A 129,321-nucleotide genomic window follows, 5' to 3' on the forward strand; every position below is an offset into this window, starting at 1 on the left:
AGGCCTAGTCCACTTTTTTTTTTTTTTTTTTTCCAGTGCTCACACTGGAAAGGATTCTCAAGGAGACAGATTTGGAAACAAAATGGAAATTGGACACTTTTTCTTTCTGAATGAATGAACACTCCCTTAACGAGGGGAATCACCGCTGATCCTGAACTTTGGTCCTCCTGGGTGACTTGACATACCTAGATCACAATGAAGAAGAACTCAGGAAAATGTAAAAATCAGGAGACTCCTTGAAAAAATGAAGCTCACCTGTCCATTCTGGCTGCTGCCCCGCCCCACTTTCCTCCTGTTAGGATCATTTGTGATTGCATCATCAGAATCCAGTTTCCACTCAGAATGCTCAAGTGAAGGAGGTTTCCTCAGTCCCTTACGTTATTATGTTACCACTAGGCAGCTTCTTGATCCACCATTTGGATCAAGCCCTACACCCTCTCTGGGCCTGGGAACATGTCACAGAGTAGCTTTGTAAACCCTGTGAAATTCTGTCAAAGACCTTTGATATTGTTATTTTAGGTTATTATTTTTATTTATTGTTACTCTGCCCCCGACCAGGAGAAACAGTTTCATCATTTTGTAATCCAATAGCATTTGTTGGGGCTGGGGTTGTGGCTCAGTGGAAGAGCGCTTGCCTAGCACATATGAGGCACTGGGTTCAATTCTCAGCACTGCATATAAACAAATAAATAAAGGTTCATCAACAACCAAAAAAATTTTTTTAATAGCATTTGCAAATGTTAGCCATGGGGTCTGTAATGTATTACGTATGTATAATTCACAGTAATCTACAGTTAAGACAGAAACTGCCTGGTGATGTGACAGATTCCCAACCTCGCCACCTTCTATTTCATGCTCTCTCCAACGGTGTGGAATAAATCATCTTTCTTTCAGAAATACCTGGCTTCTCTTTGATGTCCCCTACCTGAGGAATACCCCTGCCATCACTCAGTGTGACTCATAGAAGCAGATCAAGGGTCCCAAAGGCCAAAGAGCTGGGAAGGACAAGTTACCAAAGAAATAGGAACCTGGCTGCCTTTGTGAGTGGGCTGCCCTTTCTCAGGCAAAGAAGGTGGAATTTGTCAAGACTACCCCTCTGCTCCAGAAACTGTCCCCCAAACCCAAATACTGAGTGGCTCTGTCTTGCCCTCTGGTCACCTGAGTCTACCTTGGAATCCTCTCTCCACACCCATCTCCAGGAGTTAGCAAGCAAATGAGTTCAACATTTTCTGGTGAGGCAGACAAGCTGGTGGAAAGGCCCCAAGCTGTGATCACAGGGTGTAGAGTCCCCAGGGGTAGGGCCAGTCCAAAGAGCAACTCAACAGCATCTCAGTTATCCAGAATCTCCATGGAATTGATTTTTCTGAAAAGTATAACTTCAATTGCCAAGAAGTATTTTAGCCACTTTGAAGAGAAATCTTGCTAAGATTTGACCCACAGGTCTGTGACACTTTAAAAAAACAAAACTCTTTTCCCCACTGAACGGATTGATCTTCCTTTAAGCATTCCCTGTGAAACTGGACCGTCATGGAATTGTGCTTCTATTTTGTCATTTTCTATCCTTCCCTACAGCCTTCACTTTCCTCTTCTCTACAAGTCTGTTTCTAAGACCACCTGCTGCCTCTGCCACCCTACCCAGCTGTCTCCACACCCTACCCTGCAGAGATGTCAGAAGAGGTTGAGACCCTCAGAGTTATAAAGCACCTGGCTTGGATGCAGGAATTTTGCTTTAGCTATTTCTGAGGGTCCTGCTTTTGATAACTTCCAGTTCAGTGATAAGATCCAAAGGAAGATGGGGCACGAAGACTCATGTGCTCCTTAATTATATTTATGGTCTCTCCTCTGTCCGGTATGATAGCTCTTCCCCTCCTTCCCTGTCCCCTGCCCCTGCCGCTCCTCCTTCTTTTTAGATGGAGGTCGTACTATGTTGCCCAGGCTGGCCTTGAAATCCTGGGCTTAAGCAATCCCCCTGCCTCAGCCTCTGTTTCTCTTTGTCATTGGTGGTCCTGTTAGGTGAGCAGCGCTGCTGAACCCCACGAGGACTGGAAGGTCCCTCATCAGGGATGAGGTATGGTATGCAGCTTGTGACCCTGACCCTGAGCTGTCCCTTGAGTGTCCAGAATGCTTTATGGACTTCAGTCTCTTGAGAAGTATCTGTGACTCTGGCCATTTTATGGCATGACCAACCAAGGCCCTAAAAGAGACTTCCTGGAGAGCAGGCCCCACCAGGAGGCCTGCCAGCAGAGACTGGGCACTGGCTAGCTCTCTCTGCGAGGCACCTGGAGTGAGGAACCCGCGGTGCTGTGTCTGGACAATGCTGAGACAGGAAGACAAGCTGCTCAGCCCAGGGCTGGACCTGCCTGGAGTCTGGTCAGGGTTGGCCGTCAGGGCTGGAATCGATAGATGCAGCCACAATCGCGCACTGTGCTCTTCGCCCTATGGGTTGTGACTCATTAGTGCATTGTGAAATCCATTTCATAGGTCATGACATTTTTCTTTAAAAAATAAATATAGTAGAAAATATCCATGTGCCTCATCTTGATCTAAGCAAGGGTATTATTTTTACAAAACTTCTGTTTTTGTGCTGTATGTAGGAGCACGTGCTGTGGTTGGTATAAGAGGTGTATTTCTCACTGTGAGAAGTAGCTAGAGAAGCTGAAATACAGTGACCTGTATTTCGCAGTACCTCTGTCCTGAGCAGCCACATCTTCCTGAGACCTGTCACTGCCCCCTCACTCCCAACTAGGAAGCTGATAGAATCTGCTCAGGACCCTAAAACTGTCCTCAGCTCAAAGGGACAAAAGAGTCAGGGAAGGCTTCTTGGAGGAGATGGGGTTTGAGCCATGAGCAGGGGTGGGGAGGAGGCTAGCAGGGCAGAAGGCACAGGTGACCTTCCTGGAGTAGGAAGAGTGGGAAGGACAATGGCTGCGAGAGGCCATGGGGTATGGCTGCTAACACTCCCCTCTCAGTGCAGGCAAGACAAGGACAAAGGACAGAGGGGTAGCAGAAAAAAAGTCCATTTGATTTCAAAGATCCATATTCAATGTCACCCATGAGGGGCGCTTCATAGTGGGGCAATTGAGTGGAGTGTCAGGTCTAGTGTCCCTGTTTGTCATTGAATGCAACCTAATGGCATCTGCTTTTCTTTTGCCAATTTCAATTTTAATTAAAATTAAAAATCCAGAGCTGGGTGTGGTGGTGCGTGCCTATAATCCTTGTGACTCAGGAGGCTGAGGCAGGAGGATTGTAAATTCAAAACCAGTCTCAGCAACTTAGCGAGACTGTCTCTAAGTAAAATATAAAAAGGGCTGGGGATGTGGCTCAGTGGTTAAGAGCCCCTGGCTTCAATTCCTGGTACCAAAAACAAAACAAAACAAAACAAAAATCCAGTTCCACGGCCACATTTCAAACATTCAAAAGTCACATGTGGCTAATGGTTATCATACTGGACAGCACAAAATAACACTTCCATCATGATAAGAAATCCTACTGGATGGTGACGTTCTAGAATAAGCAAGTTAATAATTGACTCATTCCAGTATCACATTCTTTGAGGAATGCAACATCTTTCATTATTTCTATTACACCTGCAATCCTAAATGCAAATGCTTCTGAGAAAGGCACTGGAATGTCTTAAATTCTTGGTTTTTTTTTTTTTTTTTTTCTCTCTCACATCAGACAGGTAACACGCCAATGTGTCAATGTTGTAACAAGGTTCAGAGGAAGACACATCTCAGACAAAAGCACGAACGCCCAATCACCACGCTCATGAACAGAAAAGGATCATACCTTAAATTCTTACTAAAGAGAAATCCAGGGTCCAAGAAAACCATCCACCTGTGGCTGGCTGTGACAATACAGGGGATATCAGAGAATAACACTGTCCATAACTCAGTGTGCTGTCTGAGGATGCTGATGGATCAAGCAAGCTCCTCTGTTGAGGGATATGGAAAATTTGGTGAGCTGTGAGAAAAGGAAATGACCTAAAGTCATTATTTATCTCTAGGTGACAAAACTGAGTTTATTTTCCAGTCTTCTATAACAGCAGGGGCTTATTAGATGAGAAAAGAATCTTTTCTACCTCTAGGGAGGGCAGATTAGGTGGACACAGACCTTTGCAGAGGTGGATGCTTGTGAACTTGGCCCTCCTCTGCCCTCTACATTCACTCTAGGATATGCCCATGGCCCTATCCGTCTTCTCCGCACCTGAGCCTCCCAGAACTGCTCCACCCGCCCAGGCCTAAGGAACTCCAAGGAAATTACCACAATCTCTGCCCCACCCCCACCACTCCCCTTCCTGTAGTCCCAACCCTGGCTCATCCTCCACCTGCTCAGCCCTCACCCTGATCAGCACACTGTGAGTCACCCCTTCCTACATCCCCCGCCATGATCACCTTGGGCACCTTTCCACTCTGCCTAAGTCTGCCCAGCTGGGCTTCCTCTCTGGCCCTGCCCAGAGTGGGCCTTACCCTGATGCAGCTGCACCCTGGCAGGGGCCACCTGTTGGCCTCCCTGCCTCCAGTCATAGCCGCCTCCAGCCTGGTGGTTCTTAGCCATGGATGAGCAACAGAATGACCTGGGAAGACGTGCAAAATCTACATCCTGACTCAGTAGACCTGCACATGTGTTTTGCAAAAGAGCCTCAGGTGACTCTGATGCACACTGTTAGTTCAGAACATGGCCTCCTCCTCCTCATCCCTATGAATAACAACAAAAACAGCAATTAACATTTTTTTGTGCACTTACATGCAATGCCTCATGTCATCTTCATGACAACCCTATGAAACAGGTTATTGAAACTAAGGGAAAATTTTCCATGGCTAGTTAGGGGGATGACCAGAATATGACCCTCCACTCCTAACCACTCCATTCTCCATACCCACTTATAAAGCCAAACTTGACATGTAGCTCCCCATATAACACCCTTCAGGACAGTTCTAGGAGGAAAAAACCAGAATGGGAGCACATTCGTGCTTCCCCCTCCACTCAACCGCCCCTCAGTAACTTCTTAACTCTAAAAGAAATATCTTGGGCTGGGGAGATAGCTCAGTCGGTAGACTGCTTGCTTGCCTTGCAAGCACAAGGCCCTGGGTTTGATCCCCACCACCGCAAAAAAAAAAAAAAAAAAAAAGAAATATCTTGCTGGACAGGGTGGCACGTGCCTGTAATCCCGGTGGCTCAGGAGGTTGAGGCAGGAGGATCGTGAGATCAAAACCAGTCTCAGCAATTTACTGAGGCACTTAGCAACTCAGCAAAACCCTGTCTTAAATAAAACATAAAAGAAAAAAAAAGAGGGGGCTAGGGATGTGGCTCCATGGTTAATTAAGCACCCCTGGGTTCAAATTCCAGAACCACCCCCCCAAAAAAGAAAAAGAAATATCTCAAGTGGTTACACAGTGAATACCTACATAAAAGTTTGCTGAAATGTATGTTTAGGATTTGTGACTTTATGTTCATTATTTCCCATAAAACAGATCTTGAAAAAAAGTCAATTAAAAAAAGAAAAAGGGCTGGGTATATAGCTCAGTTGGTAGAGTGCTTGCCTCATAAGCACAAGGCCCTGGGCACTGCAAAAAAAAAAAAAAAAAAAAAAAGGCTAACAAATGTGAAATAGGTAAAACATGTGTCTACTAAATAAACCAGTAGAAAGCCAGCTGGCAAAAATACAAATGATAACAGATTTAAAGATGTCCAAAGTGCCTCACAAAAACTCCTCAGGGAGTTTGGGCGTGGACAGAGCACTGACTGGAGGCTGGGTTCCATGCACAACTGTCGGCAAAACCCCACCACAGGACGGCTTGGCGACGGCGGAGAGCCAGGGCAGGGGCAGCAGCAGCAGCATCAACACAAGGGCTCTGAGAACCCACAGACCGTCTTTGGGCCAGAGGCCAGGGGCAGCCCCATGGAGAGATCAATGGCAATAAAAGGCTTCTGCCTAAACAATCAGGTGATTTCTGTACTGGGAACAAGGTTCAACTCTGCAAAATCTAGCTCCTGCTGCTTTTGGTGCTGCGGGACTCAAAGGTTCCAACTGGGGACACCTAAGTTCCCAGCTCCACTGAGCAGAGCAGAGACAGTCGTTGCAAAGTGATTTTGAAGTCCATCCTCAAAGAGCAAAAACGATTCTGAGAAAAAAGCGTTGTGAAGCCTGCCTCACCCTAGCACCTGTTAAGTCACACTTAAGAAAATGTCTCCACACCAAGGATGCTGCTGCAGGAGCAGCCGACTCCATGGAACCCACTGGAAGGTCCCGGAGCTAACCTAGGGAGATGTGGAGATATAAAATACAGAATATTGCCAATCAGAAGGATGAGGAGGGACACGTTCATCACTGGAGGCTTCAGGAAAAAGAAGTCAGCTCCTTAATTCTCACAATTCACCAAAACGCCACATATTCCATCTGGATTAAGCTTTAAATGAAAACAAAAATCCACTAATATTAGGACACAGTTTATGTGAATACATAATTCTGGAGCAGAAAAAGCCTGAGTCTAACACAAAGCCAGAAATCGGTCCAGTCCTAGAGATCCAACTGTCAGTGAATTATCCCACAAGGAGCCTCCTCTTAACAAGCCCAAAGCAAACTCTCCCAGTCTCTGCCTCTACTGCTCCTCTTCCTGTAGTTCTAATCCTGGCTCATCCTCCACCTGCTCAGCCCTCACCCAGATCAGCATCCTGTGAGTCATCCCAGGCTCCTCCCCTTTCCCCCGCTTCCCACCCATGATCACCACCTGGGCCACCTCTCCATTCTGCCTGAGTCTGCCCAGCTGGGCTTCCTCTGTAGCCTGGCTCATGGGCCTGATCCTGATGCAGCTGCAACCTGGCAGGGGCCACCTGTTAGCCTCCCTGCTTCCAGGAAAAACCACCTCCAGCTCAGTGATTTGGAAGGCTACCTAAATTACATGGATATTTTAGATTTATAAATGCTCTATAAATGGACAAAACTCAATGACAAATGATAATCTAGGATAAGATATTTATAAAATATGAAAAACAATGAGTTAATAATCTGAAAACATACTAAGTACTCTTATAAATAAATAAGGCAAAGGGAATATACTCCATGAAATAATAAAAAATAAATGAGTCAGGCGCTGTTGTACATGCCTGTATTCCTAGCAGCTCAAGAGACAGGCAGGAGGATCGCAAGTTCAAAGCCAGCCTCAACAACTTAGCAATGTCCTAAGAAACTTAATGAGACCCTGTCTCAAAATAAAAACTCCAAAGGGTTGGTGATGTAGCTCAGGGTTGAGTGTCCCTGGGTTCAATCCCTGGTGTAAACAAATAAACCAACAAAACCTCCACAAATGAAAAGGAAAAAAGAAAAGAAAGAATATACCTATAGAAAATAGAAGCCTAGAGCAAGCACATAATTCAACCAAAAAGAATCACCAGTGACTAATTGGCCTGTAAAACAGACCAAGTAATAAAGTGACAAAAAGAAAGAGAAATGCAAACTAAAGTTAAAATGAAATTCCTTTTTTTCTTATCAAATTTATAAATTTTTTAAATTGTTAATACCTAGTGTTGGAAAAGCTATAGTGAAAGAGATACTGTCACAGGACCAGTGGTGAGATCCTCAGCCGACAGGCCCTTTTTGGAAGGCAATTTAGCAATAAGAATCAAAATCTTGAAAGTGTGCATGCATGTTCTTTGATCTAGCTATTCTCCTTACAGACCATATCCAATGGATAAAAATAAAGGTGGGCCAAGAGTCAGTATTATATATAATGGGTGCCATTATTAATAACCTTAAGTGACAAAGATAAGGGATTAGCTAAATCATGATCAATACACAGTGAAATATGAGAGACTCATAAGAAGTTTATTTATGGACAAGAAAGAATGTTCACAACTTAATGATAAGTATGAAAAACAAATCACAGAGCAATATGTACAATCTGAATCCATTCATGTAAAAAATGTGTGTGTGTATACACACAATACATATCTCTGATAAGTGCTCTTAGTATGATTTTAAATTTTCCTTCCTACTTCTTTAGAAGCAGTGTGTCCTGGCAGAAATCTCACAGGGAATGCAGACCTCACCACAAGCCCACCTTACCCCTCACCTGGCAGGGCCTGTAAGTCTTACTTGGTCCTGAGCACTCACACTCCATATGTGACATGTACAATATTTCTTGTGCTGCTGTTTTAACTTTTCAAGCTTCATCTTGTCTCCTCAATTCACTAGAGTATTGGTAAATCTCACATTTCTTTTTGCTTTTCTCAGTGCTTGGGTACAGAGCAAGTCAGCAGCAAATAGCCCAAGAAAGAACGTATCACTTCCGTGCCCAGGCTCCTGTAGGCTGGCCAGACATGCTGGTTGGTCCCTAGGTATGGCACCAAGCCCAGTTCGGCCAGGTTGGGGCTGTGTGTTGTCGGCCACCTGTCAATCTAGTCCTATGAAGATGCTTATTGTTGTTGCTAATTATTGTTGAGTGACAGGGCTGTTTGTTTAAAGCATTAGGTTACTGCCCCACACCCAGAGGCAAAGCCAATCCTACCGCATCCTATAATTAATGAGCTGAAAAGTGTTTCTTCCTTATTTCCAATGCAAGTTGGCCTTACACCGACAGACCACGCCCACACCTTCTGCAACCCTCTCCCATCTACAACGCAAGTCTCAGCTGTTGGAGACCTCATTTGAGAAGCACCCTCTTCACTCAAACTGTGGACAAGGTAAGCATAAATCCCTGTGTCCCCAGCCAGACTCACCAGCTCCCTCTGGTCCTCCTAAGTGATATGTTTGATCACAAGTCTAAGTCAATCTATTACCCAAGCAGCTCACCATGCAATCAGTGCTCACTTGTTATGCCTTTTGTAGAAAAAATGTAAAAGCCATCAGAAAAGGAGTAAGATTCAGAATCAGGGAGAGACGATCTAGCAACTGCTTCTTTTCCCCCTTCTACAGATATGAACACATCCTGGTGCCCACAAGGTCCAAAAAGGGGCCTAGAGGTATGTCTTTGAGCATTTGCCATAAATGCATGTAAGCAGCTTTATGAAGGTCAAGTATGACCTACCCGCACTGGGACCTTGGGCAAGGTACCTATCCCTGGATTCAGTTTTCTGAACTGTAAAATGGGACCACAGCAGTGGGACATGTCACACAGAGTTGTCAGGACTGAATAAGTGAATGGATTTGGTCAAGCACTTGGAACATGCCAAGCATGAGGTGAGCAGGACAAACATTAGTGTTTGCCATTGTTGATGAAAACAGGTAAGCTGTGGAAAATGTCTTCCGGTGAGTCCCCTGAGCGCTCTCCTGCTCCTTTCTGAGAAGACAGACCCCCCACAGCCAGACACAAGGGCAAGCTGCTCTCCCTGGTGCTTTGAAACTGGCCACAGAACATTTCTGCAGAAATTCTGCTCTGAGCAGACCACCAAGGGTGTTGAGCGGGCCTAGCCAGTCATGGCAGCTGCCACAGGCCTTGGAAGACCATCCCACTACCACAAAGACAGTCTTCTAAGGGTTGGGAATGGCAATGGCTCCCATTTCTGTAGCAAAGATTTCTTTCCTTGTTACCTGGGGGGTCTGGGATGGGGAGCAGAAGGGGAGGAGAGGAGGGGCCCACTCCAAAGTAAGTCCTTAGTTTTAAGAGGTTGGGTAATTGGGTGCTGGTCAGTCAGTCTCATGGCCCTTCAGACACATTTGTGAGTAGATAGGTTCCCTGGGTCATTAAGAAATACTAATTTTCTGTTAAGTATCTTAGCCCATTTATTGATTGGTTCATTTGGGGGTTTTTTTGTTTTTGTTTGTTTTTGTCTTGGGTGTTAAGTTTTTTGAGTTCTTTATATATCCTGGAAATTAGTGCTCTGAGGTGTGTGTGGCAAAGATTTTCTCCCATTTTGTAGGCTCTCTCTTTACATTATTGTTTCCTTTGGTGAGAATAAGCTTTTTGGTTTGAATCCATCCTATTTATTGATTCTTAATTTTACTTCTTGCACTTTAGGAGTCTAGTTAAGGAAGTCAGGTCCTAAGCCGACATGATAAAGATTTGGGCCTACTTTTTTTAAAAAATATTTTTTTAGTTGACAATGGACCTTTATTTTATTTATATGCGGTGCTGAGAATCAAACCCAGTGCCTCACACATGCTAGGCAAGCGCTCCACCACTGAGCCCTCTACCACTGAGCTACAATCCCATCCCTGGGCCTACTTTTTCTTCTATTAGGTGCAGGGTCTCTGTTCTAGTGCCTAAGTCTTTGATCCACTTTGAGTTGATTTTTGTGCAGGGTGAGAGATAGGGGTCTAATTTCATTTTGTTACATATCAATTTCCAGTTTTCTCAGCACCATTTGTCGAATAGGCTATCTTTTCTCCAATGTATGTTTTTGGTGCCTTTGTCTAGTATGAGATAACCACATTTATGTGGGTTTGTCTCTTTGTCCTCTATTTTGTAGCACTGGTCTACATGTCTATTTTGGTGCCAGTACCATGCTGTTTTTGTTACTATTGCCTGGCCAGGTGTGGTGGTACATTCCTGGAGTCCCAGCACTCGGGAGGCAGGAGGATCACTTACGAATTCAAGATCAGCCTTGGCAACACAGCATGAACTCATCTCAAAAAATAAAACTAAAAAAAAATAAACATTAATTTTCGTATGTAGTAGGTTCCTTTTCCCCCCTCTGGATCTAGGCTTTCTGAAAAGAAGTTTAAATTCCTCTCATCTCCTGCTTTACCATCTCACCCGAGTCTCAACATTTTCTTGTTGGTTCAACAAACATTTTGGGATCCAGGCACTTGGGCCAGCCTTGGGACTTAGCTGAATTGATGTCACTGGATCCCACCTGACACTTTCTCATGGCTCGCTAGTGCTCAGAATGGCACCGAGGGCATTGACCTTCATCCGTTTTGCTTAGTGTTATACCCCCAGTGCTTAGAAAAGCGCCTTGTAGAGCTTCAGGGACCAGGACAGGGCAGCCAGGGACTTCCCCAAGCAGCCCGGCTCCCTCCAGCAGGAGGCACCTTCCAAGGCTAGCTCCTCAGAGCAGACCGCCCAGTGAGAGCCTTTCTACACAGAGCCAGCCGCAAGTCCCAGAGCCAGCAAAGAGTTCTGACCCACAGGCAAACTCTGGGACCAGGGCAGGGCAGCCAGAGATTTCTCCAGGCGGCCCTGCCCCCTCCGGCCGCAGGCTCTTTCCACAGGGCGATCCAAGATGGCGGACTACAGGGTGACTACATCTCCAGTCACTCCAGAACCCAGGATTCAACAAGGGGAGGCATTGAGAGACTCGGACTAAAATAGAGCCACGGGGTGAGTCTCCCCCACCGGGTGAAGCTCAGCCTGGGTGGCAGGCACGGATAGAGGTGGCTTATCAGAGCAGGGCAGGGCAGCTACAGTCTTCGCCAGGTAGCCCTGCTCACTCCGCGGTGGGCTCCTCCCACACGGCCAGCTTCTCGAAGCAGGCCACCCAGTGAGAGCCTTTCTGCACAGAACCAGCTCCAAGTCCTGGAACCAGTAGCGGGCTAGGGGCAGCTTTCTTCGGAAGCACTGCATTATCAAGTTCCTCCAAGACTTCAGACTACTGAAGGATGGGAGGTGATATACTGGAAATCTACAGGGACACTATAAGCCAATAGAGGAAATCTGCAATATCTCAGAGTCCCACTGACATCTGACCAATATGAGAAAACAAAGGAAGAAAATGTCCCAAACAAACCTAGATACTATATCAATAAAACCCAATGACAGCACAGCAGAAGAAATGTCAGAAAGGGAGTTCAGAATGTACCTAATTAAAACAATCAGGGAAGCAAACGAGGAGATGAAAGAGCAAATGCAGGCAGTGAAGGAGGAGATGAAAGAGCAAATTAATGCAGGCATTAAATGATCGCACCAATCAACAGTTAAAAGAGCAAATATGGGAAGCAAGAGATCATTTCAATAAAGAGTTAGAGATACTGAAAAAAACAAACAAACAGAAATCCTTGAAATGAAGGAAACAATAAACCAACTTAAAAACTCCATAGAAAGCATAACCAATAGGGTAGAACACCTGGAAGACAGAACCTCAGACATTGAAGACAAAGTATTTAATCTTGAAACAAAGTTGACCAAACAGAGAAGATGGTAAGAAATCATGAACAGGATATCATGAAAAGGCCAAATTTAAGAATTATTGGGATTGAGGAAGGCACATAGAAACAAACCAAAGGAATGAACAATCTATTCAATGAAATAATATCAGAAAATTTCCCAAATCTGAAGAATGAAATGGAAAACCAAGTACAAGAGGCTTACAGGACTCCAAATATACAAAATTACAACAGACCCACACCAAGGCACATTATTATGAAAATACCTAACATACAAAATAAAGACAGAATTTTAAAGGCTGCAAGAGAAAAGAATCAAATTACATTCAGGGGGAAACCAATAAGAATATCAGCAGATTTTTCAACCCAGACCCTAAAAGCTAGAAGGGCCTGGAACAACATTTACCAAGCCCTGAAAGAAAACGGATGCCAACCAAGAATCTTATACCCAGCAAAACTTACTTTCAGATTTGACGACGAAATAAGATCCTTCCATGATAAACAAAAGTTAAAGGAATTTACAAAAAGAAAGTTGGCATTACAGAACATTCTCAGCAAAATATTCCATGACGAAAAGATGAAAAACAACGATGCAAATCAGCAATGGGAGGAACTAACCTAAAGGAATAGCCAAATAAAGGAGAAACCAAATCATGTCAAAAAACAAAAATGAGTCAAATGACTGGGAATACAAATCATATCACAATAATAACCCTGAATGTTAATGGCCTGAACTCATCAATCAAAAGACATAGACTGGCAGATTGGATTAAAAAGAAAAATCCAACAATATGCTGCTTGCAAGAGACTCATCTCATAGAAAGAGATACCCATAGACTAAAGGTGAAAGGATGGGAAAAAACATACCAAGCACACGAACATAGCAAAAAAGTTGGAGTATCCATCCTCATTTCAGATAATGTGGACTTCAAGGCAAAACTAGTCAGAAGGGATAAAGAAGGACATTACATGCTGCTTAAGGGAAGCATAAATCAGCAAGACATAACAATCATAAATATCTATGCCCTGAACATTGGCTCATCCATGTACGTCAAACAAATTCTTCTCAATTCCAGAAATCAAGTAGACCACAACACAATAATACTAGGCAATTTTAACACACCTCTCTCACCACTGGACAGATCTTCCAAACAAAAATTGAATAAAGAAACCATAGATCTCAATAACACAATCAACAATTTAGACTTAACAGACATTTATAGAATATACCATCCAACCAAGAGCGAATACACTTTCTTCTCAGCAGCACATGGATCCTTCTCTAAAATAGACCATATTTTATGCCACAAAGGTACTGTTAGCAAATACAAGAAGATAGAGATACTACCTTGTACTCTATCAGATCATAATGAATTGAAATTAGAAATAAATGACAGAATAAAAAACAGAAACTTCTCCAATACCTGGAGATTAAATACTACACTATTATATGATGAATGGACAACAGAAGACATCAGGAGGGAAATAAAAAAAATTCTTAGAAGTAAACGAGAACAAAGACACATTATATCAAAATCTCTGGGACACTATGAAAGCAGTACTTAGAGGAAGATATATTTCATGGGGCGCATTCAACAAAAGAAGTAGAAATCAACAAATAAACGACTTAACACTACAGCTCAAAGCCCTAGAAAAAGAAGAGCAGACCAACACCAAAAGTAGTAGAAGACAGGAAATAGTTAAAATCAGAGCTGAAATCAACGAAATTGAAACAAAAGAAACAATAGGAAAAATGAACAAAATAAATAGTTGGTCCTTTGAAAAAATAAACAAAATTGATAAACCCTTAGCCACACTAACAAAGAGAAAGAGGGAGAAAACTCAAATTACTAAGATTCGGAATGAACAAGGAAATATCACAACAGACACGAGTGAAATACAAAACATAATTAGAAACTATTTTGAAAATCTATACTCCAACAAAACAGAAAACCTCGAAGACATCAACAAGTTTCTAGAGACATATGAATTACCTAAACTGAACGAGGAGGACACACACAACTTAAATAAATCAATTTCAAACAATGAAATAGAAGAGGTCATCAAAAGCCTACCAACAAAGAAAAGTCCGGGACCAAAGAGTTCTCAGCTGAGTTCTACAAAACCTTTAAAGAAGAGCTCATTCCAATACTCCTCAAAGTATTCCATGAAATAGAAGAGGAGGGAACCCTCCCAAACTCATTCTATGAAGCCAAAATCACCCTGATTCCTAAACCAGACAGAGCACATCGAGGAAAGAAAATTTCAGACCAATATCCCTAATGAACATCGACACTAAAATTCTCAACAAAATTTTAGCAAATCACATACACAAATATATTAAAAAAGATAGTGCACCACAATCAAGTGGGTTTTATCCCAGGGATGCAAGGTTGGTTCAACATCCAGAAATCAATAAATGTCATTCAGCATATCAACAGACTTAAAGTTAAGAATCACATGATTATTTCGATAGATGCAGAAAAAGCATTTGATAAAATACAGCATCCCTTCATGCTCAAAACACTAGAAAAAATTGGGGTAGTGGGAACATTCCTTAACATTGTAAAGGCCATCTACACTAGCCCATGGCTAATATCATTCTAAATGGTGAAAAACTGAAAGCATTCCCCCTTAAAACTGGAACAAGGCAGGGATGCCCTCTTTCACCACTTCTATTCAACATCGTCCTTGAAACTCTAGCCAGAGCAATTAGACAAACCAAAGAAATTAAAGGGATACGAATAGGAAAAGAAGAACTCAAACTATCCCTGTTCGCTGATGACATGATTATATATTTAGAGGAACCTGGAAATTCCACCAGGAAACTTTTAGAACTCATAAGTGAATTCAGTAAAGTAGCAGGTTACAAGATCAATGCTCATAAATTCAATGCATTTTTATACATAAGTGATGAATCTTCAGAAAGAGAAATTAGGAAAACTACCCCATTCACAATAGCATCGAAAAAAATAAAATACTTGGGAATCAATCTCACAAAAGAGGTGAAAGACTTCTACAATGAGAACAGAACACTAAAGAAATAAATTAAAGAAAACCTTAGAAGATGGAAAGATCTCCCATGTTCTTGGATAGGAAGAATTAATATTGTCAAAATGGCCATACTACCTAAAGTGCTATATAGATTCAATGCAATTCCAATTAAAATCCCAATGATGCACCTTACAGAAATAGAGCAAGCAATTATGAAATTCATCTGGAAGAATAAAAAACCCAGAATAGCTAAAGCAATCCTCAGTAGAAAGAGCAAAGCAGGGGGTATCGCAATACCAGATCTTCAACTCTATTACAAAGCAATAGTAACAAAAACGGCATGGAATTGGTACCAAAATAGACAGGTAGATCAATGGTACAGAATAGAGGACATGGACAAAAACGCAAATAAATACAATTTTCTCATACTAGACAAAGGGGCCAAAAATAGGCAATGGACAAAAGATAGCCTCTTCAACAAATGGTGCTGGGAAAACTGGAAAACCATATGCAACAGAATGAAATTAAACCCCTATCTCTCACCATGCACAAAACTCAACTCAAAATGGATCAAGGACCTCGGAATCAGACCAGAGACCCTGCATCTTATAGAAGAAAAAGTAGGTCCAATCAGACTTCCTTAACAGGACTCCCATAGCACAAGAAATAAAAGCAAGAATCAATAACTGGGATAGATTCAAACTAAAAAGCTTTCTCTCAGCAAAGGAAACTATCAGTAACGTGAAGAGAGAGCCTACAGAGTGGGAGAATATCTTTACCACTCATACTTCAGATAGAGCGCTAATTTCCAGAATCGATAAAGAACTCAAAAAACTCTACACCAAGAATGCAAATAATCCATTTGACAAATGGGCTAAGGAAATGAATAGACACTTCACAGAAGAAGATATACAAGCAATCAACAAACATATGGAAAAATGTTCAACATCTCTAGTAATAAGAGAAATGCAAATCAAAACCACCCTAAGATTCCATCTCACCCCAATTAGAATGGCGATTATCAAGAATACAAGCAACAACAGGTGTTGGCGAGGATGTGGGGAGAAAGGTACACTCATACATTGCTGGTGGGGCTGCAAATTAGTGCAGCCACTCTGGAAAGCAGTGTGGAGACTCCTTAGAAAACTCGGAATGGAAGCACCATTTGACCCAGCTATCCCACTCCTTGGCCTATACCCAAAGGACTTAAAATCAGCATACTACAGAGATACAGCCACATCAATGTTCATTGCTGCTCAATTCACCATAGCCAGATTGTGGAACCAACCTAGATGCCCTTCAGTTGATGAATAGATAAAGAAACTGTGGTATATATATATACCATGGACTATTACTCCACCATGAAGAATGATAAAATTATGGCATTTGCAGGCAAATGGATGAAATTGGAGAATATCATGCTAAGTGAGATAAGCCAATCTCAAAAAACTAAAGGACGAATGATCTCGCTGATAAGCGGATGAGGACATATAATGGGGGCTGGGAGGGGTTAGCGTTAGGTTTAGGGTTAGGGATAAGGAGGGTGGTAAGAATGGAGGAAGGAAGGACTGTATAGAGGGAAAAGAGGGGTGGGAGGTGTGGGGGGGAAGGGAAAAAAATAACAGAATGAATCAAACAACATCACCCTATGTAAACTTATGATTACACAAATGGTATGCCTTGACTCCATGTACAGAGAAATAACATGTATCTCATTTGTTTACAATAAAAAAAAAGAAAAGAAAAGCGCCTTGTACACAGCATGTGATCAGTAAACCGGTGTTCAATAAATGCACGAGGATGCTGTAGAGCCTGCCACCCTCCTCGTGCCATGTCGCCCCCCACACGTGGAGCTTCCACTGTGGCTTCATGTGTCGATGTTGTGTTCCATTTCTAGGTCCATTTGTATCTAATTTTATTTGTTTTCTTCTTGAGAAGTTTGCCAAAGTGTCTATCTTATTGTCTTTAATGTATTTATTAAAGATTTCCTATTTTCTAATTCAAGTTCTGCTTTATCTTGATTAATTCATTCTATCTTGTTTTCATCAGTTTGATTTCTTATGTTTTGTCTTGATTCTTGAGTTTCCAGCTTGCTGAGTTAAATTTCCTTCATTCTGGTTTAATGCTAAAACATTTAATCCCAGGCATTGTGCTTTGAGAAGAGCTGAGCCACATCAAGTAAATTTTGGAGTGTTTTCCACATCCTTAATTTCTCAATAGTCTGTGATTACAGGTAAGGAATGCCTATCTATCCCATTACCCAACCTCAAACTTCACCAGCCATTTTCCTGTTGAGAGGGAAAATAGGGTCTATTCATTGTTTATTTAAAAAAAAAAACACACACACACAACTTTTTGTAAATACATCTTTTAGCCACTGCCCTTCACACCAGATAGCCACCCACCCCTCAGCTTCACTTAAATTGATTCCAAAGTCACAGGGGGCAGCCACATGCTGGGTACTGCCTGACTTCCTATAGCCCAGGGTTTATTTTGGGCTGTACTGTTCCTTGTTGAGGGTGCTGTCCTGTATGTTGTCGGATGTTTAGCAGCATTCCTGGTCTCTCTCTATCCATGAGATGCCAGTAATGTGTGTGTGCATGCCTGGGCATGTGCTCACACACACACACACACACACACACACAAAGTGCGTGCTACTACTACCAAGTACGACAACCAAAAATAACTCCAAACATTGCCAAATGTTCCCTGCTAGGAGTGTTCTTGTCGGAGAACCACTGATACTGTCTATAAAAGTCAGAGGTCAAGAAGAAGCCAGGCCACACACCGTGACCACCTACGTGTGTGCAGGTCTGGTATGATCAAGGCCTGGAGGGCCTGCAGAGAGGCCCCTTGTGGCTAGACGTTGGAGCTGCAGGTGGGGAGGTGCACCTGTTTCTCTAGGTTGATGCCTTTTTCTCCTCTTACAAAAGGAATAGGAAAATGGGCTTAGGGGGCTTACAGTGGGGAGGCATCCTCATCCTTGGGAGACCAAGAGGGTGCAGAGGAAAGAGAAGACCAGGGGAAGACTCCTCCAGCAATCTGTGGTCTTGGCCTTAAAGGGCATGAGAGGGGTTACCAAAACTCCTGGGAGCCCAGTTCAGCCAGAAGGGGAGAAGGTCAGAAAAAACTCAGAGCTGAAGCCCTGACCACAGCAAGAGAAGGTGCTCTTATTTAGTGGGGCCTCTGGGCACAGGAGCAGCAGCAACCCCTCTGTTCTCAGGAAACAAGTGGGCTCCACCACTGGTTATGAAAGAAGCACATTGCTCTCTTCATAAAACCATGTCCTCGCCCTTTAACACTATTGAAGTGTAAAATGCACATATCTTGACCTATTTTATGGACATATCAGCAGGGTCTAGGGAGAAGCTGTGTGTTGTGATCTAGAATACAGGCTTGGGATCTGATTTCCTCGGTGCGAGTCCCAGAGCATTCACCTACCAGACATGTGACCTTAGGGAAATTATTGATCTTTTTGTGATTTAGTTCCCTCATTTGCATAGTAGGGGCAATAAAAGGACCTATCTCATTGGGACATTTCAAGGGTTATATGACTTACCACATGACTACAACAATATCTGTTGTCAACAATTGCTAGCTATTCTGTTCATTGTGCCCTTAATTGGTAATAGACAAAAATCTGGAAACTTAAATGCCAATCAATTGATTAAATACATGTGGCACATCCAATCTATGGGAATACTGGGCAGTCATTAAAAGAAATAAAGTAGAACTATATCTACTTAGATTAATAGAAGCTATTGAATGAGAAGTAATAAATTATCTCTTATTTACAATAAAGATATTATATAGAATAGAAAATATATGCACAAAAATACACAGAGTTAGAGCTTACTGGTATATAAAAAAGCTATATAAATAAATAGATATGTGACTCGATCAGCATAGAAAATTTCTAAGGTTTTAACAATAGCTATGTCTGGGGAAAGGGAATGAAGGACTCAAGAACTTCTGCTTTCTCCTTTGGTATTGTTTGAATTTCTTACCATGAACATGTACTTTTCCACTGGTGTGAAAATTTTTTAAGATATATTGTTAATTTTTAAGTGGCAGAATATGAGTAGTACATGCCATCCGAATCTCAATTTACAAATTTAGGCATGCAAGAAATCACATTTTCGTTCCTGTAACTCAATTCATTGCTTACAGGAAGCTTCTATCTTGATAATAGAAGACTTGATTTCAGATGCCTGAATTCTCCTGAACACTGGAATAGCCAGGCCCAGGCTAGAAAAGGTGTAGGTGAGGTTGGCTGAGGCCAAGTATGGCCGTCTCTGCTGCTCTGTGCCTCTTGTGAGCCAAGTTGCCAGTGACCTTGTGACCTGCCTCCACCATGTGGTCACCTCTCTTCAGGATTTTACTTCACTCTACAGGCCACAAACATTTCTCCCCTTGTGTCTTCTGTCCCCAGCCAGACTAGAGAAGAAAGGGCTGATAAGGATTGAAGGTCTTTCCACTCCAGAGCAAATTCTTCTTCCATCTTGTTTCTAGTCAAGGCATTCAAAGGCTGCAAGAGCACCCTGGTTCCTCGATGAGCTGTTAGAAAATCTTGAGGTTGCCCTAAATGCTTAAGCTTTCAGCACACAAAAGCCAGAGATATTTGAAAGCTGATTTGGGTTTCTAACCTAGGGAGCCACTCAGGAGGTGATGAGTTCCATGAAAGTGAGGACAGGAAAGGGGAAGATTTGGGGGTGAAATAAGATCAATTCTGCAAATATTATCTCAGATGCACATATGTGTAAGTGCAAAGCAAAAAGTCTGAACATTTCCACCACATAATTAACAGTGCCTACCTGGAGGATAGGCTTTTGGATGTGGGGAGGGAAGGAAAAGGTGCATTGACTTCTTATTCTATATATGTCTAAACTGTTTAGGTTTTTCAATAATGGAACTATATTCAGCATTGCTTATATAATTTATTACTGTATTTGTTTTTGGTTTTTGGTACCGGGAATTGAACCCAGGGGTGCTCTACCACGGAGCTACATTCCCAGTCCTGTTTGCTTTTTAGTTTGAGACAGGGTCTCACTAAGGTGCTGAGGCTCTTCTGGAACTTGTGATCCTCCAGCTGAAGCCTCCCAAGTCATTGGGATTACTGGTGCACATTACCACACTCAGCTAACTTATGTTTTAAATAAATAAATATTCTTGCATCTTTTGCCACCAGGCTGGTGATGGATGGGGCACAGGCCCTCCCTGTCCGGAACCTTGGTGGGCAACCCTTGGAACCTCTTTGTATGAGGAGTTGAGAGACCTGAGAAAGAAGAGGGAAACTGGCACAAGGAGGTGACACTGACAAAAACCTTTACTTGGTGGAAAGGAGCTGATCTGAGCTAGACTGGTATTTGTGAATTAGATATATGTGTGGGGCCAAGTTCATGACTTTACAAGGCAACTGAGGACCAGCAGCCCCCAACACTGCTTCTTCAGTGAGGCCAGTAGGCATGCTGGTGACTCCCTACAGGTGTAAGGTGCATGACGGGTGTGGCAATGTCCAGCAGACCTGATAGCTCCATGGGGTGTGGGGGGGGCACAGGGAGGTTGCAGAGGCGGAGGAAGGAAAAAGATCGGGGGAGGGGTGGTAGTTTTCTAGACCTGTCCACTAGGAACAGGAGACACACACCCTGGGGACACCCAAAATGCTCTTGGGGTAAGAGCGTGAGAACTAACCAGGAACTGGGATCCTGAAATTGCAGTCAGAAGAAAGAGAGACACGTGGATGAGCCCTAACAACGTGATAGGTGCATACGAGTCCAGGTGTGTGTACAGGCAGGGAGCACAAGAGAGGGAGCCACGAAGTCTACAGGGGAGGGATCAGAGAAGGTCTCCTGAGACAGCTGACATCGGTGACTCAGAGCTTGATAGATAGGATATGGGACACTGGGTGGGAAGGGTGGAGGAAACCAAATACACAAAGGCCTGGAGCTGAGTGTGGGGTTTGGGGGAACTGAAAGCGGCATAGGTCGATTACAGTAAATGTAAGGGAGTGGTAGAAGACGAGGCCACAAAGGTTGTGCTCCATGGTAAAGAATCTGGACTTTATCCTGCAGGCAGTGGTGAAGCTCAAAAAAGGGTTGTTTATTAGGGAAATGAGATGATCAAGTTTATCAGAAAGCATTTCACCACCACACACCCGCCTCTCTTAACTCCCACCCAGTGAGCAGTCTGAGAGTGAGATTCTCTTCCTTCAGGAAGTGTTCCCTGACCATCCCTGGGACTCACCCAGCTCTCAGCTAACAGTTCTAGAAGTTCCCAAGCACCTCTGCCATCTCTCCCCATCGCAATGCATCTTAATGATTGTACCCTGTACTCTTCCCTCCTCCTCCATATGCTGCATACTGTAGTGAAGAACAATGTCTGCTGTATTCCACGTTGCATCCCCACACCCTGCACAGTGCCTGCCATGGTAAGTACTCGGCATTTATTTATTTAATAAAACAGGAAAGTGTGAGACACTCTTACTGTTTCCAACCCTTGGAGTCTAGGTTGGAAATGGGGGGCAGGGGGACCAAGAAGCAGCTCTTGCAATAGTTTAGGTGAGAAGCGATGAAGGCCTTACCTAAAGGAGTAGTGATGGGGATGAAGAGCAGGGAGACAGTGGGAAAAATATTTGGGAGGCAGAATTAATAGACATGGGTGATTAGACCAGGGTGCCAGATAAGGGGAGGAGGGGCTTCTAGCTTCAGTAGTTGAGTGGATGAGGAGTAAACCAAAAACTGGCTATTCTGTAAGAGGAGACAATGTGGGGAGAGGGGAGAAGATTCTGGAATCAGTTTAGACATGCTGAGTTTGATATGCTTTTAGTACATTCAAGTGGAGAGGTCCCAGCAGGAAGATTTCAGAGTCATCAGCCTGCAGGTGATGGTTAAAACCAGAGAGGAGAAGATTGCCCAGGGAGAGGAGGAGGTGGCAAAACAATGGAGATGTCAACTGTAACAGGTGAGCTGAGGAGGAATCAGAGAGGAAAGCAGGAATGAGATGGAAGAAGAAAAGCAGCCAAGGGTGGTTTCACAATTTTTAAGAGAGAAGTGGTTTCAAGGACTAGAAAATAGAGTCCAACAGGGTGGAGAAACAGAGTTCACTCAGGTCTCACTTGCAGTAGAAAAAACTGAGGCCCAGGGAGGTTGATTAAAGTGGTAGAGGTCAAATGCTACCAGGCCCATAGTCATAGAGACTAGTGGCTCTCAATCTGTGACCCCTTGGCATCTAGAGCACCCAAGACCCTTCCAGGGAAGTCTATGAGGTCAGGAGTATTTTCATAATAATTAAAGTTTTGTGCAGTTATTCACTTATTTGCATTGATGTTGTAAAAGCAACAGTGGGTGAAACTTATGAGGCCTTAACCTAAATCAACGAACTGGCACAAAACATCTCCAGGAGTCATAATCTTCACCCCCACATACTTGCCATTTAAAAGTTCAGTTTCATGTAAGAATGTTCATGACAGCCAGGTATAGTGGTACACACCTGTGATCTCAGCAACTCGAGAGGCTGAGGCAGGAAGATTGGTAGTTCAGGTCAGCCTCAGCAACTTAGTAAGGCTCTAAGCACCTTTGTGAGACCCCGTCTCAAAATAAAAAATAAAAAGGACTGGGGTTGTGGCTTAGTGGGTAAGTACCTCTGGATTCAATCCCCAACACTAAAATAAGTAAGTAAATAAATAAATAAAGTCTGTGATAAGGGTAATAACCATTAATTTTATTAAAACTGGAACTTAATTGCATGTCTTGCTAACAGTCTTCTCATAAAACACTTTTGAATACAGAAGTCCTGGAAGAACTCGTACAATTGTTTTTGCAAGCTGAACTATCTGCTTTTTTGTGGAACATCATTTTCATATAAAGGACTGACAGACTATGCTTCTTCATACTTGGATATCTGTGGATGTTTGCCAGGAAAATGACTGAAGTGAGCGTGTCACCTCAAGGAAAACAACTATGTATTGCCAGGTACAGCAGTACACACCTTTAATCCCAGAGATTCTGGAGGCTGAGGCAGGAGGATCACAAATTTGAGGCCAGCTAAGGCAATTTGGAATAACCCTGTCTCCAAATAAACAGAGGCTGGGAATTCAGTGCAGTGGTACTGGTAGAACATGTCCAGGTTCAATTCCCAGTACCAAAAAGAAATACAATAGAGAAAAGACAATTTCATCAATAAATGGCACTGGAAAACTGAATATACATAAGCAAAGAATGAAATTAGACCTTCACCTCATACCAAAAGTGAACTCAAAATGGTTTAAGACAAATGTAAGACCTGAAACTGCAAAACAACTACAAGTAAACAAAAAGGAAAAAGCCGAGCTGGGGAGACAGCTCAGTTGGTAGAGTGCTTGCCTTGCATGCACAAGGCCCTGGGTTCAATCCCCAGCACTGCAAAAAAAAACGACCAAAAAAAAAAAAAAAGGAAAAAGCTCTATGACACTGGTGTGGGCAAAGATTTTCTGGATATGACTCCAAAAGCATCAGCAACAAACACAAACACTGACGCATGGAGGTCTATCAAACTAAAAGGCTTTTATAAAGAAGAATGAAATTATGTCACTGGCAGGAAACTATGTTAACCAAAATATGCCCCACTCAAAATTCAAGGGTGGTATGTTTTCTGTCATTTGTGGAAGTTAGAAAGGAAAAAGGGAAAGATAGGCTCTCATGAAGATCATAAGGAGATCAGTGGATTAGAGGAAAAGGACCAGGGGATGGAAGAGGTAGGGAAAGGGAAAAGACTGGGGAGTGATATTGACCAAATTATGTTATTATATTGTGTGCATATACAAATATGTAACAAAAAAATCCCACCATTATGTACAACTATAATGCACCAATAAAAATTGTGGGGAAAAAACCTAAAAGACACAGCAAATGAAACAATAAACAGAAGGAAGAGACAATCTACAGAATGGGAGAATATTTTTGCAAATTATTCATTGAGAAGTGGTTACTATTCAAAATATATAAGAAACTCAACAGGCATGATGGCACACGACTGTAGTCTCTGTAACTTGGGAGGCTAAGGTAAGAAGGTAGCAAGTTCAAGTCCAGCCTAGGAAACTTTGAGAGACCCTGTCTCAAAATAAACACCAAAAAAGGCTGAGGATATTTGTGTACTCATGCTTTCAGCCACATTATCACAATAGCAAGCAAGGTACACGAGTCCTGGAAGAATGAATAGATGGGCAAAATATAGAGTATACATGCAATGGAATGTTGTTCCATCACAGAAAGGAAGACATCCTGAAACATGCCACATGAAGCCTGAAAACACTACCCGGTGACGTAAGCTGCTCACGGGGAGAGATGTACTATATGGCTCCACACACTTGGGGTGTCTATAATTAAAGATTCATGGAGACAGACTGTATGGGAGGTGGCTAGGAGAAGAGTGGGGAGGGGGATTTGTCACTTGATGAGTATAGTTTCAGTTGAGATGAAAAGAGTTGTGAAGATGGGTGATGGTGGTGGTTGCAGAATGAACTAAATGTACTTAATTCCACTGAACCGTAGGATGAATGGTAAAGTAGGGGGCTGTGGTTGTAGCTCAGTGGTAGAGCACTTGCCTTGCAAATGTGAGGCACTGGGGCTCAATCCTCAGCACCACATAAAAATAAATTTAAAAATAAAGGTATTGTGTCCATCTACAACTAAAAAAAATTTTGAAAATAGTGAAGATGGTAAATTTTATATTATAACCTATTTACCACAATTAAAAATTTTAAATGTTGGAAATTTGATGCCCATTGAAAAATGATTTCCCATTTCCCCTCCCCCTCCCCTCTGGTAGCCACCACTCCGTCTCATCCATGTGACATATGCCTCATAAGGGTGGAATCATGCGGTGCTTTCCTTTCTGTGTCTAACTTGTTGCCCTTGGCATAGTGCCCTCTAGGTTTGCCCATGTTGCTGTAGCTGGCTGGATTATTGTTAGAAGCTGTATTTTAACAATATGTCATTTGGGTATGTATATTCCATTGTATGTATACACCACATTTTCTTCATTCCTTCTTCTATATGCACAGTGAATAAGTTCTAGAGACTTATCATACAACAACCATACATCATCAATATAGTCCAGAATACGGTTTTGTGCACTTTAAAATATGTTTAGAGGATACACATCATCTTAGGTTTTTCACCCCTCCCACTAAAAAGTCATATACAAACAAAAGAACACAAGAAAAGCTTTGGAACTAACAAATACCTTTAGTATTTTAGTACCTTGTTGGGACAGAATTGCAGGAGTATGCACATGTTCAAATTTGAAATGTACACATTAAATGTGTGCTATTTTTTGTATATCAATTACACCTCAATAAAGCTAAAAGGAAGGAGTAAAAAGTTTCTAAGACCGAAACATCTGAGAACCCCTGATGCAGACCATCTGTTCCTATCTTCTAGTTCTTGTACCCTGTTTTCAACACACCTACCACTCCCATTTACTTCACTGATTGCAGAATTATAAAATCACAAAAATAAACTTAAGAGGTAAAACAGCAGGCACAGCAAGCTAGAGAATAAGACCCTCAAAATCATTTAGCTCTGCCAGGCTAGGCTGGGTTAATCACAACCCCTCCCTGCAGCCACTAGTGGGAGAATAATAATGCCACGGCCTAAATAGGAGTTCAGGTTTCACATTCCATGTCTGATATGATACAACAATGAGGTAAAGGCAGGTGGGTCCATTTTTTTTTTATCAGTCACAATTTACAGGGGAGGAAACACCAGTAAATAAATAAGAGAGGGCTGTAGTGAGTATCTTCTGTCTGCAGTCCAGGGGTCCCTCCACTGGGCATTGGCACCAAGATGCCTAAATTGCAAAGCACAGTGGCACATGCTTATAATCCCAGCAACTTGGGAGGCTGAGGCAGGAGAACCACAAGTTCAAAGCCAGCCTCAGCAATTTAGCAAGGCACGAGACCCTGCCTCAAAATAAGTACTGGGTTCAATCCCCAGCACCGCCAAAATAAATAAATAAATAAATAAATAGTACTGGGAATATAGCTCTGTGGTTAAGTGCCCTTGGGTTCAATCCCTGATACCAAACGAACAAAACGCTTAAACTACCTCTTGCCACTCAAGCCTAGAGGTCTACCATTAAAACATGCATTTTTTACTTAAATTGTTTTCATTATGTTTATAAGCCATGTAGATTTTTTTTAACCTTTTTCCATTCTTTTGGGTTGTCATTTTATATTTTGTAAGAGAAAGTGACCCTCTGTATCACTTTTCAATTAAAAAATAAATGTTTTAAATGATTAAAAAATAAAAGTTGTGGCACATGCCTGTAATTCCAGAGACTTAGGAGGCTGAGGTAGGAGGATCACAAATTCAAAGTCAAACTCAGCAACTTAGTGAAGCCCTGAGCAACTTAGTGAGATCCTTTCTCAAAATAAAAAATAAAAAAAGGCTGGGATGTTGCTCAGTGGTTAAGCACTCCTGGGTTCAATACCCAATACCAAAAACAAACAAAAAAAAAGTTAATGAAACAGAAGACAAAAGAGATAATAAAACAAAAGCTGATTCTTAGGAGACAGACAACAAAAAAATATTATGGAAAACGGCCAAAGCATCAAATAAGTGACACTAGGAATGAAAAAGGTAAGATAAAATACAGTAGATATTTAACTATGAAAAATTGTACATTAATAGCTTCGAGACATTTTTGAGAATTAAAGTTATCAAAATCGATGTGAGAATAAATAATCGTTTTAGTAATAAAGTCATAGTAGAGGTATTCTGGAGTCTCCTCTTAAAACTCACACTTGTCAAGATAAGCCAGTCTCAAAAAACCAAAGGACAAATGATCTCGCTGATAAGCGGATGATGACACATAATGGGGAGTGGGAGGGGGGCAAGAATGGAGGAAGGAGGGACTGTATAGAGGGAAAAGAGGGGTGGGGGGGAGGAAAAAATAACAGAATGAATCAAACATCATTACCCTGTGTAAATGTATGATTACACAAATGGTATGCCTTTACTTCATATACAAACAGAAACAACATGTATCCCATTTGTTTACAATAAAAATAAATTAAAAACAACAACAACAACAAAAAAAACCTCACACTTATCAAGGCAGCTAAACTCTAGTGAGTCGTTCCTCAGCAGGTCTTCTGTGACAAGAGATGGGACTTTGGACCCTGGACTTGTCAGTCTGGTTTGGAAGGAAGAATGGATGTTGAGAATACAGCAGAGGGACTGGTCTGTCCCCTGCAGTCAGGTTACTCCAAGGCTGAACCAGGCTGCCAAAACATTGCCTCCTCAAGAGCAGCACACACACCCCTACCCTGCTTAGCCCTGTCCACAATTCCCTCCTTACTCACTGCTTTCTTTGTTCCCTACTCTCCTCTTCTCCCTGTGCCTCCCCTTCTTTTCCCCATCTTCTGTTGAAAGTCAAAGAATAGCTCCTGGGGCCATGCTACCTTGCCCCACATCCTGCCCTTTCCTGGCTCCTGGCACTTCTAGCCTGAGTTGTTGCAGCAGAGAGATAAAGTCCTGAGGCCCGTCTTGGCCCATTCCCCAAACTCATTTCTCAGTATGTTCTTAGGGACAGAGAAGGGACCCGTGGGGGTAAGGAATGGGCAGTAAAAGGTGACAGTTGTCTAGCTCTGAACCCTGGTACTGGAGTTAACCCAAAAGATCCATCATTTTGTATCTTGCAGTTTGTAATCCAATTAAATGTCTCATATATAAACACTACTGTGTCTCAAGTTTGTCAGTATAGTTGGATGAGTAAAAGTTAAATGTAGTTAAATTTGCTATTCATTCTATTCCATCTGTAAACAACTTATCTGTAGCAATAGACATTATGATTATCACACACATTATATGTGTGTGCATGCTGGGGGGTAGAAAACTATTAAATATTTTAAAGACAGAAGAGCCTTTTCTTTCAGGAAAAGAAGGGGATGACCAGTGTAGCTCACATTACTGTGGTGATGTTTGATGTCTCTTTATGGTCCAACCATGAGGTGGGTGTGAAGGGGTCAACACAAGTTGAATTCAGGTAGGAAGACTTCCTTTGTGGATCTTGCCAATGATTTAGTCTCGGATTGACCCCTGCCCTTAGCAGGTACTTCCATGAACTCCTTACCTTGCTCAAAGACTGGAAGGTAAGATGGGAAATGGAAGGCAGATATTCTCTGAGACCTCCAACTTCTGCTGATATGAATGGTCTAGAATGACCAGCCTGTCCAGATACAGAAAATTGATGCTACAATGACATCAACCACACTCAAGTTCAGTACATGAATGAACACAGTTAGAAGGATGAAAATCTGAATTGTAGTAGGTATTTGGCGGTTCTTACCAAAGTCAGTCTTTGGTGAACGTGAATAGGAATCCAGCACCAGCACAAGGGTAAGAAAAGGGTGCCACATCATGGACATTAGCCAATTCAGGGAACTGTGACTGAAGGTCCCTAAGGTAGGTCCCCTGATATTCCCACCTATCTCATGTAATGCCTAAAATCCAGAATTAGAGCTATCTACCTTTCAGCAGGTTGCGGGGGGCTGGGTGAGGCTGGTTAAGGTTAGCTGGAGCTGGGACCAGTACTACTCTGAGCTTTTGGCACTTTGCTACTCCAGTACAGATGAGGGCTCTGAATGGAATATGATGGGGTACAGGAGGACTGTATAGAAGTAATGATGAATAGTGAGAAAACAACTTTCTAGTGGATCTACTCACCATCTGGACTTTCAGATCCCCCTCTAACACTACAAAACTTATTTGGGTTCAGTTTTTGGAAATTAGTGAGCTGCCTTCTTCAAACTATCCACCACTCCCTGAGATCGGAGACCTAGGAAGTAGGATGGATGCTTTCTGCTTGGGCTTTATACAGGCTCAAGTGCTGTTAACAAGTGACTACTCAAAACCTCCCTCTATGAGCACCTCTGGAGGTAACATCGTAGAAGGCCTGCATGTGTTTTGATGTGATCTGTTAGGCCCTTAGAAGTCATCTTTTCAAAAATATCCTCCCTGCTTTAGATCTACCTGGTACCTAAAATTTTATCATTAGTGTCCTTAGAGTCGCTCTAGGTCTCTAGGAAAATATAAATAATTCTTAACTCCAGGTAGGAATAGGGGATTGGTTCAGAGTTACACAAGAACAAACAAATAGAAGCCCCGAAATTCCTTTATCTGGATGGCAATCCAGAGAGCAAAGGAGTGGAGTGTGAATCAAGAAATAGAATTAGGGGTGTCTATCTTGAAGCTGTGTTTTCATAGAATACATGGTTTGTATTTACTGAATATTTATTTAGGGCGGCTTTGACTATGGAACTGATAGAGATATGGTATGCTAGCCTCTCCCTATAAACCACTCCTTGACTCCACCACTGCACAAGAAAGTAAATTGACTGCAAAGACCCTGGATATCCAGACACAAAGACCTGGACTTGAGAGGAGCTGTCAAATTCAACTCCCTTCCCCTGAGGCACTCACTGTGCTAGCCAGAAGCAGGTAAACACAGCAGGACTGTGCTAAGGATTACCCATAGGGGACCTTGCATCCTCTGAAGGAATTGTTGGCAGCACTCCCACCCATGGAGAGGCCTAAGAAAGAAGGGCAGGACCTTGGGTCACAAATGGTAGGAAAAAGGTACATAAATTGTGGCTGTATTATCCAGTCACATGACACAATCTTGTTGCCACTTGTCACATGATCTCTTTTCCCCTCTTGTTCTGGTCTTTCCCTCTTCTCCCTTCCCCTCCCTTTGCTCTGTTTTGATTTGGTTAAAATAGCTGCAAACCCTGGTCTTTTCTATTTTTACTACCCAGCCATTACATAATCCACACCGTAATTGCTGACTTGCAAAACTATTGGCAACAGTAGAAAAACCCCAGAGTTTTAAAAAGGAAAAGGATTATTACAGTACAAAAGCCTTTGGCAGCTTTACTGACTGGTAAAGCATCTGTAATCGTCACTTGCCAGTGGAAATCACATGGGCCCTGGGAAACACCCCCCACCTCAGTGAAAGTGGGCTAGGGGGTGAGAGGCAACCTGGCTGGGAGGAAATGGCAGTAGGTGGGGGCTCATATTCGAAGTATGCCCCAGTCAAAGGTGCTGAGAGTGAGTGCCAGGTTACCAGGGGTGCCTTTTACTGCTTTTGTTTCTTGCTAGAAAGTGCAATCTCCAGTGGCCAGGACCTTGACCTCATCAGCTTCCTGGCCTTCCTATACCCTGGACCATATTCCTGCAAGAGCCTGAGGGAGAGAGATCACCCCAGTTAAACATATGCCTGAGACACATGGGAGCAAGGAAGGTGCTTGTCAGGCAAAGAGCTTCTCTGCAAGACTTTCCAGACATTAGGACAGAACCACATTATTCAATGATTTCACAAAATGGTCCAATAAAAATATAAGAACTAGTGAGCTGATAAAGGGTTTTACAACCAAAAAGAACTATCTCACTGAGCCAAAATTCTGTGTATGTTAAGTGTGAGGAATGCAGGAGATGCAGGGGGAGATAAGGTCATCTTTCCCTGATTTTGCCAATGCTGCCACAGTACTGACTCCCCCAAGAACCAAAGTGATCAGTCCAATCTGGGTAATTGTATGTGATCATTCAAAACATTTGCCAAATGTCACATACTGGACTTGGTACTGAGATGGAACTGTGAGTAAAACCGCTGTCCTCATAGAACTCCCAGGTCAGTCAGGAAGGCAAGCATTAATCGAAATAAGATACAAACATAACATTACAACCACGATGAAAGGTTCTGAAGGGAAAGTATAGGGTGCTAAGGGCATTTAGAACAGAATGACCAGATAGGGTCTGAGGGTTCTTAGAAGATTACCCTAAGGACTTCAGGGTTCTTTCAATTTGGCAACTTTGTTTCCTTCTGTCCCCTGTCCCTCCCATCTTCCTTGCTTCCTATAGTTAATATTTATTGGGTTTTTACTATGCAGAGGATAATACTAGGTTCTTTTACATATATGGTCTCATTTCATTTTTTTTTAATTTATTTTTATTGTAAACAAATGGGATAGGTCTCATTTCATTTTTATAACGAACTTATGATTCAAATTCAGCACTTTAAAAGGATCTGTTGAAAAAAGCTGAACCATACTCTATAAGAGAATGATATACAATTTATAACATGGATTAATTAAGACACTTCTGGCTACAGGTGACAAAAATTCATATCAAACTTTTATAAGGGGGACAAAAGGGAAAGTCTGGGTCCATGCAAAGGAAATGTCCAGGATTACACCAATTTAATGTGTGGTTAGGTCCAGGTACTCAAGACACCATCTGGTCTCCAGTTTTCTCCATCTCACAGCTCAGCCGTCATCTATGTTGCCTTCATTCTTGGACAGTGTTCTCCTTGAGGTGGCAAGATGGTCCCGGCAGCACAGGACTTACATTCTACAGGGTTAGGGCAACCCAGCTGGAAAGGAAAATAAAAGCGCATTTCTTAATAGTTCTAACAAAAACCCTGACAGACATGATTGGACTGGATGTGGACCCCTGCCCCTGGCGGCCTAGTGCCATTCTCTGATGGGCATAGTAATGTGTACTTCAAGAGATGAACTTACTCCACTGCAACCACTTCTGAAAATAGGAAAGGGGGTAGTCCCCCAAAGAAAATGAAAATGTTCTTATTTAAGAAAGGAGAATGGTGAACAAAACTCACTGACCTCTACTGTTCTCAGTGTGGGAATAACAGTGGATGTCAAGACCACACAATAGATTCTTCCATCAGCCAGGTCCTCCTCTCTGAGGCATGTGCAAAAGTACTCAGTTCTGTGTGGCACTGGCTAGATTCACACTGCTCAGAGACTGTGACTTCTTGCTATAAAACACTAACTGTAGTCTTATTTATTTAGGTCCTTGCTCAGAGCAGTTTTCAAGTTCCAAGATTTTACAGATTTTTCCCAACTTTTCTTCACCCCTAAATGATACATCCTATTCAGCAAGAGCATGGCTGGGAAGGTTGCAGCTCATTGGCTCTTTAACCAGCATCCCGGGTTCTGCATAACTCATAGGGAGGCAGAAGTGTGACAAAGTCCTTTGTGGTGAAGTTTTGCTTCCCTTTTGGAGTCTGAACTGAAAACAGCTTTCACTGGGCAGCAAGAGCAATAATATGATAGCTCCTGGAACATCCACAGAGCAAGATTTTGGAGAACCACTGTTAAACATTCTGTGTTACACAGCACTCAGCAATCAGATGTCAGCAAACCCCCTGTCCTTGTGCATGCTTTTTTTTTTTTTTTTTTTTTTTTTTGGGTGCTAGGGATCGAACCCAGGGCCTAGTGCTTGCAAGGCAAGCACTCTACCGAGTGAGCTAGCTCCCCAGCCCCCTTGTGCATGCTTTTAAGAGTTGCCTGGATCCTCCCATCCCAAGAAGAAATCCATTGGTCTTCCCAGAATCTCTGCAAATTCCCAGCAGTTAATGCTCTTAGTAGTCTCTCTGGCTCTGCTCCAACTCTTGCTGGAGCTTTGATCTCTCTCACATCTCACCTCTTGAGGCTGGTTTCTTCCCTCTGCTCTAAGGAGGCCCAGATGTGGGACTCAGCTCTATTTTCCCATGCTTTACCCCAAAGAAAAAATATGTACACACAAAGTAACTCAAAACATCATGTGTGGGGCTGGAGTTGTGGCTCAGTGGTAGGGCGCTAATGTGTGTGAAGCTCTGGGTTTGATTCTTAGCACAAATGTAAATAAATATATAAACAAACAAATAAATATCCATCAACTAAAAAATATTTTTTAAAAAATCATGTGTCTATCAGATTTTCTTGAAAATATAAAGAGATGTGGATTTTATTTTACCCTTCTGCTTGATTCTTTTATCAGCTCCACATGTTCCTCACACTGTGTTAGTAGTGGGGACTAAATTACCCTTATATTCAAAGGACCTTAGCTTTCCATCCACATTCCAGACTTGGAACCTACTATGAACCATCCACTCCAGGTTCCTCCCTGAACAGCACCAAGGAATAGTTACAAACTTTTACTCTCGTCACCACCAACATTCTGTAGTGGTGAAAGGAATGGAATGATTTTTCCCTCTATGAATATGAATAATATCACCCCTCTTTAGAAGGAGAACTAGCCATAATTTTTGTTTTAAATAAATTTCTATTACACTACTCTAAATTCTCCAGCTCAGAAAACAGTTTGTGTAACAAGTGTGAAACAATTCCCATATGACCACTGACACTGAAATGTGAATAATCAAAGCAACACTTCTGTCCCAGAGGCACTGCCTTGTCTTTGAAAGACAAGGGGGTATATATCCTTGCTACCTTATGATGGAAATCCTGCTGTTTCCAGGATGGAGTTTTGGAGCCTTAAACTTCAGCAAAATAAGTAAAACTAAAGCAAGCTTAAGACTCCTTTCACCTGGGTTGGTGAACCTGGGATCACAGTTTAAACCAGTGAGAAGGCCTCTCCAAAAGAGAGGTAAGGACAGATGCAAGAAGCAGGTTTCCTCTCATGAACTAGACCAGCTCTAAGCCTTGCTTTCTTGGGCCACTCATGTTTCCTGTCCCTTTCTAAGAGGGTGGAACAAGCAAGGACTCCCCACAGAGGTCCCTGCGTCAGAGGCGGGGGCAGGGAGGCTCTGCAGGGCTGTGAACACCAAAAACAAGTAAATCCATGAAAGAAGAATCCTGAGCTTTGAATTCCTTTGTTCATCACTCCAAAACATGCAACTGTAGACATGGTAGCCTCCCTTAGGAATCCTTTTAATTCCTGGGAAGACATGGTGAGATGTTCCTAAATTCTTCCCAGAGGCTAAAATTTATAATACCAAAGTACATTAGTAAAGAAAGGAGGAAGGTAAGGATGCGGAATATATTTTTTACCTTCCATAAGAAGGTGGCAAAAGTTAACCTTTCATTCTTTAATGACATAGAAAAATACACCTTTAAATATTTTTAACCTAAAGGAACTCAATCAATAAAAACGTATAACAATACATTCTAAGTTAAATAAACAGGAATTATTTTTAAAATAAATGGAACTCTCCTATTCATACTGTTCTGTGCTTTGTTTTTACTGACACAAAAACCTACTTCCATGTTTTAACAGTCACATAGAATTTCACAGTACCCCTACTCATGGACATTCACCACTGCAACAAACATCCTTCTCTAGACAACTCTGAGCAGAAGGGTAAATTACTCCTTAGATGAAATTTGTTGCTTTACTGTGACTTACCTATTTGTATTCTTTGCCATTTTCTATTGGGTTTGTAGTATTTTTCTTATTGATTTGTAGTATTTTTCTATAGATTATAGATCTTAATCTATCATATATTACATATATTATAAAAATAATTCTCCTAGCCTGTTGCCTATCTTCTAACTTTATAGTAACTTGTGCCAGAACCAAGTTTCTCTTCTTTTTTTTTGAACCCAAGGCCTTGCATATGATAGACAAATGCTTTACCACTGAGCCACATCCCTAGCCCCAAGTTTCTCACTTTTATGTGGCAAAACCAATTACAAATTATTTAGAAAAAAGTGAAATGGGAGCAATGCACCCCAAGCTCTGAGCCATCATGGCCTCTTCCACTTAGGTTCCTTGGTAAAGTGGCTGGTTGGGCAGTTATTTTCTGAACTCTGGTTTTACAGCCAGGGTGACGGTGAAAATTGATCAAGAAATGGCAAAAAGAAGTATGAGGATTTTTGTTTGTTTCCACTAATTTGAGGTTGCTTTTTTTAAATGTTTGAAGTCATAGTACTAACAATGTTAAAGGAATCCTGAACCACTGAAAATCCCAAAACAACTTTATGAACAATGATCTGAGAATTTCCAGATTTCAAACTATGTAGGCTTTAGGGCATTACTTGCTGTCACCATGAAGGGAATGACTGAACACAGCCCAGGAAAAATAAACGTCAGACCCCCAAAGGAATACAAAAGCTCAAGAGTCCACTGATTCCTACCAGAGTTTTACGCAAGAAACTTAAAAAGTTTCCATTCAACCTCTCAAAGATTAACACAGCCCACTCTGAACTAGAGCAATTAAAAAAAAAAAAAAACCCTAGTGGCCAAATGGGATTTGCCTAAAAGAGGGCCACTGGCTTTTCCCTAAAAGTACTTAGCTCCTATACCTACATAAAGGCCCAGGATCTTGCAGCAGTTGTCCTAGTTGGCCATCACTCACCCTCAGTGATCCCATTACACCCCCACATTATTTAAGCAGGAAGTGTAGAAAGCATGCCTGAAAAATTGTCCTGGCAACCTTCCCTCCAGCTGAAACTTGACACTCCTTTATGAACTTGCTTTTCTGGGCAATGAACGTTCCACCATAAAAGCATTCTTCAGTGTCTAGCAGGAGGAGAAAGAGACTTCTTTGCTTGATGTCTTGTTGCCTTGATGTTGCTTCAAAAACCATTATTGTTATAATCTTACCAAAAGCATTCTTTTTTTGCTAAGGCTCGGGCTGAACGACTACATTCCTATTCATTGCTGTCATCTGCTGACCTCCTCATCGCCAAGGACTGGATCTAAGTCTTCCTTTCCACCTCAAGTCAGACCCTTTGCCTGGTCATGAGCTCCTCTCTTTCTACTACCTCTCACTGTGCCACCTATCAGACCTCTCGGATTCACTTCTTTCTCTAACGAGCTAACGGACAACCACTCTCCTGCCAATACTCTAAGCCACATCTATTCCTCGTCTTCCATTTGTTGCACAACCACACAGCGTCTATCGGAATGAAGATGTCCTCTGCTTTAATCCCCCACTTGTTTCACACTGCTGAAATAATCATTTAATAATGAGGGCTGCTTCCTCTATAAATTCATCGTCTCCAACACTGGGTGAGTCTTCAGCACTGCTCAGTTATCCTCTTACATGTCCCTCAAGGTCACAGCCATTGGCACAAGAGCTTTTTGAAACCATACTACTCTCCCCACTATCCAATTTGCTTCTAACAGATGACTTCAACTTTTTTTTTTTTTTTTTTTTTTTTTTTTTGGTGCTGGGGATCGAACCCAGGACCTGTGCTTGCAAGGCAAGCACTCTACCAACTGAGCTATCTCCCCAGCAACTTCAACTTTTACCCAGAGAAAACAAAGCCCAGATATCTCCCAAAACCTCATCAAATCACTCCGTGCCATTATATCCCTTGTCCTTATCAAATAAGACTTAAAAGTACTCAGCAGTGGTGGTGCACACCTATAGTCCCAGCTCCTTGAAAGGCTAAGACAGAATCACTTGAACCCAGAATTCAGGCTAAGTCTGGGCAACACAGTGAGACTATATCTTAGAAGGGGGGAAAAATGTTCAGCATAATATTGGCAAAATGTAGGAAAGTAACAAATGGTGGTACTGGTGGTGATGTTAATCTCAGTGCAGCCTTTGTCCTTTGTTCAGTTCAAGTTTAAACTTGTCCTCCAGTACTCAGGATACAGTATTCGCTTCTCCCCAGGAGCCTTGCTCAACCATTTCTACTAGCTTTTTCCCCACAGCATAGGGATGTGCTCTCAAAAAACAGATTAACAGCCCTCTTTACATCTTTCACCCTCCTTTCACTAATTCTCCTCAGTTCACAGATGAGCTTCTTGAAAGAGTAGCCTCCTTAACAGGGTCACACCCTTGCCTCCCATTCACTAGCTGCAGTCACATGGTCCAGTAAAACAGTGAATTACTCTTACTTACCAAAGGTTCTGCTCTTTGGAAAATTATTTAGCGATTATCAAAGAAGCACAGTGAATGGAAATACACTGTATTATTGATTAGAGTTATAACAGTGAGAGTAATTTTTGATAATAGGAACAAGAACAGATTTTCAACACTATTGATATAAGTGACAGTAAGGTTGTTTTTTTAAAAATGTTTGAAGACATAGTACTAATAACGATGTTCATATAAGCAAGATTGTTTACTGCTTTTTAAAATTTATTTTTATTGTACACAAATGGAATACATACTGTTTCTGCTTGTACATGAAGTAAAGGCGTACCATTTGTGTAGTCATACTTTTACATAGGATAATAGTGTTTGATTCTGTTATTTTTTCCTTTGTTTACTGCTTTTTTAAATCAACCAACCTGTTTTCACAAAACTTACCTAATTCTCTAGATCCAAAAATTGGAAACAATCTCTTCTTACTCTGAATTCCCACAGCATCAGTCTGAATCTGTCATACTATGACTTTATCTACAATTAAAGTTATCTAAGCACTAAACGTAAGTTCCTCAAAAGCATGCTCAGTCAAGTTATTGCAGAACTCTCTGCAGTTAATAAGTACTTGATAAATGAAGAAATGGGCTTAATAAACACTACTGGAGAAAGCACAATTTTAATTAGAAATCAATCTAATTGGCCCATTAAATCAGGCCCCCCGAAGAACCTAAAAATTATAACCTAATAATTATAACCTAATAATTAGCTCTCCTTACATAGTCTAATAAACTTGCATTCATACACATGTTGTAATTTAGGTTTTCACTTCTGTAAATATACCTTGAAAACTCAAATTTTGAGACTTTTCTCATACTATTTCCTCTTAGGATCAGTCTGGAAAGCCTAGGATAAGTCAATGAGGCAGCAATCATTCAGGCTGAAGGGGGGTGAGCATTCTCCCTTCTCAAAAATACCTTGGGAAGGTTTCAACTACTTTCATATAACCTAGGTGTCAGCACCTCAACACAGGTCTGGCTTTGCCCTTGCCTGACCTCCCTAGATCTACTCATTTCTAAGACAAGGAAATTGGTCTAGAAAAATCACAAAAAAATGTTTTTGGTACTAATATGCTGTAAATAATTGCATATTACTTACCATTTGAAAATTAGATTTTATTCTGAAAAGCAGGTTGAATGCTTAAAGAAATGCAGTGGTAAATCCTTCTGTGTTTGTGAGTATACTTCATGCCTCCCAATACCCTCAATATAACTGTTAGATCATCTATATGAGACCAATAATTCTCCCAAAGCAGCACATGCAGGAGCTTCTTCCAAAACACTGACATTCCTGTCACACGTCCCTCTGAAGAAGCTAGTCCCTAATCCTTACCCAGGCAGAATTACAGGCTTTGAGAACTATGCCAAGGGTTAAAAGGTGGCCAGGAATGCATGACAGAAAACAGGGCAAGGTCAAGTGACAGGCCCCAGTCCCTCTGGAGCCAGAACCTACACCTCCCAAGTATGCTTTACCGTGGTAGAGAGTATAATTTCTAGCAGGGCTAAAATCACCAACGGCACACGGCCAGAGGGAGGGCCAAGGTGGGTAAGCAAAAGTCAGAGATAAACAAAAGAGGCTCCTGATTTAGTATCCAAACAGTCAGGAGAAAGACCTACAATGTAGCTGCGCTCTCTGGGTAAGATCCAATTTGCCAGTAGGCAATCCCCTACCTTCATGGGCCTCCTCATTTGCTCTCATCCTTTAGGAGGAGAGATCATGTGACTGGGGCCCAAGTGACACTAGCTTAACTAGTTTTGGAAATGCCTAAACAATGATCAGTTCATAAAGCAGAAACTTTCAACAGTGCCTCCATTTCCTCCCTCCTTCCTATAAAATCTGAGCAATAAGACTTATTATGAACAACGCAGCAAAGCTGTGGGATGAGGTTGTGGGAAGACTGTCCCACCCAGCTCAACAAGCCTCAAGAAGAAAGATTCTATCAGTCCTTCATGCACTCATTCCATCATCCTTTCCAGACTGCCCAGAATGCTCCAAGCACTGGGCTGCAAGGATTCCCTGCAAGATTCTTTGGACACAAGTCTAATGATTGCCAGCCATCCTTAAAGTGGACCCTTTGGATTCAGAACATCTAAAAGGTCATTCCTGCCTTTTGTGTTTATGCTATCAGAATGAGCTAAATAATTTAATCCCATAAGTATAATTTCCAGTCGGAAAACTGAAGTGACTTAAGAGGTTCATGATTTTCTACTCATTAAAGCAGGTCCTCCTAGGATTTTCACTAGCTAATGAATACACAAGCGGAGGTAACATGGGATTCGAAAAATAAACAAACATCATGACTTAAAAAAAAATTATTTTTTCATTTAACTAACTCAGACAAGCCTTTCCTTCACTGAACAAAGTCAATTCACTTTTACTGATTTGCTTTCAAAGACTGAAGCCAGAATTCAGTAAACCACTAAGACACCACTAACTATGCCGTAATTAAACTGGGCAACCTTACTTCTAAAACACCTCACAGCTATTTATGGAACTGTTAGGACTCCCTAGCCCCTTTGAATTCAATGGAACATCCAACATTGTCTAGGTTTAGGAGAATGTCAGGACTCAAAAGGACTAGGGAACAATGCAGTGACTGCCTATCTCATAATTGTTCCTACCTCCAGGCTGCAGTCTTTGCTTCAGTATTTCCTTCCTTGGAAAATTCACCTCTAAGAGATAAGGAGTGGGAAAATGAGAAATGGAATTTAAAGCTACACATCTCAATTTGAATCCTAATTCTACATTCTAATTGAGTTTCTTTTTTTTTTTTTCCCCCTCCCCCCACCCCTCCCACCCCTCTTTTCCCTCTACACAGTCCTTCTTTCCTTCATTCTTGCCGCTCTCCTTAGCCTAACTCTAAACCTAACCCTAAACCTAATGCTAGCCCCTCCCACCCCCCATTATATGTCCTCATCCGCTTATCAGCGAGATCATTCGTCCTTTAGTTTTTTGAGATTGGCTTATCTCACTTAGCATGATATTCTCCAATTTCGACCATTTGCCTACAAATGCCATAATTTTATCATTCTTCATTGCGGAGTAATATTCCATTGTATAAATATGCCACAGTTTCTTTATCCATTCATCAACTGAATCTAATTGAGTTTCAATATCCATATAAAAGAAAAAGTAATCGTGAAAAGTATGCAGGAGTATGTTAGCTAAGTTACTATATTGGTGGCACTCTGTAATTGATAAAGTGATTTTTAGGTATTGTTTTGGCTGCTGTGTATTACTACTGAGCACTCCTACATTTCCCCAAGATTGACCCTCAGATCTAATTGAGATTGCTATCATATACTCTCTTCCAGTGTCTCTTTTAAGACTTACAAAGAGGGCTGGGAAGATAGCTCAGTCGGTAGAGTGGCCCTGGGTTCGATCCCCAGCACCACCAAAAAAAAAAGAAAAAAAAAAAAAAAAGACTTGCACAGCAAAGACAGAACCAAGATACCACCATGCTTCCCCCAAGCCTGTAAGGGCACCAAATTTAGGGAATCTCTATACTTACTGCCTCTATTTTAGAAATAACTTTCTCTCTAAATGGAGGTCTACAGCCTACAGAACTTTTCTTCTTGGATGTACCTCTAGACCTTCAAATTCAACTCTGGGAAACAAATTCATCTCCCCCTTTCTATAAAAGTGGCTCCCCTTTCTAATTACCCCCATCTCTGTCATAATGGGTAGACAAACACTGACATTATTGGTGACGGACTACTCCTTATTCTTTTTACTCTTCCAGCCTTACAGACTATCGAACCAGTAGTTTCTTCCATGAAATGTCCTTAGATTAGTCCTTTCTCTCACTGGTCAAAGTCATTATAATTCCACTGCCCACCCTAGTTGAAAATTTATCATTTTAGGCCTGTACTTCCACTATAGCTTCCTAATCAGTTTCTCTAATCTTATTTTCTGCTTCATTCATTTCACACACCACACCATAAAACCTTCCCTGATTACTACCTTTTATCACCACTATCTTCCCAGGAATCTACAATGGCTCTTCATTACCTAACGCACCATGGTAAAATAATCTGCAGTCTACCCACCACTCACAAGTCAGAATTCTGTTTTTTAAGTATTTTTTTCCAAATCTGAAAAGACAACTTATAATAACATTGTGTTGTATGATTTTTTTAATATACACACAGCAATGGCTATATTATTTCAAGTGAAAGAAGTTCATATACTCTATGTATTTCCATGTATATATTATAGCCATCTTCCATGTTAATTATAAATCTATCTCATTTATCAATGTATGGACACACCATAATTTGACCAATTTCTTTTTTTTTTTTTTTTTTTTTTTTTGCCATGCTGGGTGTTGAACCCAGGGCCTTGTGCTTGCAAGGCAAGCACTCTACCAACTGAGTTATCTCCCCAGCCCTGACCAATTTCTTATCAACGGCCATTTTGTTCTCTACACTCTGTAGTAACAAATATACTCATACATAAATCCCTGTACACTCGCCCTTAGTAAAGATACCTAGAAGTGGAATCAAAGATGTACTATGTTCACTTTAAATTTTGACAGACACTGTCAAGTTCAACTTCAGAGAAGTTGTACCAATTTATATTCCCAGTCACAAAGTATGAGTTCCTGCTTCTTCAAGCCCTTACCAGCAATCCAGCAGTAAATATTTTTTTTCTTTTCTTTTTTTTTGTTCTAGTCCTAAGGGTTAAACCCAGGGCGCTTCACGGCATGCTAGCTCTTCCACAGAACTACACTTCCAGTCCTTTGTCTTCATTCTAATACTGCAGTTGAACTATGGTAAGTCATTTCTATTTGCATTTTCTGCATTGGAGTGAAACAGCCTTTTTCTGTATGTTTTATAGTTATTTGTATTTATTCTGTGACTTTGGCACATTTTCTTTAGTGGTATTTGCTTTTTTTCCCTTGTGATCTATAAGAGCTTTGTGTACATTACTGATATGTTTTTAAAAACCTAATTATCTTCCAATACATTTATTACTTTAGTTTTTACATAAAAACCTCTTACCCATCTAGAATTTATTTTGCTATATGGTAACAGTGATTTTTTTTTTTAATGGTTAGTCAGTTTTCTATTCTATATCATTTGTCCTAACTATCCTTTCCCAGTGAAACTGAGATCTGATTCTGGACTTTCTGTTCCAAGTTCTGCTCACTGAGAATTCTCCTTGAAGAATTTTCTTCATTGTCCACACAGGTCTTACAAAGGTTGCTGCCTATATTCAAATCGTTGCCCATGCCTGGATAATCCTCCTACCTTTATGCCATAGATCATTCAATGCAAAATCATGGGGCTAAAAAGTAAATGCCTTTAAAAAAGAAATGCCTTTAAAAGAGAAAGATAATTGAAGAGAACACATCAGAGGTTCTACAGATGATCTTTTGTGTAGCTGAAGAAGTGGATGGAGCACTTTATTCAGCTGAACCCTATAGTGGGTTCTGAACAGACAGAAGGGAACCAAGAGTTGCACTTAGGAAGAATGATTAGTGAGAGTTCAACTGCTGCACAAAAGAGAGTGAGAACAATTTGGAGCCCTTGGTGGCAATATAGTATGGAAAGGAGAAAAAGACCAATGTCATATGCGTGGGCAATATGAATCATGATGCATCCCTAATAGAGAGCACTTTAAAAATAAGGGTAGTCAGTATAGAATAAAGTTACTTACTTTGTTGCAATGTAAAATCCTGTTCATTACTCGAAAAGTTTAATAAACTCTACTACACATACAAAAGCTTTAACTGGGGGTTCTGCATCTGGGTCAATATGGATAGAAACAGGGACAACATGCTTGAAACTGTATGACCATCCATGATCTGAAATAATTTAGTGCGAGTAAGACCTCATAATTAGAGGGACCACAATACATGAGAGCTCCCAGGAATTTATAAGAAATCTGGAGGAAAGAATCAGACTTCCTACAAGTTGTAGAATGATACCTTGAGATAAAATTTAAAAGGAAAGAGTAATCCGAGTCAATTTATGGCTTAAGCTGGGATACTCAATCCTTATAACTATTTAAAAGGAACCAAACTGCATAAGGTTCAGTAGACTTACAAACACAGTCACCAGGGGAGGTGCCGATTACTCTGTTTATACAAGAAAGGATCACAGGTCCCACCCTTTCTCCACTTTTCATGCTTAGAAAGGAGTCAACTCTCACCTCTTCCATGACATTTTCTCCCCAAGGTATTAGCCCTCAGATGTTCTCTTTCTAGGACTTCCATTTCATTCAGAATCTACACCTCAGATAAACCTTTAATTGTTCTTGAATCTTTTTTTCCTTTCCTGTTAATTTTACTGTAGAATTCAACTAATTCCTTGTAGACCTTTAAGAAAAGAAGTGGGGGAGTGGGGAGTGGTCTCATCCTAAACAGCTTACATTATACTCAAGAGGCTACTGGAATTTCTGATGGGGGAACAATAGTAGATAGTGATATGAAAGTAAGTTAATAAATGTTCCCAGATAATGACATACCTGAGTCTAAGAACAAAATTGGAAGAGGAGGAGGTTTGGAATAGGATAAGAGGATGGGTTTATAAAGACTTTTAATGTGGCTTAGAAGTTGACTTTAGGATGCCTAAATGCTATCCAGGTTACAGTGTCAATAGTGTTTGGTTACTGTGAGATAGCAACTCATAAGAACAATGTTGGAGACAAGAGATTTAAGAGTATTTGACATATTAGTAGTAGGTGAAACCATAAACAGATGGCAGGGACAGTATATAGAGGAAGGAGGTAAGGGGGCCAAGGATAGAATCTTAGGAAACGGCCTCATTTAGGGAACCTGTTAGGGAAAAATCTAGTAATGGGAAAACAAGTCTTTCACAGATCAGGCCAACTTAGTAAAAACCTGTCTAAAATACCCAAATAACCAACAGGCTCTATTTAAGATCTCTGAGTGCCCATTTCAAGCCCTCTTTCTACCTTCTCAGAAGTGACCTGACTCCCTCCCTGATCTTCACTGCTTCTATAGCCCCAACTACTAGGAGGCTAAAGCAGGAGGATCACAAGTTTAAGGCCAGCCTGGGCAACAAAGCTAGATATTGTCTCTCATAAAAACGAAACCAAACTATAGTCTTTCAAAGGAAGTGGCAGACAGACAAGTACTACAGGCCAAAATCCCAAGGCCTCTCCTCTACCCCTTGTGGGTAAAAGGTGCTACTTGTTGGATATTGAAAGAACATCATACTGGGGCTGTGGTTGTGGCTCAAGTACAGCACTTGCCTAGCACGTGTGAGGCACTGTGTTCGATTCTCAGCACTACATATAAATAAACAAAGGTCCGTTGACAACTAGAAAAGTATTAAAAAAAAAAAAAAAAAAAAAAGAACAGGGTATGTCAAAGCTGAGTCTTTCCATCTAGTTTGTTTTATGATTAGCTCAGTTAACAATTTAAGAACAGCCAATGAACAATCTTATTCATGAGAGCAAAGACATATATATCAGGGTCTTCAAAAGACCAGTAATTTTTAAATCAGAAGTCCTAGAGATTTCTAACTGCTGCAAATGGTCCTTTCCTAGCTATACTGATTGTGAATGGTATGCAGAGAAAGTGACAGGCTTCTCTTTAGTTATCAGCTAAACCAGCTACAACTCCTGGCACTTGCTCATCCATCCTGTAGATTTAAATGGCTCTCCACTTGTAACACTGCCCAGCTCAGAAAGTAAGTACTATCTTCATTCAAGGACTGAGAAATACGACTATATTCCATACTGTCCATAAGATGTAAGAGAAAAGGGATTTAATGCGGAAAGCAGAAAATGTATCACCCATTCCATAAAAACGAGCTCTATCCTACTTGGCACTGATCCCCATGTGTAGGTGAAAACCCCGAAACAGCAATGAGACTTGAGGCTGATACTGAGAAAAACAGTTCCAAAGTAGGAGGAAAGAATGCTCAGAGTGTTTTAGAGAAATCCTGACAGAAGTCAAATCTGGGGAAAGAAGCCTCAGAGAAGTCCTCCTCCTTTCCATAACTGATGATATGTATAGCCATGATGTTATCACCCCACTCACCACTTCCTATTTATTTCAATTGGGAGAAAAGGGGAAGAGGATTCAAAGTGGGAGAAAGAATGCAGAATCCTTCAAGCTCCACTCCAGATCATAGCTAACACATGGTATGATTCCAGCAGAGAAACTGGTAAAGAGTAGGTGCCCAGTGAGCATTTGTTGCACAAAGAGTACCACAAAGAGTGCCCCCAAAGAATTTTTTCATGATTGTCACATTATCTTCACCTGGAATCACTCCATTTGCTGTTCATTTTGCAGGACAAAGCCTCACAATTTCAAAAACTATGTTCCACCAAATGCCATATTCTGTAAAATTCTAATAAATATTCCTCCAGGAAAAAAATGGTTCTCTAGTTAAGTTTGGAAAATGCTATATTCTCCATTTCCCTTTTGGAGTTTTATAATACTTATTAAAAGTTCTTTTTGAGGCAGAGGAAGTTGGAGAGCTAGTATGAAATCCAGGACAAAAGTCCAACTAAGCTAAGAGTCTTTTTCCAGAAGCATAGCTAGACACCAGCATGACATCCAGTTAGCACAAGGAGCAGTACACAGAGTTCAAGGAGGTCAGCACAAGGAGATCATTGCATGGGAAGGACTCTACCTACTGAAGCCTAGAAGTAAAAGGAAAAAAAGAGGGGGGCCCTAATATCAGATAAGCTACCTGGACCAGGAAAGGCTGGTCCAGGCAAAGGCCACAGATCCTGGTGAGGAACAACAGCAGGACTTTAGTCCTGGATAAGGTTGGGATTTCAGGTAGGGCAGCTGGACAGAACCTGATACTCTTAGGTAAAAGGTAAAAGTAGTAAGATGGAAGGGAGGCAAAGACTGGTGGATAGAAAACTGTCATTTAGGACACAGAACCCCTGCCCAGAAATCCCTCTGTTTGGGGCACTGGTTCCAAAATCCTGGTGATCAGCAGATCCAGTTAGATTTGGTATAGGAGGCTGCAGAAGTTGGAAAGAAACAAAGGGATGTGGAATATTCAGAAACTTCCAGAGCTGTGCTGATTTTGTTAAGAAAAGAGGACCAAACCTTATCAGATATTGGGGAGAAAAGAGTAGAGATCATTTTCAGGATAGCCCTCTAGGGAATCTAGCAAAATAAATGACTTAGAATTCAAGAGAACTACATGCAACCTAAAGAAGTTTCTCTGGACTTAGGGTAAGACCGTGTTTAGTGTAGAAGTTGTAGCCTGCAGGTGAAGGGCATCAATGAACCCCTCTGTGTGGAGCTGGGAAGGATATAGATTTGAGCTGCCCCAGAAAAAAATTCCCTGGGGGGAGAAAAAGCTGTGAGAATTCATATCATAAAGGTTATTTGAGAGCACTGGCAAATGAAAGTGGATGCCTAGTCAACTAGAAAGACTATGGAGAAACTCAGGCCAAAAAATTTTTTCTATCTGAATTGTAAGGGCTATCCTGAAAGCTTCTGGATCTACTTAGTAGACAAGGGGGAACTGTGCCTTTGTGTAGACACTCCAAGTGCTTTGTCATTGCTTTTGACATGGCTTATGTTGTTTTCTGGCAAAGCCCCATCTCAACATAGCTCATTGGGAAACAGAGACCAGAAGTTGTCTGTGACCAGCCACCACTGAGGAAGTGCCCTGCCCTTGTTGTCACTGGTGGCCTCTTTTGCGACACTATTTTGCATCATTTCTGGGAAGTTGTACCTCCCTTTTCCTAAGATCTGTGACTGTCTCATCTGAAGACATCACAGCAAACCACAGACCCAACACTTCTACACTCCTGGTTACATTATATGGGCATCAGCTACCTTCCAGACAACACTGCCTGCACTCTAGCATGCTGGTGGGAAAATCTCTCTACTCAGCACTCCCTCTTTGGGGGTTAAAACCTCTATCCTCAGCTGGGTTTTGTTTGTTTGTCTGTTTTCTTGGTACTAGAAATTGAACCCAGGGACACTACCACTGAGGTCACAACCTCAACCTTTTTTTTTTTTTTTTTTTTTTTTAAGACAGGGTCTTGCTTAATTGCTTAGGGTCTCACTAAGTTGCTGAGGCTGGTCTCAAACTTGTGATACTCCTGCCTCAAACTCCCAAATCACTGAGATTACAGGTGTAAGCCACTGTGCCAAGCTAGCTGCTTATCTTTTTATAACAAAACTGTGAAGGAAATAAACAGTTTCTTTAGGGAGTCAGTTTCTCTTTTCAGTGCCTTTATCTCAATCTCATTGTGTCCCTTTTCTGTCCCTAAAACTAGGTGTGCAGTGTCCTCTCTTCTCTACTCCTTCCTTAGTCTAGTTCTCAGAAATCAGTTTACAAACTCCTTCACACTTCCACTTACACGACTGAGATGCTTCATCATCAAATCCTTTTCTGGAGGTGTGTGTGTGTCTGCTGGGGATGGAAACCCCCAGGGCCTTGCACGTGCTAAGTACACTCTCTACCACTATTCAACAGGGTCTCAAAGATTTAAATCAAGGAGAAAAAAATTTCAGTTGTGGAATTCCAAGCAACAGCAAACAGCTGCAGCAAGTCTTTGAGGGGTAGAACACATTCCTGGTGATCCCTACCACTTAACAGACCAGACTTTTTATTCTATCACCTGACACCCTCAAGCTGTGTCTTCTGCTAGCCCAGAGAACAGGATCCCCTGGATCTGCGCCAGTACTTGCTGCCATCTGGTCTCCCTTAGAAAGGCAAAAGAGAGACACCTCTTATTTACTCAGTACTAATTCACTGTAACAGTCACACAACAGGTGTCCCCAGCTCCAGCACATGCAGTGAAGCATACCACACCCTCACCTCTTACCCATCATAGCTTACTCCTTAGGACACATCAGGTTTCATATGGAGGACAGGATGGAGCCACTTAAGCAGTAAACCAATTACCCATGGTTATTTTGACACTTGTGGGCTACACTGAAGATGTAGAGGTAAGGAACAAAGGCTTTTTTAATCCTCCCCTACAGCCAATTGGTATCATTCCCATATATGTTGTTGCAGCATTTCTATATACAGAACCTAGTATTTCATAAACAGGATGCTCTGGCTAAACGGGTCACTCCAAGCAAAATTGTGAGGTAGAGAAAGATGGTATCTTCCTGTCTTTCCCCATTCTCCTTTCCTAAATCTCACTAGAGACAGAAAAGCTCAAGAAAGTAGCATGGACTCTGGAGCTGAACAGACCCAAGAAATAAACCTAGCTCAGCCTTTTATTAGCTTTGTGATCTTGAGCAAGTTATGTAACTTCAATGTTCAACTTGCCTATGTGCAAAAATGAGGATGATGTTTTATTAAAGAAAATATATGAAAAAACATCTAATACATGCTTGACTTTCAAGGAATGAGTGTCTGTTTTTCCCCATCTAGTTCATTATGCACCTGGTGCCCTCAAGATATTCTCTGGCTGTCCAAGGCCATAAAGTGTTCCCCACACAAACCTTCCTTTCTTTTCCTAATTCCTATCAAAGTTCCCAAGATCCCATCCCTTAGGAGAGCTGACCTAATCATACTGTTAAAAGGAAAGCAATATGATGAAATGAATTCAAGTACAGTGTGAACAGTATTGCTGAGTTCCTATATTAACTCTGTGGTGGTGTTTCAATATTTTAAAAAGGAACCTAGAAATTCAAACGAACCAAAGTTAATGGTGAGGTTCTCCAGGATAAAAAGACCACAGTGTCACCTCTTTCCTTGGGAGCACAGGCTCCATTACTCTCTGAGATGAAGATGAGAAATCAGAGCTACAGAATGTCAGCTCAGATTGCTGTCACACCTCAAATCAGCAACAGGTCCAGAATAGAACTTGGGAGCCTTAGCTACCCCTCCTGCTGTAGCCAGCACACACCACTTCCTCAGCCAGGAAGTTACAGTGGTACTTTTTTCCCTAGGAGGTTTCCAACACTATTTTAAACGCTTTGGAATCAAGCAACAGAATTTGACTATGGTCAGAACCTTGGAACAGTCTGTGGGAGGTCTGGGCCCGATTTCCAGTATCACATTTTTCTTTTCTTTCAAAATGGTCTCAATGAGGCCCAGATTAACACAGGAAGCAGAATGGACCTGCATCTTAATATCTCACTCAGTGAGCCATAAAAAAGAATCACAGGGTAATTTCATTTCTAGACTTTCAATAGACAGGATCACAGAAGCAGATTACGATGGCTAAAATCAGCCTGAGTACAATCACCTGGCACAATGTGCTATGCTCAGTATAAATCACCATTCAGCATAGGAATTCTCATTACCAGGTATTCTTCAGCAGTGTGTATATTCAACTTGACTTTCCTGGAAAGCCCCTAGGGAGCCAGGAGTACCAACCAGCCTGGGTTCTCAGGAGCCAGACATCTCTTAGGGGTGGAAAAAGCTGGCTGGCAGCTTCAGCAGGTGGTATAAAGAGGAACTGGAAGTGAAATCTAGGTGAGGGAGGGACTGGTCCACGTAGGATTGTCCAACATAATGTGCTTAGGGAACTGGCAGAGACTATGACAACAAATATTTTTAATTATTTTATATTTATCAATACAGACACCACAATAAAAATCAGAATTTTGCTGTATCTTCCTAATTCTTTGCTGTATTTCCTTACACTTTTGCTTTCAATACTATTTTTGATATACATACTACTGGCTGAAAGTATGAGGAATATCATAATCTTTCTATGGCTTAAAGTTCTTAATTTGGCCCTTGGCTTCAGAAAGAGGCAAGAAAAACCAAGAGTCTGAAGCTTTAAAGTCAATATCCATTTCTTCATTCAGCAAACACTTGAGGGGCTAGTAAGTGCCAGGTCTTTGCTCAGTCCTGAGTAACAAACTAAACAGATGTGGTTCCCATGTTCCTGGAGCTCACAGTCTAGTGAGAGAAGTTGAAAATAAGAGCAGGATCCACAGCCAAAGGTCTATACTGGAAAACAGGAAAGAGTTCACAGTCAGCAATGAGATGGCAGAAGAAGAGTCCATAAGCAGACAAGGCACTATTCAAGAAGATGAGCTGGTTCAGAGAATGCCTTCCTCCCCTCACTTTGTTTGTGCAAGGGAGAGAACCACTGTGATGAACTGAGCTCCTCAACATGACAACCGATGCCCTCACAGCCGGTGCAGCCGTAAAGTTGCCCCTTTTCTGCTCACAGTCATAAACAGAAAGTTGTGTATGAGATCCTGAAAGCTTTAAATAAAAACTCAAGATCTGAGCTATCAGAACAGAAATTCTAAAAGATACAATAGGCCAAAAGCAGGAAGCATAAAAATGATGACCAGAAGCAGCTGGGGGACATCCCCGAGCTTGTCACCACAGCTCTCTGACACTGCAAGAAAAAGGAAAATAAAAAAAAAAGGGAGGAAAGTTGTGAAGAGGAGACCTACTATAATGGACAGGATGCCATCAGAAGTCTCTTGAAAGGAGTTTCTGCACTACAGTATGAAGTGGGCAAGAATCAGGAACAGGTTATGGCCTGAGAGGTTAGACAAGGAGACATTTTAGGAGCTAAGTTCTTGTACTGCCAGAAGCTGGTGGGTGTGGGGAAGGTGCAAAGACAACAAGAGCATCAGCAGGAGCCAGAGAATCAGTGCTCTGCCAGCACAGCAGTACCTACAGCAGTACCTAAAGTATCTTACCTCTTTGTGCTTCATTTTTTTTACTTGAACACAGAGATGATGGTTATAGCATGTATCAGTTTTCATAGGACTGCTACAACAAATTGCCAAACTCATTTGGCTTAAAACACAAATTTATTATCTGACAGTTTTGGAGGCTACAAGTCTGAAATTGAAGTGTCAGCAGGCCCATGCTCCCTCTGAAATCTCTAAGGAAGAGTTCTTCCTTGAAGTCTCTAGTCTCTGGGGGTTGCTGGCAATCCCTGGAGTGCAAAGCCATTCCTAAACTTGCTGTAGCATAACTCTAATCTCTGCCTCCACTGTCAGGTGACTATCTGTATCTCTCTCTCCTTAGAAAGTTACTGGATTAGGATCTGCCAATAGGATCATCTGAACTTGATTACATCTGCAAAAATCCTATTTCCAAATAAGATCACATTCACAGGTTCTGGATGTATATATGAATTTGGGGGGAATGGACCTAACAGAGCACACACCTCATAATGGGGGGTTTATGTGTGTCAGGTGCTCAGGACTATGCCAGTATGTGTTCTATGTAAAGGTTAACCACCCTTCATCATTTTTTCTGTCAGGCTGCAGCTGCCAACAGGATATGTGGGTGCTCCATCTTGAGTTAAAGAATAGAACTAGAGTTCTGAAAAGAGATGAGGAAGACAAAGACAAAGCAAAACAGGTTTACTACTTTGGGTTCTACCTCCTGCACTGGAGAAAAATAAAGAAATAAAACAGAAATAAAGAAAAAAATGTGCAAAGGATATGAATAAGCAATCCATAAAGAGAAATACAGAAATCTGAAATACACTTGTAAAGATGTTCAATCTTTTATATTCCAAGAAATACATATTAAATCATACTGAGTATTATGTCTCAGTTGTTAACTTAAGCATTTTAACTGAATTAACTAATTTATTCCTTACAATAATAATCCTTTAAAATAGGTGCTATTATTATCCCTACTTTACCAAAGATGAAATTGAGAGACGGAGAAAGGTAAATGACTTGCCTAACGTCACACAACAAGTGGTTGAGTCAAAATTCAGGTCCGAAGAGGCTAGTTCCAAAGACATAGTCTTAACTCTGAACTATCATGTGACCTGTTGGATGGATAAGACATATCACCTATGAGATGGATAAGACAAAAAACACAATGCCAGCCGGGTACAGTGGTGCACACCTGTAATCCCAGCGGTTCAGGGGATTGAGGCAGGAGGATAGTGAGTTCAGGTCAGGCTCAGCAACTTAGTGAGGACCTAAGCAACTTTCAAGACCCTGTTTCAAAATAAAATATGAAAAAGAGCTGGGAATGTGGCTCAGTGGTTAAACGCCCCTGGGTTCAATTCCCTATACCAAAAAAAAAAACAAACAACCAAACACACACACACACACACACACACACACACACACACACACACAAATGTCCAGTGTTGTTAAAACTATGGAAAATCATGTGCTACTGGCAGACATTTATATTCTTTTTTTTTTTTTTCCTCCCAGTGGCTCAGCTTGGGCTGAGGCCCTAAGCAACTTTGAGGATCTGTCTTAAAAAAAAAGGTTGGGGACAGGCACAGTGTAATCCCAGCAGCTGGGGAGGCTAAGGCAGAAGGATTGTGAGTTCAAAGCCAGCCTTGGCAAAAGTGAGGCACTAGGCAACTCAGTGAGACCTAGGGGGTGTAACTCAGTGGTAAAGCGCCCCTAGGTTCAATCCCCAATACAAAAAAAAAAATTACACATGTACATGTTTATACTCTAACTGCGAGAGAACAGCAGATGAAAGATGCGTAATACCAAACGAGGGTTCAGGTTGAGTGCCAGGCAAGTGGTACAGGTAGTGTGTATGTTCTCCCACCCACTAACTCAGCCTCTTCCCCACACTTTGCTCCAAAAAGAATTTAAGGACAGCAAATCCACACACCCTCTCAAGTTCTTTAACTTTCCCCATCCTCCCTCATTCTTTCCCTCCTCTTTCCAGGCCTCTGATAGGGTGAAAAAGGGATACAAGAAGAATGGAGGTACGGTAGCAGGAGGTCACACCAGGCCTGAATCTTTCTAGGAGCTGAAATGAAAGACTGGAGCTCTTTTGGCCCTATCTTGTCCCATCCTGCATGCTTGCACCCATGAGCTATCTTAGCAAAGTTAACTTGTCCCCTGCCCGCCACACACACACACCCCTACTGACTTGCCAAGGCTACCCTAGAAATGCACAAACTTCTCCACTAGGAATCTTAAGACTAAGTCCTTATCAGAAAAGCACCTATGGTGACATGCCAGTTGAATGAATATTTTCATTCTAGGGTGCAGTTTGAGTAACCTGGTGGAGAGTCCAAATATATCTGTTCCCAGATATGTGATAAAAGATTATACTTCTTGCCTGCACAAAAAGCTACAAATAAGAAACTAGCAACTTTCCAGAGGGAGAATTCATGTTGCTGTCCCTGGATCTTTGGCTTAGGCTGGGGAATGGACATGAGCGAAGGTGGGAGTTTAGGGCACAATTCGACTTTTCCAAATATTTCTCCCATAGTCTCCATCACCTCCTTAGGCAACTATCACATGCCATGCCTCATAAGTATTTTCACATACTACTGCCTAAAATAGCAAAAATCACTATTTATCATAATTACTTTTATCATATTCCTACTATGTGCTATTGAATTTAAGAAGTTAAAGGCACATTCAGGTCCAGCTGCCCTGCTAATCATTAAATACCCAGGCCTGATATTAGGAAGAGTATAGAAATCTGAGGTTCTCCTAGGGTTGTAACACCGAAGTCTCGCTACATAATATAGACCATAAGCCTTTAGGCCTCAATCTGACTTCTGTTCCTTTTCTAGGCTTTCAGTAGGGAACAGTCACAAATTCATCTTCTCTTTCTTCCTCTCTCTCTTTCCTCTCCCCAACCCCTTTCTCCTCCCTCTCCATCTCCTGCCCCACACTCCCCAATCCCCCAACACACTTAGTCTGCCAAGGAGAAGAAACACCCTCCTAGTGAAGTAAGCAAGTTGAGTCAGAGCAAAACCAATCACTTCTTTCATAGTAGAGTCTGTCTCTCTCATCTTTGTTGAATGCTTAGTGAGCAAATCTTATGCTACTCACTACTAAAGGATAAAATCTTAAGAGATGCCTTCTTCCTTTGAGAACTTACTCCATTTGGGAAAACAAAACCAACACACATACACTTTTTTTAAAAAAGGGGTGCTCCTAGCCAGGTGTGTGGTTTATGCACACCTGTAATCCCAGTGACTTGGGAGGCTAAGGCTAGAAGATATCACGTTCAAGATCAGTCTCAACAACTTAGAAAAACCCTAAGCAACTTAGTGAAATCTTGTCTCAAAAGAAAAAATAAAAAGGGCTGGGGATGTGGCTCAGTGGTTAAGTACCCCTGGGTTCAATGCCCAGTACCAAAATGAATAAATTCAATTTAATCTAATCCAATTCAAAAAGACTGAGCATGTGGCTCAGTAATAGATCACTTGTCTAGCATGTGTAAGGCCCTGGGTTCAATCCCTAATACCACAAAAGTAGGGGTGGGGTGATGGTGTCCAAGACTTCTGCATGGAACAGGAAGAAATGGAACAGGAATAATAAAAATGCTAATAAAACAAATGGTAGGAAAAGCAAAACAAATGGTGTGATATCCTGACGTACACAGGTATCTTCAGTTTCAAATACAATCAAAACATCCCCCCTTTTTTGGTCTGGGCATATTACAGGTATACCAAGTTGCCCTCTTTTTTCATACAAATACTAATACTAGCACGATAACCACAAACACTATTCTGTACCTCTCTTTAGTTTTCTCTTAATAATAAGTCTTAGAGATTGTTCCATACCAGTATGTATTTGTATCATTCTTTTCAATAACTGCATAATATCCACTGTTATGGTTTGGATATGGAATGTCCCAACACTTCATGTGTTGAAGGCTTGGTCCCTAAGAAGCAATGTTCAAAACTGGGGATTATGGGAACTGACTGGATCATGGGGCCTCTGACCTCATCAATTAATTCATTCATTGAGGGACTCATAGCTAAATAGACTACTGGGAAGGGGCAGAAACTGCAGGAGGTAGAACCTAGTTGGTTCAGGGCCTCAAGGGCATGCCCTTAGAGACTACATCTTCCCCCTAGCCCCTTTCCCTCTCTGCTTCCTGGTTACCATGAGGTGAGCAGCTAAGTTCCATCACATCTTCCTCATCATGATGTACCACTTCACCACAGGCCCAGAAACAATGGAGTCAGTCAAACATGGACAGAAACCCCTGAAACCATGAGCCAAAATAAATCATCTTTATTTAAATGATTTTCTCAAGTATTTTGTCACAGCAACCAAAAGCTAACATATCCACTATAATTTATTCAACTAGTTCCTTATCAATGTTTTGTTGCTGCTGCTGTTGTTGCCGCTGTTGTTTTGGTGATGGTACTGAGGACTGAACATGCCTCACACATGCCAGGCAAGCACTCTATCACTAAGTTACACTCCCAGCCCATAAGATATATTTTTAAGCAAAATATACTCTTGGCTCTGCACACTGTTCCCCTCAACAAAAAATGTTCAGATGTCACTCTTTATATATCCTCTAAGAAACCATGAGTTAATTATTGACAACCGCTTTGGTTTGAATTTAATAGTGTTCCACATCATTTCAACCAAGTTGTATGCTGGCTTTCTCAGAGTCACAAGATGACACTAAGGAGAGCTGGGTGCAGTTGTGCATATCTGTAATTCCAGTAATTTAGGAGGACGAGGCAGGAAGATCACAAGTTCGAGGCCAGCCTCAGCAACTTAGAAATACTCTGTCTCAAAATAAAAAAATAAAAAGGGCTGGGGTTGCAGCTCAATGGTAAAGCAACCCTGATTCAATCCCAGTACCAAAAAAAAAAAAAAAAAAAAAAGGTAACCAAAGATATGGTCAAGGAAAAACATGAAATACACATTCTCTGAACACTACAATCACCCTTTTTTTCTATCATCCGTACTAATGGTTTGTCAATAGTATTCATTTTACTGTATTTAACTCTAAGGATATTTTAAAGAGCACACATAAGTTTTATTACCTAACTAATAATAAAAAGAAAAAAGCACCCCTTTGACTTCAGAGTCTCTGAGCTGCTAACTTTTTTTTGGAGGGAGCATAGTGAAGCAGAATGAGGGCTTCCCAGAGACATCAGTGTTAAAATATCACTTCTCCTATTTTCAAGTTAATTAATCTCTTAGAGCATCTAGTCAGTAACCTGTAAAACAGGCAATACCACCTATCTTTTGCATAGGTGAAATCACAACATAGGGTGATAAGGCCTATTCAAGAGGAACAAAGTACTGTCTCTATTGAACCAGCACAACCTGGGAAGGTCAAAGAAATGCTTAGAGAAACAGTAGAAGACAAGAAGCAATCTGAGAAGTTAATAAGAAAAAGGGTTTCTGGCAGAGGCAACAGCTTGTGCAAAGGGCAAAAGTTGTGCAGAGCCACAATGCAGCAAAATAGATACTAATAAGACAAAAACATGGATTAGTCAACAAGGACTTTTTGAGTGTCTTTATGCAACAGGCACTGAAAATACAATCATGAACAAGAAGATCCTTGCCCTCATGGAACTTATAATTTAAAAGAAGAAAAAGACAAACAGGTAAATAGCATTAAGTGTTCTGACTGAAGCCAATGAGGGACTAAGGTAGTTTCTTTATACACAGTGGCCAGTAAAGACCTCTAAGATGAGATTATATAGGTATATAGAGTTGCTCTTTTTTTCCATACAAACACTAATACTAGTTGACCCATTAAGCTAAGGGATAGTTAATGAGATCAAGAACAAGGTAAAAAGTATTCCAGGCAGAGGCCATATGGTACTGCAAAGGCCTTGAGGCCAGAGACAGTTGGAAAAACGATCAAGCAACTGTGAGCAAGTGTCGGTGCCTACAGTAAGGAAGGAGGAGTGTACCCTGGGATGAGATTTGAGAAACTAGGTATTTCAGATCTCATGGGTGACAATTTGGACCAAACTGTGCATGACAGTTTATTTCAACCTGAAACATTTGGACTTCACTATGTAGGTAATAGGGATGCAACAGAGGGTTTTTAAAGGAGAAAGATAAGATCAAGTTGTTCACAGAAGGTGGAACAGAAGCAGTATGGAAGATGGCCACAATGGAGAGTGAGGGCAGCTTGGAGATTAGATAAGGAAGGCCAATAAAAGAGCAGGATCAATGTAAACAAAGATGAGAAGAACCCCAGAGGCAAATCTGAAGTGTGACTGGCAGCCTTAGGGTCTACATTAACCTGCTTTCTCTGAGTCCAATGCCAAAGTCCTCTATGAACTCCAAAGGTACTGATCTCTAACTGGGGAGATATTAAGGTCTTCCACCTCATATGGGCTCTGCTCCTACAGTGTCATATGTTCTGGCACTCTCATAGGAGGTAGTGGGCCGGAACATAAGACACTGTCCTCATTGCATGACATGCAACAAGTCTAAGGTTCCTAGGATCTTAAAACCCAAATAAAGGATTCAAATCCTCTTCTTGCTCCTTTAGGGATGAGGAGCTGGCAGAGACCTCTGTCAAGAGTTTCTTCAGGTATAATCTACAGATGTTAACTGGTATCAGAATCACCTGGGAGGATGATTAAACTACAGATTCCTAGTCATCATTCCACACCTAAAAAATCAGAATATCTAGGAAGAAAACAGGAATCTGTGTTTTAAACAAGTACCCAGGCTCCCACTTGCCTTCATGGGTAATTTATTTCGATGCATTGAAGTTTCAAAACAATAGCTCTAGGAACAGGATTAATGGGGGAAGACCTTTACTTGAAGCTGTTAGCAATGTCAAAATTAGGAATGATATAGGGGCAAAGTCAAGCTGGGCACAGGGTGAATAATCTAGAAAGAGAATTCAGAATGAATATGCAATTTGAAGGTCTCAAATCAAAAAAGAGAAGGCAGAATATCAGAGCCTGGAGCTTAGAACTGAGGGGTAAGTGAAGAATGGGAACACCCGGGGAAATCACTAACAATGGTCACGATGGCTTACTCGTAGCTTAGTTTTCCCAACAGAGCCCTAGGAGGGGAGAGCAGATGTCTTGCCTTACACAGGCCAGATGACCGTCATAGACTATACAATCTTTACACAAAACCACTCCATCCAACCTTCAAAAGAGAAACTGTTTCACTGGGTGTGGTGGTGTATGCCTGTAATTCCAGTGACTGGAGAGGTTGAGGTAGGAAGATCACAAGTTCAAGGCCAGTCTGACCAACTTAGCAAGGCAAGACCCTACTTCAAAAAATAAAAAGTGCTGGGGATGTGGTTCAGTAATTAAGCACCCCTAGGTTCAATCTCTGGTACCCAAAAAACCCTTCTACTCTCAGTAAGTAATGTTTCTACTCTCATAATTCCCTCTCAGCATGCAGAAGAGCTCCAGGTTCTAGGAACACACACAGAACACCTCTAAAGGCTAAGGACTAACACTACTAATGACTCTCTACTTGGTACATCAAAGCTCCAAACACTTCCAAATGTGAGGACCATTCCAGGTCAAAAACTTTGAAATCCACTTCACACCCTTAGATCCTACCCTATCCAGTCTACTACCTCTTACTATGCCTCACTGACAGAATTCCACCCTACAGTCTATATTCTTATGCCCCTTCCCAAAATTCAGAGGGCATTTACAGATTCAGTCTCAACAGAGTCTTGAACTCCTGAGGTTGCTGAGGTCAGCTCCTATGTCTGGTTCAGTGGGTAGAGATGGCCCGAGGAGTGCGCCCCCCTTCATCCTACCTGAAGGGAACTCGGGGACTGCTTCAGGCTTTCATATTGGAAACTTATTTCAGAACTAGCTGAACCTGATGAAGGAAAGCACGGCAGAATCTGGAAGCAGAATCTGAGGTGGGAAAGGTAAGGTAGGATTTGATTTTAAAGTAAATAGCAAATAAAATACAAAGAAAAGAATATGTAATTTCAACACCTGTATGTAAACCTTAATCCAAAAGCTTTTTTCAGATGAAAAAGGTAAGACTGCTAAAAGATGATTTAAGTAATCCCCAAGTTCATTTATGACCCAATCCTGAACTGCTTGGCTTGTCCCTGCTTACACATCCTGATTCTCTAGGTTTCTGACCTAATGATTCAATTCAGCTTCCTGTTTCAGCTTTGCTTCTCACCTTGCTTACAATTTTGTTCCACTCTCAGTTATTCTGTCTTCAGCCAATCTTCCTACCTGAGATAATGATCTTCCTACACTGAACTTATGACCCTCCTGCTTCAACCTCCTAAATCACTGGGATTACAGGCATGTGCAATCAACAACTATCTTAAAAACAAGTATCTCAATAAAAGGAAGCCAGTCCTTCAAATATCAAATAGGAAAGCATTCTAGGTGGACATAACATGCATAAAAGCCCAACAGAAACATCACTAAAGTATTTTTAAGCAGGGGAATGACGCCACAATCATCCTCACATTTTATAAAGATTACTACAGAGTGGGAAATGGAATGGAGGTGGGGTAAGATAAAATCAATACTGGAAGCAGATTTGAGAAGGGATTATATAAACTAACATGAAAAAGATAACAAATAACATTCACATAGTACTTGGTAGGTACCAGTCTATTGTGCTAACACTTTATATATATTAATTCATTTAAATTCTCACATACTGCTTTTTAATTAGGAAACCCAGGTACAGGGTAGTAGCAATGCAAAAGGAAAATGATTAGATTCAAGAACCATCAAGGAAGGGAAAAGGAAGGAGACTGAACAAATTATGTTATATGCATGTACAAATCTGGCATAATGAATCCCACTATTATGTATGAGTATAATGCACCAATAATAAATAAATAAATAAATAAATATAAACATTGAGGAGCTGGGTGCAGTGACACATGCTACAATCCCAGCAACTTGGGAGGCTGAGGCAGGAGCATTTCAAGTTTGAGGCCAGCCTGGGCAACTTAGCAAGGTTCTATATTAAAATAAAAACAGGGCTGGTGGGCTGGGGTTGTGGCTCAGTGGTGGAGTACTTGCCTAGCATGTGTGAGGCATTGGGTTCAATTCTCAGCACCACATATAAATAAGTAAATAAAAAGTAAAAGTCCATCGATAACTAATAAAAATATTTTTTTAAAGGGCTAGGGATATAGTTCAGCAATAAAGGGCTCTGGGTTCAATTCCTAGTACTAAGAAAAAAAAGAAAAAGAAAAGAAAAATATTGAGGATGTAAGGAAGACAAGTCCTAGTGACTGACTGGTCATCAGATGTGGGAAAGAAGGAAGGACCTCCAGTCACTACTAGGTTTTGGGCTTCAGTCATTACATGCTATTTACAATGTGTACATTGTAAATGTACACATTTACACTGTACTGGAGAAACAAGAGGGACAAAGTAAGGGACTGTGTTTTGCCATGAATACAAGACATCCCAGTGGAGTTTTCCACGTGAGCAGTTGGATATTCTGGTCTGGAGAAAGATCTGGGCTGGAGATTTGGGGGTCATATATGTGTAGATGGTAACAATCTGTCAGAGAGGCTGAGATCACCCAGAGTTAACTACAAGGAAAAGCACAGGGGGGTAGAAAAGGCCTAGCAGCAGAATACCAACATTTAAAACAAGAATCATTTATAACAAAAAACTAGAAATATCTATGTCTCTCAACAGAAGAGTTAAATAAAACAGTATTGCCAGGTGTGGTGGCGCACACCTGTAATCCAGCAGCTCAGGAGGCTGAAGCAGGAGGATTCAGAGTTCAAAGCCAGCCTCAGCAACTTGGCAAGGCCTGTTTCAAAATAAAAAGGGTTGGGGATGTGGCTCAGTGGCTAAGTGTCCCTGGGTTCAATCCCAGGTACCAAAAAAAAGTATTATCTACTCTATGAAACTCTATACAGTAGCCAAAAAGAATGAGATATATCTATCTTTATGTACTAACATGGAATACTGTCAAGGCACATTCTTAAACCAAAGAAGGAAAAACCAGAATGATACATAAAATGTAATAACATTCATGTAAATAAGTCACAAAAAAAACACTTCATACAGATGGATATAAACACATAGGAAAAAAATCTGAAAGTTTCATTCTAAAACACTAACATGTTACCACTAAGGACTATAAAAATAATTGAAATGGGGGGAGTGGTAGCCAAAATATTTTCTACAGCTGGCCACAATGGCAGGGGTCTATAAACCTAGCAACTCAGTAGGTTGAGGCAGGAGGATCCCAAGTAAAAGGCCAACCTCAGCAACTTAGGAAAACCATCTCAAAATAAAAAAATACAAAGGGCTGGATTTGACCCAGCTATCCCACTCCTTGGCCTATACCCAAAGGACTTAAAATCAGCATACAACAGAGATACAGCCACAACAATGTTCATAGCTGCTCAATTCACAATAGCCAGACTGTGGAACCAACCTAGATGCCCTTCAATTGATGAATGGATAAAGAAACTGTGGTATATATATACCATGGAATATTACTCAGCCATAAAGAATAATAAAATTATGGCATTTGCAGGCAAATGGATGCAATTGGAGAATATCATGCTAAGTGAGATAAGCCAATCTCAAAAAACCAAAGGACGAATGATCTCACTGATAAGCGGATGAGGACACATATAGGGGGTGGGAAGGGGGCAAGAATGGAGGAAGGAGGGACTCTATAGAGGGATAAGAGGGGTGGGAGGGATGGGGCGGAGAAAAAAAATAACAGAATGAATCAAAAACTATTACCCTAGGTAAATGTATGATTACATAAATGGTATGCCTTTACTTCATGTACAAACAGAGAAACAAGATGTATCCCATTTGTTTACAATACAAATGAATTAAAAAAAAAAAAAAGGGCTGGGGATGTAGCTTAGTGGTAAAGGGTCCCTGGGTTAAATCCCCAGTACCAAAACAAACAAAAAACAAAAATACGTTTACAATGTTTTGACCTTTGAAAAACATAATTTGCAAGCCAATCCCAAAAAACCAAAGGCCAAATGTTTTCTCTGATAAGTGCATGCTGATCCACAGTGGGAGGTGGGTAGGGAAGAATGAAGGAACTTTGAATTATGCAGAGGGGAGTGAGGGGAGAGATGGGAAAGGTGGGGATGGGGAGGATGGTAGAATGAGATATTATTACCCTATATACATGTATGAAAAAAATTTTTTTAATAAAAAAATGGAAAAAAAATCATTTGTCATATTCTCTGCAAATTATGCTTTGTGTATATGTGTATATGTATATATGTTTCTAGTGTTTTTGTTTGCTTATTTTTAAAAGGCTGGGGATCAAATCCTGGACCTTTTTGCTTGAACCCAGAGGTATTTTACCACTGAGCATTATCTCCAGCCCTTTTTTTCTCTTCTACTTTTTGAGGCAGGGTCTCGCTAAATTACTTAGGGTCTTACTAAATTGGAGAGGCTAGCCTCAAACATGTAATCCTCCCACCTCAGCCTCCTAAGCAACTGGGATTACAGGTATGCACCACTGCAACTGACTAAACCCAGGGACTCTTGAGTGCTAGGCAAGAACTCCATTTACCACTCAGTCACGCCCCCAACCCCAAATAGCAATTACTCTTTTTTTCTCTAAGTTAATTTTTTTTTTTCTAAAACAGAACGGGCAGAAGAGGAAGCCTATAAAAGATATCCTCTGTTTCAGATACTAAATTTTTCTGTCCCTCCCACACTCCACTAGTCTTGATGTTCACATCTTTTAGCTTCCCATCTGACCAAATTTGAAAATGTTAACACCAAGCTCCCTAATTCCATACTCTATCTGAATCATTGGCCCCAAGTCAGCCCTGGCCACCAATCCCCCAAGTAGCGCCACAGGCCCAGAAGGGGAGGTCAGACACCAAAGTCAAACACAGGAGAAAGGACTGTAGATGTTAGCTTCAAGAACAAGGATCAGAGTGGGCTCGGTGGCATGCCTGTAATCCCAGTAGCTCAAGAGACTGAGGCAGGAAGATCACAAATTCAAAGCCAGCCTCAGCAACTTAGCAAGGCCCTAAGTAACTCTGAGAGACTCTGTTTCTAAATAAAATAATAGAAAGGATTGGGGGTAGAAATCTTAAAGGGGAAAAGGTATTTGAAGGTCTAAATAAGCAGCTCCCAAGTGCTCAGAAATGGGGTTTGGGACAGTCAGGCAAAAGTCGTAGGGTGAATTAAAGGGTGAGCTAGTTCTATTTGTAAAGATCCCAAAAGAAGTGCTGTAATCTGGTAGAAACCAGGTTTACAGTAAAGGGAATAAGACAAGCTGCATTTTGTGAAGAGCTAGGTTGGAGGGAAGGGTATCTAAAGGAGTCACTTCACAAAGTAATTCCAGGAAGCACACTATAAAGGCTTACTATAGCTACAGCAGCAGGAGGAGGCTAGTGACTTGAATAAAACGGAGGTGAGTAGATTCTACAAATGAAGAGAGAAGCAGCTGAGATAAAGCCTTTCCTTCTTAAGCAAACCAAAGGCAGAGAGATCACAGGTAGCTCTCTGGTGACAGTGCTCTTAACTTTCAACTTTCCGTGTATAAAACACAACATACTTCCTCATGTTTTCCTGGTCACCCAAAGAAATGACACTGCCCAGGTCTTACACAATAGCTGATTCATCATCAGTTAGTCTCTATCACAGTCTGCTGAGCCTCACAGCTCCCATAGACACATACCAGATAGCCCTGGAAAATAAAACAACCTGGTGTGAGCTGTCAAAGTCCTCTTGGTAGCTGACCTCACCCTGAAGTAGGTTTCATTTCAAAACTGAAAGGTACTGCAGAGTTGGGGAAATCCAAAGATCAATAGAGCCAGGAACAGGTGGTTCCCATCAGAAAAAAGGTCTCAGGATGGAACTCAAAACAGAAACCAGACCAGTGATAAGACATGGTTTATGATGTCTGTCTCCAAGTCAGCCTTCAAATGCCATTTATATGTTTTCCAATATTTACAACAGGGCATGACCACACTTATCCAATGCCTGACTACTAAATATCTAGTTCCCTGAGTGTTTAAGCAACCTTCTCATTTTATTCAGTTTTAGAGCTTTGAGGTAGCTTATTATCCGGGATACCAGGGGACCTGTGAACTTTTCAGTCTTCCAAATGGGCCAGGTTTTTGAGGTTTTTTTTTTTTTTCTCCTTCAATACTGGGGATCAAACTCAGGGCCTCAGGCATGCCAAGCAGGTGCTCTACCACTGATCTACATCCTTGGCTTTGGCCACATTTTAATTGTAATGGGTTTTATTATCTCTTCTTCATTGTTCACCTTCCCATGAACCCTTCCCAAAATTCCTATTTCACTAAAAACTTTTCAAATTATTCATAATGGCCCACTCACTGGAGCAATATTTATACAAAAAAAGTCTAGCTCAAAGAGTCGAGTTACTTGCTTGAGGTTTATTCATAATTAGCTACATGATTTTTGGCAAGACACTTCACCTTTCTAGGTTTGGTTTCAATTTCTTAACAGCTGCTCTCATGTAAGTTAAGAGTAGAATAATAGTTACCAGAGGCTGGGGAGAGGTGGGAGGAGTGAGGGATGGGAGAGATTGATCAAAATAAGGAGACTTATCAAAATAAGGTTGATCAAAATAAGAAGAAAAGCAATACAATGTCTTTGAACTGAGAAAAGTCTTAAGGCTAATCAAGTGCCCAGCAGGGTCGCTTTAAAAAGACACATACCTTAGCATATTATGGTGAAATACTAAGCAAAAAAAAAAAAAAAAAAAAAAAAATCACAAACTTCCAGAAACAACAGGTTATTATTTACAAAGGAAAAAGACTCCTATTGCACTGAACTTCTCAACTGTATCACTAGAAACTCAAGATAGTGAAAAGGTGCTTACAGACTTTTAGAGACTAGGACTAGAATTTCAAGAATCCTGAACCCAGCTAGGCCCAGGGACACACTCCTATAATCCCAGCTACTCAAGAGGCTGAGGTGGGAAGTTCACAATTTAAGGCCAGCCCAAGAAATGTGGAAAGACCCTGTCTCAAAAAATAAATAAAGGGGTGGGGATGTTGCTCAATGGTAAAGCACACCTGGCTGGTGTGCTTTAGGGAGAATCCTAAACCCAATCAAGACATCGTTCATGCATACATTAAGGTTACACAAAATTGAACAAAGAAGACATTGCACTGCCATATTTATTGCAGTACTATTCACAATACCCAAGAAATGTAGAGAACCTAAGTGTCCATCAACTGATAAATGAATAAAGAAAATGTAGAATATATGCATAATGGACTACTATTCAGGAATAAAAAAAGAGTGAAATCTTTTTTCTTTTTTTTTTTTTTTGCAGTTCTGGGGATCAAACCCAGGGCCTTATGCTTTCAAGGCAAGCACTCTACGGACTGAGCTATCTCCTCAGCCCCTTTTTTCTTTTTTTTTTTTGGTACCAGGGATTGAACCCAGGGACTCTTAACCACTAAGCCACATCTCCAGCCCTTTTTATTTTTTATTTTGAGACAGAGTCTCTCTAGGTTGCTAAGGCTGGCTTTGAACTTGTGATCCTTCTGCCTCAGCCTCCCAGGTCACTGGGATTACAGGCATGAGCCACTGTGCCTGGCAAGAATGGAATCTTTTAAAAAATCCTGTCATTTGCAGCATCATGTATGGAACTGATGATCATTATGTTAAGTAAAATAACCCAGGAACAGAAAGATAAGCACAGCATGATCTCGCTTATATGTGGAATATAAAAATAGCTGATCTCGGACTGGGGTTGTAACTCAGGGGTTGAGTGCTTGCCTAGCACATGTGAGGCCCTGGGTTTGATTCTCAACACCACATAAAAATAAATAAATAAAATAAAGGTATTGTGTCCATCTACAATTTTAAAATATATTTAAAAAATAAAAATAAAAACAGCTGCTCTCATGTAACTTAAGAGTAGAATAATAGTTACCAGAGGCTGGGGAGAGGTGGGAGGAGTGAGGGATGGGAGAGGTTGATCAATGACTATTAAGTTATAGGTAGACAGGAGTAAGAAGTTCTAGTGTGCTGCTGAGTGTGGTGGTGCACGCCTATAATCCCAGCAAAACGGGAGGGTAAGGCAAGAAAATTGCAAAATTGAGGGCAGCTTTGGCAATTTAGCAAGACAGTATCTCAAAATAAAAAATAAAAAGGACTGGGGATGTAGTTTAGAGGTAAAGCACCCCTGGGTTTAATTCCCAGTACAAAAAAAAAAAAAAAAAAAAAGTAGTATTTCAGCTGTGCTCTTGCACAGAAGGATGACTACAGATACAATAATGTACTATAGACTTCAAACAGCAAGAAGAAAGAATTTTGAATGTTTTTACCATAAAGAAATAAATATTTGAGCTGGGCATCGTGGCACATGCCTGTAATCCCAGTAACTTGGGAGGCTGACGCAGGAGGACTGCAATTTCGAGGTCAGTCTCAGCAACTTAATGAGGCCCTTGGTCACTTAGTGAGACCCTGTCCCAATATAAAAAATAAAAAGGGCTAGGAATCTAGCTCAATGGTAAAGTACCCTGGATTTAATCCCCAGTACCAAAAAAAGGAAAAAGAAAAAAAGAAAAAGAAATGTATGAGGGAACAGATATGTTTAACCTGATTTAAATATGATTACACAATTTACACAAGTAGTGCGACATCATGCGGCATACCATAAATATGTACAACTTTATGTTTTTGTGTCAGAAAATAAAATTAATTTAAATGTTTTAAAAGTGGACATATAAAGACTGTTCATGGAAGGGAGATCAGCAGAGCACAGGAAAGAGACCAGGGAAAGGAAGAGGGGAAAAAAAAGGAAAATACTGGGGAAATTATATAGTTATATTGTGGGCATGTATGAATATGTAACAACAAATCCCACCATTATGTACAACTATAATACACCAATAAAAATATGGAAAAAAAATTTAAAAATTAAAAAAACATATTTAAAGGTTGTTCATATCCCTCTTGTATGAAAACTGAAGAAATACTCCTGCAAAATTATTATTTAAAATTGGAACAAAGCCGAGAAAGACAAAGTATACAAGAAACACATTTCCCCTCTTTGCCCCGCTAAAAAAACTTTTAATAAGATTGGACCAGATGACTTCTGATGGCCTTTCCAATTCCAAACAGAAACCATCCTTACACACAACAGTCCCTGGCAGTCTGGATTTGAGTTGTTCATCACCTAGTGGTCTGATGTAGTAAATGCAGTTCATCGAGTGCCCGGATAAACTTCCAGCCATTTTGTGACTTCTCAAGACAACAGCCTAAACTTCTAAAGATTATAAAAGTAGGAGACTACAAACTCTCCAAACTTATATACAGTTTTAAAGACTCAGCTCATCACACATTCATTCTCCAAGGATGGGGAAAGGCCCACTTTGTGCCTAAGTTATCATAAGAAGTAAAGTAAAGATTTGTTAAGTTGAATTTACAAAGTAGTGAGGCAGAGATTGCTCTTGTGCGTATCAATCAGAATTGAAAGCAAATTTAGATGCTACAAGAAAATTGCAAATGTGCATTCTAAATAGGAAAACTGTCTCCAAAAGTTCACAAGACTGGAATATGGAAGATGAATTATATTTATCCTACATGTTTCAGGGGACTGGCCTAAAATTAATGAGAAGTCCCAATTAGATTTCAATTCAAAACAATAAATAGTTTTCTGCCAAAGAGAGCTATTCAACAATTAATATCTTCAAGAAGTGATACACTCCCCCATCAATGGAGATATTCTAAGAGAATTTGGATGATCATCTGTCAGGGGACAACAGAAAGCATTCCTGTAATCAGTTGGCAGACTGGAGACAAGATTGTATTAAATTACTTTAATGGCTCTTTCCAGCTCTGAGAGTCTATCATTTCTAAATAAAACAAAACCAAAATAAACAAAACCCACTAATGAATAACTAAAGTTCTCCTTCTACTTTTTTTTTTTTTTCTTTTAGATTCATTCAGACAGTTAAAACCTAGTGGCTAAAAGCATAGATATGACTCTACCTTCTACTTGAGTAAAAGTAGACAAATTATTTAACTCTATTTCTTTCCATTTCATTATCTATAAATTTAGAATAGGCCCTATTCTCACAAGCTTATTATGAAGATTAAATGATAAGTACTTGAAACACTGTCCTATACAGAAAAGTATTCAAAACTAGGGGTAGGGAGGTAAAGACTGAAACCTGCTTGTTTTAATTATCTGTATCCAAGCCTCAACCAAAGCATTCATGGCTATTGCTGACCATAAGTTAAGTTCCTTTGGCAACCAACCTCAAAAGAGCCCAGACTTACCTTCTTCAGTAAGGAGACACATCCCTTGCCCTGAAATTTGGCATCTTCCTTGCATAAAGCAGTTACCAAGACTTCACAAATACCACTACACAAAATTAAAAAAACTGAAAATGTTATTCTTCATATTTGCTATAATCAATCCTGGAACATCAGAGTTTAAAGGAACCTTAGAGACCATCTAGAGCAATTCCTTTATTTAATAAAGCAAAACAGGCTAAGGAAAGTAAACTCCTGGGGCAGGAGGGGGTGGAGGAAGGAAAGATAGTGGACTGAGACAAACAGTATTACTTTATGTACATGTATGATTACCCGAATGGTGTGAATCTACATTGTGTACAACCACAGAAATGAAGAATTGCACCCCATTTGTATACAATGAATCAAAATGCAGTCTGTAAAAATAAAAATTTTTAAAAAGGGGTACAGGTGATCAACAAATATATGAAAAAGTACTCATCATTCCTAGATTAGAGAAATGTAAATTAAAACCACCCTAAGATTTCATCTAACTCCAATTACAATGGCTATTACCAAGAACACAAGCAATAATAAGTGTTGGCGTGGATGTGGGGAAAGAGGCACACTCATACATTGCTGGTGGAGCTGCAAATTGGTGCAGCCACTCTGGAAAGCAGTACAGAGATTCCTCAGAAAACTTGGAATGGAACCACCATTGGCCCAGTTATCCCACTCCTAGGCCTATACCCAAAGGACTTAAAATCAGCATACTACAGTGACGCAGCCACATCAATGTTCATAGCAACTCAATTCACAATAGCTAGATTGTGGAACCAACCTCGATGCCCTTCAATTGACGAATAGATAAAGAAACTGTGGTATATATACACAATGGAATATTATTCAACCATAAAGAAGAATAAAATTATGGCATTTGCTGGTAAATGGATGAAGCTGGAAAATATGTTAAATGAAATAGGCCAAGCCCAAAAAACCAAAGGCCGAATGTTTTCTCTGATAAGTGGATGACGATATATAACTAGGGGAGGTGGTGGCAGGGAAGAGAAGAATGAAGGAACTTTGGATGGTGTAGAGGAAAATGGGATGGGAAGGGGTGAGGGATGGAAAGATAGTAGAATGAAACAGTATTACCCTATGTATATATATGATTACATGAATGGTATGAAGCTATACTGTGTACAACCACAGAAATGAAAAGTCGTGCCCCAATTGTGTACAATGAATCAAAATGCAGTTTGTAAAACTAAAAAAAAATTTAATTAAAAAAAAAGGGGGGGTCAACTCCTGGACATAATGAGTTGGTAATAGGACCAAGAAAGATCAAAGGCTTGCCATGTTGGGAAAAGCAAAACTGGTCTTCTACCTCTTAAACCACATGGCCTATACAGATTGAGCAACCTTTTGAGTTTCAAGTTTTAAATGTTGGATTTTCAAATTAGAGATGCCCAACTGGTAAAAATCTATGCAAATATTTCAAAATAAAAAAAAAACTTCAAAGTCTGAAACACTTCTAAGCATTTCAGATACAGGATATTGAATTTATATCTCCTACTTTACACAGGTCAAAGAAGACTAGAAAGAGCAGAACACAAAGCTTAGGAGCACGAACTCTGGAGCCTGGCCACCTTACCTGAATCCCAACTCTACTACTTATTAACTGTGTGGCGTTAAGCAAGTTTTCTAACCTCTCTTTAACTCTATAAAATAGAGAGTAGAAATGACTGTGTATTTATTTGGTACTGGGGATTGAATCCAGGGAAACTCTATCACTGAGCTACATCCCCAGTCCTTTCATTTTTTATTTTGAGACAGCATCTCACTAAATTGCTTAGGGCTCCCCTAAATTGTTGAGGCTGGCCTTGAACCTGTGATCCTCCAGAGTTGCTGGGAATATAGACATGTGCCACCATGCCTGGAAAGAACAACTATTTATAAAGTTATGTTTAAGGATTGAGATAATCCATGTAAAATACATAGCATGAAAGTTGTCAATTTGTACTCTGCTCCTCTTCGTTATCATTTATATTAAGAAGAGAAACAAGCATAACAACAAAAGATCAGACAAATTCCTACTTCTGGTCTAAGAGCAGTGAGACATACGTATTTATTCAGCTCCATTTCCTGGCCCAGGGAATACCCAATTCTGTAAGAGGAGACTACAGCTAACCTATCACTCATTCATTTCTTTGGACTGAGGGAAGAACCAATTCAGAGGATCAAGGCATGTGCGATGATGATAAGATGCTCAAAGTCAGAAAAATTAATGTCAGAACCCTTTATACTCAAGCTCAAGTTCAACTAGATGCTTTTCTTGTTCAATCTCTTCCCCTCAACCTACCAAGCATACCTAGCGTAACAGTTAAAAGCAAAAGCTGCTGGCTACAGTGGTGTACACCTATAATCTAAGCAATCTAGGAGGCTGAGGCAGGAGGATCACAAGTTCAAGGCCAGCCTAGGCAATTAGTGAAACCCTGTCTCAAAATAAAGAAGTCTGGGAATGTAGTTCAGTGGTGGAGCACCCCCAGGTTCAATTCCCAATATTGGGGGAGGGAGGATATATATAAAAAAATACATGTAATTAAGTACATATTTATAACTTTTTTCAAATAAGGCAGAGATCTATAGTGTTTACTAAGAAAAATAAAGCCAATCCCTCTTCCTCTTTCCATCCTATTTTTAAAATTTACATATTCATCATTTAATCTTCAAAACAAAGACTGGTGTCACTTGTCATTATCTCCATTTGACAGGTACAGAAACAGGTTCAGAGAGGTTCAAGGCCATATAGTCAGTAAGTACATGGGCAGAGTTACTAGAAAAAACTAAATAATATACAAAATAGGACTGAGGATATGGCTCAGTGGTTGAGTGCATCTAAGTTCAATCCCCCGTACCAAAAAAAAAAACCCACAACGTCCTGGGCTAGGGGATTAGCTCAGTGACACATCCCCCAACTCCACCCAAAAAAAGAGAATTATCAGGTTAAAAATATGTAAATTATATAACATACAAAAATATATATTTTATATATAATATACAAAATTATATTTTAAAATATGTATTTTATGTATTATACATATAAATATTTTCTATATTACACATAAAAATGTTTTGTATGTAAGTTATTCCCCCAGATACTGGGGATTAAATGCTATCTCTGAGGAACATCCCAGGACTGTTCTTTTGTTTTTGTTTTTGTTTTTTGCTACCAGGCATTGAACCCAGAGGTGCTTAACTACTGAGCCATGTCCCCAGCTATTTTTTGTATTTTATTTGGAGAAAAGTCTCACTGAATTGCTTTGAACTCACAATCCTCCCTCCTCAGCCATGGGGATTACATGTGAGCACCACCACACCAGCTATATGTATTTAAAGTCTTGAAAGAAAGAAAGCACCTAGGAAATGAGTGCAGGCAGAACAGGGTTACAAGGATTACTCTGAGTGCTCCATCACACTGGAGGCTGAAGAGATGAGAAAGAATCAGGGAGGAAAAAAAAAATGTTGAAAAAGAGGAGCCAAGGAGGAAGGCAGAGAGCCAAGAGTGGCACCCTGGAAGTCAACTGAAGCCAGGGTGCAAAAAGGGTGCAGCAACTGCTACTGAGAGGTAAGAAAGGAGACGGCTGAGAAAGGACCACTAAATCTACATGCTGCTTTCTACATTCTTTCTACCCTATTTCACATATACCTTTTTTTTTCTTGTTTAATACAGGTAAAATCCCAGCACTGTTCAATGAATACACATAAGGTTTCTGTTTAATGAAACCATATCCATGTCTCAAAAATACAAAAACAAAAATCAGTGCTCTTAATCTGACAAAAGACTTTACACAGTGAATAAGGTTGAACACACACTTTGTCTAGACGAAGTAACTGTCTCCCTGAAACAAAGTTCCTGACCATGCCTTGCTTTTGTTCTGCCATAAAGTCACAATTATTCTTGAACCCCTCTCCCTTCCCTGTAACTCAAACATCCTAACCAACTGAGTAAGACCTTAAGTATAAACACACACACAGTCCTTAAAAACAAAGCAAAACACAATCAGATCCTAAAGTTGGATGACAAAGAGATACACTGTACACTGCATCTTTCTTTTTCTTTTTCTGAGATGGGGTATTGCTATGCTGTCCAGGCTGACCTTGAACTTCTAGGATCAAGCAATCTTCCTGCCTCAACCATACAATTGGCTGGGAGTACAGGCCTGCACTATTGCATTCTGCTGTATCTTCTTTGTTTTACTGAACACTGGATTATCAGTTATTTGCCAATCAAAGGTTGGGCTTCATTTACATTTTCTCCTTGGAATTCCTAGACAGAAGTGCAGTTTCTGATCTGGGGGCGTGTGTGTGTGTGTGTGTGTGTGCGTGTGCGCGTGCATGCAATTTCTGATGTCTTTACTTTAAAACAGAAGTATTGCTCCAAAATAAGGTCTTCAACTTTGTCTGCCCTGGCAAACACAGTAGAGTCAGAATAATCCACACTACTGAAGCAGCAGCAGAACAATAATCACTAAAAATTGGACAATGCAAACATCCTTCATAAATGGCTATAACTACTGAATGGATTGTGCTCTCTCTGCCTTTGAACTTTTGTTCCCTTTGCCTGTAATACCCTTTCCTGCCCTCTCCCTCATATTTGGGACTCTGGATGTCAACTTTTATCTAGATAGCCTTCTCCAATTGCTTCCAAAGCTAAATTAAGGCCCCTCCTCTCTTCTCCCACTGCATACTTTGCTAACTCATACGCTAACACTTAACACACTGTCCTGTGTTACCTGCCTCTTCATCTAGATCACAAACATTTTCAGGCCAAGGGCAGGATCTCATGCATTTGTTTATCCTTAGCAATCAATAATGGTTTGTTGAACGAATGCATATAATCAAATTTGACCAAGAAAAGTTTCAGTAATTTTTTAATATATTTTCCCTGATAAACCAACTGAATTCAGGCTAATATTAAAGTTACTGGCATCCAATCCCATCCCCAGCTGAGAGCAAATGCAAAGAAATTTACTCTACCTCATAATGGACGTAGAAGTTTAAAAAAAAAAAAATGGAAATGCATGCTACCCAAAACCAACTCAAGAGGAGTCATCATTTCCACTGCTCTTCTTTGGAGACAGCAGTCTATGCTTCTCAAACCACCAGCTATGCACTGGCACACAGGAAGGGAGCAGGAGTAATAACCTCTAAACTGCTTTCTTCACCTCTCTCCCACCAATACTGTATTTCATTCTTCCCTTTTTACCCATCCTCACATTCTATACTTTGTATTTGCATTCAGTTTTCATTTTTCCCTTTAACTTTCCTCTGTCTTCTCTTCTACACACCTTTTTACAGGCAGAGGTACCACAGGATATCCAAGGGCACTGCTTTGTCTAATGGGGAGAACTCAGACCAAGGATACTGCTGTATCTTTGGGTTACTTCTGCAAACTACACCAATATACTCCTTATGTTTCTCAGGCAACCAAAGAGTGACCTCCTAACCGTAGTGTAGGGGAACTAGCACATGACACCAAATTGTTACAAATAGATAAATTTCTAGGTTGTAGTAGCCTATAATAGATAAAAGGCCCTTCCAATTTACTATTATTTTAAATAAAAGCTCTGAAGGGGAATTTAAAAATGAAGCCATGTTTTTAAAAAACAATGCTGCATGTGTGTAGAGCAAATAGTAAATAGCTATACTATACTTACTGGACCAGGTAGATTAAAGAAAAGAAATGTGGTCTCTGCTCCCAGGGAATTTAGGAGTGTCACTGAGTAATCACTCCCAACCCTTCACAAACTTATAAATGTAAACATTAGAGAACAAAAAGAGAACAGTTTATCTTAAACCAAGAGTCAGGAGACTAGTAATTGAAATGGATGTTCTGGGACAGAAAAACAAAGACTGATTTGGTAGGTTTTTTGAATTTAAAGTTATCCCAAGTGTGAAAACACTGTGCCACAACCAGGCACAGTGGCGCATACCTATAATTCCAGCAATTCAGGAGACTGAGGCAGGAGGATTTCAAGTTTGAGGCCAGCCTCAGCAATTGAGTGAGGCCCTAAGCAACTTAGCAAGACCCTGTTTCAAAATAAATAATAGGGGCTGGGGTTGTGGCTCAGTGGTAGAGTGCTCGCCTAGTCTGTGTGAAGCACTGGGTTCGATCCTCAGCACCACATAAAAAGAGAAAGAAAAAAAAAAACACATAAAATAAATAATAAAAAGGTCTGGAAATGTTGTTCAGTGATTAAGCACCCCTGGGTTCAAGACCTAGTATGGAAAAAAAAAAATCTATGCCACAGGCATCCGAAGCCAAAGAAAGGAATAATCCACAACGAGGAATCAAGAGATCTAGCTCAGGTCTTAACAAGCTGTATATCTTGAGCAAATCACTTCACTCTTCTCATCCAAAGATGGCTCTTCAGTAAACTGGGCACAATAATAACTTTTGGCAAAGTTGTCTATGATGATATAAAATCACTTTGAAAAGTTTTATGTAACATACCTACATAACATAAGAGGAAGCAAAAACTGTTGCTCTGAATAGAGTATAAATCTTGTGGTTCCAAAGTCTAAGCCTGATTCACCTTCCCAGTCTTGTTAAAACCCCTTAACCAACCTGTGGTCATTTGAGTCAGAGAAGAGTCATGTGTGAGGTTCCAGGGGTGGGATGCTGACTATTCAATCCGTTGTTCCGTATCTCAGTGGCTTCATCCATAAAATGGGTGGTGTGGAATTTGAAAATTAGTGCAGATCTGAGTAAGAGAGTGGAGAAGTTGCCAAAATGAGTAAAATATCTGTGCAACCCTACCCCACCACAAAGAGATAATAAAGTCACCAAATACCATCACTGCCTGGATAGAATTTAAAAATGGCTTAGCAATCATTTAATCTTTTCGTTTTACAGTGGGGAAAACTGAGACCCAGATATACAAGTTGAAGTTTCACAGATAGTCAGTCGCAGAACTGGGACTAGGGCCCAGAGCCTTGGATTCCAAAATCCAGAGCCGCCTTTGCCAGGTTACAGCTTTACCCATGGCACCGTGTGGTCTGCAAGGCACATCATCAACAAAAAGACATCACTGTAGGATTTCATCAATAGTACAACCTGGGCCACTGAAGGTGAGATACAGGATTCTGGGGGGAAGGAGAGAAGTCACTGAGAAGTTGCAGTTGAGTCCTAGAGATCCTCAGATAAGACAAAACCAAGGAAATATTTCAGGGAGAAAAAAACTTAAAACAGGCAATCTTGGGAAAAAAATTTTACCTGATGGGTAAAAAATTCTTTAGGGAAAACAAAAAAGGAAATTTGGAGGACCAGAATGCATTCAAATAGGATACTCCACGATTATATGCAATTTAGTCCTTTTGTCTCCTGAGTTTTTAATATTCTCTAATATTTTTTGTTGTTATTTTTGGAGAAGGCATCCGGATTTGAACCATTACTAGCATTTTTTTTTTGGTATTAGGGATTGAATCCAGGAGTGCTTAACCACTGAACCACATCGCTAGTCCTTTTATTTTTTGAGACAATGTCTTGCTAAATTGCTTAAGGCCTTAAATTGCTGAGGCTGGTCTTGAATTTGCAATTCTTCTGCCTCCCAAGTCACTGGGATTACAGGCATGTACAACACCACACCCAGCTATTACTAGCATTTTTAATTCCTTAACCTACTGTCTCCCTACAAGGACCTCTGCAAAGACCACATCTACTTTATGGTTAAGTATACCGTCTCTGGACTCAGATTGCCTACTTTCATATCCATACTTTACTACTTTATGTGAATTTGGACAAATTCCTTCACCTCTCTGTACCTCTGTAAAATGGAAATAGTATCACGACCCATTTCATGAGCTCATCTGAGGATTAAATGTGTATTCCAGTCACAACCTACTAATAGGTTTTGAATCATTTTAGTTATAACAACCCCCTTTATCTTTGAATATAAAAAAATGAACAGAAATTTCCAGAGTACACTGCAAGTAGTAATAAGTACTGTTTTGCAAAAAAATCTGTTATATAAATGCAGACAGGGACACACACCTATAATCCCAGCAGTTAGGATAATTTGAGGCAGGATTCCAAGTTCAAACCCAGCCTCAGCAATTTAGCAAGGTCCTCTGCAATTTAGTGAGACCCTGTCTCAAAATTTAAAAAATTAAAAGGGGATGTGGCTTAATGGTAAAGTGCCCTGGATTAAATTCCCAGTACAAAAAAAAAAAATCTGTTATGTGTGTGTGTGTGTATGTGTGAATGTCTGAAACATGATGTAAAGTTCATTTTCTTTCTAATAGCTTACTTTTAATAATGTTAATAGCCACTGAGTTAAAGCATAGAATAAGGCTGAGAACAGGGCCTAGTATATAACTAAGCACTTAGTGCCATTATTGTTACTGTTGCTGGTACGCACCTATCAAAGTGGTTTGCAGAGTAATAAAAAACAATATAAAATCTTTTGGAAAGTTTGATACACTTTATTGTAAGTTAAAAGCAAAAAGCCCTTCTTCATCTCTGACAGCCATGCAGTCCTTGTTAGGCATGTATCTGTTGCCTGGACCCTTAGCCATGTGTTACACTGAAGAGTCCACAGACTATGATTTATCTAACACTATGTCATGCTTTGTCAATATTTGCACAGAAATGGAGGCTTGGTGCCAAAGTGAAATAACTCATTTTTACAGGGATAGGGACTAGGGGTAGTGAAGTGGGAGTCAAGCACAAGTAACTGCAGGAAGCCAGTGAGTCATCCAAAGAATTGTTCACTCCCCCAGAGCCAGGTAGACTCAAATGTGTCCCAGACAAGGCCAGACTAACAGACACCTGGGTTTCTGAGAAGGACTGAATCACTTCCACCTCTCTCTCCTTATCCAGACACCTCATAAAACAGCATTTGAGTCCCTACAGTTGTCACTCACATCAGGAGAAACTGGAAATCCCCAAGGAGAAACAAACAGGCTGACTATACAACAAAGGGTTACCTGAAGTGTTCCTTCAAATGTCAGCACATCTACACGTGGGGACACTGAGGCAGGAGGATCACAAAGCCAGCGCCTCAGCAACTCAGAGGCTGTAAGCAACCTGGCGAAATCCTATCTTAAAATAAAAAATAAAAAAGTCTAGGGATGTATCAGTGGTTAAAGCACCTTTGGGATCAATCCCTGGTAGCAAAAAAAATAATAAATTAAATTCTAAAACCCTGATTTATAGAAAAACTGGAAAACATGCTCACCAGTAAGGAAATCAGAAGGTCTGGATTCCATCCCCGACAATGTAGAACCTTGAATTGATCACCTCATTTCTCTGGGTTTAAGTGTCTTCCTCTGTTAAAAGGAGAGAAAGAGAGATCACTACTTCATACACTATGGTAAAAAAATTAATATAGTATGCAATAAAATGCCTAGCATAAGATCTGACCCTTCTAGACAAAAACAAGAATACAAATTCTAATAAGCTGTGCCTCACTGACCATGGAAAAGTCTAGAGTATCCTGGTCTCTTCATAGATGTATTCTTTTAAAAGAACGTATATAAAATCATATTTTGGTCTCCCCAACAGAACCACCTATACTAGGGATATCTTGGAAAGCAGTATTTTCCATCTCATTCCTTAAAGCAATGGTTTCTAAGTGTTTTGGTACGGGGTGAGGGGTGGGATGTGGGGGTGGGGACTCAAATTTTCCCTTGGTAAAGCCCATCCATTATGAAAATCTAAAAGAAGAGATGATCGACATCGTGCCTACATTTTACTATTATTCACATTCTCGTTTCAAATTAAAGGAGGGGGAATTAAACTTCTTCCGCCACGCTTCGGACCAGCCTACAGGAGGAGTCTTAAGGACTCGCGTCGCAGGGAAGTCCCCGTGAACAGGAGGAGGCGCGTTCTAGAGCTTTCAGGGCGCCCCCAATTTCTCCTTAGCGACGAATCCAGGCCACGTGTCGCCATTTTGTGTTCAGAAAACATGGCGGCCGGTGGGGGGGGCGCCACGTTAGACCGCTTTCACTGAGGGATTAAGTATGGTTTGCACGCCTGACATCCTCGGTTTGGCTTAGCCCATGGAGGAAAGGGAAGGGGCAGAAATCACAACTCCTATGCCAGCATCTCGAGCGACATTTCCTAGCGAGAACTCGGCAAAAAAAGGCCTCCCAAGATGGCGGGCGTCACCAGGGGCCGCCCCGACAGTGGGGCGCGGCGCAGCCGCCGTGAGGGAAGAAGGCCGAAAAGCGAGACCGGAGAGGAGGCCGCGCGGGAAATGCCGCAGAGAACCTCCAATTCTAGTCGGCACCCTTTGAATAAATAAGATCTCCACAAAAGCACATATTGTTTCAAATACAAAACTGCCACGGTAGAAACGACAAAAGAGCTGGAGATTGGGTTTCTGCGGGTTTCAACCGAAAGAAACCAGCAAGATGCAAACAAAGCATTATGTAAATGGACGCCATTCTTTTCATGGCTGTTAGTAGCACTTCGCAAAAACAAAGGTGCAACTGCGTCAGGCAGCGGCAGGGGGTCGGGTTTCGATCTTTCGGCTCACCGGCCACCTCCGTGGGGCCGGGGCAGGGGTGGGGGCTGGCGCGGGGTGCCCGGGACGCCGGGGACGAAAGGGCCCCACGTGCCCGCTCGCGCGCGCACCCGCCCCACAGGCCGCACCTCGCCGCCCCTCCCCCCCGGAAGACGGCGGCTGCCCCTCCCGTCTCCCCCACACCCTCGCGCATGCGGTCTGGGTACCTCACGCGCACGTTTTAAACCCGCGGCGTCCCGGCTGCCGCCTGCACTGACTGTCGGGGCTGCCCGTGTCGCTCTGCGTACAAACCCCTTTGGTCTATCAGGAAAATGATATGTGTCACCCAAGCACAACATTAATATTTTCAGCCACCCGCCGGTACTGCTGGAGTTAATAAAACACGTGTTCACTTCAGAACCCTGCCGGACTCAGACCTTCCGCCCATCGTATGCATTATTTTCACTACTGCGGTGCAGAAAGTGTTTTTTTTAAGTACCGCGTGAGGGTTGGCGCAATCTTGTGACCTAAAAAAAACGGGTCCTCATTTTTTTCAAGGGGTCCTGCGCAGCAAGCACTTCCGGGGTCAGAGGGTACGCGGGGTTGAAAGCGGGCTTCCCGCCCCGCCCAGACCGCCGAGGCTGCCGCCGGAGTCGCCACCGCCGCGCCCTCGCCCACCCGCCCGCCCGCCGCTCCCGGCCCCGCTCGCCCCCTCCGCCGCCGCCGCCCGCCCCTGCGACGACGCCGCGGCCTCCCGCCCGCTCCCGCTCGCTCCCGCGGCCCTCGCTCGCCTCGCGCCGGCAGTTTTGGGCCTACACCTCCCCTCCCCCCCGCCAGCCACCAAAGACTTGACCACGTAACGAGCCCAACTCCCCCGAACGCCGCCCGCCGCTCGCCATGGATGCCGGTGTGACTGAAAGTGGACTAAATGTGACTCTCACCATTCGGCTTCTTATGCACGGAAAGGAAGTAGGAAGCATCATTGGGAAGAAAGGGGAGTCGGTTAAGAGGATCCGCGAGGAGAGTGGCGCGCGGATCAACATCTCGGAGGGGAATTGTCCGGAGAGAATCATCACTCTGACCGGCCCCACCAATGCCATCTTTAAGGCCTTCGCAATGATCATCGACAAGCTGGAGGAAGATATCAACAGCTCCATGACCAACAGCACGGCGGCCAGCAGGCCCCCGGTCACCCTGCGGCTGGTGGTGCCGGCCACCCAGTGCGGCTCCCTGATTGGGAAAGGCGGCTGTAAGATCAAAGAGATCCGCGAGAGTACCGGGGCCCAGGTCCAGGTGGCGGGGGATATGCTGCCCAACTCCACCGAGCGGGCCATCACTATCGCTGGCGTGCCGCAGTCTGTCACCGAGTGTGTCAAGCAGATCTGCCTGGTCATGCTGGAGACGCTCTCCCAGTCTCCGCAAGGGAGAGTCATGACCATTCCGTACCAGCCCATGCCGGCCAGCTCTCCGGTGATCTGCGCTGGCGGCCAAGATCGGTGCAGCGACGCTGCGGGCTACCCTCACGCCACCCATGACCTGGAGGGACCACCTCTAGATGCCTACTCGATTCAAGGACAACACACCATTTCTCCGCTCGATCTGGCCAAGCTGAACCAGGTGGCAAGACAACAGTCTCACTTTGCCATGATGCACGGCGGGACCGGATTCGCCGGAATTGACTCCAGCTCTCCAGAGGTGAAAGGCTATTGGGCAAGTTTGGATGCATCTACTCAAACTACCCATGAACTCACCATTCCAAATAACTTAATTGGCTGCATAATCGGGCGCCAAGGCGCCAACATCAATGAGATCCGCCAGATGTCCGGGGCCCAGATCAAAATTGCCAATCCAGTGGAAGGCTCGTCTGGTAGGCAGGTTACTATCACTGGCTCTGCTGCCAGTATTAGTCTGGCCCAATATCTAATCAATGCCAGGCTTTCCTCTGAGAAGGGCATGGGGTGCAGCTAGAACAGTGTAGGATCACTCATAACCCCCTTCTGCTGTTTTCCCATGATCCAACTGTGTAATTTCTGGTCAGTGATTCCAGGTTTTAAATAATTTGTAAGTGTTCAGTTTCTACACTTTATCATCCGCTAAGAATTTAAAAATCACATTCTCTGTTCAGCTGTTAATGCTGGAATCCATATTTAGTTTTATAAGCTTTTCCCTGTTTTTAGTTTTGTTTTGGGTTTTTTGGCTCATGGATTTTATTTCTGTTTGTCGATAAGAAATGTAAGAGTGGAATGTTAATAAATTTCAGTTTAGTTCTGTAATGTCAAGAATTTAAGAATTAAAAATGGATTGGTTAAAAAATGCTTCATATTTGAAAAAGCTGGGAATTGCTATCTTAAACTCTTTGTTGGTGCTTTTTTTTCTTCCCGCTTTAGCATTAGGTGTTTGGAGGGCAGAGGGAGAAGGGTGGGCCCGTCCTCGGTGTTCTTTCAAGCTCTTCTCACCTTATCGGTAAGATTCCATTCCCCCTGCCTCAACAAAGGAGCTCAGCAGGTTGGGCCTGCTTTGGGCTGTTTACGGAGATGGAGGGGCTCTCCCCAGGAGTGACATCCCTCCAACCAAGTTCCAGAGAGTGGCCTCTGCCCATTTCTCTGATAGAAAACATAAGGTTTTCTCAGGTGGAAAAAGTGCCCATTCAGTAGGACCTGATGAATGGAGAGCATCCTCTTCATCTAACCAGCCCCCTCTACCCCCACCCCACAGGAAAAACTTGGCCAGGAACAATAAAATATTCCGAGGTGGGAGGAGCCTGGGTGGAGAAGGGATGGGGGAGGGGCAAGGGTGGGAGGAGGGCAACAGCTGCGAGGTGGCGGTGGGGAGAGGGGTCTTGGTTGGACAGCTGGGGCGGGGGGGGGGGGGCAGGAAGAAGCAGCTATGCAGACAGTATGCACCTGTGGCAATCCTGTCTGAGGATGTTGTTACACCTGTCAAGTGAGGTATCCAGAAACAAAAGAGGCCCAGTTCCCAATTTTTCAGCTATGTGCAATGTTCAGAGAATCACTACACCAGGAAATAATCCTGCCTAAATGAGGCAGTCCTTACTGGCAGGAATTTAGACTGACCCATTGATCACAGCCTAAGGATGACCAGGGTATTAATACAAATTCCTAGATCTTGCCCCAAATGAACCAGAGAACTGCATTTTTTAACACCCCAAAAGTGTTTTGAGTTGAGTATCACTTTCTCTTCGCCGGATGAGGGAAGTTCTGTGAAGGTCTAGCTGACCCACGTCCACATCAGTTAATGGGGCTAGGATGAACCTGATGAAAGAAGAAAAATTCTCAACAAGGCAATGGCAAAACTAAAAATAAGACAATTAGGTACCAAAGTAGGTAATGCAAGCCCCAGGCACTACATGAGATCACTACTAGCAAAGAAATTCCTGTGAAAGGGAAGTATTACCCATAATATTTGTTGAAGCTTCTCTACAGGACAACTTCCTGAGGTACAGCCCTGGTTTTGAGAGTCCCTAGAGGTAAGATTGCCATATACTTCACATCCACTGTGGAGGTCAGGCAGGCAGTTGCCGAAAAGGAGCCCAAATTCTGGTGTTAGACCTGTTTTCATACATTCTGCCACTTGCTGACTTTGGGGCAAATTACTTTATAAGATGGTGTTAAAAGTATATACCTCCTAGGCTTGAGAAAATAAAAAGAATATTATGTAAAGCTAGATATTGCTTAGGGTAGGTGTGGTGGCACAGACCTGTAATCCCTGTGGTTCAGGAGGCTGAGGCAGAAGTTCAAGTAGTAAGGGCCTTCGTAACTCAAGTGAGACCCTGTCTCTAAGTAAAATACAAAGAAAAAGTTCTGGGGATGTGGTTAAGTGCCCCTGAGTCCAATCCCCAGTACCAAAAATATATATATCATTTAGATCAAGGGGTTACAAAAACCAAAGACCTATTTTTGGGGGCAGGAGTATCTGAGCACAGAAGACAACTAATTTAAAGGTAGGAAACAAAGTAACATATTAAATGTTGAGCTAGAGAAGAACTTGGTGGAGAGGACAAAACACAAGGGGATAGGGGGAATAGTGAAGGCCTGGAAGCCTGTTCATTACCTTCTGGAAACAATGAGCACTAATCAGGGCAAGTGGATAATAAACTCAAACCCTGAGACACCAAGCCAAATAGTCTCTGAAGCTTGCTAGGTGAAGTGGTTTGAATGCCCTATTGAAAACAGGGCTCAACCTCTACTCCTTACCATAGGTAGCCCTTATTAGGACAAAGCTGGCAATAATTTGTAAAAAATAATTTGGGCAATAAGACACATGATAAATTGCTCCTTGAAGAGACAAAAGGCAGGAGTAGCAGTTAGAAAACTACCTGAAGCAGATTCTAACACAGGCTGGAAAGTGGAATCAACAGGAACACAAAAAGGCCAATGGAAGCAGTGCTGTAGGCCTGTAATCCGAGATTGAAGCAGGAGGCTCACAAGGTTGAGGCTAGTCTGGGCAATTTAGACTTCGTCTCAAAAGAGCTGGGATGTAACTCAGAACACCTCTGGGTGTTCTGGGGTTGGGGAGCCAATCAAAGCAAGAGAAATCAGGTTTGGAGATCAGAGACATAATGAGGAACAATAAATCTAGGCATGGTGATAGAAGCATATACTGTGCAAAATATTTGACCAGTAAATGACTAGAAATGGAAGGCAAACTGAAAAGGTAGCCAGAGCTACATGAGACAAATAAGGAAAAAGGGCTGGAGATGAGTTTTGGTTTATCACCTGGGGATGAGGAACCTAGTTGTCTTCTTCATTGCTGTATCTTATACCTGTCACTGTGCTAGTGGAGGCTCAAACAATATTTGTAGAGCTGGGAATGTAGCTCGGTAGTGATAGAGCACTCAAGAACCACACATACACACTAAAAAAGTAGAACGAACATGGAAGAAGCAGCCAATGAGGAAGACAGAAGGAACAGTTGGAACAGCAGGAGAGAAACCAGGATAATGCCCTTGAGAAGTTGTCAAGGAGGAAAGTTTCAAGATTGATGGAGTGATACTAATTTTAAAGAGGTGGTTAACAGGGCTGAGGTTGTGGCACAGTGGTAGAGCACTTACCTTGCACATGTGAGGCACTGGGTACGATTCTCAGCACCACATATAAAAAAAAGAATAAAATAAAGGTCCATCAACACCTAAAAGAAATATATAAAAAAAGAGATGGTTAGTAGATTTGATTGAATATCTACCATGGGTAAATTACTTTGAACTTAAACATGATGGTATACATTGGGAAGATACCTAAGCATGGATAAATGGTAAAGGGAGGAAGAGAGAGAAGCAGCCATTATTTTTTTAATTTTTAGTTTTATGTGGACAGAATTATTTATTTAATTTTATGTGGTTCTGAGGATCGAATCCAGTGCCCCACAAATGCGCAACAAGCACTCTACCACTGAGCTACAGCCCCAGCCCCAGAAGCAGCCGTCATTTGAAGCTGAATTCTCGACAGTCTTCACTGTCATAATAAAGCATTCAAGCTTTATCCTGAAAACTGGTGGAGATGCCAAAACATTTTCTTAAAGTTTGTGTCTCCAATAAGTCTTTAACACATACCCTTATTACATATTTGTAAATGGCTTGTACATTAATCATCTCTGCTTATTTATAAGCTATATACAAGCAGAATTCTAAGAACTATTCGTATGATAAAACACAAAAATTTAAAAGTTAGCAGATAGGGTTAGGAAGTGGGGCAAGAATGGAGGAAGGAAGGACTGCATAGAGGGAAAAGAGAGGTGGGAGGGGTGGGGGGGAAGGGAAAAATAACAGAATGAATCAACCAACATTACCCTTTGTAAATTTATGATTACACAAATGGTATGCCTTTACTCCACGTACAGAGAAACAACATGTATCCCATTTGTTTACAATAAATAAATAAATAAAAGTTAGCAGATTAAAAAAATTAAAGGCCTGGGGTGTAGCTCAGAGGTTGAGTGCTTACCTAGCATATGTCAGACCCTGGGTTCTATCCCCTGCAATCTATCAATTAATAAATAAAATTTTAAATTTCAAGTCAGGCATTGTGGTTCATGTCTATAATCCCAGTGACTCAGGAGACTGAGGTAGGAGGATCGCAAATTCAAGGCCACCCTCACAACTTATCAAGGCCTTAAGCAACTTAGTGAGGCCCTATCTCAAAAAATAAAAAGGAGTGGGAATGTAGCTCAGTGGTATAGCACCCCTGAGTTCAATTTCCAGTAATTAAAAAAATATATATAAATTTCAATAATTTTTTTTACCTTTGCCCCCAGGTACTTTAGAGATCAAGGAATACTGGGGAGGACAATTTCAATGGAATGGGTGCACTCAGAGAGTAGAATTTCAGAAGAGCAATGGAAGGAAGCCAGGTTGCAGCAGGAGAGGGCCTCCTGTCTCCAAGGAGTGTGGACCACTCAAATACTTCGTGCAAAGGAGGGAAAGAAATAGAACCAGAACTTGAAGGAGAGAGCATCAGGGAAAAGATTCTTTTATTTGTTGTTTTTGAAAAGAACTTCACTGAAGTCAGATAATAAGGAACCAAAAGGAAGCAGAATATTAAAGGTACAAGACAGAACGGTAGGTAGAAGAGAGTCTTCAGTGCTTTTAGGCCGAGGCAGCTGGACTATTGGAAGTTAACTCACTTATTCTGTGCCCTTTCCTAAGGCGACATGCATTTCAGAACTCACCCACACACACACTTTGTCCTTTCTCTTTGGGGCAGCTTGAGCATGTCTGCTTCTTAACTAACGACTGGAAATCGATGAGGCCCCTCTGCAGTTGCTATGTTTCTTGTTACAGCTCCATTCCTGCCACCAACTGTGAGGTCACAGCCACTGCCACAATAAAGAAGCCCAAACAGGTTGACAAACACCTGTTGTGTGGTAGCCACAGGAGTTGTATCATGTGTTTAGAAGGCTGATCTTTCCCTAGTCCCCAGTCGCCTCCCTTGCTTGCCTCACTCAGCATCACACACAGGCACATTTGAGCACTACCACTATATGCTCTGCGAGGCTAGCACTTTGGACAGTGAATCACCACACTTGGGTTCACCCCTCCAGCACATACTTATTCTCCATGACCTGAGAACTAAGCAGTGTTTGCCAAGAGCTTGGGATTTGAGTTGATCCTACCTCACCCCCAGCCACTCTTGGTGACCCTGAGTGGTGCACTACATACTATCCAACACCCCTGGGTCTGCCACAGCAGATGTGTGAATAAGCAACTGTGGCAGGAGAAGCCTCCCACTACCAGGTTTTCTGGTCACTTTGCCTGGCCACAGGAGGGGCCTTTCTAAAAATTCAAATCTGACTGACATCACTCCCCTGCTTAAATTAAGCCTCATCTCCACTCTCCATGCATGCCTAAAAAGAAAGTCCAAACATTTTAGCAGGGCTTAGACAGCCCTCAGGTTGTTTCCCACCAACTGCACTGGGGCTGTACCAACCAGTGCTCTCTAGCTCCACCCTCCACACCCAACAACTTGCAGTTCCCCCCCAAGACATTCTGTTTGGGCATCCTTGCCTGGGGACATGATTGTTTCTTCTTCCTGACCCCGACTGGGCTCTTTCATCCCTGCCTAGGGGACTAAGGTTCTTGGGCTCCTGTATCTTTGTTTTTGTTTTGTTTTGTTTTTGCACTGGGAACTTTACCACTGAGCTATATTCTCAGCCCTTTTTATTTTTTATTTTGAGATAGGGTCTCCCTAAATTACTGGGATTATAGGCATGTGCCTCCAGAGTTCCTGCTTTTGAGTGTCAACATTCTGCAAGGAAAATCATACCTGGAGGACTGGGAGGCCTGAGTTCTGGTCCAGGTTCTGGCATGGACTCACTGGGTGATCTGGGACAAGTTGCTCCCCATCTCTGAAGCTCAGTTCTCCATCTGAGAAGACATAGCCTCTTGCTGCCTTGGGAATACTGCTGTCTTTGAGGCACCCATTCCTGCTTCTGCTTTCTGCCACAGGGCTGACTTCTGACACCCAGGCCTTCTAGAAACACTCAAGAGAGAAAAGCGGAAACTAACAAAAAATTGGCAGCAACCAGCCTCAGCTTGGCATTTTGAGCAACTATTCATGGGTGCTTGGCTGAGGAGGAAGGAGAAAGGAAGGAACTCCAGGAAGATTTGCTCATCGCTGGTCATGCCTGTCACTTTAGGCTTTGTGGGGAAGAGGGGAAGATATAGAAGGGATGGAGAAAAGGGGCATGGCAAGGAAGGTTAGACATGCAAAGGTGGTCCCCAAAGCAGACCCTGGCCCTCTTCCCTTTCGTTCCCCTGCTCTTATGCCCTAGCTTCCTGGTCGACCCCCAGGCTTTGTGTCCACTAAAGTAAGGATAGGGTAACTGCAGGCCCCTCTTTTTCTTCCCAGTATCAATTATGCCTCTGGGTATTGGCCACCAGGTTGAGCAGGCCTTGATGGAGAGCTGAGGCAATGATACTTCAGTGGCACCAAATACATTGCCCATCAGTCACTCAGGTGGTGAATGATACTGGACTGGTTACTCTCTGAGTAGCTGGATCACAGTGAAATGAGTGCTCTTTCTTAACCCTGCCTCAGTGTGGATGTGGATGAAACCCGTGTCTTTTTTTGTGTGTGTGTGGTACCAGGGATTGAACCCAGGGCACTTAACCACCAAGCCACATCCCTAGCCCTTTTTTCTTTTCTCTTCTTTTCTTCTTCTTCTTTTTAATGCTTTATTTAGAGACAGGGTCTTGCTGAGTTGCTTAGGGTCTTCCTAAATTTCTGAGGCTGGCCTTATTCTCATGATCCTCCTGCTTCAGCCTCCTGAGCCTCTGGGATTATAGGTGTGTGCCACCACTCCTGGCATGTCTTCATTTTTTAGTTCATCTTCTGTTCAAAAGCATTTTCTGAACTTGCTCAATGGGCTCTTACAAGAACCTTCTCCAACTGACTTCTGATGGGACTTTAATAAGGTCTGTTGTGACCATTTCCTCACCTGAAACCTGAGCCACCCTAAGCAATACCTCCTGTAATGACTAACAAGTATCAAATGCTTACCATATGCAAAGCACCACCTCAAGCATTCACATGAATAAACTCCCTGAGTTCAGGGTCCCAGGCAGGAGAAGTCCCCTCTCTCACCTCATACTAGGGATGGAACCTGGGGCCTCACACGTGCCAGGCAAGCACTCTACCACTGAGCTGCATTCCCAGTGTTTATTTTTTTGTTTTGTTTTGAGACAAGGTCACTAAATGACCTTGAGTATTATGCTCCTGCCTTGACCTCCCCAATAACTGGGATTACAGGCATACACCAACATGCCCGGCATGTTTTATTTTGCTAAGAAAGCAAGACGTGTGGTTTTTTTTTTGTTTGTTTTGTTTTGTTTTTTGTGATACTGGGGATCGAACTCAGGGCCTTGTGCTGGTGAGGCGAGCACTCTACCAGCTGAGCTATCTCCCCAGCCCAAGACATGTTTTATGAATTATATGTGAATATGTAGTACGTATGAGGATCCTGTTGCTATTGTTAACATTTTCTATTCTTTGTTTTATACGTACACACATTGTTTTTTTAAAAAAGGAAATCATACTCCACACCCTAACTTATATGCCATTTTTTCTTCTCATCAAATCAACATATTCATATCCTATAAAATTCACAATTGGGGGATGGGATGTAACCCAGTGATAGAGTGCTTGCCTAGCATGTGTGAAGTCCTGAGTTTAGTCCTCAGTACTACAAAATAAATAAAATAAAATAAATTTAAGGGCTGGGTTGTGACTCAGTGGTAGAGTGCTTGCCTTAGCATGCGTGAGGCCCTGGGTTTAATTCTCAGCACTGCATATAAATAAATAAAGAAAATAAAGGTCCACTAACAACTCAGAAAATATTTTTAAAAATAAATAAATTTAAAATAAATAAAATTTTATAAAAAATAAAAACTAGGGCTGGAATTGTGGCTCAATGATAGCACGCTTACCTATCATGTGTAAGACACTGGATTCCATCCCAGCACCATGTAAAAATAAATAAATAAAGGTGTTGTGTCCATATACAACTAAAAAATATTTTTAAAAAATAAAATTAAAAAATAAAAACTAAGTGGGCACCGTGGCACACACCTATAATCCCAGTGACTGAGCTGAGGTAGCCTCAGCAATTTAGTGAGACCCTCAGCAACTTAGTGAAAACCCATTTCAAAATAAAAATAGACCTGAGGATGTACCTCAATGGCAAAGAACCCCCGACTTCAATCCCCAGTACCTAATAAACAAAATTCCCCATGTTATTTACTTTTCATCATGTATTTCTTTTTAATTTTTTGGTGCTGGGGATGGAACCAGGGCCTCTATATGTTAAGTCCATGCTCTACCACTGGGCTGCATTCCCATGCCCAAAATTCAGCATTTCTTAAAATTTTTATTTATTTGTTTGTTTGTTTTTTGGTTCCAGGGATTAACCCAGGGGGTCTTACCCACTGAGCCATATTCCCAGAGACAGGGTCTGGCTAAGTTGCTTAGAGCCTCCCTAAATTGCTAAGGTTGGCTTTCAACTTGTGATCCTCTGGCCTCAACTTCAGGAGTTGCTGGGATTACAAATGGGCACCACCAGGTCTGGCCCTTGGCCACTTTAAAATGTACAATTTAGTGATTTTTAATGTATTCACAAATGGTATCAGTCATCACCACTCATTATATCATACATTGTTTTCATCCCCCATAGCTGTTATCATTCATTCCCTCCCTCGCCCCAGTCCCCAGTCCTCTATCCTTGGCAAGGACTAATCTACCTTAGGTCTCTATGTGTTTGCTTCTTCTGGACATTTTATGCAGATAGAATTATACGGTAAGTGGCCTTTTGCCTCTGACTTCTTTCAGTTAGCATATTTTAAAGATTCATCCATGTTGTAGCATATATCAGTACTTTTTTTGTGTATGTGGTACTGGAAATCAAACCCACAACCTGACTTTAAGCAAGGGCTCTTCCACGGTGCTACATCTCCAATCCTTTTTTTTTTTTTTAATTGTAGTATGGGGATTGAACCCAGGGACACTTGACCACTGAGCATACCCTCTGCCCGTTTTTATTTTGAGACAGGGTCTTGCTATGTTGTGCAGGCTGGCCTTGAACTCTCAATCCTCCTGCCTCAGCCTCCCAAATTGCTGGGATTATAGGTATGTGCCACTGTTGCCAGTTTCATTTTTAAACAGCTATAGTAAACCCATTAGATGCTCACATAAGTGTTTGTTTTGTTTTGGTTTTGGTATTGGTACTGAGTACTGAACCCAGGGATGCTTTACCACTGAGCTACATTCCCCGACCCTTTTTATTTTTTATTTTTAGACAGGGTCTCTAAATTGCTGAAAGTCTTGCTAAATTACTGAGACTGACCTTGAATTAGCAATCCTCCTGCCTCCGCTTCCCAAGTCTGATTATAGACATTTGCCATTGTGCCTGGCGTAAGTGATATATATTTATTAAAACAACAATTTTCCAAAACAAAAAATATGTAGTGAGAAAAGGGGTATTGTTTTACATTTTGGCAACTTTTATACATATATATATATTGGGGACTGAACCCAGGGGTGCTTAATCACTGAATCACTGAGCCACATCACCAATCTCTTTTTTTTTTTTTTTTTTTTGGCAATGCTAGGGATTGAACCCAGGGATTTGTGCTTTGCAGGCAAGCACTCTACAAACTGAGCTATATCCCCAGCCCAGTCATTTATATTTTGAGACAGAGTCTCACTGAGTTGCCTAGGGCCTTGCTAAACTGCTGAGACGGGCTTTGAACTCTCAATCCTCCTGCTTCTGCTTCCAGAGTCTCTGGGATCATAGGTAGGCACCACCACACCTAGCTTTGCAAACTCTCTTTAGTGTCTGGCAATAGAATACACTGGAGTCTCATGTCTGTTTCTGCATCAGTCTGTTATGGTATCACAAATCACTCAGTTGCTGGAACATTGCACTCTACACCAGGGAACAAGTGAGAACAAAAAAGGCAAATAAATCTTAGCATTCTCGTTTTGACTTCTTAGAACCCTGGAAGTATCTCAGGGAGTCCTGGAGCCCCTAACCACTCTGAGAAGTGCCACTTTACAGAAAAATTCTTCTAAAGTAGACTACCATTGTGCCCTTTTTTCCCATATCTTCACCAACACTGGGCAACACTTTTTTTTAAAAAAACCTTTGCTACTTCATTAAGCAAAAAGCAGAATTTCTCATAATTTTAACTTGGCTTCTCTAATTCCAGATTATGTTGAAGCTTTTTTCATGGGTTTCACATTTATGTATTTTCTTTAAGGAGTTGCCTCTTTATATCCTTTACATATTTTCTTCCTTGAGTGGGCATCTTTATCTGACTGGTTGTAAACCCACCTGTGTGTGTATGGTGTGGGGTGTGTGTGGTGCTAAGAATTGAACCCAGGGCCTTGGGCTTGCTAGGTAAGTGCTCTACTGAGCTAGTACAAGAAGTTTTTAATTTTTTTAGACTAGGGATTGAACCCAGGAGCACTTTACCTCATTCTCCTCTACACTTTTTTTTTTTTTTTTTTTTTTAGTTGCAGATGGACACAATACTTTCATTTTATTTATTTATTTATTTATTTGCGGTACTGGGGATCGAACTCAGGGCCTTGTGCGAGGCAAGCACTCTACCAGCTGAGCTATCTCCCCAGCCCCATTTTATTTATTTATGTGTGGTGCCCAGGTCAAACCCAGTGCTTCACACGTGGTAGGCAAGTGCCCTACCACTGAGCTACAACCTCAGCCCAATTCTTTTAATTTTGAAACGGGGTCTCACTAAGTTGCATAAGGCTTTGCTAAATTGCTTAGGGCCTTGCTAAATTGCTGAGGTTGGCTTTGAACTTGTGATCCTTCTGCCTCCTCAACCTCCCAAGGCATTGAGATTACACCAAGTTTGGCTTTTTTTTTTTTTTTTTTTTTGAGACAGAGCCTTGCTAAATTGCCAAGGCTGTGATTTCAAATTTGTGATACTCCTGCCTCAGCCTCCTACATCGCTGGGATTATAGGTGTGTACCACCATGCCTGGCTTTAAATTATTATTTTCAAATAGGCAAATCTATCACCATTTTTAATGACTTCTTCCTTTTCTCTATCTTATCCAAAGTCAAATAAATTGTCCTCCAATTTACTTTCCCACCCGTAGTGTGTAAATGTGCCTGTTTGGCCAAAAAAGATATCAGGAGATGCCTGATCTGCACTTTTATTTATTATAGTGAAACCTCCCAGTTTTAATTTGCTGATTATTTGGGTATGTCACAGTGAAAGTAAAATCACATTTGAGTCACAATGAAAGATGATCTTTGATGACACCAAAACAAGATACCTCCCACCAAATGCCCTTGGAGAGAAAGCCTCTTCCCACCCAGAACTCACACAGTTTATTGTTTGCACGTGTATGTGGTTTATTGTTTGCACGTGTATGTGTGATAAGGTGGGTCTCACTTGATTGGAAGGCTGGAGACCCGTGGGTCCCCTGTTTCTCACAGTGGCTGAGATGGCCCAGTTGGGTGGGCCTCCTGGCCTCAGGCCAACACAGTGGTGCCCAGCAGGGGGCTGTCTCACTGTACCCTGAGATGGAGCCAGTTGATACCCCACAATTGTAGCAAGGGATTTGGGTATCTAAGAAGTTAAAGCTTGACCAGCGGCATGCACTTGTAATTCAAGCCTCTTGGAAGGATGAAAAGTTAAGGCCAGTGTGAGCAATTTATGGAGACCCTGTCTGAAAATGAACTTTAAGAAATACTGGGACTGAAGCTCAGTGGAAGAGCGCTTCTCTAGCATGAGAGGCCCTGTGTTCAATCCCCAGGGATTGAAAATACAAAACAAAAACTGAAAGTTTTATTAGGGGAAAGAGCCTAAGCCTCGTGACCTATATCTTAAGACAAGACCTTTTAGAATAAGAAACAGAAATTTAAACAGTCTTACAGGATATTCTTGCTAACCACAAATTTATAGCATCGTGGCTTAGCGACGGAGATCTTCTTTCACAACTTTCTGCAGATCTCTCTAGTAAATGCTACCTTCCACTGCTTGACTGCTCACGAAAAAAATTTAAAAAGTTACAAAGTGTATTTTGTGTCTAAGGTAGTATGTCCCATTAACTGGGCTTTTCTCCATTTCAAGTTTATTTCCCATTTTCTTAGCCATGCTTGAGATTTTTCTTGGCTAGTCTAGTAGTTCGATTTAAAAAAAAAAGAGGCACAGCATTGTTTTCATATTCATTCCTTAGATTACTGGTAGGTTAAAAAAATTATATATATAGTATATATATATATATAGTGTGTATATATATATATATATTTATGTATATGTATATATTCCATGTTTCTCAGTGGTTTGCATTTCGTCCTTAATGAATCACCTGTTTCTCACCTTTTTTACCTTTTTCTGTCAGGGTGTTGATCATTTTCTCATTAATTGAGGAACTTATTGACTGTTGAAATATTAGCCCTTCATCACATGTCCTGCATCTTTTTTCTTAATTTGTCAGTTTCCTTTTAACTTCTGCTTTGCAGAAGTTGCTAATGATTAGGTAGCTAATCTGTCAATCTTTAACTATGGTTTCTGTCTTGAATGTCACAAACTTGGGAAGTCCTTCCCTAACCACAACACTTTCTGTTTTGTGTTTCAATTTCCTCTTTTATTCCTCTAACATTTTATGTTTCCGTTTATTTAATATTAAAATAGAATCCATCCATATTTGGGGATATATGATGAGAAGAGCTAATGATCCCAGCCACCAAAAGTTGCTGGCTTGTCATCTCAGTGATTTTCATGAATAATCCATGAATTTCAAATATGTGGCCCCAGTGAAGTCAGTCTCCCCATCCAGGGCCTCTGAAAGACATTTCTAATCAAATGCAGAACTCCTGGCTAAACCTAGAACAGCCCTCCTAGAATTTCAGGTGGCTACCTCCTACCTGTGAAATTTGGCATCAAAAGAAAGCTTTTTGTCACACCCTAGACCAATCCATACTTTTCCCTACTGATGCATGACATGTCTAATTAAATAATACCTTTTTTATTTGATATTTGCCTTTCTGTTCTATTCATATACCTGCCATCTTGGACCATCGCCATACTGCTTGGTTATTGCTTTTATATGCTAAGTGACTATAACTGGAGGTGCAGGCTTTAAACTTTAAAAAAAAAATTTGACTATTTTCTCTCATTTTAAACTTTTGGCTAAACGTATTGCATCAAAGTATCTCAAAAATAAATAAATTAAAAATTTAAATTCATTAGATTTTCTCATCTAGGTACATAGTATTTCTTTCATTTTTTTAAAGGTTCTCTATGTTTCCAGATGGTTTTATTCTAATAAATCTTAACATTACTGGTTAAGTTTATTGCTACATATTTCTTATTCATGTTTACTGTTATAAGTGAGATTTTTTTCAATATAATATCTTTTTTTTCCAGGATTCTGGGAATTGAATGCAGGGGTTCTTTGCCACTAAGTTACATCCCTGGCCCTTTTGATTATTTTTTGAGACAGGGTCTTACTAACTTGCTGAGGCTGGCTTCGTACTTGTAATCCTTGGGCCTTAGTCTCCCAGGTGGCTGGGATTACAGATGCATTACTAGGTCCCGCCAAGGAGAAAGAAATGTGATAGGGAAAAAATTACTGGCTGAGTGTTGGTGGCACATGCCTGTAATCCCAGCAATTTGGGAGACTGAAACAAGAACATTGCAAGTTTGAGGCCAGCCTTAGCAATTTAATGAGGCCCTAAGTAACTTAGGAAGACCCTGTCTCAAAAGGACTGGGGGTATAACTCAGAGATAGAACACCCCTAGGACCCTGTCTCAAAAGGACTGGGGGTATAACTCAGAGATAGAACACCCCTAGGTTCGATCTCCAGTATAAAAAAAAAAAAGAAGAAGAAGAAGGAGGGGGAGGAGGAGGAGGGGAAGAAGGGGGAGGAGGAGGAAGTTAGGAAGGGAGGGAGAAAGAAAAAAAGTAAAGAAATGGGTTCCATGCCAGGCATGGTAGCATAAGCCTATATCACCCCAGATACTCAGGAGGCTGAGACAGGAGGCCAGCTTGGGCAATTTAATGAGACCCTTGTAACAGTGGTTCACTTTATGCTTTGAATGTAGCTCTCGTTGCCCTGACTCTGTGAGTTATTTTTAAACGGGCATGTTTCTTTCTCTTCCTCTCTCCCTCCTGCTCTCTAATCTTAGGGGAAACAGGATTACCTTTTCTTCCCCATCCTAGGCAGAGTTATCTGTCCTTGAGCACACACCCACCACAGGAACGAAGTCATACAGATTTTGGGGATGGTACCAGAAGATCTCAGAAATGACTATCTCCCACATTAACAAGTGAATTACAACTCCAACAGAGAATGGGTAGAATGTAGTCTTTGAATCACCTCTTTAAAAACGCCCTGTTCTCCCTGATGGGCAGAATCACAGCCTCTGGGACAGGAAAGAGTCCTCTGTGTTTTTCCTTTGCTAGCAAAGCAAAGAAACTTTTTTTCTCTTTTTCATAAAACCGTGTCCTCATTACTGAATTGGCACTAGGGACAAGGACCGAGCTTTCAGTAACACTGTCTCAAAATAAAATTTTTAAATTGACGAGGGATGTAGCTCTGTGGTAGAAAGCTTGCCTAGCAAGGCCCAGGGTTCAATCCCCAGTATTGCAGCAGGGGCAGGGGTGGGAGAAAATTAAATAATGGATGTCTTTTTGTAAATGTTCAGAGGGACATTAGTATGGAGATGTCCAATAGACAATTGGACATATAAGAAATGTGGACTAGAGAAAAAGATTCAGGAGTTTACATCACATAGGTGTTAGAAGTTCAGGGTTGCCAAGATGGTGGAGACAGGGTATAAGAAAGATGCGGCTGGTCGGCACGGTAGTGCATGCCTGTAACCCCAGCGGCTCAGGAGGCTGAGGCAGGAGGGTCTTGGGTTCAAAGCCAGCCTCATCAATTTAGCAATGCCTTAAGCAACTCAGCAAGACCCTGACTCTAAATTTAAAAATACAAAAAAGGACTGGGGATGTGACTCAGTGGTTAAGTACTCCTGGGTTCAATCCCTGGTACCAAAAAAAAAAAAAAAAAGAGGCTTCTGGAGGACAAGACAGGGAGATGAGTCATGTCCCTGTTTATGATAAGTCCAGGACTTATCACCATGACAACTCCTGCCACAGGTTAGATATTTTTAAATGACCAATGGGGGCACAGTGGGCAGTATTCTAATTAGGTTTTCTAAAGTAACCAATGGGGGAGGATTGGACAGTATTCGAATCAGGTATCATAAGGCAACCAATGGGAGCAAATGGGATGAGGTCTTCAATCTGATCCATATAGGAAGAGAACTCAGCATATAAGACGCTAATTCCTAAACATCAGGGCCTTGAGCCTCTCTCTCAGCTTATTCTGCTCTATCTTAGAGTGCTACCTTCACCTTCAAAAAATCTGTAGTTTGCCTGTTCTGCATGCCTTGCTCAATTCTTTGGGACAACAAGGACCTGGACTCCCAACTAGATACCCCAACGATAACATAGTAGTCAAAGCCTTAGAATAGGCAAATTCACACTGGAGAGAAGGCCAAAGAAAGAACTGGTGAACATCAACCCTGAACCAAGGAAGAGGAATGAGGAAGAAACCATGACAGAGTAGAAGACTCACCAGAGACCAAAGATGGATTTCAAAGGAGAGGAAGTGATAGACATTATCAAAGACCAAAAAGGAGGAGATTGAAAACAGCCCAAAGTAACTGGAGGACATTGGTGACCTTAGTGAGTATCAGGATGTCCCTGTTATAATGGGGCCAAAATCATCTACAGCAGGTTGAGGAAAGGTAAGAAAATATAGACTCCCTTCAGGGACACTCCTTCAAGAAGCTTAGCAGGGAAGAGAAGGCAAGAGATGAGGTACTAAGATGAAGGGGAAAGGACTGAGATATTTTTAGGTGGTGGCAACGAGAGGTGCTCATAAACTGAAAGGGGGAAAAAAAAAAACGGAGAAAGAAGCTAAAGGCTTGGGAAAGAGAGAAGTGCAGTGTGACCGGTGGTCAAGGGGGTGCACCCCTGGAACTCCAGTGATCTGGGAGAAAGAGGTGGGAGTATCACAAGTTCAAGGCCAGCCTAGGCGACTTAGCAAGACCCTGTCTCAACATAAAAAATAAGAAGGGCTGGATGTAGCTCAGTGGTTGAGCACCGCTGGGTTCAACTTCAAGTACCACAAGCATAAATCACAAAATAAAAATTCAAAAAAGAGAGAAAGCATCAGGCAGGGTGTGGAAGGGATGGCCTCCACACTGGGGCCCCTGTGAGCTCTTTCTGAAGTGGACAGGAAAGATCAGTGCCTCTGCAGCAAAGGACAGCCTACCTCTGAGCTCCCCCACCCTCACCTCAGTGGCAAAGGAGCCTTGTGGCTGGGAGCAGGGCAGGTGTTCAAGTCGCTGCTCTTGAGCTGGGAATAGGGGGCCTGCTGACTCTGGCAGACTGCAAACAGCCTTAGGGTCTCAATCACAGCTCCACCTGGTCAGAGTAAAGGCCTCAAAATTATCTGATTTTGTCATGGGAAAAGAAGTGTCTTCAGACGAGGATCCCCAGGAGAGTGGGGCAGAAATTCCACTCAGGACCACCTTGGGCCTTGACGTATGTGATGGATGGAAAAGAATTTCAGCATGTGCTCACTAGAGGCACAGAGATTTATTTAAGAGAGCAAGGAATACACATTCAAGGGAGAGTGCAGGTCATCTCAAGAGCAAGATGTATTTCCAACTCTTCTTTGAAAGGAAACTGGGCAGGACGTGGTGGCGCACACCTTTAATCCCAGCTACTTGGGAGGCTGAGGCAGGAGGATCACAAGTTCGAAACCAGCCTCAGTAATTTAGCAAGGCCCTAAGCAACTTAGTGAGACCCTGTCTCAAAATAAAAAATAAAGAAAAAGGGCTGGGGATGGGACTCAATGGTCAAGAGTCCCTGGGTTCAATCCCCAGTACCAAAAAAAAAAAAAAAAAAAGAAAAAAGAAAAGAAAAACTGGGTGAGAGGTGGGGATGGGGAGGTATGGGTGGTATCAGCATGGAAGACAGTTTCTGGTGGACTAGTCATTCTCGGGAACCTTAGCCATCTTCATTATCAGAACAGTAGATAACACTGGAAATTCCCCTAAATTGTAGGTTTCTTCAAATGTCATATCTCTCTTTACATAATCTGTTATTTATGGAATAATTAACAGAGCACAAGATAGATATACAGATTTCCCAGAAATTTGTGAGTGACAGACCTGGGAGAGAGATAAGTTTAGGGAGTGATAGACCTGGAACGTATGCAGAACTTTGAAATTATATGTCCTTGTCCTTCCTTTATATCTCCTTTCTACTATTTCTTAATTTCTTCAATCCTACCTCAGTTTACTTGGTCTGGTTTGAGGTCTGGGTTCGGGTGTGGGGAATTTTAAAAGCTGCCAGGCTGATTCAAATGTGCAGCCATGACTGGGAACTACTGGTGCAAAAAGTGAATAAGAACCAGGCATGGTGGTACAAACCTGTGATCCCAGTGGCTTGGGAGGTTGAGGCAGGAGGATCGAGAGTTCAAAGCCGGTCTCAGCAACTTAGCAAGGTCCTAAGCAACTTAGTGAGACCCTGTCTCTAAATAAAATAGAAAAGAGGTTGATGATGTGGCTCCGTGGTTAAGAGCCCCTGGGCTCAATCCCCCTGCCCTACTAAAAAAATAAATAAAGTGAATTAGAGCATGTGGAGACTGAACCCCTAAACCTGGGGAGGGGGAGGCCTAAGAGAGGCTCTGCTCCCCTCACTGGAGCTGGGTCCCTGAGGGGTTCGTGGAATCCCTCCAGGCATAGCATAGGAGGATGACTCTCTGCCTCGTTCTGCCCTTCGTTAGGATCTGAATTTTTCCCCAATCTCCTACCCTAAGTTAAAACACAGAGAGCTTCCCTGAAAGAGGCCATCAGCCCCTGGGGAGGCAGAGGAGGGTCTAGTTCAGGAATATGATAGTAATTACCACAAACAATAGTGAGTGTGTGTGTGTGTGTTCAGGGCTGCCTATTCAACCGAAAAACAAAAGCGGCTCTGAGTCTAGAGCTAAGGTTTAACAAGTGACCACGATGACTCATGCTGCTTGGCTGCTGAGGGCCACAGAGCTACCACCCCCAGCGGGGCGGGGCGGGGCGGGGCCTGGGTGGGAAGAGTGGAAGGTGCAGAGATTCCTGCAAACTTCCCAGCCTGCCCCTGAACAGGCTGCTTTTTTTTTTTTTTTTTTTTTTTTAACTAGAGGGCAAGCTGCCTTTGGGACCGGTCTCATACTTTAGTAAAAATTAAGATAGCAAATATAACTTTCTTTTTACTACCAGAAATCTCCCATCATGAGCAAGCAGTCTTGCAATCTTGCAAAGGCGTGGGTATCTTTGCACGAGGATGGGGATGCACAATAGCAAGCTAAAAATGTGGCCTTTCAAAACAGCCTCAAGCTGGAACAAGAGAAGACCTGGGGAGCGTAGGTGCTGCTGTGAGAGGGGTCCTCGACAGGAGCCAGGACCAGCCCAGAAGAGCAGGTGCAATGGGAACTCACAGCCTGCAGATGTGAGGTCAGGAAGGAAATCTGCGCTACACCTGCAGCCTTCAACACAGTAGCCCCTTGACACACGGAGCTGTCCAATACTTGAAATGCGTTCATCTCAATTAAGAGTAAAATATATATATATTGAATTCCAAGACTTACTGTGGGGGGTGTAGAATACATCACTAATAATTTATTAATACCTTTAATACTGACTACTTGTTGAAATAATATTTGCATTAAATGAACTGTTGTTTAAATTGATGTCACCTGTTTCTTTTTTCTTTTTTTTTGCAGTGTTAGGAGATGGCTAGGCACTAAGCTATGCCACCAACTCCTTCATTTTACTTTTTTTTTTTTTTTTTTTTGCAGCGATGGGGATTGAACCCAGGGCCTTGTGCTTGCACGGCAAGCACTCTACCAACTGAGCCATATCCCCAGCCCCCATTTTACTTTTTATATATGGCTTCTAGAAAATTTGAAATTACATATGCGGCTTCCATTAAATTCTATTGCCTAGTGCCACATTAACCCCATTAACCACTTCATGCTTGCCCAAGGAAGCACGGAAGCACAAAAGCTATTTATGATAATAATGGCACCAGATTTTATAAGGCTGACTACTTGCCAGGCACTTTGCCCTGATTTAGTAACTTGCCCTAAGTCGGAACCCCCATTATGAGCCATGAAGTTAAAATGCCTCTCTGGTGGGCTGGGGATGTAGCTCAGTTGGTAGAGTGCTTGCCTCGCATGCACAAGGCCCTGGGTTCAATCCCCAGCACCGCAAAAAAAAAAAAAAAAAAAAAAAAAAAAAGGCCTCCCTGGTGGCAAAGACCTTAGGGACTATTTGGGGCACCTCACAGGCACATACCCGAACAAAACATAAACTGCCCGCATGTTGAAGTCTCACACAGCAGAGAACACCCAAGTTAAAAACCCACCACCCTCAGGGAAAAACAAAACAAAAACTCACACAGGTCCTAGCCAAACAACAAACAAAACCTACTCTCAGGAACACTCACACCTTTTAGTACTTTTTAACCCGATTGAAAGATGCAGCAAACTGGGTGCAGTGGCACACACCTGTAATCCCAGCGGCAACCCCAGTGGCTCAGGAGGCTGAAGCAGGAGGATTGAAAATTCAAGGCCAGCCTCAGCAATTTAGCAAGGCCCTCAGCAATTTAGTGAGAACCTGTCTCAAAATTAAAAGGGTTGGGGATGTAGCTCAGGGGTTAGGCACCCCTGGATTCAATCCCTAGGACCAAAAAAAAAAAAAAAAAAAAAAAAGACAGCCATGATTCTCCACCTTGTCTGTCCAGAGGTAGTAATCATCTGGGGAGTTTTGAAAAATCTTGATGCCTGGACCCCACTCCTAGAAAGTCTCATGTATTTGTGGTTTGGGACCAGGGCTTTGGGGTTTCTAACATCTACCCAGAAGATCCTCATGTGTAGCCCTGGTTGAGAACCACTGAAGTGAAAAGCTGATTATCCCATGTGTTACTGGGTTCTCTAAAACCCTGCTCTCGCTTTGGCTCTTCCAGTCTATACTCCCCACCCAATCATAACCATGTCAGGCTGGTCTGATGCCCCAAATTAATGACAGTGTTGTGGGAGCAAACAGAGCTCACTGCAGAAAAGGACCATGGGGCTTCTCCAACACACAGCATTTGACTTGAACTCTTTCTGAATGGGCACCTTTTAAAAAATTCAGCTGCTTTTGGGGGCATTCTGTTCCACTTTATTTCTTCCTGGAGTTACACTTTTTCTTTTCTTTTCTTTTCTTTTTTTAGTACCAGGGATTGAACCCAGGGACACTCAACCACTGAGCCACATTCCCAGCCATTTTTGTATTTTATTTAGAGACAGGGTCTCTCTCAGTTGCTTAGGATCTTGCTAAGTTAATGAGGCTGACTTTGAACTCGAGGTCCTCCTGCCTCAGCCTCCTGAGTGACTGAGATTACAGGTGTGCACCACTGCACCTTGCCTTATACTTATTTTCAAATCTATACACACATACACATGACGACTGGATGAAAGCAGCAGGAGATTGTGGAAAGTACCAGTGACTTGAAGTCAGGTCTGGTCTGCCACTTCTAGGCACTCAGTTTCCCCATTTGTGAAATGGATGGGTTGGCCTGAAAAGGATCCTTCCAACTTGGACATTCCAGGATTCTAGATCAAGGTCAGACTCTGCCCTAGATTTTGTGTCTGATCCTGTAGCCAGAGAGCAGGGCTGGCTCCCTCACTAGTGCAGATCCAGAGCTGCCTGCTGTGATGGGATTTCACCTTTGGAACAGAAACTTCCATCGGCATCCTCTCAGTACTTCACTCTATTCCTCCTCCCCTGTTCACCCCTCCTCACGTAAACCTGCCTGGGGAATCAGATCATGGAGAAACTTTGATCTCTTTATCTAGAAGGCACAAAATAGCTTTGCAAAGCCTGCCATGGGTGTAGAGGTGCTTTTGGGAAATGTTTCACATTTTTTTAGCAAGTTTCATTTCTATATTTTCTAGCAGTGATTTTCCCCCAGGGAGGCCTCGTGGAAATGGCAATGGAAGGAAAGAAAGAACATGGATGGGATGAGAGGGAGTCTTCTTTGGAAGGAAATATCACGGCAAAGTTTTGAAAAATCCATCCTGTGGCAGTTGTTCAGAAAGAACCCAGGACTGGGGTATGGACCTGCCTCTGTCACTGTGTGATTAAAAAGATGTTTAATAATTTCAAGCTGCTGAGTACAGGAGGCCTCCCTCCAAGCTCTGTTTGGTATGCCTCCAGCCCACTATCTGCATGCTGCCCACACTGGCCCTAAAATGCACCTCTGACTCCACCCCACCCCCACTGCCTCCCTCAGATACCCATAGTGGAAAAACTATTCTAAGCCAGGCACACACATGTAATCCCAGCTATTCAGGAGACTGAAGCAGGAAGATCGCAGCAAGCTTGAGGCCACCCTCACCAATTTGGCAAGACACTGTCTCAAAATAAAAAAATGAATAGGGCTAAGGATGTAGCTCAATGGTAGGCACCCCCAATTCAATTCCACCCCCTCCCACATTGAAGCTCTTCTCTTTTGCATTTGAACACCTCCAAAATCTGGTCCCAGTCTTTTATTTTTTTATTATTATTATTTTTTTTTCTTGCGGTACTGGGGATCGAACTCAGGGCCTTGTGCTCTCGAGGCAAGCACTCTACCAGCTGAGCTATCTCCCCAACCCCTTATTATTATTTTTTAATTAAGTTTCATGTCATGAATATAGACAGCCTACTTAACCCCTTCCCCTGTTGTCTTGTGTTCATATTTGTCTCTGGACAGCCCTGAACTCCAGTGGAAAGGACAGTGACTCAGCCACGTGTGACTGTTCCTTCCTTCAGTTCCCATCCAGTTCCTGCCACACAGGCTCAATATAGGTTTGATGCTTGAATGACCAAAACAGGGGACTATGTAAATTAAGACCTTGGACTAAACAAACCGAAACTCCCTTTGAGCACTAACTTGTTAGAACTTCTCTCTAGGGCAGAACATAAAACTGCTTAGAACTTGACTCACTTTAGGCTGTGGATGTAGCTCAGTGGTATAAGGCTTGCCTAGCATGTGTAAGGCCCCTTGGTTCAATCCCCATAACTGTAAAAAAGAAAAAACCTGACTCAGTGCATACTAACAACTACTGTAGTTTCTAAACCAGAAAAACAGACAGGCAATCTGACAAAGGGTTTGGAAGTTTATTTTTTTTTTAATTAGCTGGGCATGGCGGGCATACCTGTAATCCTAGTGACTCCAGAAGGTTGAGGGAGGAGGATTACAAGTTTGAGGCCAGCCTCAGAAATTTAGTGAGACCCTCAGTAACTTAGGGAGATCGTGTTTCTAAATAAAATATAAAAAGGGCTGGGAATGTGGCTCAGTAGTTAAGTGCCCCTGGATTCCATCCCCAGTACCAAAAATAAATAAATAAATAAATAAATAAATAAATAGAACTGGGGTTGTGACTCACTGGAAAAATAAAAGTTTTTTTTTATTAGTATGATAAGTTTTCATAAAGCATACAATTAAATTACAATGCAATTATTTGAAATCACATTAAAACAAGAATGTTCTTTCTGTTTTTTTTTTTTTTTTTTTTTTTTAAGGTGGACACAATACCTTTATTTTATTTTTACATGGTGCTGAGGATTAAACCCAGGGCCTCATGCAAGCTAGGCAAGTGCTCTACCACTGAGCCACAACCCCAGCCCAAAACAAGAATGTTCTTAATGGCACTGAGTTGGGCACTTAAAAGTGGTTAAAGAGGTTGAGGGTGTAGCTCAGTGATAGAGCATTTGGTCATCATGTGTGAAGCCATGGATTTGATCCTCTAGCATCTCCAGGAAAAGGAGAGAAAGGGGAAGGGAGGGGAGACAAGAATAGTTATGATGCAAGTTTTAGGCCAGTTGTGGTGAGGAATACCAAGGCAAGACTATCAAGTTCAAAGCCAGCCTCAGCAATGGCGAGACGCTAAGCAACTCAGTGAGACCCTGTCTCTACATAAAATACAAAATAGTGTTGGGGATGCGGCTCAGTGATCAAGTGCCCCTGAGTTCAATCCCTGGTACCACCCCCCAAAATAAAAAAGATGCAAGTTTTATGCTGTGTATATTTCATCACAATTAAAAAAAAAAAAAAAAAAAAAAGAGACCATCCTGAATATGCCTTCATTACTCCTTAGCCCTTCTGTGGAGTGGAATTTTAAATCAACTAAACAAAAACCCTTTTAAATAGGGAAGAATATTAAAACCTTTGATTCTTAGAAAAAAATGGAGGCGAGAGGCTCTTTGATTTAATAAAATGTTCAAATGTAACGATATTTAAAGACCCTAACTTTACCAACATCCCCAAGGTCTGTCACAGAGCCAGTGAACTAGGAAACAAGCAAAAATAGCTACTGACTGACCACAAGAAATGTCAGTTGACTAACTGAAGAACTAACTTTATGAGGTTAAGTGATCCCCATTTTTATAGCTGAGGAAATTAAGGCTCAGGGAGGGTAGCTTGCCTAAATTTATACAGCTGACCAGTTGAAATCCAATATTCAAAACTACTTTTGGGTATGGAAAGAGTTTAAAAAAAAAAAAAAAAAAGGACCCAAAGTTTGTGCTTTTTCCACTACCCCATGCTTATATTCTTCAGATGCTATAATATTTATGATGGCTTTCACATCCGGCTTGGTTCGTTTTTCTGTTCAGTCCTCCCAAAGCAACTCTGACCACTTAATACAAATGGGACTTTATCAGGAGGAAGCCGGAGTGGCTCAAGGAACTGTGGGAACAGGTAACAAACAGCAGCAGACAGGCAGGAACCAGGGCAGCCTGGGACCTTCTTTCTATAACACAGTGGCTCATGTGACACTGCTGCAAACTTGGCAGGCTCTGAGACTCTCCGTTCAGGTTTCAGATTCCCAGGAGAGAGAATCCTGGTTTGCCTGCCCGGATTAGGTGTCTGCAGCCCTGCCAATCAGCTCTGTCCAGAGTCCGCAGGGTCTTGCTCCCCAGATGTGGCCCCCAGGCTCATCCTGTGTGTTGCTTTTTTGGGCGGGGGAGGTTACTGGAGTTGACCCCAAAGGTGCTTTACCACTGCCATACATTCCTAGCCCTTTTTATTCTTTAATTTGAGACAGGGTCTCACTAAGTTGTTTAGGGCCTCACTAAATTGCTAAAACTGGTCTCTTAATTTGCGATTCTCCTGCCTCAGCCTCCCTAGTTGCTGGAATTGCAGGCATGCACCATGTTGCAGGCTGGGTGTTGGCAGGGAAGTACCTCAGGTGCCAGGTAATCCCTCCAGGTGCGTTCTGAGCTGAAATTTTCTGGGGAAGGGAAAAAGGCAACAGAAGTGCCCTGTCACCTGAGAAGAGCTCGTGGAAATGTTCTGACTATAAATTGAGCCTGAGTCCTCGTCTTGTTCCTTTCATGGTGTCATCGTCAGGGCAGCATATCTGCAATTTTGACCTCACTGTATATCTGCATTGTTAGTACTCATTTAACTACACCCACTTCGCTGCTCCAGGACTTATCTGCAAAGGCACACTTGGAGGGCTATTGGGTGAAGGGCTACTCGGGGAAGGGAGAGGGAAGGCATACAATCTAGAAAGCTCAGAGATGCCTGGGAGGCAGACTGTACTCACTCTCCAAGAAGCCCCTGGGGCTCTCTACAAAAAACAAACAAAAAACTGTGTGCCAGGCGTTTGACTAAATGTAACTGTGTTTGGGGGTGCATTACATAGAACCTTGTGTGTGCACAATGAGTCCTAACAAGAAGTAACCAGGGGGGCCTGGACTAAATTCTAAAACCCTTTTAAGAATATTAGAACTATTAGCTCTAACTGGAGTTAAATTATAGGCACAAATCACTATCCAAATTAACAACCAGTATTGGACATCTTTTCAGAGTCGGGAAAGTCTCTGTATGAACCAACAGCAGCAGCTACCTTTGCTGAACACCTTACTGCTATGTATTTAGATCGCATTTCTCTACAATCCTGAGGAAGCTGCTATTATTATAACCATTTATGAAGGAATGATTGAGGCATGGAGGAATTTTGACTTGGCCCAGAACAGAAAGTTGGGAAATCCCAGAAAGAATGGTTGACATCTGAATTCAGGTCTTTAGACCTCAAAACGGGTGATGTATTTTATGAGGACTACCTAAGGGATTCTTCACTTATCTATATTTATACCCTTTATGTTATCAGTCTTTTTTTTTTTTTTAATAAACAAGACAGGGTCCTGCTAAATTGCCCAGGCTGGAGTGAAAATTGTGAACCTCCTTTTTCAGTCTCCCGAGTCACTGGAATTATAGGCGTGTACCACAATGCCTGGCTCATCAGCCATTTTTCCAAGTAAATTATCTAATATTCTCTACCCTTAAACAGTGGACCAGATTTGCCACACCAGTCTAAATATATCTGCAAAGAATGCATCGAGGGGCTGGGATTGTGGCTCAGTGGTAGAGCACTTGCCTAGCATGTGTGAGGCACTGGGTTCGATTCTCAGCATTTCTTACAAATAAATAAAAAATTAAGGTCCATCAACTTAAAAAAAAAAAAAAAATGCATCTGATTAATTTCCCGGCCCAGGAAAGTAGGGTCATCCTTTTCTTGGGCTCTAATTGCAAGAACAGCTGAGCTGGAGCAGATCTCGGTGATCCTTTGTTGCCAAGTCCCAGATTATACTGTAGACAAGAGGAGTCTTCTAGGACTACATTAAAGTGAGTGTAGTTAGGGTGAGGACTCGGGACTGTGGAACTAGAAGGAATGTTATGCTAAACCTCAGGATTGAAATGTAAAACCAGGGTTTGGGTTCCTGCCTGTTAGATGTCAATCAAAACTTAGTTCAGCCTGAGTGCCCATACACAACTCCTGGGTGTTCCTCTATGGATTATGATTGTCTAACCTCTCCATCACCTCTCGAGTGGGAGATGAGTGGAAGTGGCATGAAAGTAGATAAAATCTGTGGACAGAAAAACCACCCTCTTCATGGCCCTGATCTAGGTTTTTCAAACTCAGTTAAATTCCTTGATGGGTTGTTAAATCAATTTTCTTGGTCAAGACCAACACCTGTTTTTGTTTGTTTGGAGCTGGGGACTGAGCCCAAAACCTCGCGAATGCTAAAAATGTACTCTACCACCTAGACCCTACTTTTCAAAAATTTTAAACTTTATTATTATTTTATGTTACTGGGGATTGAACCCACTCTGCCACATCTACAATCCTTTTTATTTTTTTATGTTGAGACAGGGTCTTGCTAAATTGCAACCTGGGCAATTTAGCAAGACCAACTTGCAATCCTTCTACCTGAACTTCCCAACACTTTTTTTTTTTTTTTTTTTTTGTATTAAGGATTGAACCCAAGGGCGCTTTGCTACTGATCTACATCTCCAGTCATTTTTATGTTTTTATTTCTTATTTATTTTTGGTACTGGGAATTGAACCCAGGGATACCTAACCACTGAGCCACATCCTCAGCCCTTTTTATATTTTATTTTGAGACAGGGTCTCACTCAGTTGCTTAGGGCTTCACTAAGTTGCTGAGGTTGGCTTTGAACTTGAAATCCTCCTGCCTCAGCCTCCTGAGCTGATAGGATTACAGACATGTGTCACCATACTCTGCTTTCCCAATTGTTTTTTGAAAATGAAATAGAATAAAATTAGTCTGTTTGACTTTCTTGTTTAGAAATTTCAGACTATAACTGGACATGGTAGCATATGCCTGTAATCTCAGAGACTCAGAAGGCTAGGGTAGGAGGATCACAAGTTTCAGGCCCCCCTTGGCAACTTCATGAGACTCTGCCACAAAATAAAAATTTTAAAAAAGGACTGGGGATGTAACTCAGTGGTTGAGCACTTGGGTTCAATCCCTAGTATTGAAAAAAAAAAAAAAAAAAAAAAAAAAAAAAAAAAAAAAAACTGCCAAGAAAAAGATCTAGAGAGTTGATTTTGTAAATATTTCTAAATTTTTGGTATTGAAAAGTATAGCTGGGCACAGTTGCACACACCTGTAATCCCAGAGGCTCAGGAGTCTGAGGCAAGAGGATAAGAAGTTCAAAGTCAGCCTCAGCAAAAGTGAGGTGCTAAGCAACTCAGTGAGACCCTGTCTCTAAACAAAATACAAAACAGGGTTGGTTGGGGATGTGGCTCAGTGGTTGGGTGCCCCTGAGTTTAATGCCCGGTACAAAAAAAAAAAAAAAAAAAGCATAAAATGGAATTGAACACTGAGGGAAAAAAAAATACTGTTCATGCACATTTCAATTTTTATTTTTATTTTTTGATACTGTGTATTGAACCCAGGGGGAAATTTACCACTGAAAAACATCCCCAGGCCTTTTTTTTTTTTTTTTTCCCTGTAGTGCTGGGCTTGAACCCAGAGCCTTGTGCTTGCAAGGCAAGCACTCTAGCAACTGAGCTATCTCTCTAGTTCCACAAGCCCCTTTTTAAAAAAAAATTTTTTTTAGTTGTAGATGACACAATACCTTTATTTTATTTTTATTTTCATGTGGTGCTGAGGATCGAACCCAGTGCCTCACATGTGCTAGGCAAGCACTCTACCACTGAGCTATAACCCCAGCCCCCAAATTGTGTTCTTAATATTAAAATAATGATTACAAACAACAGCAAAAGACTGGGCATTTTGGCACAAACCTGTAATCCCAGCCAGTCAGGAGGCTGAGGCTGGAGAATTGCAAATTAGAGGCCAGTCTCTGCAACTTAACAAGACCCTGTCTCAAAATAAAAAATAAAAAGGCCTGATGGCTCACTCCTGTAATCCGAGTGACTCCAGCACCTGAGGCAGAAGGATCACAAGTTCAAAGTCAGCCTTATCAGTTTAGCAAGACCCTAAGCAATTTAGCGAGACCCTGTCTCAAAAAATAAAAAGGGCTGGGGATGTGGTTCAGTAGCTAACCCCAGGGTTCAATCCCCAGCATGCACCCCCAAAAAAAAATCATTAAAAAAAAAGCAACAGATTAAAAAAATCTTCAAATTAACCAATAACATCAGTTAAAGCAAGATACAGTTTTCTCATCTCCCAATGTATTTTAAATACTCAGTTTTGCCAAGGATGTAAGACTATAAAAGGCATCACATGCAGCTGGTGGGAGTATAATTAGATAAACCAGAGAAAAAATTGGCAATACACACTCAGAAGCCTTGCAAATCATGCATCCTTTGACTCGATAATTCCTCTTCAAATAATTTATCTCAAGGAAACAATCGTGGGTGTGGTTCAAGGTTGTCTACAATAGTAAGAACTTGGAAAAAATTCTGGCTGTGCAACAAAGATTGTTATGATCCCTGTTGTGTAAAAGGTAGAATGCATGAATGACTAAGTTTGCTGGCAGAGCCCACCCTCGGACTTGAGTTTGAGCCATTTGGGGACCTGGAAACCTGGTACTTGCTCCCAGAGTTTATACTCTTGATCTGACAGGGGAGAGCAGGAGGAGGAAGTTTGGGGAAATCAGGCCTGCGGGCAGGAGATGCTGACAAGGGACTATTGAACCTCAGTGGAGAAAAAGGACTGAGGTAGAAACAGGAGCTGTTTTCATAAGAGACATAGTGAGGCTCTAAATCTGGGGCTTGAGATTAACACAAATGATAACAAAAGAGCTGCTAAAAGGTGCCCTGGGAAAAGCACAGTAGAGAAGACATGTGAGGGGCCTTTGCAGGTTTAGTTAGGGTGGTCAGGGAAGGCCCCTCCGAGTTAAGTGGAGATGTGTCAGAGAGCAGACAGAAAGGCCAGAACTCCCAAGGAAATCTAAGTCAAGAGACTAACAAGTGCAAAGACCCTGAGGCAGCAATATACTTGCTGTGTTTGAGGAACAGCAAGGAAGTCAGTGAGGCTGGAGTGCAGTCAACAAAGGGGAGGAGACAAAATCAGTGAAGTAGCAAGGTCAGGCCCTGTAGCAGAACACTGTGGCCATCTACGGACTTGGCTTTTTCTTTGAGTAAGAAGGAGAGCTGTGGGAGAATTTTGAGAAGGGACACAGTGTGACTTATGCTTTAAGAGGAACGCTCTGGCCAGGCTCCATGGCAAACGCCTGTAATCCCAGCAGCTCTGGAGGCTGAGATAGGAGGATCTGAGTTCAAAGACAGTCTCAACAATTTAGTGAGGCCCTAAGCAACTGAGTGAGTCTCTGTCTCTAAATAAAATACAAAAAAGGGCTGGGGATGTGGTTCAGTGGTAAAGCGCCCCTGGATTTAATCCCTGGTACCAAAAGCAAAGCAAAGCAAAACAAAACAAAACAAAAACACTCTGGAGAAACAGACTTGAGGGATAGGTGTAGGGACTGAAGATAGAGATTCGACATCAGTAAGGAGGCTACTGCAGTAAGCAGGCAGAGTCTTGGGTCAGGATGATCACTAGAGAGAGAAAGTAAGGAGAACTGGCCAATGTGAATGTTTTGAAGGTAGACTGGCAAGATTTGCCAACCTATGGGTGAGGGGTGTGTGTGTGTGTTTGTGTGTGTGTGTATGTGTGTGTGTATGTGAGTGAGAGAGGGAAACTGAGGCTAACTTTATCCCACATGAACACGAATTTCTGTAGATTTTCTCTACCACTGAACTATACCCCAGCCCAAAAAGTTTTAATAAGGGAAAGAATGCATATTTTAAACCAAAAAATTTTCCTCCCTCACCCTTAAGTATGAAATGAAAGATAATACCATCAGACTTGATTTTAATGATCACTTCTCCATTTGTCAAATTACTGCCTTCCTCGACAGCTAGCATAAATGCCACCTTCTCTCTGGAACCCCTTCTTCCCCAGCCACCTGTGAGAGCTCACTTTTCTCGGCCTCCGGCGTTTGTAGGCAGAGCCTGATTTTCAGTTGGAGAAGTTCTTTCCTGTAAACCCACTCGGGACCTCAGAGGTTGTATTTGTCAGAGGTCCACAGTCCAGCTGGGTCAAGTAGTGGACAGAGGACTCTAGAATGTCAAGCCAGAGGGACTCAGAGGCAAACCAAAGGCTGTCCCGGATCTGGGACAGGCCATGGCCTCCCTGGAGGCACTAGCTCCTGGATCATCCGCCCTGAATCCTTGGCTCTTGGGAGACAGGAAGGGAGCTATTTGTGTACAACTCAGGCCCTGGAAGGTGTCCCAAGCTCTTGGCACTAGGTGCCCCATTTGGAGGCCTAATAAAAAGCTATGAAGAGTGCTGGGGAGTCTCTTCTTATACTTCTCTACCAACACTATTTAGCATCCTGAGTTTGGGGGTTTTATATTGTCATTAAACATCCTTCAGAAATGTGTGCGTGTATTTTTTTTCATATGTATGGTAATATGGATTGAATCCAGAGGCACTTTACCACTAGGACACATTTCCCAATCCTTCTTATTTTTATTTTGAGATAGGGCCTTGCTAAATTGCTGAAGCTGGCTTGGAACTGGAGATCCTCTTGCCTCAGCCTCCCAAATTGCTGGGATTACAGGCATGCATCACTGTACCTAGCTTTTACTACTTATTAGGGGGCAGGAAGGATAGTAGAGTGAAAAACAGACATTATTACCTCATGCACATATATGACTGCATGACAGATAGGATCCTGCAATATGCACAATGAGAAAAATGAGAAATTATATCCATTTATGTATGATTTATCAAAATGTATAAATGCAGTCTACTGTCACGTATACCTAATTAGAACAAATTTTAAAAATAAAAAAAAAACACACCTGGTAATTGATTTAAAAGGAATAATTAAAAATTGACCTCCAAATTTTGAGTTAGCAACCAAGAAAAAGAATCCTTACATTTTCTACACTTTTCCCAACTTTTTTTTTTTTTTTTTTTACTTCTGTTTGGAAATAATTCTTCCCACATCTGGGCAATATTTTTCTTCATCTTTACTATTATTATTTATATCTGTGAATAGCTTTAGAGTTCGCAAAGCACTTTCTCATAAATATTGTCACACCTAGTCAACATAAGCACACCATGAACTAAGTTATTATTCCCGTATTACATTTGAGGAAACTGAGGCTTAGAAAAGCAAAGTGACATATGCAAGGTAACACAACTATTTAGTGTCACAGTCATATGTGGGCTCAGGTCTTGGGATTCCCCAAACCAAATCCTCTCCCATATGCAAAGTGCTATACTAGGGGCAGTTCAGGATAGGTGGATGGCAGCAGGACAGACACAGGAGTCAATGACATTGGTGAGCTATAGATAAAGTGCTAAGGACAGTGGCTTTGCAAGGACAGAGCAGTTTTCCTACCAGAGAACATGTGGGAGGTTTTGGGGAGACCCAGGCAAGTCAAGATCTCAAGGAGGAGCAGGGTCTGGATGTTCAGAGTAAGAAGGGTCTGAGCAGGTGGGGTGGTGTACACCTGTAAACCCAGTGGCTTGGGAGGCTGAGGCAGGAGGATTGTGAGTTCAAAGCCAGCCTCAGCAATTTAGTGGGGCCCTAAGCAACTCAGCAAGACCCCGGTCTCAAAATAAAATATAAAAAAGGGCTGGGGATGTGACTCAGTGGTAAAATGCTTGACTCACATGCATGAAGCTCTGGGTTCTATGCCCAGTATCACAAAAACAAACAACAATACAAAACAGAATAAGAAGGGCTTTCCAGAGGTTCAGCGATTGGGAAGGTGAAGTGTGGCTGACTGGGGAAAGGGTCGCACAGGGAGCAAGATGGGGCATGACCAGGGAGGAATGGAACTGTAATTACATCCTTAGCTACAGCCAACTGAGCCTTGGAGGTCATCTGGTAAGGAAACTAGAGATGTGGGGCAATTTGCTGACAGTGGTTTCAGGCAAGGAAAGGGCAGGGTCCAGATTCTAACCTTGGCCTCCCATCACTCAGGCCACTGCTTCTTTCATGCAGTAAGTCTTTTAGATCTCTTGAAATGAAAGAGCCATTTCCTAGGAACAGGATATGCTACACAGTCCTGCATCAAGCACCAGGGGCAGGATGAGGGATCGATAATGAGATCTTGGGTGGGGGCAGTCAGGAAGCTACTGCAGTGGCCTGGCAAGGTGACAAATGAGGCCCAAAGAAGGTGGAGTCAGAGGAATAAGGAAGAGGGACTGGAACGACAGATATGACAAAGGTCAGAAAGGTCACACTGTTGGCACCCAGCAAGTTGATCAGATACAGAACCTGCTGGAAGGGACTAGAGATGAGTGCCACCCCTTAGAGCAAGTAGCTGCAGTGGTGTGAGGACTGCAGAAGGGAGCGGATAAGAAGCTGGTGGGGAGCCAGAGGGAGCAGGTAGCCTTCCAAGAAGTTCTGCAGCATTGCAGGGCAGTCTGTACCGTTCATGCTACTGTTTGTGAATATAAATACAGAGCTATAATGTTTCCAGAAAAATACATAAGAAAGTGGCATCAGTTATGGCCTTGAGGGAGGAAAGTGAGTGGTTAGCAGACAGGGTTCTGCTGCCTGAGTAAGGGTTCTGCTAGGGTAAGAGAGGGTGAAGCAGGGAATGGGGGTTGAACCTGGGGGTGCTCTACCACTGAGCTACATCCCCAGCCCTTCTTTTTTTTTTTTTTTTGGTGGGGGGGGGCAGGGCCTCAGTAGCCACTTGTGATGCTCCTGCCTCATCCTCCCAGTGTCTAGGATTATGAGTGCGCCACCTCCTCTGGTTTGTCCCTTTTTTATTACACCTTTGGATTATGAGCAGTGGGCATTTAATAACAAAATAATGAGAAAAAGTTGTCCAAGTTATATAGAAAATGGAAGGAAAGAAAGAGGACAATAACACTGGGCGGTACCAGGTTCTTTTTTCGATCGTCTGGGGAGACCGGGCACCTCTGGAAAATGAAATTGAAAATGCGAGGGGGAGGGGTTAAGCGAATAGAGGCCGGGCAGGAGAGCAGCAGGGAGCACAGGGGCCCAAAGCAGGTTAGTGTTGCCGGGGAGAAGGATTTCTTCATGTCAGGGTGCAAATGGCGAGGAGGAGGCCAGGGAGATGCAGAGCCACTGCTGGTGGGCGCCATCTCGGAAAGGCGGCAGCGACACAAAGTCACTTCCACTTAGGCGGGCGGGCAGGACGCTCGCGGGGCCGGAGAGTTCCTTCTCAGACCCAACCGGGGAGAAACGGCAATTGTTCCCGCCGTGGGTGGTGTGCATTCATCGCAGCGCAGTTTCTGGTGCCAAAGCACAGGAAACAAAGGAATTATTAAATGCACCGAGGTGCCTTCGCGCGCTGGAGTCATGTTAGAAGAGCGATCAAACTGGGATCGGGGGGTTTCCACGATGTACTAGAGAAGCAAGATAGGGACTCGCCTACTTGATGGTGCTGTTTTGGAAAACAAAAGCAAACGCTGGGTGCGGGTGCGGGTGGTTGTACGTGGGTACGGGAGGAATTACGGGAGTATATTCTGCTAGTTCAAATCGGGATGGTGGAAGGTGAGGTAGAGGAAGGGGAAGGGGAAGGGGAAGGGGAAGGAATCCTCACTACCCATAATGTAAAAGGCGCAAATGCAACCCCGGGCCCCAGGCTCCCCGACACGGCGGCGGGAAAGGGGCACCAGGCCTCCCGAAAGTCCTTCCCGCACCTCGTCACCGCGGGTGACCCGCGGGCGTGGGGCGGCAGCACCCGCAGAGCCATGCAGAGAAGGGCATCTTTGAGCCCTTTGTTAGGTGAAGATGGTGAGGGAGGGGACGCGCGGCGCGGGCGCAGGGGCCGGTGGGCGTGCGCGCGCCGCCCGGGACAAAGACGCCTGCGCGGCGGGAGCGCGGGGCGGCGCGCGCGCCCTGGGGCCTGTCCCATCGCTCCCTACCGCCCGCGCGCCCGCGCGGCCGCCCACTCCCCTCTCCTCCAGGCAGCCATTTGCTTCCCGGTCTGGTTTTTCTTTTTTTCTTTACCCCTCCCCACCGCCCCCGGTAACTTCTGATCTAGTTTCTGGCTCTAAGAATTTGCCTATTCTAGATTTTTTTGTGTGTAAGTGGGATCATGCAATATTTGTCCTTTTGTGTCAGGCTTGTTTTGCTTAGTTTAGTGTTTTCAAGGGTTTCATCCATGTTGCAGCATATAGGAGAATTTTATTCCTTTTTAAATATTTTTATTCTGGTGAAATGTACATAATAAAATTTGCCATTTTAAACCCCATTTTCTGACATCCCCCGCTTTTGCAGTGGGATGGAACCCAGGACTTTGAGCAGGCTAGATAAGAGCTCTGCCACTCAGCTACACGCCAAGCCCTCCTGGGGTGACTTCTGTTCATGTGAAAACAGACAAAAAGCAACTGGAGGTTTCAGTTTAACATCAGATTTAAAAGGAACCAATAATAGGATACAATTGAGGGAGAGGGATAGGGTTGTAGCGCAATGGTAGAGCACTTGCCTAGCATGTGTGGGGCCCTGGGTTTGATTCTCAGCACTACGTATAAATAAGTGAATAAAATAAAGGACTATCAACATTAAAAAATATATTTAAAAAAATTGAGGGAGAGAAGATTCATGTCACCTACAAAGATATCTTCACCCAAGTGAAGGATGGTAGAGTAGTAAAGTGGTTAGAACTGTGCTGTTAGAAATATGTGAATCATATTTAAATTTTCTGGTAGCAACATTCAAAAAATAAAATGAGACAATAAAACATTTTACTGAATTTATGTATCAAAAATATTGAGAGCTGGGAATGGTGGCCTACACCTGTAATCCTAGCCACTTAGGAGGCTGAGGCAGGAGGAGAACAGATTCAAGGCCTATCTGAGCAATTTAACACAACTCTATCAAAAGTAAAATAAGCCTGGCACTGTGGCATTAATCGGTAATCCCAGTTATTCGGGAGGCTGAGGCAGATGCCTAAGCAATTTGGTGAGACCCTGTCTCAAAATAAAAAATAAAAGGGCTGGGGATGTTACTCAGTGGTTAAGCACCCTTGCATTCAATCCCCCTGGTACAAAAAAATAAAAATAAAACAGGCTGGGGATGTAGCTCAGAGGTAGAGTGCCCTAAATTCAATCCCCAATATCACCCCCCATTATCACTTCAGCATGTCATTAATTTAAAAATTAATAATGAGAATACAATCCCAGCTACTCAGGAGACTGAGGCTGGAGAATAGTTTTGAGTCTAGTCTGGGCAACATAGCAAGACCCCTATCTCAAAAATAAATAAGTAAAACAATACAAAGATTATTAATGAGATAACTCACCTTTTTTTTTTTTTTTTTTTTTAAATACTTGTTTTCTGAAATCAGACTGGCCACATTTCAAGTTCTCAATGACCACTAGTGGCTACTGTATTGGACAGTGCAGGGTTGAAACATAGTACATGGAAGCTGGACAGGTCTGGATTCTACATCCACATTCCAGCCCTTACTAGGCTGTGTGGATAAACTATTTCTCCTTTTTCTGTTTTTTGATCTATAAAATGGAACTCATAACAATACCCACTTTATGGGGTAATTCTGACAATTCATGGCACATGAAGCACCTAGTATATGCTCAGTAAATGTTCACATTATTAGCAGTAAATTAGGTGATTATTAAATTGAATTAATGAGATTTTGGTATTACTGTTAGGGTGACCTCATTCATTCCCTTCAGATGATGTGGCTTGGAGACATTCCAGATAGACAGACAATGAACAAACCAGGAAAACACATTTCCAACATGTATGACTCACAAAATGGTGTTATTTTTGGTAGGTAAGAAGTGTTTGCAAATAAAATAAGAAAATAAATATGAATGAGAAGTTCAACAGAAGAAACAAACATCTGAAGTAATTTTTAAAAGGAAGACCTGTCAGGCACAGTGCATACTCCTGCAATCCCAGCAACTCAGGAAGCTGAGGCAAATTTGGGGCCAGCCTCAGCAATTTAGCAAGACCCTTGTCAAAAAAAAAAAAAAAAAAAAAAATGTCATTAGCAAGACCCTTTTAGAGTTCAGAGTTCTTAGGAATCAGGTATAAAAATAAACATAAGATACCATTGCTGGAACTGGGGTTGTGGCTCAGTGGTAGAGCGCTTGCCTAGCACATGTGAGGCATTGGGTTTGATCCTTAGCACCACATAAAAATAAATACACAAAAAAAGGTGTCCATCTATAACAAAAAAAAAAAAAAAAAAAAAAAAATCACTCAAAAAATGTTTAAACTCTGAGACAGGTGATTAAAAAAAAAGATACCATGGCTGAGTAATGAATCGGCAACACCCAGGGTTTGGTGGCACCTAATATTGAAGAAGGAGATAAGCTCTCTTCCCAGATCAAAATTTCCTGAGGTTTTGATTGTTAGATCTGATCTCTGTAAGCAAAGAAGCAAATGAAGGAAATCAAGAGGAGAGGCATCTCAATAGTAACACAGGTTTATTCAGGACACACCTGCAGAAGTATGCCCAGTGGAGACAGACCCCGTCTTCCTCTTACAGCCTGGGGTAGACGTAGGGGAAGGAGGGAGGGAGGAATTAGGCTGATGCTAGGGTTGTCAGGAGGGGTCCCTGTGGGGTCATCTTCATAAGGAACTGATGTTTTCAGGATTTCAATCTCAGATAACAATTTCCTTTCTTATCATGATGGAGTTGTGGGGGTTTCTCTGTATGATGATAGAGTATTTTCTGAGGGTTAGGTCAGGCTGAGTCAGAGAGACCTTGAGGTGACACTTGTTCTAAGATGGAGGATATGTTTCAAAATGGCATTGCCCATGTCAAGTTCTACCTAACAACTACAGATTGTCAGGATAAATGAACTGTGTTCTTATTTCAAGGAGGAACTAACCAGCCTCCCCCTGTGTCAGGGATCCAACCTAGGACCTCAAGCATGCTGGGAAAGTGCTCTACCACTGAGTTTCATCCCTGGTCCTTTTTATTTTTTATTTTGAGGGAGGGTCTTGCTAAGTTGCTTAGGGCCTCACTAAGTTGCTGAAGCTGGTGTCAAGCTTGGGATCCTCCTGCCTCAGCCTCCTGAGCAGCTGAGGTTTCAATGCCATCATGCCCAGCTCTCCACAGCCTTTTCTATCCATCTTTTCCCTCTTCCAAATGAAACTGAACGACCAGCAGGCCCCTTCAGCAAGTTTGATTTTTTCACTGTCACATGTACTGTGACTTCACATTTGCTTTGCTAATAGTCCCTTACCACAGGTGTTGACATTTCACATGGCTTGAAATAGCCCCCAACATTGTACCAAATTTGGACAGGGTTGACATTCGTACCTAAACCACAACAGTCCCAGAATATTCTTAGACTTTTGGCTAACACTTTAGGGAATGTTTTATCTGCCAGCAGGGTCAGCTACATAATATTCAGTCCTTTTTTTTTTTTTTTTTTTTCCGGTGCTGGGGATTTGAACCCAGGGCCTTGTGCTTGTGAGGCAAGCACTCTACCAACTGAGCTATATACCCAGCCCCCAGTCTCTCTCTCTCTCTTTTTTTTTTAATAAAAGGAGGAAAAAATCTTTATCCTTTGTCCTGCAGTCTCCATCTACCTGTCATGATGATTTTTATTTGCTACTTATTGCTGTGCTTCCGTGGACATGGGACTATTCCAGGAAGTAGATGCAGATCCTCACAAATGTCTGAAGGCAACCTGCATTTCCCAGTCTGGGAAAACTTGATCCAGTGTGGTGGAAGGGACAAACTCTGCCTCATCTAAGTCCTTAGTGGTCTTTTCTCTGTATTCTGCTCTATAGTAGTGCTTTGAGGTCAAAGAGGCATCATTGTCCAGCCATCTCAAGGGAAGGGAGGGTCACAGGGGAACAGGAAGCAGAGAAAAGAGCACATTGGCAAGGAATTCAAACTACTATCCCTGTACATACAGCAGCGTCTGAGAGCTGGGTTAGTGAGTGAGAGCCCAGAGAGCTGATCTGCTCCCTGTGTTGCCAACTTAGGTCTTGAGCCAAGCAAGGCTGAGGACCAAAGTTCTAAGGTGAGCTGACACCATGGGGATGTCCATGTGGGTGGCCAGCCAGTCTGGTGACCCCATTCTGTCTCCCTGCACAAACTTCTAGAACATTCCCAGACTGCTCAGGGGCCCAAATGAGAAAGAGGATGTGGTTAATTAGGAGTGGGATTAGACCCTCTTTCACCACTTCTATTCAACATCATCCTTGAAATACTAGCCAGAGCAATTAGACAGACTAAAGCAATTAAAGAGATACAAATAGGAAAAGAGGAACTCAAGCATCACTATTTGCTGATGACATGATTCTCTATTTAGAGGACCCAAAAAACTCCACCAGAAAACTTCTAGACCTCATTAATGAATTCAGCAAAATGGCAGGATATAAAATCAACATGCATAAATCTAAAGCATTTTTATACACAAGCGATGAAACATCTGAAAGGGAAATGAGGAAAACAGCTCCATTCACAGTAGCCAAAACAAACAAACAAACAAACAAACAAAAAAACAACTTGGGAATCAATCTAACCAAAGAGGTGAAAGAACTCTACAAGGAGTGGGATTAGAGGTGGGGTCTCACCCTATGCCCGCTCCTCCTTTCAAATCCTGTTTTCTTGCTTCAGAAAATGCCTCTCTTCTGGAGTTGGGGAACCCCACTCCTTTCAGTTATCCAAAGACTGCTCACGCCTTCCTGCTCCTTGTAAGGCCAGGTTCCCCACCCCTAGAAATCTAGCATGAAAAGAAACCAACACAGGCCCCTCACCTTAGCCAAACAAAGGATAAGAAACGGTTCTCGCTGACTCGGCAGGCAGGGCCCAGCACCCAAACCCCAACAGGAGAGGTCCCCGCTGTGTGGAGTCACCGTGTGCTCCTCTGGACCACGTACCTGTGATCACTTGAGCTTTATAAAAAGATGGAGAAAGCTGAGGGCTGCTCATTTGTCAACATTGCCCTCTTCGTTTTACATTATCATCCACTTTTTCGGAAAGTGCCCATTTCCGTTTGTTTGTTTGTTTGTTTGTTTTGGCACGGGGATTGAACTCAGGGCACTTGACTGCTGAGTCACATCCCCAGCCCTACTTTTTGTATTTTATTTAGAGATAGGGTTGCCCTGAGTTGCCTAACTTGCTGAGGCTGGCTTTGAACTTGTGATCCTCCTGCCTCAACCTCCCGAGCCACTAGGATTACAGGTGTGCACCACTGAGCCCGGCTCCCTTTTTTTTCTTTCTTTTTTTTTTTAATTTTTTTTTTTTTTTTTTAGATGTCAATAGACCTTTATTTTATTCATTTATTTCTATGTGGTGCTGAGGATGGAACCCAGTGCCTCACATGTACTAGGCAAGCGCTCTGCCACTGAGCCACACCCCAGCCCTCGCTGTTCTTTTTGATTCTATTCTCTGCGGATCCTTCATTCCTTCTTCCCTCAGTCAGCAGATCTCCCTCGAGGACCTGCCCGTTGTGCAGGAGGCACAGTGATGGATGCAGGGGACCCCCAGGTGAGACCCCAGATCTCTGTCTTCAAGGTTGTCGCTCACAAAGGATCCTCCTTCTCCACAGCTGGTCCTTCAGCTCTGGCGCTGTCCCTTCTTCCTCTCAGCTCCCGAGGATAACTCAGATGGTTCCCTCCCCTCCTTCCGCAAGTCCGCACCTCAGAACTCCAGGACCATCACAGAGCAGATGTCCCTTAAATCCTACTCTGACCTAAGACTCTCCCATTCTCTGGAACTGATTTTCCTACAGCTGACAAGTTATCCCCTTCTGTACGTCATGTTAGTATGTCGACTAATAATGACCATGAAGGAATTGCTCACCTTCCCAGTATCCTCACACCCTGCTGCCTGGCTGCCCTCCTGACCACCTTATCTCCTGACTTCAATGTCTATGTCAGGAAAACATTCTTTCCCAGGTATCTAAAATAAAGGTTTGGTTTATTTGGCCTCTTGTTCATGCCCTCGTTCACATTCAATCAGTGTTCACCGTCCATAGATTCTACTGTGTCCCACAGATTCGTTTTCACTCATTTCCATTTCCACCGTCATTGGCTGAGTCTGTGCCATGCTTCTAACTTTTCCTCTTATGTCTGTAGGTATGTATGTGCACTGGGGGTTGAACTCAGGGGTGCTCTACCACCTCTCTCAGTTGCTGAGGCTGGCCTCAAACTTGTGATCCTCCTGCCTTAGCCTCCTGAGTCATTGGGATTGCAGGCATGCACCAGGATGCCTGTCCTTTTCTCTTTTAAATGTTGAGCTTGCAGCATGCCCTTTTCTTGCCTGAAAAGTCTTCATGGATTCATTACTGTCACTGGGACAAAATGCAGAATCCCAAACTTGACCTCCAAGGCCTCATCGAAACAGCCCTATCTGTCCCCTCGGGTCCTTTTTGTCTTAAACACAGAGCCTGCGCTTCAACCACACCACACCACTGTTTTCTGTTTGTTGTTGGCTCTGCCAATGTGCTTCCCTAACCGCCACATCTCCTGGTCCAGATCTTTCCTATGCCATGAAGCTTTTCTTTTCTCCCAAATAGTTGGACTTTTTTATTCTTTAGAGAACCACAGCCTGTGAGATTACCTCTCTGAGACCCATATGTCTTGTTCTTTCTGTCCCCTCTTGCCCCTAGGGAATTGTAAACTTGGGGAAGGAGACTTTATTTCTTCTGGATGCAGCTCCCAAAACCTAGCACAGAGCAACAAAATGAAGCGGAAGGAGCAAGAACTTTAGCACAAGAGACCCTGGTTATTGTCTGTTAACCTTGAGTCACATCCCTCAAACTTTCTGTCTGTTTCCTCCTCTGGTGTTTCCTACCTTGAGTGATCTGTCACTCAAGTGTCTGTCCAGATAGGTGATATATGTTAAAGTTCACACCCCACATTGCTTTATTTATTTTTTTTAGATGTTGACAGACAGACCAGTCGAACCCAGTGCCTCACACCTGCTAGGCAAGCGCTCTGTCACTGAGCCCCACCCCCAGCCCCACCCCCACAGGTATCCTTTTAACAGTCAGAGGGAGCTTTGACACACATGGCAGAGGAAGCAGTATTGTGGCCATGGAGACGAGTGTTGCAGTTCCAAGTCAAGTATTGCATGTCAGCAGCCACCAGAAACTACTAGAGAAAACAAATGAATTCTTTCCTGCAGTTCTGGATAGAGCATGCCTGACTGACACAGCCCTGCACAGCCCTGCCCACAGCTTGTTTACAGCCTAGTGACAATTATTTCAGACTTCAGACTTTTGGCCTCTAGAACTGTGAAAAAAATTTTTATTTATTTACTTATTTTACACTGGGGATTGAATCCAGGGGTGCATAACCACTGAGCTACATCCCAAGTCCTTTTTGTTTTTTATTTTGAGACAGGGTCTCACTAAGTTTGCTTAGGGCCTCACTAAGTTGCTGAGACTGGCCTCAAACTTGCAATCCTCCTGCCTCAGTCTCCTGAGTAGCTGGAATTACAGGTGTACAACACTGGGCCCAGATTATTTTATTTTATTTTTTGAACTATGTAAGTGAAACACCTATTTAGAGAAGTCAATATATATAAACACTTTAAAGGCAAAATTAAACAAAATCCTTGTATTTTTTAAACATTCATTTCTGGAGGGCAATCTCTGTCCCCCTTTCTAATGTCGTCCAGGGCAGTGGGCTGCCCTGATTCCCTGGTGGCTCTCAGGACAGCTTCAGCACATGGACTCCCTATGTCCTGCCAACAAGCAGCTAAGCCAAGAACTCCTTCTTTCCTTACCCCTGACTTAGAAAATGAACCAGTAGGCAAATCCCTGTGTCAGCTTTCTGAAGGCAGTTGTTATCCAATCCTCTTCTGCCCTTTGCTCTCCTTTTCTTCCATTTTCCAGAAAAACCTGGAAAGCTCTGCAGCCACAAAGTGCTGTAGAGCTCTGCTTTGTTTCCCTTCTTCCCTTTGGTCTGTGTCATCCTCTCAGCCAGGACTGCAGTCAGACTTCCTGCCAGCTCACCTGCTGGGCTCATCTGTCTTAAACAAACAACAAATAAACAAAAAAAACCCTGATATTTTCATAGAACCAAAAAACCTCAAATTACATGTAATTTTGTCCAACTTCCCACCCAAAGCAAAATGTCCCAGCTGTAAAATTTAGCAGAATAAATCTATTTGGTTTCACTTTGTCAGTTCAATTACATCGGAGTGACAGTTCTCATAAAATATCTGTTCTTGTGAGGAATCCCATGGGGCAGGTCTATTTGAGTGCGGTGTAGAGCCAGCACTGAGCCCCAGTAAATTTCCATTCAGTAACTCAGTGACTGTTAATCAACACTGAATTTGTATCCGTTGCTGTGAGGCCCCCGGCCGGGGACAGCAACAAACACGAGACCCAGCTCCTGCCCGCCAAACTCGTAGCAATCGTTAGGATACCTTTAACTCATCATTGTGTCTGACTTGTTTTGTTTTAAACCCGTTTGCAAGGTATCAATGATATTACTGAGTTGCAGGCATTTTCATGATTATCTACGTCAGAAATATGATTTATGGGCATGACTTTCTACCCCCTGCCTTTTTTGAGGTTTGGGGGGAAATAGATGTTATACTGCAGAGATCATAGCTGAAGTGGAAACTCTAGGTAATCCACGTAAGACTCGCTATACTTTCAGGGTGTTGATTTAGCTATAAGAGTGACATAGCTTTCTTTGATTAGCTAGAATTCCTTGGCTAATGTGCAGGAAATTTGAGATGTCTGCCAAGTGTGTTCAGTGAAGGGTTTTGCTCAAATCAAATGTGAGTCTAAGAGCAAGTCATTCTCCCAGATGCTGAGTGTGGCAGGGATTCGGGTGTCTAGAACCACACCATATATCTCCCCAGAGGATGCTGGGCCCGAACACTCCTTCCCTTGAGTGCTGTTAAACTTGCAGGGACGCCAAACCGAAGGCCTACAGAGGCAGCACGCTCACTCCCTATGACACAAGTACAGTGTCACCAGGAGTGATACCTCAAGATTCACTCCTCCCTGCTTAGTCTCAAAGGAAAACCCTCATCAGGCAGAGGATGATGAACACCACAGACTGTAGGCAGCAGCAAGAAGCTACCACACAGTGGTGGCTCCACACGTCCACACAAAACATGCCGGCAGGAAGAAGGAGCAAACATGTTACTTAGGCTTCCTGTCAGGACATCCTGGCTTGAGACACAGGGCTGGCACCGCAAAATAGAAGATAACAGACAGATGGGAAACTGCCAGATCGTGTCCTTGAGAAGCTCAGAGATCTCAGTCTGCAAAGCACAGTTCAAAAGCAGGTATGAAAATCACCTGTTCCAAGAAATGACAAGTAGTTTTTCTTCCACGTGAAGAGGAACCTAGGAACATAGGGGCCTGAACTGGCTCAAAGCATCTATCCTTGGGCTGGGCTTGTGGCTCAGTGGTAGAGCGCTTGCCTAGCCTGTGTGAGGCACTGGGTTTGATTCTCCGCACCGCATATACATAAATTAAAGGTCCCCTGACAACTAAAAATAAAAAACAATTAAAAATAAAGACTCTAGCCTGGGGAAGGCTCCATGCACACATTCTGAGTAGACTGGGCCCTATGTGAAATCAATAGGCTTGGATCAAATTTGTCATAAGGATGTGACAAGCTTGGGATATGAGCATTACTGTGTAGGTGGCAGGCCTCGTTTTGCTTGTGACTCTGAAGATTACCTGTGAATTCCCCAATGTCCACGGACCCACATGCCTTGCCACCTGGCATTGAACAGCATAAGGCTACACACTGAACATATACACTGTCTCCCTGGCAGGACTCCGGGATGAAGGAGAATCCCTTAAAAGCAGGGTGTAGGTCAGGGTCCTCCCTGCACTCCGGCTTGTCATGGCAAGCTCAGGATCAGAGACATCACTCATCTGTTCATTAATTTATTCATTTACTCATTGAACAAAACACCTCTGAGGTTTCAAGCACTATGCTAGGTACTGGAAATGCAAAGGTGGATTAAGACTCATTTCCCTGTATTGTAGAAGTTTAGAGACTAACAGCAGAGAGCCAAGTAAACCAACAGTTCCAGTAAGACACTACTGTGCAGGAAGTACTGCCACTATTATTATTGTACTGACCTTGTTTCAAGGATGGGGGCGTACGGAGTGTTAGGGAAAAGTAAGCAGGGTCTCTTATGTCTGAAGGTTAAGTAGGAATTAGCCAGGAGATGTGGGGAAGATTGGGGTGTGGGGCGACATGCACAGTGGTACAGAGGAGAGAGGAAACATGGCTCAGTTAGAACAATGCATGATTCAGCGTGGATGGAAAATAGAGGGTAACAGGGTTAGGGTGGAATGGATGGGGGTAGATGGAGAAATGAGCAGAACCAGGTGACTAAGGCCCTTGTCATCATGCTGAGGAGGACTGGGTCTGTTTCCCCACCCCCGGCCCCTGCAGTGCTGGGGATCAAAACCCTCTACAACTGAGCTACATTCATTCCCCAGGGGTTGGGTTTTATGATTGCTTTATTACCCATGGATTAAAACAAAAAAAAAAAGTGATGGGCACAATTAGTTGTCAATGAACATCTGAAGATAATGGGGAGCCATTGAAGGGTTCTAAGCAGAACAGCATGGCCAGGTTTGTGCAGACATGCCACAGGGAGACTTGAAAAGGGTAAAGGGGAGCAGGAAACTTCCGGGGATCCAGGAGAGAGATGAAGATAGCCGAACTAAGGTAGTGCCCTGGGAGTGGGGAGAAGTGGGTGGACACAGAGTCAGCATTTGATGTCAAAGAGTATGGATACTTTTGTGATTTCTTCTGGGCAACACCAGACCACATGCAGAAAGTATCAGTAAACCTGCGGATTCTTCAAATAGACATGTGTACTTGGCTTTCTCAGACTATAAAAGCTGGTGGTCTCCACCACACATTTCTGTGTCTCGGGGTGAAGCCACTTCTCAGGTCCCTGTAGGTCTTCTCTTGTGCTTATTCCTATGGTCCCTTCTGTGCAAAGGAAGTAAGTGGCCAACCTCATTCCATACCATCAGGCCAGGTCCTAAGGGAAGAGCCCCATCATTTCTTTATAGAATGTCTGAGCCTGAAGGACCAAGGAAGGTCAGTTCAAGCCCTCCTCATGCAGAAGTAGCCAGAATTCCAAGGGGTAGAGGCCCTTGCCCAAAGGCAGATCAGTAGAGCCCGCCAAAAACCGAAGTCTCCCAGCTCCTCTTCTATTAGTCAGCCATTTTAATTTTCCCCAATCTGATAATTAGCAGAGGAGGAGACGAGGGTCCGGGTAATGCCAGGAATTTAAGTCACTGGGCACAGTTCAGCTACCAGCCTTTCTCAGTTTGGGTTGTATAGCCCTAGCCTTGTTTTCCCCTTTCCTCAGCTTCGAAGAGAATATAGTGGACCACTGTCCCAAAGATTTTGCAGGCCAGTGTGGATGCTTTCTTTCTCTCTTTTTCTTTTTTAATTTTTTGGGACCAGGGATTGAACCCAAGGGGGCTTAGCCACTAAGCCACATCCCCAGCTCTCTTTATTTTTTATTTTGAGACAGGGCAAGAAAAGTTGCTGAGAATGTGCTTCTTTAGCTCATTCCTCTTCCCAGCTTAGCTCTTATCACAGCCCACCAGATCAACACTGTTATTTTCTTAGAACTATAGTGTCTATCACCTGGCAGAGTAACACACCTGTAACCCCATCTTCTTGGAAGACTGAAGCAGGAGGATCATAAGTTTGAGGCAAGTCAGGGCAAGCTAGCGAGACCCTACCTCAAACTTAAAAATAAAAAAGGACTGGGTATCTGGGTATGTGCCTAAAGCAAACAAAACAGTAACAACCACAAAAAAAAAAAAAAAAAAAAAAAAGGAAAAAAGAAAAGAAAAGAAAGAAAAAAGCAGAACTATTATATTTCTGTCTAGGATAAAATTGCATTTTCCTCTATCATTGCACTTGGCTTTTCTGGCTGTAGAGAATATGCTGGATTCAGAGCTCTTGGCTTGTTTTTCCCTAGGCCATGAGTCATATTCACACATTTTATCTCCTGTGGCACAACAGGGTCAGCTCTCCAACTCACAGAAAAATGATCAAAGATTATGTATCCCTTTTACCTTTATATTCACTTGCACACAATTTATGAAATCTAGAGAAAAATCGTGGGGACTGTGCAGTGACCACTTACAGTAGCCCCCTTGGTAGTACAGGCAGCCAGTTGCGTTTTGGATTGCTGCAAGGGACCTTGGAGACGGGTCTTTCCAGCAGATGTTCATGTCTCTGATCTCATGCAGTTTGCAATCTAGGCTCCAGACAAGTATGTGGGGTGCCTATGGGACATGAAGGCACAGTGACTAGGGTTCACATTGGCCAAGTCATCGTGACCATCCACACCAAGTTCCAGAACCAGGAGTATGTGACTGAGACTCTGCAGGGCCACATTTTTTTTTTTTTTTTTTTGCGGTACTGGGGATCGAACTCAGGGCCTTGTGCTTGCGAGGCAAGCACTCTACCAGCTGAGCTATCTCCCCAGCCCATGGCCACATTTAAGTTCCCTGTCTTTGGATTGGGGATATAGCTCATTGGTAGAGTGCTTGCCTAGCCTGCGCAAGGCCCTGGGTTTGATGCCCATCACCGCGAGGAGAAAAAAGGAAAGAAGAGAAAGAATGAGTTCTCTATCCGCACAATATCCACATCGCAAAGAAGTGGGGCCATAATTCAGGAGAATTTGGAGACATGGTAGCTGAGAAGAGGCTCCGCCCAAATGGCTGTGGAGTCAAGTACATTCCCAATCATGGCCCCAGCCATGGCATGCCCTGTGCTCATAAGGTTTCCACTGCGCTGCTTCTTCTTTCTTCCTTACTCATACTAAGGGGCACACCTTAGCATTTCTTCTGGCCTTCCACTCCTGATTTGAATTTTCTCCAAAGCATCTTTATCACCTTCTTCATACTATATAGTTCGTGTTAGCTCTCTTTCCTCACTAGAATGTAAACTTTATTTTGGTTATTTTTGTATAGGAAATTGAACCCAGGGGCACTTTACTGCTGAGCTATATCTCATCCTCAGTCCTACTTATTTACTTATTTGGTACTGGGGATTGAACTCAGGGAAACTTAACCACTGAACCACAACCCCAGCCTCTTTTTAAATTTTTTTTTTTTTTACTTTGAGACAAGGTTGCTTAGGGCCTCACTAAGTTATTGAGGCTGGCTTTGAACTTGCCATCCTCCTGCCTCAGCCTTCCAAGTCATTGGGATTACAGGTGTGCACTACCACACCTGGCTTAAAATGTAAACTTTCTGAAAGCAGGACTTTTGTTCACTGTTGTAGCTCCAGGACTCAGATCAGTGCCTGACACACGTTAGCTACTAAAGAAATGTTGAACAAATTGTTGAATGAATAGTTTTCCTTCAATAGGTTTTCCTTCTCTCTGGGCCCTACCACTTCCCTCTCCAACTACAACCATGCCTTCCCATTGGCTGTAGGTAGTTCCCCTCCATCTCCAACTACTGACTGACGTTACATCATTCTGCAGGTCCTACTCACTCCTCGGTGGTGCCATCCCTTAACTTCCCATAGCAAGCTCACCCTCCTCTGAATCCACAGCATCCCAGGTATGTGTCCCTCATCTAGAATCCAGAATTTTCTGCTTATGACTGCAATCAGGCAAACGGTAGACACTGGTTAGTATTTCCTGGGCAAGTTGACTTCCTGTCCCCTTTCCACTCCCTTTTCCCACAGTTCATCAGACAGTGCCCAATGGACTCAGGAAAAGGACACAGAGGTGGGCCTGACACTTTCAGGCTGGCGTACGGTAAGGGGAGTTATATCTCAAACACCTGTTTACGAAGTTCACACAGAGTTGACGAACACACAAACCAAATGTCAATTTGTTGATTGATCCTGAGGAATGGTGACAGGGCAGGTAGACTGGAATACATGAACTGGCCTAACCAGTTGATTTCCCCATGGGCTCAAGACTACTTAGTAAATGTGGACTTAAGACAAAAGTAACCACCTAAAGTCAGTTCTCTCCCTTAAGGTAGGTTCTCTCCCTTTGCTACAGGAACCACCTGACTAAGGAAATCAGTGCTCAAGTCTCCTTAGTCAGGATCTAGCCCTAGTCAGTCAGGGCCAGCATGGACCCTGCCAAGGCTCGCTTCTATACTTCTGAGGATGGCCACACCCCTTCTGTTCACTTCTTCAAACTGGTTCATAACACAACTGAGTAGATTTAACCTCAATTATAGCCACTCTCCAGCCCCTCACTTGTCTGCAAGTTCCTGAGGGTCCATACTTTGTAGGTTTCAATAAGTATGCCAGCTAATTTAGGACAGGCAGGGCTGCTTTGGCAGCAAAGGAAAACCTCATTCTCTTAATCTAAAGGGTCCCTGGGTCAACCAGTTTCATGCACTGTTTTGATCTGAAACACAGAAGCTACCTGTTCAGAACTAAGAAGTGTCTTACTACAAAGCCCTGGGTTTTGAACTACTAATCCCAAACACTTAGGCCTTCATTTGTTTGCCTTCTTTTGGAAGTTTCTCTATTCCACACTTTAGCCAAGTTTGAGATGGGGGAGGGGAGACTTCTGCCTCTGTTGGCTTTCTCTTGTCCCTAGTGGTTCCACATACAACTCAACAGTGTGTACAGGCTTCCATGCTTACAACACTAAGGAAAGAACACAGCTGACCCCTGGGGGGCACTGAATCCAAATTATACAGGAGTCACATCTCTGTCTTCCGCTGCTGACTGGCAAATGAGCAATGGTTTGTAGAAGCAGCAGGTGCAGGAGAGGTGACTCCTGCCAGATGGTGCTAAAAAAAGGCCCAAGTCTGATACACAGGACTCCTTTCACTAACCCCTCCAAGACCAAGGAAAAGTGGGGGAGGGTTGCCTCTCCTCTGCCTTTTGGGGATTCTACCTTAAATGCCAGTTCTTCATCTGTCACTTAATGTGTTGTTTTCTTTTTTGGTACCAAGGATTGAACATGGGGGCAGGTAATCACTGAGCTCAGCCCTTTTTATTTTTTGAGACAGGGTCTCACTAAGTTGCCTTGGCTGGTCTTGTACTTACAATCTGCCTGCCTCATCCTCCCAAGCAGCAGGGATTACAGGCGTGTACCACACGCCTGCTTCTGACCTGATACAAATGGCCAAGAACATGGAGGGATAGACCACAGTGTAAGATGCCTTCACTCACCCTCTAGCATGGTCCCTATTACCTCGGATTGTGGAGAAGACCTGACTAGGTGCCTCTTTGACAGAACCCTACAAGACAAATGGAGTCTCCAAGAGTATGACTCACATCCTTGATGTGAACTATTTCAACCTGCTGAACCAGTTTCCCCATTTCAAATGGTTCCACCTAGCTCACAACACCCTTATGGATTCGGATGAACTCACTTATGAAAAAACTTAGGTCAGTCCCTGACCTGTGCTTCATCAGCACTTTCTTTTCTTCCTTCCAGGCGACAGTCCTGCCTTCAGTCGACTATCCTAGTTAGTTTCATTCAAACTACTGGAGGCTGACTTCTCTTCAGGGTTTAGGCCACCCTTCCACCATGGCCACAGTAT

The 129,321-nt window shown here is 42.3% G+C and overlaps 1 protein-coding gene, 2 long non-coding RNA genes, 1 other non-coding gene and 2 pseudogenes across 7 annotated transcripts; 4 read left to right on the forward strand and 2 right to left on the reverse strand.

The window, feature by feature from the left end:
• Positions 1-3,672: 3,672 nt before the first annotated feature.
• On the reverse strand, positions 3,673-3,784 carry LOC124963759 (uncharacterized; annotated as a pseudogene).
• A 17,570-nt stretch (positions 3,785-21,354) lies between these two features.
• Positions 21,355-23,384, forward strand: LOC124963746 (uncharacterized). The gene is made up of 3 exons (XR_007104791.1): positions 21,355-21,464; positions 21,863-21,997; positions 22,824-23,384. It is a non-coding gene; the product is annotated as an uncharacterized LOC124963746 (long non-coding RNA).
• Positions 23,385-30,985: 7,601 nt separating this feature from the next.
• LOC124963324 (uncharacterized) lies at positions 30,986-78,444 on the reverse strand. Of its 4 annotated transcripts, none has more exons than XR_007104705.1 (4): positions 78,210-78,444; positions 76,714-76,804; positions 74,103-74,238; positions 30,986-31,447 (listed from the first exon to the last, which is right to left on the reverse strand). It is a non-coding gene; the product is annotated as an uncharacterized LOC124963324 (long non-coding RNA). The 4 variants fall into 4 exon arrangements; XR_007104706.1 differs by lacking the exon at positions 78,210-78,444 and adding an exon at positions 76,951-77,201; XR_007104703.1 differs by lacking the exon at positions 78,210-78,444 and adding an exon at positions 78,016-78,145 and having other exon boundaries at positions 30,987-31,447.
• Positions 78,445-78,665: 221 nt separating this feature from the next.
• Pcbp1 (poly(rC) binding protein 1) lies at positions 78,666-80,297 on the forward strand. The gene has a single exon (XM_047522984.1). It carries the CDS (start codon positions 78,880-78,882, stop codon positions 79,948-79,950), a length of 1,071 nt encoding a protein of 356 aa, XP_047378940.1. The 5' UTR covers positions 78,666-78,879; the 3' UTR covers positions 79,951-80,297.
• Positions 80,298-99,220: 18,923 nt separating this feature from the next.
• Positions 99,221-99,294, forward strand: Trnaa-cgc (transfer RNA alanine (anticodon CGC)). The gene has a single exon. It is a non-coding gene; the product is annotated as a tRNA-Ala (tRNA).
• Positions 99,295-125,874: 26,580 nt separating this feature from the next.
• LOC124963806 (uncharacterized) lies at positions 125,875-126,002 on the forward strand (annotated as a pseudogene).
• Positions 126,003-129,321: the final 3,319 nt, after the last annotated feature.

This window comes from Sciurus carolinensis, chromosome 13 (assembly GCF_902686445.1).
Source record: "Sciurus carolinensis chromosome 13, mSciCar1.2, whole genome shotgun sequence".
Lineage (NCBI taxonomy): Eukaryota > Metazoa > Chordata > Mammalia > Rodentia > Sciuridae > Sciurus > Sciurus carolinensis.

Bases quoted from the DNA above. Each gene is read 5' to 3' on its own strand.
- Pcbp1 (XM_047522984.1), top strand. From the start codon at position 78,880: ATGGATGCCGGTGTGACTGAAAGTGGACTAAATGTGACTCTCACCATT.